General features: G+C 52.4%; 9 protein-coding genes across 20 annotated transcripts in view; 7 read left to right on the top strand and 2 right to left on the bottom strand.

Moving 5' to 3' along the window:
- Positions 1 to 14,779, top strand: part of QPRT (quinolinate phosphoribosyltransferase) — a 15,677-nt gene extending 898 nt beyond the window's left edge. Inside the window, exons 1-4 of one of the 3 annotated variants that reach the window (XM_084881881.1) lie at positions 7,619 to 8,637; positions 12,995 to 13,530; positions 14,245 to 14,376; positions 14,459 to 14,779. In XM_084881881.1, coding sequence (XP_084738007.1) covers positions 8,577 to 8,637; positions 12,995 to 13,530; positions 14,245 to 14,376; positions 14,459 to 14,677 — 948 coding nt within the window. In that variant the 5' untranslated portion in view covers positions 7,619 to 8,576 and the 3' untranslated portion in view covers positions 14,678 to 14,779. Of the gene's footprint in view, positions 1 to 7,618; positions 8,638 to 9,508; positions 9,799 to 12,994; positions 13,531 to 14,244; positions 14,377 to 14,458 lie in introns of those variants that run through there. The other 2 variants (XM_084881883.1, XM_084881882.1) reach the window with 2 other exon arrangements.
- Positions 1 to 21,866, bottom strand: part of MYL11 (myosin light chain 11) — an 87,635-nt gene extending 65,769 nt beyond the window's left edge. The window contains exon 1 of the mRNA XM_084883096.1: positions 21,862 to 21,866. The gene's annotated coding sequence lies outside the window, so the exon portion shown is untranslated. The remainder of the gene's footprint in view (positions 1 to 21,861) is intronic.
- An 8,488-nt stretch (positions 21,867 to 30,354) lies between these two features.
- On the bottom strand, positions 30,355 to 32,695 carry LOC311621715 (transmembrane protein C16orf54). Of its 4 annotated transcripts, none has more exons than XM_084882115.1 (3): positions 32,523 to 32,695; positions 31,666 to 32,195; positions 30,355 to 31,629 (listed from the first exon to the last, which is right to left on the bottom strand). In XM_084882115.1, the coding sequence occupies exons 2-3, from the start codon at positions 32,193 to 32,195 to the stop codon at positions 31,431 to 31,433; spliced, it is 729 nt and encodes a 242-aa protein (XP_084738241.1). In that variant the 5' UTR covers positions 32,523 to 32,695; the 3' UTR covers positions 30,355 to 31,430. The 4 variants fall into 4 exon arrangements, with proteins under 4 accessions (XP_084738241.1, XP_084738243.1, XP_084738242.1 ...); XM_084882117.1 differs by having other exon boundaries at positions 30,355 to 31,593; positions 31,654 to 32,195; positions 32,523 to 32,694; XM_084882116.1 differs by having other exon boundaries at positions 30,355 to 31,605; positions 31,654 to 32,195; positions 32,523 to 32,692.
- A 26,966-nt stretch (positions 32,696 to 59,661) lies between these two features.
- On the top strand, positions 59,662 to 62,258 carry ZG16 (zymogen granule protein 16). Its single transcript, XM_084882224.1, has 4 exons — positions 59,662 to 59,724; positions 60,621 to 60,682; positions 60,845 to 60,977; positions 61,847 to 62,258. Exons 2-4 carry the CDS (start codon positions 60,628 to 60,630, stop codon positions 62,160 to 62,162), a joined length of 504 nt encoding a protein of 167 aa, XP_084738350.1. The 5' UTR covers positions 59,662 to 59,724; positions 60,621 to 60,627; the 3' UTR covers positions 62,163 to 62,258.
- A 15,288-nt stretch (positions 62,259 to 77,546) lies between these two features.
- On the top strand, positions 77,547 to 94,422 carry KIF22 (kinesin family member 22). Its single transcript, XM_084883026.1, has 14 exons — positions 77,547 to 77,631; positions 84,980 to 85,175; positions 87,122 to 87,249; positions 87,336 to 87,490; positions 88,403 to 88,612; positions 88,688 to 88,918; positions 89,044 to 89,197; positions 89,308 to 89,443; positions 91,538 to 91,706; positions 92,525 to 92,693; positions 93,020 to 93,087; positions 93,820 to 94,032; positions 94,135 to 94,194; positions 94,281 to 94,422. Exons 1-14 carry the CDS (start codon positions 77,613 to 77,615, stop codon positions 94,326 to 94,328), a joined length of 1,956 nt encoding a protein of 651 aa, XP_084739152.1. The 5' UTR covers positions 77,547 to 77,612; the 3' UTR covers positions 94,329 to 94,422.
- Positions 94,423 to 94,742: 320 nt separating this feature from the next.
- MAZ (MYC associated zinc finger protein) lies at positions 94,743 to 100,085 on the top strand. 5 transcript variants are annotated; one of them, XM_084883042.1, is made up of 7 exons: positions 94,743 to 95,196; positions 95,798 to 95,884; positions 95,968 to 96,815; positions 97,219 to 97,282; positions 97,549 to 97,720; positions 98,490 to 98,714; positions 99,015 to 100,085. In XM_084883042.1, exons 1-6 carry the CDS (start codon positions 95,161 to 95,163, stop codon positions 98,690 to 98,692), a joined length of 1,410 nt encoding a protein of 469 aa, XP_084739168.1. In that variant the 5' UTR covers positions 94,743 to 95,160; the 3' UTR covers positions 98,693 to 98,714; positions 99,015 to 100,085. The 5 variants fall into 5 exon arrangements, with proteins under 5 accessions (XP_084739168.1, XP_084739169.1, XP_084739166.1 ...); XM_084883043.1 differs by lacking the exon at positions 98,490 to 98,714 and having other exon boundaries at positions 95,038 to 95,196; XM_084883040.1 differs by lacking the exon at positions 94,743 to 95,196 and having other exon boundaries at positions 95,549 to 95,884.
- A 919-nt stretch (positions 100,086 to 101,004) lies between these two features.
- PRRT2 (proline rich transmembrane protein 2) lies at positions 101,005 to 104,642 on the top strand. 2 transcript variants are annotated; one of them, XM_084880967.1, is made up of 4 exons: positions 101,005 to 101,156; positions 101,801 to 102,744; positions 103,086 to 103,218; positions 103,392 to 104,642. In XM_084880967.1, exons 2-4 carry the CDS (start codon positions 101,866 to 101,868, stop codon positions 103,400 to 103,402), a joined length of 1,023 nt encoding a protein of 340 aa, XP_084737093.1. In that variant the 5' UTR covers positions 101,005 to 101,156; positions 101,801 to 101,865; the 3' UTR covers positions 103,403 to 104,642. The 2 variants fall into 2 exon arrangements, with proteins under 2 accessions (XP_084737093.1, XP_084737094.1); XM_084880968.1 differs by lacking the exon at positions 101,005 to 101,156 and adding an exon at positions 101,214 to 101,432.
- Positions 104,643 to 104,870: 228 nt separating this feature from the next.
- PAGR1 (PAXIP1 associated glutamate rich protein 1) lies at positions 104,871 to 107,984 on the top strand. The gene is made up of 3 exons (XM_084880969.1): positions 104,871 to 105,673; positions 105,878 to 105,960; positions 107,547 to 107,984. The coding sequence occupies exons 1-3, from the start codon at positions 105,192 to 105,194 to the stop codon at positions 107,744 to 107,746; spliced, it is 765 nt and encodes a 254-aa protein (XP_084737095.1). The 5' UTR covers positions 104,871 to 105,191; the 3' UTR covers positions 107,747 to 107,984.
- Positions 107,985 to 108,176: 192 nt separating this feature from the next.
- MVP (major vault protein) lies at positions 108,177 to 130,203 on the top strand. Of its 2 annotated transcripts, XM_084880966.1 has the most exons (15): positions 108,177 to 108,313; positions 116,347 to 116,479; positions 116,630 to 116,825; positions 118,362 to 118,485; positions 118,610 to 118,741; positions 119,335 to 119,429; positions 119,622 to 119,858; positions 121,236 to 121,517; positions 122,270 to 122,514; positions 122,604 to 122,801; positions 124,334 to 124,720; positions 127,856 to 127,972; positions 128,551 to 128,677; positions 129,149 to 129,337; positions 129,948 to 130,203. In XM_084880966.1, exons 2-15 carry the CDS (start codon positions 116,355 to 116,357, stop codon positions 130,155 to 130,157), a joined length of 2,664 nt encoding a protein of 887 aa, XP_084737092.1. In that variant the 5' UTR covers positions 108,177 to 108,313; positions 116,347 to 116,354; the 3' UTR covers positions 130,158 to 130,203. The 2 variants fall into 2 exon arrangements, with proteins under 2 accessions (XP_084737092.1, XP_084737091.1); XM_084880965.1 differs by lacking the exon at positions 108,177 to 108,313 and having other exon boundaries at positions 116,329 to 116,479.
- The last annotated feature ends 1,987 nt before the right edge of the window (positions 130,204 to 132,190 follow it).

Raw genomic sequence — 132,190 nt, 5'->3', positions numbered from 1 at the left:
CAGCGCCCCGGGCTGTGCGGGTCCGTGTGGCCTGGCAGAGGCAGTCCTGTGGCGGGTGGCTGCTGCTCCCTCAGCCTCCTCAGCCTCCCCAGCCTCCTCAGCCTCCCAGCCTCCTCAGCCTCTCCAGCCCCCTCAGCCTCCTCAGCCCCCTCAGCCTCCCCAGCCTCCTCAGCCTCCTCAGCCTTTCAGCCTCCTCAGCCTCTCCAGCCTCCTCAGCCTCCTCAGCCTTTCAGCCTCCTCAGCCTCTCCAGCCCCCTCAGCCTCCTCAGCCCCCTCAGCCTCCTCAGCCTCCCCAGCTTCCCAGCCTCCTCAGCCCCCTCAGCCTCCCCAGCCTCCTCAGCCTCCCCAGCTTCCCAGCCTCCTCAGCCCCCTCAGCCTCCTCAGCCTTTCAGCCTCCCCAGCCTCCTCAGCCTTTCAGCCTCCTCAGCCTCCCCAGCCTCCTCAGCCTCCTCAGCCTTTCAGCCTCCTCAGCCTCCCCAGCCTCCTCAGCCTCCTCAGCCTTTCAGCCTCCTCAGCCTCCTCAGCCTCCTCAGCCTTTCAGCCTCCTCAGCCTCCCCAGCCTCCTCAGCCTCCTCAGCCTCCTCAGCCTTTCAGCCTCCTCAGCCTCCCCAGCCTCCTCAGCCTCCTCAGCCTCCTCAGCCTTTCAGCCTCCTCAGCCTCCCCAGCCTCCTCAGCCTTTCAGCCTCCTCAGCCTCCTCAGCCTTTCAGCCTCCTCAGCCTCCCCAGCCTCCTCAGCCTCCTCAGCCTCCTCAGCCTTTCAGCCTCCTCAGCCTCCCCAGCCTCCTCAGCCTCCTCAGCCTTTCAGCCTCCTCAGCCTCCTCAGCCTTTCAGCCTCCTCAGCCTCCTCAGCCTTTCAGCCTCCCCAGCCTCCCCAGCCTCCCCAGCCTCCTCAGCCTTTCAGCCTCCCCAGCCTCCTCAGCCTCCTCAGCCTCCTCAGCCTCCTCAGCCTTTCAGCCTCCTCAGCCTCCTCAGCCTCCCCAGCCTCCCCAGCCTCCTCAGCCTCCTCAGCCTCCCCAGCCTCCCAGCCTCCTCAGCCTCCCAGCCTCCCCAGCCTCAGCTGCATTTTTGGAAACCCCGTATGTCCGACTCCACCCGGCCATCTCCCTGAATGTATTTAAGGAAAAGGGATGGGGAATGGAGACAGGGCTACGCGGCACTGAGCCTCCGTCGCTGCTCGAGCCTCACCCCTCCTGCTCAGACTGGGAGCCTCACTGTCCTCGCACCCAACACCCGGGCCATTGCCTCGTCATCGGCGTCCGATGCACTTACTCTGTGGCGTCACCCGCGCCTTTTCCCATTTTGCCCCCCCCGGGCGTGGCCTGTGCGAGCTTCCTGTCACCGCTCCTCCACACGTGTGACCCCTGACCTCTCACCCCAGGGCGGGCGCTGGGTCACTGAGCTGGAACTGAGCCTGGGGGAGCGGACAAGTCAGGGGGCGAGGACAGAGTGGGCGGAAGCAGTGGGCGAGCGGGCGGGTCAGGCTTGGCCGAGGGGCCAGGGGCGGCCCAGCCCCAGCCTGCGGTGCAGGCAGCGGGCCCTTTGCTCAGCTCAGGAGGCGCCACCTCACCCTCCACCTGCCGCTGCTTCCTGCCCAGCACGGCCACAGCCTCCCCTTCCTCCTCAGGAGCCACAGGCTCCGTCCCAACAGTAACTCCTGAGCATTCTGGACGCTGTGACTAGTGACTCCCCGTGGCCTACTGAGCGAACCCGACTCTCCCCTGTCACTGAGGCCTGTCAGTCTGGCCCAGCTGCCCCGCGGCCCCTCTCCTGCTGCCTCTAGCTGCTCTGAGGTCCTGTGGATTACTGCACCATTGCATTCTGGGTGATCACATCTGGCCTTCGTGGAGGGGGTTCTCTGTCTGGAGAGAAAGGGGGAAGAAAAGAGCATTGATCTACAAGCTGTGGTGCAAACCAGCTCTGTCTCCACCTGGTGTTTGCCAAACGGGTCACCAACGCTGCCAGTGAGACACGGGGGTGAGCGCACGTCAGGCCCCGGCTCAGGCACCGGCCCAGGCACCGGCTCTGCACCGGCTCAGGCTCTGGGCTTCCTCGGGAGGCCACTCAGAGAGGGCAGCGGCTCAGAGAGGGCAGCGGCTCAGAGAGGGCAGCGGCTGCCTGACGGCCCCGTGTGGGGTGGAGCTCGGTTCACAGGCAGCGTTTCTGACCTCAGTCCAGGCTCCAGCTCCAGCTCCAGGGACCCTGGGACCCTGACTGCGGCTGACGGAGCTCTGAATGCTGATAGAATGAACATCTGCCAGGTTACATATGACTTAGTGTTAGATTGAGTGTGGTGAGTGAAAGGATCGAGTCGGTGGTGCGCGGGCTACACGGCCGTCTCAGATGGCGCACGACGGAGAATTGAGTTTATTTACGGAAAAGGGACGGGGAATGGAGACGGCCACGCACACCGAGCGAAGGGCGCTGGGCCCAGGGTGGAGCCGAAGCACACTGAGGGCCGTGAAACGGGAAGGGCCTGGGAGAAGCAGGAGCGCCCAGGCTGGGTGGCTCCCTGGGAGGTCAGAGAAAGGAGGCCTTGGAGACAGGTTCAGGGTTCAGCCCGGGATGAGCTGCCACTGCCCACTGCTCCCTGGTTGCGGGTCTCATTGGCCCCTGAGAGGTTGGGGAATCGTGTCTGGGGGGGAATGGCACAGGCTGCTCCTGGGAGGGAGGGCAGGCGCTGGTCCTTTGTCCTGAGCGTGTTTATCGCTTTCCTGCAGCTGGAAATCTTGGGGGAGGGCCTTGTTAGAATATCCATCAGCTTCCCAGCTGTGCTCTGTCAGGGTCAGGGTCTCCACGGACTGGCCGGTGCCAGGGCAGGGTCATTAGTGCAGCTGGTGCCCAGGCAGCCTGGCATCACTTGTTTGGTTTCGCTGCTTTTCTGGGCCTGGAGCTGAAACACAACTGAGGCCTCGATGTTATCTTAGGGAGGAAAGGTCAGGGGTCAACCCGCATGTCCAGTGAGAAGCTAGGGGAGGCAGGTCGCCTGGGGCGAGGTCCTTGTTTCCCCAGTTTTGGCCCTTGCTGGGCCCCCGGGGCTTTCTGCCCTGGCGAGTGTCCGGACCAGCCCCTGGTCCTTGCTCTGCTGGGTCTGTCTGTCAGTGCGGTGGGGAGTGAGGGGGCTCGAGCCCGCCTCCTGGGCGGATGCTCCTGAGGCACACCTCCCCGCTGTGAACTCTGGGCTAGTTACCTGCCCTTTCAGTGCCTTGGTTTCCTGATCTGTGAAATGGGGATAATGATAGTATTCCCGTAGGGTGTGGTGAGGACTGAATGCGTTAATATAGATGAAGGGCTTGACACAGTGCCTGGGAAGCACAGCGAAAGTGTTGGCTGTTATTACTGTCCATTATGTCATTCCGGATTTGATTATAGACAGATGGTGTAGGCCCCAGAGTTTAAGAAAAATTTATGAAGGCAAAAGCTTTAAAACTGACAACTTCTATCCACACGAATTTCCCCTGTGGACTGGGGGGACCACCGTTGCCCGGTTTTAGCTGGGAGACCTTGTCAGCCTCTCGTAACCGCCGCTGCTGCCCCCACAGGCCACATCGCCCACCTACAGCCCGGAGCATAGACTGTTACATTCATCCGTGGCCCGTTGCCCCTCCCTATGCCCACCGCAGCCCTGAGGAAGGAAGGCGGGGGAGCCACGGTCCGGCCAGGGCAGCCCGGAAGCACAGACAAGACCAGCAAAGGCGAGCGGGAAAAGCTCCTGCATGGTGCTGACCCTTTCCTGTGAGTGAGGAGAGAGGCAGTTAAGACCCCTCAGAAACACACACCAATGCTTTCAAAACTTCAGCTCTTTTTAAAAAATTATTATTTTTTAAATTGATTTTAGAGAGAGGAAGGGAGGGAGGGAGAGGAGAGGGGGAGGAAATACTGAGAGGCTGCCAGTACCCTAATCTCCTCCCCCCACTCCCCCCCAGGTGCCCAGGCGGGGACCTCACTGCCCCCTGGTGCGGGGAGGACACCCCAAGCCCCTGAGCCACAGGGCGGGGCCAGAGATGCCAGGGTTTTCTTTAATTGATTTTTATTTTTATTTTATTTTTTTATATAAATTTTTATTGTTCATATTATTACAAATGTTCCTTCCCCCTCCCCCTCCATTGCTCCCCTCCACCAGGTTCCCACCCCACCCTCTGCCCTTTCCCCTCTCCCCATTGTCCTCATCCATAGGTGCACAGTTTATGTTCAGTCTCTTCCCACGCCCCCCTCTCCCCTTTTCCCCAAGAATCGTCAGTTCACTCCCCTTCCATACCTCTGATTCTATTATATTCACCAGTTACTATTGTTCATCAGGTTTTTTTTAAAATTTCCTTGGTTTTTAGATTCACTTGTTGATAGTTACGTATTTGTTGTTCATAATTTTTATCTTTATTTACTTTCTCTTCTGAAAGAACCCCCTTCAGCAATTCATATAATTCTGGTTTGGTGGTGATGAACTCCTTTAGCTTTTTTTATTAGTGAAGCTCTTTATCTGGCCTTTGATTCTGAGTGATAGCTTTGCTGGGTAGATTATCTTTGGCTGTAGGTTCTTGCTATTCATCACCATCAGAGATGCCAGTTTTAATAAAACTCTGGAAAGCCAATGAAAAAGGCATCACGTGGAGAGAGCAAAAATGAAACAATTCTCTGAAGGTCAGGCGTCTGAGAGAACTCTCACACCACTGCGAGGGCAGGGAGCGGCGGGGTGTCTGTGTGTGTGTGTGTGTGTGTGTGTGTGTGTGTGTGTCCGGCCCCTCCAGCTGCTGCGGCTGCGGCCCCCTCACTCACAGCCACACTCAGAGCCGCATTTGCGCAGGGACCCCTTCAGCTGGGAGTCGGGCCTGGAGGAAAGGCGTCGGCCTTGATTTGTTTCTCGCAACCGGAACGCGGGGCCGGGCACCTGCCTCTGCCGCGGGCGGGCGGTCAGACCTGGTCAGAACATTCCGTTTGGCGGGCGGGGCGGGCGGAAGCCTGCGGCTGGAGGAGGATCCTTTCCAGCTCTGCCCTCGGGTAACCTGTGTTCCTAACCTCAGCCTCCGCCCGCGAACGCGGTGACTCCGCCTGGAAAGCTGCGGGCGGGTGTGACGCGGGGGGCAGTGCGGGCGCCTACCTTCGTCCTGCGGGCCAGGATCTGCGTCTCTGGCCGCCTTAGAATGACGTCACCACATCCAGACCCGTTACCGCGGATGTTCTGGGGGAGGGGGCAGCATCTCGCAAAGCTCTCCAGACACTCCACTGTGGAGCCTGCGTTTTGAACCGCTGCTCTCCCCGCTTGACCCTGTCTCAAGTGAGGGGTCTCTCTCTCTCTCTGTCTCTCTCTCTCTGTCTCTCTCTCTTCAACTCTTTTATTTTTATTATGATGTCAAACATTCACGGGAATAGACAGAAAAGTCTGATGAACCCTCCGGTACCCATCACCCAGCCTCAGCAGCCACCAGCTGTGCCCGTGCAGCCCCACCCGCACACCCTCCTAGTCCTGCCTTCCAGGCCACCTCACAGCAAAGCCAGCTCTGGCTGACCGGGTGGCTCACTGGTTGGGCACCGACCTATGAACCAGGAGGTCACGGCTCCATTCCTGCTCAGGGCACAGCCCCGAGTGGTTAACATTAGATTATCTTCACGTCATCAATCAAAATATACTTATATATTTAAAAACCAGCTCTTATACATTAACTTCTCAGCATGTATTTTCTTAAATAGAATGAATGACTTTTCTTTAAAAAAATACTTTTATTGATTTCAGAGAGGGAGGGAGAGAGAGAAACATCAATGATGAGAGGGAATTATTGATTGGCTGTTTCCTGCATGCCCCCTACTGGGGATCAAGCACAGAAACCCGACATGTGCCCTGAGGGAACAGTGACCTTCTGGTCCACAGGTTGATGCTTGACCATTGAGCCACACTGGCTGGGCTTTAAATAGATGTGTGTGTGTGTGTGTGTGTGTGTGAGAGAGAGAGAGAGAGAGAGAGAGAGAGAGAGAGAGAGAGAGAGAGAGTTTATTGATTTTGGAGAGAGAGGAAGGACAGGGAATAGAGAGAAACATCGATTGGATGCCTCCTTCATGCCCCCCTCCCCCACTGGGGATCAAGCCCCACAACCTGGGTATGTGCCCTGACCAAGAATCAATCTGGTGACCTCTTGGTACATGGGTCAATGCTCAACCACTGAGCCACACCAGCCAGGCATGACTTCTTTTTATTACGCTCACAATGCAATGATCACAACTAAATTTTAAAAATTCTCTTAATGTTATCAAATATCCAGTGTTCAGATTTTCAATTGTTTCATAAATGTCCTAATTTAGTTTCAATTTGTGTGTTTGAATTTGGTTACAAATAAGATCAATACACTGATTGATTGGTTGGTGTGTGTGAAGATTATTCAGCCTCTTCTTTCCCTGCAATGCATTTGCCGAGGAAATCGGGTGACCCTCTGGCTGGCGGGCCGCTGGTCTGACTCCTGCTGATGGCAACCCTGCGGGACACGTTCCTATGTCCCTCTGCCCAGTGGTGGCACCAGAAGCCTGACCTGGCTTTCGGGGAGCACTGCCTGGGTGCAGAGAGGATCAGAAGCCTGATCTGGTTGGTGGGGAGCACTGCCTGGGTGCAGGGAGGATCAGAAGCCTGATCTGGTTGGTGGGGAGCACTGCCTGGTGCAGGGAGGATCAGAAGTCTGACCTGGTTTGTGGGGAGCACTGCCTGGGTGCAGGGAGGATCAGAAGCCTGATCTGGTTTGCAGAGGGCACTGCCTGGTGCAGGGAGGATCAGAAGCCTGATGCCTGGTGCAGGGAGGATCAGAAGTCTGACTTGGCTTTCGGGGAGCACTGCCTGCTCTGGTGCAGGAGGATCAGAAGTCTGACCTGGTTTGCGGAGGGCACTGCCTGAATGCAGGGAGGATCAGAAGCCTGACCTGGTTTGCGGGAGCACTGCCTGGGTGCAGGGAGGATCAGAAGCCTGACCTGGTTTGCGGGAGCACTGCCTGGGTGCAGGGAGGATCAGAAGCCTGACCTGGTTTGCGGGAGCACTGCCTGGGTGCAGGGAGGATCAGAAGCCTGACCTGGTTTGCGGGAGCACTGCCTGGGTGCAGGGAGGATCAGAAGCCTGACCTGGTTTGCGGGAGCACTGCCTGGTGCAGGGAGGATCAGAAGCACCTGAGCCACGGGGGGGCGGAGGGGGGGCGAGATGTTAATCTCCCTCAGGAGCTCGATGGTGGCTTTGGTGCTCAGCTCCTGGCGCGCCGGTTCTCAGAGGTTGCAGGGGTCTTCCTTGATTAAGCAGAGAACTCAGCGGCGTTTATAACTCTGCGAGGGGCACGGCCATCGCCACAGAGCGTCTCCGCGGCCCGAGGTTCTGGACCCGTCCCTCTCCCTGTGCCTCCTCCGGCCACTTCGTCCACACGGAGGCGTGCGTGTGCGGTGTGTGCGGTCCGTGTGCGGTCCGTGTGCGGTCAGTGCCTGCCCTCGTGTGCATCTGGGCCCCCGGGGAGCATTTCTGCAGCCCGGGCCTTGAACCGCCCGGAGCCTCGGAGGCAGGGCCTGCGATGGGCCTGCGAGGCCGCGAGCCTGGGAAGCCCCCGGTGGCCCCGTGGGCAGCGGTGGAGGCCCCGCTTCCTCAGCCTCCACACCCACGCCTGCTCTCCTCACCTCCACACACGCGTGACCACGACCACGTGGTTCCTGCCCAACCACACGGAACCAAACTCTGCAAAGGCCTTCCCCTGTCGAGCCCACCCGCCCGGCCTTCCTTCTGTTCACACCCTGCTTCTCCCCACCCCCCTTGTGAATCCTCACCCGAGGGTGTTGTTTCCACTGCTTTTCAGAAAGAGAGAGAGAGAGAGAGAGAGAGAGAGAGAGAGAGAGAGAGACCTAGCCACTGGCTGCCTTCTGCACGCACCCTGACCCAGACTGAGGGCGTGGGCTGACACTCTAACCACCGAGGACATGGCCAGGCCACACCCTGCTTCTTGAAATCCAGGCACCCCTCCCTCCCGGCCTCCTCTTCTTCCCTGACCAGGTGCGCTTACCCCCTCCCCACCCCGCCCCTGCTCAGTCGCCAGCCACGTACTCTGACGGCTCCAAAGTCTCCATCCTCATCCCTGTAGCCCCTCTGAGCTCCAGAACCGCTCTCCTACCCACCACCGGGCACAGCCGCCCACGCTTCCTCTGGCACCTCAACCTTGGCGTCTGCAAAACCAAAGTCATCCTGGAGCCTCTCCCCGCCCCCGAAACTCTGCCACTGCTAAGCCGGTGGAGGTGCTGGCTTCTGTCCTTGCAGAGGGACGCTGCCTGTGGTGAGGCCCCGTGAGCAGGGGCTGCGGGCCTGGCGGCCACACACAGGCAGGGCGGGCTGCTGTCCTCCGCGGCCCCTCCTCCACCCGCCTGCTCCCTCCTCAGCAGCTCTGGGGGCTGCGTCCAGCCGCCAGGACAGCAACGAGGCTCCTGTCTGATCAGCTGCTCATCCTGCACGTCCCCCTCAGGAGCAGCGCCCGCCTTTGCCCCGGCCTGCAGGCCCGCGGTGCCGCCAGATGCTTCTCTTTGCCCCCAACCCGTCTCCAGTTGGTGGCTGAGGTGACCTTCTAGAAAAAGTCACCGTCATGCCATTCCCTGGCTTACAATTCCGTTATGGCTCCTGCCATCCATCCAGACTCCAGCTAGGTTAGTCCCTGTTCTCTCTGGTCTCACCTCCCACCATGTCTCCTGTGAACCCCACTCCGCCGTCCTGCCCGTCTCTCTCTGTTTTCTTGCTGCCGAGCCTTGAACCCCTGTGCTTTCAGCCTGAACTATCTTGCCTCCCTCCTCACCACCCAGCAGCTCTGCTTGGCCAACATTACTCATCCTTCAAGGCCACGGAACCACCGCCCCGGCCGCAGGGGACTCAGTCATCTCCGCCTCCCCGCTCCCACCACCTGGGTAAATGCTTCAGTCATTCCTTCAGCAAACACGGCTACCGTGTGCCAGACCGTGTTCCCGAGCACTTTGCAAACATTAACTCACTTAATTGTTATAACCACTCAATGAGGGGGTTATTAGCGCTATCGCTCTTACGGCTGAGGAGCCGCAGGCCCCAGAGAGGGTGGGTCAATTGCCCCATCACGTAGCCGAAGGAGGCAGAGCCTGCCCTGAAGCCCAGGCCGCGGGGCTCCAGTGCCTGGACTCTGATCCATTCCGCCGGGCGGCCTCTCTGCTTGGATGAGCGTCACTGAGCACTTAGCATTGAGCTAAGCGATAGAAAAATCCCTATGTCCGGCTTGTTTGCCTGATCAAAGCAGCACATTCATCTGGTTCCCTGAGCCGGGCGCTTGCGACACAGCCAGAAACTCTGGAAAGACATACCTTTGCCCCCAGAGAGGACACAAGGTTAGGGAGAGGCAATAGGGAAGAAGGGGCGGAGGGAGCGAGTGGCCTGATTCCGGGTCTGAGAGCCCCTGCCAAGGAGGACGGAGTCTAAGGCCTGAAAGAGGAGTGAGAGGTGGAAGGGGAGCAGGAGGGGGAGGGAAGCAGAAGGGGCTTCCAGGCAGAGGCACAGCCTGGAATAGCACAGGCTAAGGCCTGAAAGCTAAGAGAAACAGCTGCCCACCCTGTGACCTCCAGTTAGTACCTGGCACTGACCAGTTGCTCAATAAGGATTTGTCAAAAGAATATATTAAACATGCAAAGAAGTCAAGAGAGCTAAAGATGATACAATGAAAGAGGGGAGGGGAGAGCCAGGGAGAAATAAACATAGATCGGCCTTCTCCATCTGCCCGACCGAAAATAGAACCTGCGACCTCTTGGTGCATGGGACAGTGGTCAACCAGCTGAGCCACACCGGCCAGGGTGTTTTTTTATTTTATTTTATTGTTAATCCTCACCTGAGGATATTTTTTCCCATTGATATGTATTTATTTATTTATTATTGATTTCAGAGAGAGAGATAGAAACATCAATGATGAGAGAGAGTCATTGATTGGCTGCCTCCTGTACATCCCCACAGGGGACCAAGCCCGAAACCCACCATGTGGCCTTGACTGGAATCGAACCTGGGACCCTTCAGTCCACAGGCCAATGCTCTATCCACTAAGCCAAACCGGTTAGGGCTCTCATTGATTTTTAAAGAGTAGGAGGGCGGGGGGAGGGAAGGAGAGAGAGAGAAAAACATTGATGGGAGAGACACATCCATTGGTCAGCCCCCTGCATCTGCCCCAACTGGGGCCGGGGATCAAACCTGCAACCCAAGTACGCGCCCTTGACCAGTAATTGAACCGTCAACCCTTCAGTGCATGCACCAGTGTTCCAACCACTGAGCCACACCGGCCAGGGTGAAAGTGGGGTTTTAAAAGAGGCGAGTGATCCACTCAGATTTAGTTGCTTGTTGTTTTTTACTTTAAAGTCAGGCTTCATGAGGTGTGATTGTGGACAGTAACGCTCCCCTTTCCTCTGTGAAGTTCTAAGCGGCTGATGAAGGCATCGGCCGTGCAGCCACCGTCAATAGTTCCATCACATCCCAATCCCCTTGTGCTGCCCGTTCCCGGCCAGCCCCCCCACTCCTCTCCGTGGCTGTGGGTTCGCCGTTTCCAGACATCATGTGGATGACTCAGGTGGAAGGCAGCCCTCGAACCGGCCTCTCCCCTTAGCACTGCACGCTTGAGATGTGTCCCTGTGGCTGTGTCGGTGGCTGGTTCCCTTCTCATTGCTGAACGGAGTTCCACCGTGTAGGGGAATCTGTTTGTACAGATACGCTGTTTGCTTAGCTGCTACTTGCCAGCTGAAGGACTCCAGTTCGCTTTAAAAAGCAAGCATCGCTGCCCCGAGTCCAGTGGCACCGAGTCCAGTGGCCCCGAGTCCAGTGGCACGCAGGCCCTGCCTCCCCGCTGTGTGCCCCAGGCCTTTGCCCGCGGCACTGGTGCCAGCACCGGGGATGGGCGCTGTGCCACCGTCCCTTGTGCTGGCGCTGTGCCCAGCACCCTGCGGGCACAGCTGGCCCTGAGTGAGCCGTGGGAGCCGCTGGCACAGCCTGGGGGAGTGTGGGGAGGGCACCGAGGTTCAGCTACAGGCCGGTGGCTGAGGGTAGGGGTGAGGGGAGAAGATCAGGGACGTGGCTTTGGGGAAGAAGAGCCCACTTCTGAGAGTAGAGCAAGCCAGAGGGTATGGCGTCACTTCAACTTGGAGCAAAAGTGCGTTAACAAAACCCAGCCCAGCCCAGCCCGGCCCAACGCCCTCACAGGCTGTCATCATCCGGTTGTCTTCCCTTCTCCCAGGCTTCTGTGAGGCTGCAGATCTTCCCTTGGCCGGCAGAGGGGGCTGATGCCCCATGCCTGAGCCTCCTCTGCTCTCATCCCATTCATTTCACAGGCGGGAGGGCACATCCGCTGATGCAGCAGGAAGGACCTTAGGGACCAGCCACCGGGCCCATAATTATTATTTTACAGCGAAGGACTCAGCCGCACTCCTGAAGCTCTGTCCCACAGAGCGGGGCTCACACACAGTGTCCCCGGGTACAGCTCCCATCTCTAGACAGACGACAATTTACGGAAACCTCAGGTGTGGGAGGGTCTCCAAGCCAGAGGGCGGAGTCAGAGGGACAGCCGCGACCACAGTGCTGGCGGGCCTGACTCTGCTGCCCATTGTGTGGCCCTCGGCCCACTTGCCTTTGCTCTCGTTCCTGTCTCACCCGGAAAAGCCGAACCCCAGCTTTAGAACACGGTGCCGGGAGAAGCCCAGATGAGAGACAACAGCTCCCCTTTTCCTGGTGCTGCAAGGGGGCTGGCAGGCAGCAGGCGATGGAGACGCTGCTCGCCTGCTCCTGGCTGGTCTGCGTCTGCTGATCCAGCGCTAAGGGTGCCAGGAAAGACACAGGACGTGGCCAAAAGGTGCAGTTCAGATAGCCAACGGATGTATTTTTAACCTACAGATTTCAGAGGTGGAGAGAGAGAGAGAGAGAGAGAGAGAGAGAGAGAGAGAGGTACTGCGCCTCCCGTTTATGCGTTCTTTGGCTGACTCTGACATGTGCCCTGACCGGGGACTGGACGAAACCTTGGCTCACTGAGACAGTGCTCTAATAACCGACGGAGCTGCCCGGTCAGGGCACCAACAGATACTTTAAAGTAAATGGATGTTCTAAACATCACCTAGGACATGTTTATACTAAAACGTCCTTGATGTTTGTCAGAAATTTGAATGTAACTGGCGATGTGTGTTTTTACTTGCTCAGTCCTGCCACCCTGGCAGACCACAGGGGCCCCCGGCACCCCAGCCCCGCTCCCGGGACCGCCAGATCTTCACCCTGGTTGGCTAGTGCTCCATTTTGCTGGTTGTTAAATAGAATTGACCCTTGAACAACACATGCGATTTTTTTTTTCTCGATAAACACTTGCATGGATCTGCCGTGTTTTATACAGGTGATTGAGCATCCGTGAATGTGGGTATCATTGGGAGGGGAGGGTACCGGAAGCAATCCTCCATCGATGCCAGTGGATAACTGAAGTTCTGGGGAGTCAAAGGCTGTTGGGAGCCCTGCAGGTGTGGCCGTTGTTTGGGTATCATCCTGTGCACCCTAAGGTTGCTGGTTCAATTCCTGGTCCGGACACATGCCGGGTTTCAGCCTTGATTCCTGGGTAGGAGGTGAACAGGACGCAGTCCATCAATGTTCTGCTTTCACACTGATGTTTCTCTTCCTCTCTAAAAATCAATACAAATATTATTTATTTATTTAAAAAGGTGTTGTTGTTGTTTTTTTAATTGATTTCAGAGAAGCAGGGAGAGGAAGAGAGAGAAACACGAATGATGAGAGAGAACCATTCATTGGCTGCCTCCTGCATGTCCCACTCTGGGGATGGAGCCTGACCCGGGCCTGTGCTCTGATGGAGAATCGAACCGTGACCTCCTGGTTCATAGGTCAGAGCGCAGGCACTGAGCCACACCGGCTGATCAATGACAACACCTGTTAAAAAGCTGCATAGGCATGCTCAGTGGCTCGGGGCTGCTGCCCCTCAGGGTCCACGTGTCTGATAACCACCTCCCCCTTTCTCCCCAGGCCTGGCGCTCCTGCTGCCCCCGGCCACGCTGGACGCCCTGGCGGACAGCTGGCTCCACGAGGACTGTCCGGGCCTGGACCTGGCGGCCGCGGCCTCGGGGGCGGAACCGGCGCAGGCGGCGCTGTGGGCCAAGTCCCCGGGCGTGCTGGCCGGCCGGCCCTTCTTCGACGCCGTGTTCGCCCGCCTGCACTGCCGCGTGTCCTGGCTGCTGCCCGAGGGCGCGGCGCTGCGGCCGGTGGCGCGCGTGGCCGAGGTGCGCGGCCCGGCGCACGCGCTGCTGCGGGGCGAGCGGCCGGCCCTGAACGCGCTGGCGCGCTGCAGCGGCGTGGCGAGCGCGGCGGCCCGGGCCGTGGCGGCGGCGCGGGGCGCGGGCTGGGCCGGGCGCGTGGCTGGAACCCGCAAGACCACGCCCGGCTTCCGGCTGGCCGAGAAGTACGCGCTCCTGGTGGGCGGCGCCGCGGCGCACCGCTACGACCTGGGCGGCCTGGTGATGGTCAAGGACAACCACGTGGCGGCCGCCGGCGGAGTGGCCGAGGTGCCGTCACAGCCCCCCAGCCCCTCCCTGCACCCCCGGCGGGAGGGGGGAGACCCTGCACCCCAGGGCGGGAGGGTAGGAGCTCCCTCTGTACACGGGCTTGCATGCGCTTCTCTAAAGCTTGGCTTGATGTTCAAGAGCAAAGGACCAGCTGGGGAGCCAGTGTCCATGGCTCCAGCCTTGGGTCCCTGACCCCGTCTCCCACTGTGAAAAGGTTCTTTTTTTCTTTTTATCCCCCCCCCCCCCCCCCCGACATTTCCCCATTGATTTTCAGGGAGCGTGGGAAAGAGAGGGAGAGAGACATCCATGTGAGAAAAACACGTCCAGGTTCCGGGAGAAACCAACACACGCACCCTGAACCGGGATGGAACCGCTTCCTGAGCCAGAATGGAGCCGGGGACCCTTTGGCCCTCAGGCCGAGGTTCTCCCACTGAGCCAGGCCGGTCAGGGCTGTGACTGGTTCTTAAAGAGCCTTCCAGCTTCATGCTCTGAGTCAAACTGAACTCATCCAAATGCCAAATATTGCTGATGTTTGGACTTTTTTTTTTTTTTACCCACAAAAGTGACCATTTCATATGGTTTCAGCCTAAACGAAAGAAACCACCCTGATGCCCGGTTTCCTCTGTAGCCCCACGCTTGCCCCCTGGGACCTTTGCCTACCAGTCCCGGCCCCGCGGGCCCCTAACGCCACCCCCGGTCCCTCTCCCGGCGCAGGCGGTGCGGCGGGCCCGGGAGGCGGCCAGCTTCACCCTGAAGGTGGAGGTGGAGTGCGGCAGCCTGCAGGAGGCGCTGCAGGCGGCGGAGGCCGGGGCGGACCTCGTGCTGCTGGACAACTTGGGGCCGGAGGTGAGTGGGGTCGGCCTGGGGGGGGGGGGGGGGGGGGCCGGGGCCGGGCGGGCCGTCACCTCCCCTCGGCTTGTGCCCGCAGGAGCTGCACCCCACGGCCCAGGCGCTGAAGGCCCGGTTCCCGCGCGTGGGCGTGGAGGCCAGCGGGGGCGTCACGCTGGACAACCTGCCCCGGTTCTGCGGGCCGCACGTGGACGTCATCTCCCTGGGGATGCTGACCCAGGCCGCGCCGGCGCTGGACTTCTCCCTGAAGCTGTTTGCCGAGGGGGCCGCCCCCGAGCCCCGCGCCCGCCCGTCCTGACGCCGAGGCGGAGGGCGCTGGCGACGCGGTCTCCTGGGACTTTACCTCTGCTCGCCTCGGTTTCCTAGTCTGTAAAACGGGTCTAATAAATGGCCAACCGTATACACTTCTGTGGGCAGTAGTGAACACATGATACGCGCTCGGGAAATACCAGGAATGGCCAGAGTTGTCTTCTCTGCTGTGCACCTTTTTCACACTCTGCCTTCTCACCAGTGCAGCTCTGTCTAATCGGCAGTGTCTGACGGCCCCGGTCAGCCAGGCCGGCCACCCGGTACCGGCAGGTCATAGGTAACGCCCATCTTCTCTGTTGAAGTAAGTCCAAAGGGCCCTGTCTGCAGTGTAAAGAGACGTGAGGGATAAGCAAGCTGTGGTGATAGTTTGAGCGACACTTTGTTTTGTTTTGAGTGACAGTACGTGTTTTGCAGTGACTGCCCTCGTGGTTCAGGACATGTGGCCTCAGGCGTGAAGTTCGGCTGGAACGTCGATGGCTGATGCTCTGGCCGGAGGTCACTGTCTGCCTCTCACCTCCGGCTGTGTTGCCGCCTCTTTGGTGGAGGCGGGAACCTGTCCATTCCTCGCTTCCTGGGACCCAGCAGACGTCCCCGAGGTGAAGGCTCTCGTGGTGCGATCCGGCTTTCCGGCTGGTTCCACGGGCCGTCAGCTGGGAGCGGTCGGTCGGTCGTAGAGCAGTGGGGCCGGGCAAAGGCGTGCTGAGGGCGGGAGGCATGGGCGGGGCGGGTCCATGATCAGGGGCTCCTTCCTCCACGCACAGCCAGGCCGGGGGCTGAGCTGGGGTCTGAATCCTGCTCCCCAGATGCACACCGAGGCCTCGCTCACCGTGTAGCCGCCCTGCCCGAGCCCCAGCCCAGGCTCGTCTCTCTGGAACCCTCTGGGTGGCTCTGAGGGACCGGACACAGGGCCCCCTAGGATGAAGGTGGCCCCTGAGGTGACTCCTCAGAGGGTCCAGCCCGGAGCCCCCTCCCCGCCCAGCACCCCCTCCCTTCACCCTTCCCCAGGAGAGAAAGCCGCTCTCCCACAGGCTCCTTCTCTGCCTGTGGGGTGCCCTCCCCGAGCCCCTTCTCCCGCCCGGAGCGGCCTGGGAAGGGGCCGGTCAGGAAAACCGTGCCCTCAGCTGCGATGTGAAAGCCCCGGCCGCTCAGGCCCGCCGGGAGCAGCCGGGCCGGGAAGACTCCCCGGCAGAGACGCCCCAGAGTGGACGCTGCCTTCGGTGACGCCCCGAAGGAGGGGCCCTGTCCCAGGACACCGCTCAGAGGTGCCGCCTGGAGCCCCCCCTCTTCTCTCACCGCGCCCCTCAATCCCGTCCTTCCCCGGGAAACCACGAAAGCTCGGCCAGGCCACCGTCCCCTCCAGGCAGCTGAGACCTCCGAGCCCCGCTCAGGCCGACTGAGCAGGAGAAGGGGACCCCAGAGCCAGGGGCCTTCTGGGTGTGAGGACAGGGGAGTGGGGGCCCTGGAGGAGCTGGGAACTGGAGCAAAGCAGGGGGAGCCCAGGAGGGAGTTGGCAGAGAGGAGCCGAGGGAAGTGTGCCCAGAGTCCACTCACATGCCCTAGGACCCAGGTGGGCGGAGTGTGTGTGTGTGTGTGTGTGTGTGTATGTTTGTGTTTGTGTGTGAGTGTGTGAGTGTATGTGTGTGTGTGTGAGTGTGTGTGAGTGTGTGTGTGAGTGTGTATGTGAGTGTGTATGTGAGTGTGTGTGTGAGTGTGTGTGTGTGAGTGTGTGTGAGTGTGTGTTTGTGTGAGTATGTGTGTGAGTGTGTGTGTGTGTATGTTTGCGTATGTGTGTGTGTGAGTATGTGTGTTTGTGTGTATGTTTGTGTGAGTGTGTGTGAGTGTATGTGTGTGTGTGTGTGAGTGTGTGTGTGTTTGTGTATATGTTTGTGTGTGTGTGTGTGTGCGTGAGTGTGTGTGTGTGAGTGTGTGTGTGAGTGTGTGTGTGAGTGTGTGTGTGTGTGTGTGAGTGTGTATGTGTGTGAGTGTGTGTGTTTGGGGAGGAGGGGCGGCCGGTGGAATGAGAGAGGGCAGAGAAGAATGAAATCTACCTGCTGAGTCCCCAGCTTTCCCAGCGCCTGGGAAGGGCTCTGCCTCAGTCGCCTCCGGAGGCGGCTGGACCCCGGGCAGCGGGGTGTGTGTGTGTGTGTGTGTGTGTGAGTGTGTGTGAGTGTGTGTGTTTGTGTGAGTATGTGTGTGAGTGTGTGTGTGTGTGTGTGTATGTTTGCGTATGTGTGTGTGTGAGTATGTGTGTGTTTGTGTGTATGTTTGTGTGAGTGTGTGTGAGTGTATGTGTGTGTGTGTGTGAGTGTGTGTGTGTTTGTGTGTATGTTTGTGTGTGTGAGTGTGTGTGTGTGAGTGTGTGTGAGTGTGTGCGTGTGTGTGTGTGCGTGAGTGTGTGTGTGAGTGTGTGTGTGAGTGTGTGTGTGTGTGTGTGTGAGTGTGTATGTGTGTGAGTATGTGTGTTTGGGGAGGAGGGGCGGCCGGTGGAATGAGAGAGGGCAGAGAAGAATGAAATCTACCTGCTGAGTCCCCAGCTTTCCCAGCGCCTGGGAAGGGCTCTGCCTCAGTCGCCTCCGGAGGCGGCTGGACCCCGGGCAGCGGGGTGTGTGTGTGTGTGTGTGTGTGTGTGAGTGTGTGTGAGTGTGTGTGTTTGTGTGAGTATGTGTGTGAGTGTGTGTGTGTGTGTATGTTTGCGTATGTGTGTGTGTGAGTATGTGTGTGTTTGTGTGTATGTTTGTGTGAGTGTGTGTGAGTGTATGTGTGTGTGTGTGTTTGTGTGAGTGTGTGTGTGTTTGTGTGTATGTTTGTGTGTGTGTGTGAGTGTGTGTGAGTGTGTGTGTGTGTGCGTGAGTGTGTGTGTGTGAGTGTGTGTGTGTGAGTGTGTGTGTGAGTGTGTGTGTGTGTGTGTGAGTGTGTATGTGTGTGAGTGTGTGTGTTTGGGGAGGAGGGGCGGCCGGTGGAATGAGAGAGGGCAGAGAAGAATGAAATCTACCTGCTGAGTCCCCAGCTTTCCCAGCGTCCGGGAAGGGCTCAGCCTCAGTCGCCTCCGGAGTCCGCTGCCCGGGTCCAGCCGGGTGTGTGTGTGTGAGTGTGTGTGTGAGTGTGTGTGTGTGTTAGTGTGTGTGTGAGTGTGTGTGTGTGTATGTGAGTGTATGTGTGTGTGAGTGTGTGTGTGTGAGTGAGTGTGTGAGTGTGTGTGTGTGTTAGTGTGTGTGTGAGTGTGTGTGTGTGTGGTGGTGTGGTGGTGTGTGGGAGACAAAGGCTCGGAGGCGGCGACCACTTGGATGTTCGGTGGGAGATCCGAGCTGGGATCGGAGAGGTGAGGTGGCTCGGAGTCAGGCGGGGCCCAGAGCACAGAGTGGGAGTCAGAGGGCTTGGACTCCGTCCCAGAGCAATCAGCGGGGAGCCGAGCATATTGGCTGCTCGAGGCGTCTCCTGCGGGGACATCTATTTGAGGAACCGGAGGCTGCAGCAGCCACTCCCGGGGCTTGACCTCCAGGCTTGACCTCCGAGGGCGTGACCGTGGGTGCGGCCGTGGGGGTGCGGCCGTGGGGGTGCGGCCGTGGGCTGCGGAAGGAATGCAGGCGGAGGAGACAGCAGCTGCAAAGGCTCAGCGCGCTCACGCCTCTGGGAGGGGTGCCGCGGGGAGAGTGCGGGTGCGGAGACGGGGGAGGGGGAAGTGGTAGGGGGCGATGGCAAAGAGGAACCTCACCCTCAGCTGGCCCTGCCCTGTCCACCTGGCTGCCCTTCCTCCTTGCTGGCCGCCTGGCGGGTCTGGATGATTTCCTCAGGTCGCCCCACGCCCAGCACAGACTGAGCCGGCAGCACTGGCCGGTGCGCAGGAAGGGAGCGCACTGACCGGTGCCCTGCTCAGCACGGGTCTCCCTCCCCCCCCCTCCCTCCCTCCCTCAGCGCTCCTGCTGGGCGGGTGTGAGCGGCCCAGCTCACCCCTGGGAAACGGAGGCTTAATGAAGTTAAGAGATGGGCCAGACACCGGTAAAGTGTGGGGCAGGGTGGAGCACCTACTGTGTACCAGGCAATATTCTAAACACCGAATGTACAACAAAGAGTAACCAGTAAAAATCCCCGTCCTCAGTTTATATTCTAGGGTGGAGGGGGGGGGGAAAGAATAGACAATGGAAAAATAGCTGAAAATACCAAATGTCAAATCCACTCATGGCCACCAGAGGGCACTGTAATCCTACCGCCTTCCATTCTCTGCTTCCATCTCCCATGCTCCCTTTCCAGGTTCCAAAGATAATAGCCAAGGAGGCTCTGGATACTAAGTGTAGCATCTGCTCAAGAATGAAAGCTGAGCCCTAGCCAGTTTGGCTCAGTGGATAGAGCATTAGTCTGTGGACTGAAAGGTCCCGGGTTGGATTCCAGTCAAGGGCATGTACCTTGGTTTCGGGACATCCCCAGTTGTGGGGTGTGCAGGAGGAGGCAATTGGTCAATAGAAATGTTTCTAATTCTCTATCCCTCTCCATTCCTCTCTGTAAAAAATCAATAAAATATATATTTGTAAAAAGAATGAAAGCTGAGGGGTGTGTGTGTGTGTGTGTGTGTGCGGTAGTTCCTTTTTTACCTGCTTTTCCAGGTTAATCCCTTTATCAGATCCCCATCCAATTGCCCAAGATATCTCAGTGATTTTCAAGGCCTTGTGTATCACAGAGATCACCAAGACTCATATTCATTCACCAACCCATCCATCCTCTGCTTACCCACCTTCTCACCCCTCCTCCATCCACCCTCCTGGCCAACCTCTCAGCTTCTCTCTCTCTTAATTCTCAGCTACCCAGGACCCCATCCGCCCACCTCCTTCCATGTGTCCATCCACACCTCCTCCCACCCACCAGCTGGGGCCTTCAGTCTAGAGCAGTGGTCGGCAAACTCATTAGTCCACAGAGCCAAATATCAACAATACAACGACTGACATTTCTTTTGAGAGCCAAATTTTTTAAACTTAAACTTCTTCTAACGCCACTTCTTCAACATAGACTCGCCCAGGCCGTGGTATTTTGTGGAAGAGCCACACTCAAGGGGCCAAAGAGCCTCATGTGGCTCGTGAGCCGCAGTTTGCCGACCGCTGGTCTAGAGGGTCTGGGAAGGCAAGAGGTCAAACCAGACTGACCGCCGGTGAACTCAGCGGGCATGCGTTTTAGAATGCCAAGGCCGGTGAGAGCTGAGAGCATTAAAACATGGCAAGACATTAGCCGCCAACCAAACTGTGTCTGGAAGCAATGAGACTCTGGATCTTTAAAGCATCCCAGGGCGGCATTATGTGGTGCAGACACATGTGTTAAGTCATCATTAGCCCTTCAAGGGAGCCTGGTAGGTAAAATCCCATAAATGTTTCACCACCTCCGTGCTTTGCTCCAGTTCCTTCCTGAGTGAGGTCGTCTGGCAGTTACTCAGGAACAATTAAGACCTGCTTTCTGGGCCCTAATAGCGGCGTGTCAGACCAGACTGCAAAGTGCTGGGGAGAGCTGACCACGAGGCTGTGGCAGCGGCTCCGGCAGTCCCTGGCGCGGGAGGCCGGCCCGGCTCTGCGGCTTCCTCCCCTCCGGCTCGGAGTGCTCTTCAGAGCAGTGGACGGGCCCAGCACTCCGGAACACAGATCCTTTGCCGTCTCCAGCTCGGTGGGTCCCTGGGTGACCTCCCTCCTCCTGAGCGCAGAGATTCAGAGGCCTGAGCCCAGCAAAGGGCTGTCCGCAGCCTCTGGCTGCCTTCCAGCCAAAAGCAAGCGTCTTTGTTGTTTTGTTTTGTTTGTTTGCTTTGTATGTGGAGCACGAATTCAAGCCTAAACTCTACCTTGAGATTTTTAAAAAACTGTATTGTTGAAAGTATGATAAATGTCCCCGCCTCCCCCTCGCCCCCTCCCCGGGTCTTCCCCGGAGACTGAAATATCTCGTTACATTCAAACACATCAGGCTTTCTGGCGGCTTCTTTTCTTAGGGACACCTCTCCGCAGCCCCCAGACCTGCCCCTGGAGAGGCTGTTCCGCGGCTGCTGCAGAGGGTCCCTGAGCCTCCTTCACCGCCCACTGGGCTTCCTTCACATCTTTTTTTTTTTTTTTTTTTTTTTGATTGATTTCAGAGAGGAAGGGAGAGGGAGAGGGAGATAGAAACATCAATGATGAGAGCGAATCATTGATGGGCTGCCTCCTGCACTTTCCCCACAGGGGACTGAGCCTGCAACCCAGGTATGTGCCCTTGACTGGCATCGAACCCGGGACCCTTCAGTCCGCAGGCTGACACTCTATCCGCTGAGCCACACCAGCTAGGGCCTTCACCTCTTTCTTGAGTCGATCCCTGGTTTCCTGGATGCTGTGTCTAGCTTTAGCGCTTGCTTTGGTTGGTATTTTCTCTAGGACTTGGTAAGAAAAGTACATCTTTGAGAGTTTGCTAGTGGAAAAATGTCTATTTTACTCTCCCACTTTACAGTGGACAGAGAATCAAGATGGAAAGCCACTTGTCCTCGGTGTTTTGAACGCACGGCCGTCCCCTCCGGCCCCCGCCGTCAGCCCTGGGAGCCCAGGCCCACGCTGGTGGAGACGGTCAGAGGGCCTTCCCCTGTGGAGCAGGCGGCCTCTGCCCTGGCCCCGGCTCTGCAAGTCTTGGTCTGGACCCGTTTGGACCCCAACCATCTGTGCTGGGCCCCATCAATCTGCAAAGCCACCCCCTACGTGTTTCTTCTCTTTTGCTGTAGAATGTGTGCGAAAGGAACTAACTATCACCTCAGCCAAGACGTAAGAGATTGCCAGCTTCCCAGAGCCCCGCCCCCAGCCCAGGCTGGGCCCTGCTCGGAGGTCATGACCTTTCTGACGGCTGTGGGCTCCAGCTCCTTGACTTTCTCTGTAGTTTTCCTCCCACGGTAACCCTCAGGCCGCCCCGCTGAGTTCTCCCGCGTAGGCCTGCACCCCGTGACTGCCTGCGCCGTTTCTGAGGGTGCCGTTCAGTAGTCAGTGTGTTCACAGCTGTGTGCCACCTCCAGCTCCTCCGTCCTCCCAACGGACCCTCTGTGCCCGGGAACAGCAGCTCCCCCCCGACCTGCCCCCAGCCCTGGCAGCCACACGCCCCGGCTGCCTCCATGAACCTGACTTCTCTGGATTCCTCACGTGAGGGGAATCATCAGTCTTTGTCTTTTTGTGACTAACTTACTTCACTCAGCACAATGTCTTCAAGTTCTGTCCATCCTGTAGCATGTGGTAGGACTCTCTCTCTCTCTTTAAGGCTGAATAGCATTCTATTGGGCATATGAATACACCACATTTTGCTTATCCACTCCTCTGTGATGGCCACTCGCATTGCCCCCACCTCTTGGCCAGTGTGGACAGTGCTCTGAGCACATGGTGTGCTTTGAGACCCTGCTCTCAATTCTTCTGGGCCTATGCCCAGGGGTGGGGCTGCTAAGTCACATGGTAACTTTGTAATGTTTTCAGTGGCCTCTACGCTACTTCCCATAGTGGCTGTGCCATGCTCCATCCCCACCAACAGGGCCCAGGCTCCAGTTTCTCTCTGTCTCACTTGTTTTCTTCTTGCATTTGTTAGCGGCCATCTCACTGGGCGTGGGCTGGTATCCTGTGGTTTTGATTTGCATTTCTCTGATGATCAGTGATGCGAGCTATCTCTGGCTACTTTTTTTCCTGGCTACTTCGAGAAGTTTCGCCTTCTCGTTGGCTTTGAGCACATTGACTGTGATGTGCCTTGGTGTAGTTTCTTGTGTGTGAGGTTTGTTGAGTTTCTTGGATTTACAAATTTCAATCGAATTTGGAAATTGTTCAGCCATTGGTTCTTTTTTTTTTTTTCTTTTTAAAATATATTTTTTTTATTTTTTACAGAGAGGAAGGTAGAGGGACAGAGAGTTAGAAAAACATCGATGTGAGAGAAACATCGATCAGCTGCCTCCTGCACATCCCCTACTGGTGATGTGCCTGCAACCAAGGTACATGCCCTTGACCGGAATCGAACCTGGGACCCTTGAATCTGCAGGCTGACACTCTATCCACTGAGCTAAACTGGTTAGGAGAAGCCATTGGCTCTTAAACTACTGTTCCTGTGCCCCCATGTCTCTCCTTCAACTCCAGTTCCTCACCTATTGGGCTGCACGAGTTGTTCCACAGCTCCCTAATGTGCTTCTCATTTTTTAAAATTCGCTTTTCTCTGTTATATTTTAGGTAGTTTCTTTCTTTTTCTTTTTCTCTTATTCATGTTTAGGTAGTTGCTATTGCTATGTCACAACATTAATTTTTTCCTACAATGTCTACTCTGTTATTACTAGTGTATTTTTCACCTCTGGTATCGTAATTTTCATTTCTAGAAGTCTTATATGCCTTTTGTGTACTTCCCTGTCTCTGCCTCGCTTTTTAAACGCATGGGAGACCGTTGGAATGGCTGCTTTAGTGTTCTCACGCTAATGTTTGTGCCGGTTCTGGCTGGTTCCAGTTGGTGGGTTATTACCCGCAGTCTGGGTGAGGGTGCTACCTCCTCACCTCGGATTGTGGCCTGGCGCTGCGGGTTAGCCGTGTGGGGCCAGGTGCTGTGTAGCCTGTGGTTCGCTGGGCAGGCTCTGAGCCGTGCTCGGTCTCCGGGTTAATGAGTTATTCGCCAGCTCAAGCCAAGGCCTCCGGGGGACTGGCCCGCGTCCTTGACATTTCCATCTGGCTGGCGGGAGGCCTGGCCTTGTGTGAACCGGCACGCTGGTCCTCAGGTGGCTCTGCCCGGCCCGGGGGCCTCCTCACACAGGTGCTGACCGGTCTCAGCTGAGCACTCCAGGGGGCCTCTCTGCTGAGCACTCCAGGGGGCCTCTCTGCTGAGCACTCCAGGGGGCCTCTCTGCCGAGCACTCCAGGGGGCCTCTCTGCAGGTCTTGGGGTTCTCTCCCGGCAGCTCGCTCTTCTCCGCGTTCTGCTCTGCCGCCTGCAGCTGCTGCTCCCCGGGCTCAGCTCCGGGGGTCCTCTGTCCTTCCGCCCCGCTCTGCCTGCAGGCTGGGCACCTCAGCAGGAGGCTGGCCTCGAGAAGGACCGCCGTGGCCACTCTCCCTTCTCTCTGGGCTTTCCTTGCGTGGCGTCCAGTGTTTTGAAAACTGTTACTTGTGTATTTTGTTGGTTTGGTGGCGGTGGCGGTGGCGGTGGCGGTGGCGGTGGTTTCATGCGGGAGGGTCAGCTTGGTGCGAGGCGGGGGTCTCCACGTGTTGCTGTCTCGCCGGGCCTTGCGGTGCACAGCCAGTCGGGGCCACTGCGCTGACCTCTGCTCTGCCTGCCATGTGTTCCTCACACAGCCTGGCTCTTCCTCCGGTGTTTCCCTGGGACTCCCCTCCCGTTAGGTGAACATTGAATGGAATGATCATTTCTTAGCTTTTCTTTCATATTCCCCGTGTCTTTGTCATTTTGCTCTACATCCTGAAAAACGTTTAAACTCTTTCCTCCCCTACTTTAACTTTCTTCTTCTTCTTTTTTTAATATATATTTTATTGATATTTTACAGAGAGGAAGGGAGAGAAATAGAAACATCGATCAGAGGCCTCCTGCACACACACACACACACACACACACACACACACACTGGGGATGTGCCCGCAACCGAGGTACATGCCCTTGGCCGGAATAGAACCTGGGACCCTTCAGTCTGCAGGCCGACGCTCTATCCACTGAGCCACACCGGTTTCGCTTTCCTTTGACTTTCTAATTGGGGGTTGTACTTGTAATTTCCGGGACTTTTTTTTTCTCCGGCTGCGTGTGTCCCTAGAAGCCTCCGTGTGTGCAGGGCACGATCTGCCCTCTGCTTCCTCCGGGCTGGCTGCTGGCTCTCCTTCTGACTCCTTTGGTGTCACTGGTTCCCCGGCCTCTCCCCGGAGCGGGCTCCCGCCGTGGGCAGGTGTGTTAATTCATCAAAACACGTCACTTAGATCAGAGGTTCCTGTCCCCACCCCCACCCCCGCCCCCGGTGACATGGGTGAGTCTGGAGACGTCTGTGGTGTCACAGCTAGGGGGTGCCGCTGGCCCCGCGTGGGCAGAGGCCAGAGGTGACGCTCAGTGACCTAGAGGCGCAGGGAGGCCGCCCGAGGGCAGTCCCTGTGGCCCACACAGCCACGGCGAGAGGCGGGAAGCCTGACGGAAGGCTTCTGGGGGCAGGCGGCCGCCTCGACCCACCAAAGGCCAAGATGATGGGCACGTGTTCCAGGCTGTGCCCATGGCCCCCGGGCCACGTGTGGTCCATGGACCTGTGTCACGTGGCTTTTATGGGTCACTACATTGTCAATATTTACAAACATTCTGGTTGATTTTACCCCGAGCCCCAGGCTTCTAGCTTCTGGTGCAGAGTCAGAAGGAAGGACTGAGTGGTGGCACCGAGCGGCAGCTCTGGTCTCTTCTCCCCTCCGTCCCCTGGCCCACAGCACTCGCCGCGGCTCTGGCTGGGCCTCTTTACACGTGTGAATTCATGACCCCTGCACTTTTTTGGGGGGAGGGGTGCTGATTTTGCCCTGGGGACCCACCCTGACTCCCCAGGGATGGCCATGCACTGGGGAGACCACCTTTTGTTGCTCATCTTGTTTCCTCTCCCGCGGGACTCTTACTTTGGAATGACGGGAGGACCGGACAGGAGGACCGTGTGAGAGTGACGGGAGCCTGGCGTCAGGGGGAGGAGGGCAATGCCGCCGGGGCTGCCGCCGAGGCAGGCGGCCCGCAGAGGCCCGAAGGCGGCCAGGGCCGGAAGGCGGTGTGCGTGGAGTCCCCGCGGCGAGGGGAGAGCATTGTCAGTGGAATCCGTGTCTCGTGCTGCTGGCAGGAGCGATTGGAGGCCCTGGGCGAGAGGACGCAGCTCTGCGTGTGTGAACGCGGTTTCCGTGGACCGCGGAGGCGCCCGGAGCGGCGGAGGGGGCCCGGGGCGGTGGAGGCGCGCGGAGCAGCAGCGGGAGGGGAGTGGGGAGCGTGAACTGCTGGGCAGACAGCTCTTTCCACAAGTTTGTGAGGGAGGTGAGAGGGCTCGTTAATGTGGTGACGGATGGAGAATTAGTTGTGGTGTTTTGTTCGTTAATCCTCACCCGAGGATATTTTTTCCATTGATTTTTAGAGAGAGTGGAAAAGACAGAGGGAGGGGAGGGGAGAGGGGAGAAAGGGAGAGGAGAGAGAGATGTGAGAGAGACACATGGATTAGCTGCCTCCCAAACATGCTAGGAATGGAACCTGCAACCCAGGTACATGCTCTTGACCAGGAATCGAACCCGTGGCCTTTCAGTCTGAGGGCGAACACCCTAACCACTGAGAGGAACAGGCCAGGACTATTTTGTTCTATTTAATCCTCACCCGAGGATATGTTTCCATTGGTTTCAGAGAAAGCCAGAGTGGGAAAGAGGGGAGAGAGAGAGAGAGAGAGAGAGAGAGAGAGAGAGAGAGGGGGGGGGAGAGGCATTGATGTGAGAAACACATCACTTGGTTGCCTCCGCATGCGCCCTGACAGGGACCCAGCCCGCATCCCGGGCGTGTGCACTGACTGGGAGCCAGACCTGCGGCCTCTGGGGGTCCGGACGATGCCCAGCCAAGGGGAGTGAGCTGCCGTTTTCAGCGGAGATTCAGACTTGTTTGTGGAGGAAACAGTCTGGTTTCGCTGTGGTATTGTGAACGTTGTAACCGGACGAACACATTCCCACCACGAAACTTCTAGAAATGCCACACAAAATCAAACAAACAGCCTTTAAAACGCGCAGCTGGGTTTCAGGAAGGAAGGGGAGCCCCCAGGGGCCGCACAGGAGGAAGTGGGAGCCAGAGCTGTGTACGAAGGGGTTGGGGACAGGCCTTGCCCGGCGCTGGGAAGACATCTTCCCGCAGCCGTGGGGCAGACAGCCTGTCTGCCTCTCCCTGGGTCCTGGGCTGTGGGAAGTCTCCCCTGAGAATCCATAACCAGAGGTTCCCCTGACATGAATTTGGGGCTCATGTGTACACCATCGTCTCAGAAGCTCAGATAAAACTAATGAAGAATGTGGTCCAGCGATGGTAATAGCCCTGGGGTGGCCCAGGCAGGAGCAAACACGGAGTCTCCGCAGACACCCCTCAGACTGACCGCATGGATTCCCGCTGAAGCCGAGGTCCCAGCCCCCCCTAGAAAGCCCCAGAGGAAACCACCGTCATGAGGGGAGCCCCAAGAACCCCAGCAACAGGACCTTACGGCAGGGACGCTGCAGACGCCTGAAGGCACAGGGAGGGACGGAACCTGGGAAGTCACCGAGGTGTTGAGAGGAGAGGGGAGGTCTAACATGCAGAGAGAGGAGCGAGGTTTGTAAAACTGTGCGTGTCTGAGTCCGCCCGCTCACTCATTCCCTGACCTTGGGCTCCTGTTAGATTCCAGGCCAGGTGCTGGAACATAAAGGCGGCGTTGGGGACAGCTCTGCCTCAGGAGGATCACGTGCCCCCACCGTCATCCATCTTTCCTCCTACACCAGCCTGAGGTGCCATCGCTAGAAAAGTCCCAGCAGAGCACCCTGCTCCTCTCGTTGTGCAGAGGAAGGACGTGAGGCCCAGTGACATAAAAACCACCTCCCAAGTCTCCAAGCCAGCTGAGAGCTGGGGCCTTGTCTCCGGGCCCCTTCCAGGCTGGGGAGCTCTGCACGCGGCATCTCTGCTGATTCCCGGGGACTGCTCCCTCCTCGGGGCAGAGTCCCCACAACCAGGCCTGTCCCTGACCTGACGAGGTGACATAATCACCCAGCCTGAGACAGACGGGCCAGGAACCCTGCCTTGGACCCGCTATGTGCCCCTTCTTGTCCCGCCCCCTCCACCCCCACCTGCCTGGAGGTGGGAGGTTCTGAGTGCAGGCCCCAGGTCTGATCCCCCCCCGCCCCCCCCCCCCGCAGGCTCAGGGGAAGTGCCAGGACCCTGTGGGGGATGAGGGTCCCTGGGGATTGGTCCCTCCGCCAAGGGGCTTCTCACTCCTCTACTGCTCCTTCGACTTCTGGCCTCCCAGGACGAGAGGGCAGGCCCGGCCCTCGGAGCAGGAAGCGCTGAGGCCCCTGCCGGTGTTGAGTAGCACAGGCCGGGTCCCTGCTTCCTGTGCGGCTCCTCTGAGCACTCGGAGGGAGTCTCAGGGTGGCAGCGAGACCACCTAACCCTTGCTGACATCATCCCTCCTTTTTAAAAAAACAACAATGGCAGAATCCAAGATGGCTGCTCGGGTAGGCAACTAGCCGCAGCCGCACACAACAATTTTAATAAAATACAACTAAAATATAAAATGGACATTACCCAGAACTACAGGAAAGTCGACTGACTGGAAATCCTACAACAAGAAGCAAGGAGAAAACCAGAAGGAAGCGCGGAGGAGCTGTAAAAGCCTAAGGTACGGAGACACGCGGCGCACGCGAAGAGGACGGAGCTGGAGAGGAGGGAGGCCGAGTGCCTGGCGGGCGTTCCCTAGCGGAAAGGAGATAAAACTCCGACTGTGCTGGGCCCCCAACTGCTCTGAACCCCAGTTCTGGGCCAGACTCCGGGGACTCAGGCTCAGCCATAGGGAGCTGGGCTGTAAGTCGGAACCCCGGGGCAGCGGAGAAAGGAGGTCCCGGAGGCGCGCACACTGGCCCCAGAGAAGGGACGGTCGGCTGTGCCGCGGGATTGCCCTGACGGGAAGGAGACTGGGGCTCCAGACTGCTGTGAACGCCACCTCCAACTCCACTTCCAACTGAACTGAACCCCAATACCGGGCTCATTGTGGGAGAGCATAGACTGTTTGGCAGCAGGCGAAAATCGAGGGCACCTTTCTCTCAAAGGCGCCGGCAGCGAGCACTGAAGGACCCGCATAGGGCGGGGCTGACAGTAGCCAAAGCTGCAGGCTCCACCCTGAAACCCCGTCCCATCTGTAACTGCGAAATGCAACAACAAAATAGATCACAAACGAAAGAAATGGAGGACAAAAAGCGTCTGGATATAGAGTTCAAATCTACGCTTATAAGGTTTTTCAAGAATTTCCTAGAAAAGATGGATAAGGCCTATGAGGATATGAAAAGAGATCAACTAGAATTAATAAGGAGTCAACAAGAAATGATAAGGGATCAACAAGAAATAAAGAATACATTGTCTGAAATAAAAAATATTTTACAGAGTCCTAAAAACAGAAGGGAAGATCGCAAGAATCAAGTCAAAGATTTGGAACATAAAGAGCCAGAAGACACTCCTCCACAGAAGCTAGAAGGCAAGAGAATCCAGAAAATTGAAGATAATGTAAGAAACCTCTGGGACAACTTCAAGCGAACCAACATCAGAATTATGGGGGTTCCAGAAGATGAGAGAGAGCAAGATATCGAAAACATACTGAAAGAAATAGTGACAGAAAACTTCCCCCACCTGGTGAAAGAATTTGACTTACAAGTCCAGGATGCGCACAGAACTCCAAACAAAAGGAATCCAAAGAGGACCACACCGAGACACATCATTATTAAAATTCCAAGAGCAAAAGATAAAGAGAGAATATTAAAAGAAGCAAGAGCAAAGAAGGTAGTAACTTATAAAGGAGCACCTATACGATTGTCAGCTGATTTCTCAACAGAAACCATGCAGGCCAGAAGGGAATGGCAAGAAATATTCAAGGTGATGAATAACAAGAACCTACAGCCAAAAATAAGCTACCCGGCAAAGCTATCACTCAGAATCGAAGGCCAGATAAAGAGCTTCACTAATAAAAAAAAGCTAAAGGAGTTCATCACCACCAAACCAGAATTATATGAATTGCTGAAGGGGGTTCTTTCAGAAGAGAAAGTAAACAAAGATAAAAATTATGAACAACAAATACGTAATTATCAACAAGTGAATCTAAAAACCAAGGAAATTAAAAAAATCTGATGAACAATATTAACTGTTGAATATAATAGAATCAGAGGTATGGAAGGGGAGTGAACTGACGATTCTTGGGGAAAAGGGGAGAGGGGGGCGTGGGAAGAGACTGAACATAAACTGTGCACCTATGGATGAGGACAATGGGGAGAGGGGAAAGGGCAGAGGGTGGGGTGGGAACCTGGTGGAGGAGAGCAATGGTGGGGGGGGGGGGGGAGGAACAATTGTAATAATATGAAAAATAAAAACTTATTAAAAAAAAAAAAATCCATCTGGAGCTGAAACCGGTTTGGCTCAGTGGATAGAGCGTGGGCTTGCGGACTGAAGGGTCCCGGGTTCGATTCCGGTCAAGGGCATGTACCTTGGTTGCAGGCACATCCCCAGTAGGGGGTGTGCAAGAGGCAGCTGATCTATGCTTCTCTCTCATTGGTGTTTCTCTCTCTCTCTCTCCCTTTCTCCCTGTAAGAAATCAATAAAATATATATTAAAAAATAAAAAAAATAAAAATAAATAAAAATAAATAAAAAAACAACAATGGCCGAAACCGGTTTGGCTCAATGGGTAGAGCGTCGGCTTGGGGACTGAAGGGTCCCGGGTTCGATTCAGGTCAAGGGCATGTAACTTGGTTGCGGGCACATCCCCAGTAGGGGGTGTGCAAGAGGCAGTTGATCGATGACTCTCTCATCGATGTTTCTAACTCTCTAACTCTCTCCCTTCCTCTCTGTACAAAATCAATAAAATATATTAAAAATAAAAATAAAAGAACAACAACAAAGGAAGATCAGCTCCTGGGGTCAGGCCTCCGGCAGGGAACAATGTCTGCTTAGGACGCAATGTCTTTGTTTGCAGTGCATTTATTTGACCTTCTATTTATGGCAAATGATACTGGTTTTCCATTTACAGAGGTGATACAAGAAATATTCCTTTTAAAATAAGCTTATTAAGCAAACAGTAAACCGATTCAAAGAAAACATAAGTAAACAGCGGTACAGTGGTAAACTGATACGGCGAGCACCCTAACAGCATGGCTGCAGCTCGGAGTGACGACGCCCTGGCCTCTCCCGGCGCTGGCTCTGCTCCCAGAGGTCAGCTGACGCGGGTGCTGCGGGGCCAAGGACGCCGGGGGCTCCATTCCTCCGGGAGGAGCTGGGGCTTATAAGTAAGCCTGCCCTGTCTCTCCGGAACATTCCAGCAGGCTTGGGGGGTGGTGGAGGGGGAGATGGGGGGGGGGAGACCAGAGACTGCCTTTGGGAGCTCCCTGCCCTGGGAGGGTTTTCCATGTCGGTTCAGCCTCAGACGTCCTTGGCCCAGGCCTCCCTTACGATGGAGGGTGAGACTCGCAGGCTGGTGACAGCCTGCAGACGGGCAGAGGAGCCCGCCGGCTTACTCTGACTCAGAGAGGGCCTCTCCAGCTTGGCGCCCCTAGTTTGCTCTGAGCTGGGGTCAAAGTCTCAGTTCACTTTCCGTGAGATGCTCCGTTGCCCGGTCCTGACCTCTGTGCTTTCCTGGAGGGATGATCCCGGCATCTCCGGCTAGCTCAGCTGGCAGCTGTTCTTTGGCGTCCACCGGACTCTGCCTCCGACACCGGCGCTCAGACACAGTGCGGGCGGTGCTCCTTCAGGCCCGTCTTGTACCTTGAATTCCTAATCAGGAAGGTGATCTTGGCGGCTCTGGCCCAGAGTCCCCCCCCACCTGCACTCTGCGCTGAGCGCCCCCTCCAGGCAGCCAAGCAGAAGCACCCTGAGCTCCCGGCAGCACAGGCTGTCCACACCCAGCTGCCAGAGCAGACCCAGCTGAACGGAAACCCAGGCGCACAAAGCCTGGCCTTCCCGGGCCCCGATGTCACTGGGTCCCCGGCTGGAGCCTCTGAGGCTGGGCCTTGCCCCGAGGTCTCTGCGAGGCCAGCCCTCCAGGGTCCAGGGATTCAGAAACCCACGCTGGTGCGGCTCTCCCGCCTCCAGAAGGCCGAGATCTCCTCCAGGGTGACCCGCGGCTGCAGGCCCCACTCGGGATCAGGGCTGCCCGGCCGCAGTCTGCGGGCCGGGGGGCTCCCCACACTCATGCTGGGCTCCGGCCTCTGCTCAGGCCTCTGCTCAGGCCTCTGCTCAGGCCTCTGTTCAGGCCTGTGTTCAGGCCTCTGTTCAGGCCTCTGTTCAGGCTCGGCCCAGCTCACCAGGCCTGGGGCGTGGGGCCGCCCTTCCCAGGCCTGGGGCCCCCAGAAAGTGCTCGGGGTTGGGGCCTTGGGTGGCATCTGGGGAGCAAAGAAGGTGGGAGGGGCGTGTGGGGGTGGAGGGGCAGGCGGGGCCGTCGCCCGGGCCTCCAAGGTGCCCCCGGGGACGGGGACGGGGGCAGGGATGGGAGTGTCGGGGGCTTGGTCCAGCAGCAGGGGCACCTCGGAGCCGTACCAGTCCTCGGAGCGCTCCCGGGGGGTGCCGGCGGGCTCGATCCACAGCTCTCCGCCCGGGCGCCAGACCAGGGTGGGCGGGTGGCGGCCGGGGTCGGGGCGCAGGGAGCGGCGGAACAGGCGCTCGGCCAGCACGGCCGTGGTGAGCAGGAAGAGGGCGGCCAGCGCGGCCAGCGCCAGCATGATGGGGATGCAGGGCCCACAGGGCAGCGGGGGCCACGCGGCCGGCTCGGACGCAGGGGGCCCTTCCATGTACCCAGGCGGCTGCTCCGGGGTCCACGGCATCTGGAGAGACAGGGCAGGAGGGCAGCACAGGCCAGAGGCGGAGAGGGCAGCCAGTGCCCAGCGGAGACTGAGGAGAGAGGCGGGCAGGGGGCTGGAATCGGGCCCCAGAAACAGGCCCCGACGGGGAAGGAGCAGAGGGACCCCAGGAAGGGCCAGAGGAGGCAAAATGGGGGGAAGCACCACTGGGGCCCTCAGCCTGCTCCGAACCCCCATTTCCCCTCCAGACAGCGCTCTGAGGGCCCCAGGGGCGTCGTCCCTGTCTCCTCAGCCCTCGGTCTCGCTGGGCCCACAGAGAGGAAGAGGTGGGTGCTGGTCCCAGGGGCTCACCTCAGTCTTGGGTCCTGGGCGCCCCTCTCCCCTCAGAGCTCTTCCCTGGCCTCCTTGCCTGCGGGAGGGCGCAGAGCGGCCTCAGAGGAGGGCGGAAGGGAGGGCACCACCTGTTGCTGGGCAACTGTGCCCCAACTCCCCTGTCCTGAGGCCTGTTTCCAAGGCAACCCGAGGGGATGTGGTCACTGCGGTTGGTGGGGAGGCGGTTTCTGGCAGGCGGGGTGGGGCCAGACTGGGCAGTGGCTCTGCTGAACTCAGTGTCACCCCACAGGCCCCAGAACATTCACCCAGAGGCCACTTCCCGCCCCCTCCGCCCAGCACCACGGCCCCCTCCCCTCTCTCCGGAGGCTGCCCGGCCTGGCCTGCTCTCCGGCCCCCAAACCCTCAGAACACGCCTTTCACGTCTCCATGTTCTCAGACCGTGTGCCCCAGTTTTGGTTAGAAAATATCTGGGAGGTGAGGCCTGGTAGCAACAATGTCAAGCCTCTGGGGAGAGTCCAGGGTAAAAAACAGGCTCAGGGCAGGTCTCGGAGACCCCGGATGTTGGCCATCCTGGCTCCTCCCTCCGTGGCTGAGGGTGGGAGCAGCTGGGTGGGGACGGGCGGTGTCAGCTCCTGCTGTCCTTTCAGGCTGTGTAGTTTGACTCACTCACTGACAGGTGACAAGTGAGCCCCAAATACGAAAGGCGTTGTGCCCAGTCACAGCCACGCACACCGGAGGGATGGGGGAGCAGGGATATAAATGCCTGTCTCGCAAGCTCCGGGAACATAGCACAGCCCTTACCAGGTATTAATATTTTGTTTTGCAAAATGACAACCGTTTAGTGTGAAAAGCTACAAAAATAGGTTGAAATGCTGGTGTCTTACAAAAGGTGGTCACGGGGCAGCCTGACTCAGGTCGCTCTGCCCGGGTGGTTTGCAGGAAAGGGACAGAGGACAGAGAAGTGCAGCAGGGGGTGGAGTCAGTGGAAATGAACAGCTCGTGTTTCTGGGCCTTATGAGGTCTGCAGGAGCCTGATGAGACTGGAATTGGATGAGATTATAAGCCTTAAAGTCTGAGCTTTAAAAATATATATATATAATTGATTTCAGAGAGGAAGTGAGAGGGAGAGAGAAACATCAATGATGAGAGAGAATCACGATCGGCTGCCTCCTGCACGCCCCCTCCTGGGGATCAAGCCCACACCCAGGCATGTGCCCTGACTGGGAAACCAACTGTGACCTCCTGGTTCGTAGGTCGACACTCAACCACTGAGCCACACCGGTCTTAACAGTCTTTTATCACTTTTAAAAAATATATTCTTATCTATGTTCATAGCAGCACAATCCACAATAGCTAGGTGCCCGTCAGCAGATGATTGGATCAAAAAACTATAGTACATCTACACAATGGAATACTATGCTGCCATAAAAAAGAAGGAATTCTCATCATTTGCAGCAATCTGGATGGAATTGGAAAACATCATGCTGAGTGAAATAAGCCAGTCAATGAAAGAGAGACACCACATGACCTCACTCATTTATGGATAATAAAGAACATTATAAACTGATGAACCAAAAGATAGACACAGAGACAGTAAAGCAACAAGCAGACTGTCAAATTACAGTGGGGAGGGGAGGGAGATCTGGGGGAGATAATAGATCAACCGAAGGACTTGTATACATGCATATAAGTACAACCAATGGACACAAAACTCTGGGGAGGGAGGGGATGTATGGGAGGGGGGGCAATGTTAAATATGTACACAGATAATAATTTAATAAAAAAATAAAAATAAATAAATAAATAAATAAATAAAATAAAATAAAATAAAAATATATTCTTATTGATTTCAGAGAGGAAGGGAGAGGGAGAGATAGAAATATCAATGATGTGAGAGAATTATTGATCAGCTGCCTCCTGTACACCCCACACTGGGGATTGAGCCTGCAACCTGTACATGGGCCCTGACAGGAATTGTACCTGGGACCCTTCAGTCTGTACTCTATCCACTGAGCCAAACCAGCTAGGGCTCTTTTTTCAGTTTTTTTAAAAGCTAAAATTTTTTTTCATTGATTCCTCAAACAATTAAATAGAATTACCACATGATCCTGCAATTATGCTCTATGTATTTTATGCATATACAAAAAAAACAACAACAACTGAAAGCAGACTCAAACAGATATTTGCACACCAATGTTTATAGCAGGGTTGTTCACAATAAGCCACAAAGTAGAAACAAATGTTCATCAGCAGATGAATGGATAGACTACATCACACACACACACACACACACACACACACACTGGAATATTATTCACCCCCAAAAGAAAGAAAATTCTGACACATTCTAAATATGCATGTATTTTTTTAATCCTCACCTGAGCATATTTTATTTTTAGGAGAGAGGAAGGGACCAAACCACAAAGTAGGTGTGTGCCCCGGGCAGGAATGGAACCTGCCCCCTTCAGGTGCACAGACCTGCTTCAACCAGCCGAGCGGCTGGCAAGGGCACAGTCCACTACATGGACGACCCTCCAGGAGAGGGGTGGCCACGTCTGGCCCTCAGGCTGCATAAGGCCCCTGAAATCACTTGGTCCGGCCCTGCCAAGGCATCTGCACGCAGGACTCGAAATTCAATAAACCTAGGAGTTTTTTCATAGCAACAAAACTTATAGCAAGTGCATTATAATAAGCGAATGATATTATAAATTTCCAAATGGCCCTTGGCAGGGAAAAGGTTCCCCACCCTGCTCTAGGACATGATGCTAAGTGAATAAGCCCGTCACAAAGGAAAAACACTGAATGATTCTACTCACAGGTTCCTAGATCCTGCAGCAAAGCATGTCAAACTCATAGAGACGGAAAGTAGAATGGTGGGTGTGAGGGTGGGGGTGGGGAGAGAGGAAGGGGAGTTACTTTACTTAATGGGGATAGAGTTTCAGTTTGAGAAGATTAAAAAGTTCTGGAAATGCCGAGACCGGTTTGGCTCAATGGATAGAGCGTCGGCTTGGGGACTGAAGGGTCCCGGGTTCGATTCCGGTCAAGGGCATGTACCTTGGTTGCGGGCATATCCACAGTAGGGGGTGTGCAAGAGGCAGCTGATCGATGACTCTCTCTCATCGATGTTTCTAACTATCTCTCTCCCTTCCTCTCTGTACAAAATCAATAAAAAAAAAATTAAAAAAATTTAAAAAAAGTTCTGGAAATGGAAGTAGTGATGGTTGCACAACAATGTAAATATGCTTAATGCCACTGAACTGTACATTTATAAATCATTGAGATGGTATGTTTTATGTTATGTGTAGTTTACCACAGTAAGAAATTTAATATAGAAAATGGAAACATAGGCAAGAACATTATTTCCCGTAATCTCCGCACTCCCAAATAAACCTGCATCCTTTTTTAGGGGCTCTGTGGGGTGGGGACCAGACCCAGGTGTCCTCACTTCCAGGTTTCTCCCACTGCCTCCCCGCCACCCCTGAATTTCTGAGAAGGGGAGTCCGGAAGTTACGCAGGAGCGTGTGCAATGGAGAGGTCTCTGGGCGGGGAGAGGAACGCAGGTCTCTGAGGGCGCTCTGGGCTGTGGGTGGCTCCGGGCCCGGGGTTCAGGGTGGGCTGGACTGCGCTTGGAGCCAGCAGGAAAACTTGGTCTCCGCAGACAGGCGGCTGGCTGGGTGCTGCTGTGCAGAGGGCTCTCCCTCCTGAGTCTGTGTGGTGGTGGTAGGCGGAGTGCTGTTACCGGCTTCCAGAGAATAACCCGAGGCCTGGCTGTGAAAGGCGCGGGTTTATTAGGACTTACGTGTGCACGGGGGGGGCGGCTGACAGGTGAAGTTCACCAAACCGACCGCCGCCCCCAGGAAAGCTGAACTGCTAAGTTCCATCCGGCCTCTGGCCTCTGGCCTCTGGCCTCTGGCCAGGCCGCGCAGGGGGCGGCTGAGGGCCGGCGGCCCCATTGTTTCGCCACCACGCAGACTTTGCCAACACGAGGTTTTACGGAGCACAGGAAACAGAAGCAGGAGGGGGGCGGTGCTGCGTGAGAGCAGAGCGCTGCTTCTTCTGAGGAGCTGGCCAGGCTCCCGCGGGCTCGCAGCCGCTTACTGTGACCTCCATCCTCTGCCCGTGGGCAGGAAGAGGGGAGCTGGAGCACAGGAGGGCCCGTGCTATGAAAACAGTCTGCAAAGCTCTCAGCTCTGCCGTCCTGAGGCTGGGCCTGGCCTCCGCCGCTGGGGGAGGCTGGGCTCAGCTCCCTGCAGCGGGCACAGCAGGGTGACCGCATGCTCCCGAGGCTGGACTCCAGAGGAGAGCGCTCCCGCCACTCAGTGCACGCCGTGGTGTCCAATCGCATGTGTGAGAAAGCCCGTGGGTAGGTGCCCCGCTAAAGCCCCAGCGAGGGTCCCGGCGGACAGCCACTACCCCACCCCTCAATGAGCAACATTCCTGTCGCCCCAGCCCAGCCCAGCCTTCCAGCCTCGTCAGCTGATGCCAAGGAGCGCAGAGGCGAGCTACCTCTGAGTCCGGCCCGAACATGGGTTTATGACTAAAATAAATTGCTGTTTTAGGTCAAGTTTCGGAGTGGTTTGTAACACAGAAATAGATAACTTGGAACATTCTATGCCAGCGGTTCTTTATCCCTATCACCGACACTCCTTTCTATTCCGCCGTTTTAGGGTCTGAATTGGGGGGCGGGGGGCAGAGGAATACAGTAGCAACAAGAGCGTTAAGTTGGTGAAGAAATACCTCAGGTGGTTCAGACATGCTCTCCCCCTAGCTGAGATCCACCAGCCCTGCTCTGTCCGATACAGTGTGGCTCTCCACATTAATTAGAATGAAATAAGTAAAATGCCCCGTCTCAGCAGTTACACTGCAGGTTCTCAGTGGACAGTGCAGCTGGTGGCCGCTGCACTGGGCAGCACAGCTGTGGGCGGGCCGCCGCCACAGGGCGCTCTGCTGGGCGGCGCAGGCTCGGGTCCTCGCTGCCTGCGGAGGGGCTGAGGCCCACGGCCAGCATCCGGGAGCGCATGGAAAGCAGACCTGCCGAGTCAGCGGCTGCATCGCATCAGGATACCGGGTGGTCTGGAGGCAGATGCACATCAGAAAAGCTTGGCTCTCGCCCAGAGTTCTCGGCCTCGCTGTTCATTAGAAGCACCGGAGCTTTTTACAAAGCTTCAGTCGTTGAGGTGCAGTGGGTGCCAGTCCTCGCTAAGGTTTCCAGGGGATTCCGATGTGCAGCTGAGGCCGAGAACCACTGCCTGGCACTACTCTCTGTTATCTGCTGGGTGCCCGCTGTTTGAGGAATTTCCTTTCCTGAATGGCTGCAGTAAGAGCGGTCACATTTGTACAAAGTCGCTGTACATTGAGTTACTGGGTCGGACGCCTCAGGCATACTGGCTGGACTAATTGCTGTAGTTCTTTCCCTCTAAGTTTTAAGACTAACTGGCTCTCTGGGAGACTGAAGCTGTTAGACGGAAAAGGTGGGAACTGCCAGTGGTCCCTCTCCCATCACTTGAGCCAGAGAAGTGAAGGAGCCAGCCGCAGAGAGGAGCACTGACAGATTTCTGATGGTGTCTGAGTTCCTTCCCAATGCCCTGCCGTATTGCTGTCCTTGGTTCCTATGTCCTAATAATATTACATTTTCCTTTGTGCCTAGTAACTTGGGTTAAGTTTCTGGGACTTGTAACCCAAACAGTGCTAATTTACATAATCCTGGGTCTGTTAACCATGTTTCAGAACAGAATTTCTGACTAGACTCCACAGGTGACTCAAAGTTAATGAGTAAAGAACAGCTTTATTAATATTGTATACATATTTCTTTTTTTATACTTTTATATACTTGTGTACTATTTCATAATGTAAATATGTTTTATAAAAGCCGCCTCCCTCTGTAAGCTTATTTATGTCTATCTGAACTATGGCATCCTGACCTCCCGGTTGGCGGGCCTAGAAATGTCTGGGATAGTCTGGAACAGGGGTCTTCAAACTACGGCCCACGGGCCACATGCAGCCCCCAGGGGAGTCTGATCCTGCCCGCCAGGTTTTTTGGGCAGTGAGCGCAGCCGAGGTGTTACAGTAGGAATTAGTAGTTCATATAGTCCGGCCCTCCAGCTCTCTGAGGGACCGTGATCTGGCCCCCACTTTAAAAAGTTTGAGGACCCCTGGTCTGGAACCGCTCCTCCTCCTCCCTCTCCTGTCGCTGGTCCAGGTGACCATATATGTAAAGCCCCCTTCCCACCCCCACAGCCACCCCCTCACTCCATTCTCACCCCCTCAGTCTCCACAGCCTCATGAGGTGGTTTCCCTTCCTCTCATGTCTCCCCATCCTCATCTTTTCCAGGTTAGTCTTTTAAAAAGACAGCTCTGCCGAGGCTGGTTTGGCTCAATGGATAGAGCATCGGCTTGGGGTCTGAAGGGACCCGGGTTCGATTCCGGTCAAGGGCATGTACCTTGGTTGCGGGCATATCCCCAGTGGGGGGTGTGCAAGAGGCAGCTGATCGATGACTCTCTCTCATCGATGTTTCTAGCTCTCTATCTCTCTCCCTTCCTCTCTGTACAAAAACAATAAAATATATTTAAAAAGACAGCTCTGATCCTATCACTTTTCTGCTTAAAATTTTCTGAGGGCCTACTGTTGCCAACAAGATCACGTTGAAATTCCTTGGCTAAACACACAAGGCCCTTCATGGTCTGGCTCCAAACCCATCTCTGCAGCCTCACACTCACACAAGCTCCAGCTCCGGGAGCCCACTGTGTGCACTTACTTCCTCATCGGCCCATCCAATAAAACATGTGGTGGGACAGCTTACTGTGTGCTGGGGCACAGAGTCCTTTCCCTTTGAAACCAGAGCACCCCTCTATCCGGCCGGCCTTCTTTAGCCCAGCAAGGCTCCGCTAGAACACCCTTCCCTCGGGAAGCCTTTCGCTGCTTCTCCAAAGGCTACGAGTTGGAGTCCTCTCTGTGGGGGCGGGGAGGGTGAGCAGGGAAGGCTGGCCAAGAGTCACTGATGCTCATCTATTATTCAGGGCCTCCAGGAGTATTACCAGGAGCCAACCAGGATGGATTGGCCTGGGTTCCAAAAAGAGCAGCCACGCCAGGTCGACTGGCGGATGCATCACGCTAGACGTGTGCTAGACACCTATTTTCAGGAAGAGAAGCCAGTGTGGAGTGAGTGTGTCCATGGGTGTGCCGATGGGCGTGCTCCCGTGTGTGTGTGTGTGTGTGCATGTACTTTTGCTCTTGTATGCTTGGGTGTCAGAATCCCTGACGGTGAGCTCAATGCAGCTGCAGTCAGGAACACAACCATGATGCCCCTCCGGGGAGTCTGGCTGCTTTTGCAAATGGAGCCTCCTAGGACTAACATGCAAACTGTGAACCCTAACTCGAGTTGGGGACATTTTGGCTACTAGTAAAATCACAGACCCAAGCAATAGTGATTGACTATCTACTGTGTGACATGTACAGGGGGATTCACCAGTGAGCTATCACACATGGTCCCTGTACTGGTGGGGCTTATTTGGGGCGTAAGCAACCACACATGTCCCAGCTCCTGCTAGTCTCAGTATATGTTAATTACCTGCCCCTCCTTGGTGTATGAGAGACTAGGAAGACTTTCTGGATGACAGGCCTGATTTATTTGGGGGTGGGCAGTCAGGCAGGGGGAGGAAGCAGGCTTTTCCAGCAGTGCACCCTCTGAGGAAACATGTGTTTGCAAAACTGGAAGCCACAGTTCTGTGCTATGTCCTACCCAATCAGTATGTACAGGTGACACCAGGCCTAGTGTATCTGACCCTCAAAGGACAGGTTTGGGAGGTTGGTGAGCTACCCCTTGGAGTTCTGCTCATGCTCAGCTGAAAGGACTTGCTAACTGATCACCAGGTGCTTGGGTCCCCTCTGCCCAATCTCACCACCCTGGACCTCAACAGTTCTCTGCATCCCCAAACTGAAGCTGACGCTCACAGGCCCCATCAGGAGATAAACTAAATCTGTTAGATCTCATGGAAGCAGTCAGTTGAGGTAAGTGTGGGTAGTGGCCCCTGCCCACATGGCCACTTGTTGTAGGTCTTGTTTCTCTGCCATAATGACATGTGGAAAGCCATTGAGGCCCATTCCAGACGGAGGCTTTCAGTACCCAGCATCCCACCCTACACCCTGGGATACATTGATGCCCAGCCGAAGTGCCAGGTGAAAGAAGGGCTGAGGGGCTACCACATCTTTCCCCAGCTCCTGCGTGTAAATGAGCCTGACTGTACTCGGGTTCTTAGCCTGATTCTGGTGGAGATGGATGTTCTCAAGAAAACATGAAGCTTCGTGCCCTCCAGGAATGTTTACTCCCCCTGGGTGCTGTTAGCCACCTGAGACCCAGCTGGAGGACCCACTGTGTCCTGGTTCTAGGAGACGCATCCATCCTCCAGCACTTGCATCCTGACACCGAGGGCTTCCAATGGTCCTGAATGCATCGCTCCACTGCTGCACTTCCTACGTATAGCAGGACTGGGTGGCCAACCTGTATTATTTCCATTGAACTATCTACTGTATACAGGGGGGATCCATCAGTGAGCCATCAGACATCATATATAATTCACATGCAATGAATTTCACCCTCTTAAAGTGTACAATTCAGTGGTTTAAAAAATATTCATAAGACTATGCAACCATCACCAATACCTATTTCTAGAACATTTTTATCACCCCAAAAAGAAGTACTGTATCCATTAGTAGTTACTCCCCACTCCCTGGTAACCACTATTTGCTTTCTGTCTCTGGATTTGCTTATACTGGACATTTTATGCAAATCTCTCTATATAAAAGGCTAATATGCAAAGCGTCCCCTCGGGAGTTCAACTGGGAGAATGAGAGTTCAATTGCTCATTATTATGTGTGCTGACCACCAGGGGGCGGCGGTACAGAATATGGGGGTGACCAGTGGTAGTGGTGGGACACTGAGGGAGTGAGGGAAGGAGGAGGTGGAAAGATGGGGAACCTGATCGGCCCTGATCAGCAGCCAGGGACTCTACCCATGCATGAATTTCATGCATCGGGCCTCTGGTGTAATAATATAATATGTGGCCTTTTGTCTTTTTATCCATGTCATAGCCTGAATCAATACTTCAATACTTTTTTATAGCTGCACTGGAGGCCCAATGCACAAAATTTATGCAAAGGACTCCACGGACCTAAGCAGCAGCAGCCCCAGCTTCATCTGGAAGGTTGTTTGGCGATTCTGGTCTAATTAGTATATAACCATTTTATTATTATAGATAACATTCTAGTGTATCAATGTATTACATTTTACCCATTTATCAATTGATAAGACTTGTGGGTTGTTTTCCCCCCTTTTTGTGGGTTGTTTACTGTATTTTCCGGCGTATAAGACGAGCCCCCTAATTTTACAGTTAAAACATAGGTTTAGGCCTATATTCGCTGTATAAGACTACCCCCCACTTCCGAGGCAACACCAGTTCTTTTTTTAATAGACCGTCTCTCTGACTCTGGCCAATCTGAGAAGGCTTTTTTTCAGTTTCAAAAGTCGTCTTATACGCCGGAAAATACGGTACTCTTTCTTTAGTTCTTATAAGTAACTAGAGGCCTGGTACAGGGGAATGTATGCACCACTGGGGTCCCTTGACCTGACCTCTGCCCTCCCGCAATCTGGGACCCCTAGGGGGATATCAGACTGCGGGTTTTGGCCCAATTCCTGCAGACCAGGCTGAGGGACCCCACTGGTGCATGAATCCGTGTACCAGGCCTCTAGTATGCATATAAGATCTTTAGTTAATCTCTTCCTGACCTTCCCCCTCCCTTTTCCCTCTGAGATTCATCAGTCTGTTCCATGTTTCCATGCCTGTGCATTGCGTGTCTGTCCCTTGGTGGTCAGTGCATGTCATAGTTACTGGTTGAACAGTCATTTAGGCTTTTATATATATAGATGCTGCTATGAACACTCATGTACAGGTTTTTGTGTGGACATGTTTTCAATTTATCTTTGGTATAGACTTAAGAGTAGAATTTCTCAGTCACATTGTAACTCCATGTTTAACTTTTTGGGGAACTGAGGATGGCCAAATTTACATCTGCTGAATTCATCCACTTCTCTAGTTTTTAAAAAAAAAATTTTTTTTAATTGATTTCAGAGAGGAAGGGAGGGAGAGAGAGATAGAAACATCAATGATGAAAATCATTAATCGGCTGCTTCCTGCACACCCCATACTGGGGTCAAGCCTGCAACCCAGGCATGTGCCCTTGGCCGGAATCAAACCTGGGACCCTTCAGTCCGCAGGCCGATGCTCTATCTACTGAGCCAAATTGGCTAGGGTAGTGGTCAGCAAACTGCGGCTCGCGAGCCACGTGCGACTCTTTGGCCCCTTGAGTGTGGCTCTACCACAAAATACCACCTCATGGGCGAGTCTGTTTTGAAGAAATGGCATTAGAAGAACTTTAAGTTTAAAAAATTTGGCTCTCAAAAGAAATTTCCATCGTTGTACTGTTGATATTTGGCTCTTGGACTAATGAGTTTGCCAGCCAGCGGACTAGAGCGTTACTTTCTCAGAACTCTCACCTCCTACAGGAACAAAAGCTTCAGACCTTCTCACTCTACATTGTTGAGTACAACTATGAACCTGGCTCCTGGGAAAAATGTGGAGGCCACCAATTTCAGGAAAAAAGAGAATCAATAGCAGGTACCAGGGGAGACTACTTCCGGAAGACTTTGTTCTCTTCCTGCCATGCTTATGCCACCCATCCTGGCTGAAGCCTATAAACCTCTTCTTATGCAATGTTAACGTGACTGGACTTCTGGATCTTCTGTTTCAAGCTGTTTTCATTCACACACACCTAACCCCATCTCCACACTGCCTATTGAGCATGGTGTGCTTCGACCTTGCCACACTCACCTGGAAACAAGAAGCCACAGCCACGAACAACTGGGCGGTGAGCAACTCAGGAGGCTCTTGACTCATGCATGGTTCAGGCAGATACAGGAGCATGCAGTCAATCCTAAACTTCTCTTGACCAGACAGTAAACCATGCTCATGCGTTATCTGAAAAGCACATCACCAGGTGGTAAGAAGCAGAGAAATGGGCAACAGATAACCCCATTTTATACTCAGAAACTGTGACATAATGGAGTTGAGTAGCTTGTTTGGGGTGACTAACTGTCCCATTTGCCTGGGAATATCTGGTTTTATAACCAAAAGTTCCATGTCCCAGAAAACCTTGTCATTCTGGGCCAACTGAGAAATTTGGTCAAGGTGAAAAACGATGAGAATGAATTAGAAAGGTCTCAAGTGCCACTCTTTGTGGAAATCTGGGGAGGTGAGAGGATCATGGGCTTTGGAACCAGTCAACCCTGGGATTAAATCTGAGCTGCCAGGCTTAACAGCTGTGAGACCCTTGGCAATCTATTTAATTTGTGCCATTACCATTTCTTCACAAATCACCAACTTGAAGGAGTATTGGGAGATAATATTAGTTTGTAATAAGGACCTTATAAGTAGGATTAACAATTGGATCCCCTTCCACCTTGATTTAAGATTGCTTTTTATCTTTGAAAGATCATAAAGGATTTGCCCCTTCACACTAGGAGCCCACATTAAACTTGATACCATACAAGACTGATCTATTTGACCATCAAATTCCCCAGGCTCTGAGCCTTACCTTTCTCCCACTCCACCTGCTGGTCCATCTTACTGACACTGCTTTTTCCTGGAGTCCATCACTGACTGCTCACCCTCCCTGACTTCACTTCCTTTATAACCTTTAGTCCATGACTTTGCAGTTCTTCAACCCTTCTCTCTCCAGCACTTGTCAACCTAGTCCTTCTGCCACCGCTTCCTCATAATCCTTTTGCCTGGATCAATATAATCAGCTTCCTTTTGTCCTATACCAGGTTAGAGAGAACATCTATTGGAGAAGATCACATTTAGAGTCTCCAGCTCTACCTGGTTGCTCAGTGGTTCTGTAACATGGATCTGGACAATTCTCTCTTCCTTACCTACATGCAGCTGCTCTTCCAAACCTTTCACAGCTTCCCTAGAGAGCCCTGCCCACTGCCAACAGTCTCTCCAGTAACTGTAGCCTCTTCCTTCTCCATACCTACAGCAGGCGCTCCGGCTCTCTTCCTTGTTGATTCTCAGACATCAGGAGTGGGGTTGGCCCCATTTGCCCCTGATCCCCACCCCAGTAATGGTAGATTAGTAATCAGAAAATAAACTCTTGGCTCCACTCATGGCCTGCCTGGGGAGTCTTCTTGGCTTCCTCCAGTTCCTGCAGCCTTATCTGCCCTGATACTTACCTTCTGTAGTGAAGGAAGATGTGTCCCACTTTGTCCTCGTACTGATCTTCCTACTTTGTTCAAACGTCTCCACTCCTCCTATGCTACTGTTCTAGCATAATTGATAGTGTGTCTTCATGAGCCCGGCAATTTGCTAAGCACAATTTTTATATCCCATTTACTAGTAAACCTCTAAAATAACCCTTTAAAATGGATCTTTCATTGTTCATATTGTTACAAAAGTTCCTCATTTTTTCCCCCTCCACCAGGTTCCCACCCCACCCTCTGCCCTTTCCCCACCCTCCATTGTCCTCATCCATAGGCGCACAGTTTATGTTCATTCTCTTCCCGCACCTCCCACTCCTCTTTTCCCCGAGAATCGTCAGTCCACTCCCCTTCCATACCTCTGATTCTATTATATTCAACAGTAAATATTGTTCATCAGGTTTTTTAATTCCCTTGGTTTTAGATTCACTTGTTGATACGTATTTGTTGTTCATAATTTTTATCTTTATTTTCTTCCTCTTCCTAAAGAACCCCCTTCAACAATTCATATAATTCTGGTTTGGCGGTGATGAAATCATTTAGCTTTTTTTTTTTTTATTTGTGAAGCTCTTTATCTGGCCTTCGATTCTGAGTGATAGCTTTGCTGGGTAGAGTATTTTTGGCTGTATGTTCTTGTTATTCATCACCTTGAATATTTCTTGCCATTCCCATCTGGCCTGCAGGGTTTCTGTTGAGAAATCAGCTGACAATCGTATGGGTGCTCCTTTATAGGTAACTACCTGCTTTTCTCTTTTTTTTTTTCTTTTTTTTAAAAATATTTTTTTATTGATTTTTTACAGAGAGGAAGGGAGAGAAATAGAGAGCTAGAAACGTCAATGAGAGAGAAACATCGACCAGCTGCCTCCTGCACACCCCCTACTGGGGATGTGCCCGCAACCAATGTACATGCCCCTGACCAGAATCGAACCCGGGACCTTTCAGTCCGCAGACCGATGCTCTACCACTGAGCCAAACTGGTTTCGGCTCTCTTGCTGCTTTTAATATTCTCTCTCTGTCTTTTGCTCTTGGAATTTTAATGATGATGTGTCTTGGTGTGGTCCTCTTTGGGTTTCTTTTGTTTGGGGTTCTGTGTGCTTCCTGGACTTGTAAGTCTATTTCTTTCACCAGGTGGGGGAAGTTTTCTTTCACTATTTCTTTCAATATGTTTTTGGTATCTTGCTCTCTCTCTTCTTCTGGAACCTCCATAATTCTGATGTTGGTTCACTTGAAGTTGTCCCAGAGGTTTCTTATACTATCTTCAATTTTCTGGATTCTCTTGTCTTCTTGCTTCTGCGAAGGAGTGTCCTCTGGCTCTTTGTGTTCCAAATCTTTGACTTGATTCTTATGATCTTCCATTCTATTTTTAGGACTCTGTATAATATTTTTCATTTCAGACAATGTGTTCTTTATTTCTAGTTGATCCCTTTTCATAGCCTCATAGGTCTCATTTATTTTATTGGCCTTTTCTAGGAAATTCTTGAAAAACCTTATAAGTGTGGTTTTGAACTCTATATCCAGTCGCTTTTTGTCCTCCATTTCTTTCGTTTGTGATCTGTTTCCTTGTCTTGGCATTTTCCCTGCTTCTCTGAGTTGGTAGGGTGGCTTTGTGTGTTAAGGTGTCCCATATGGTTCAGTGGGTCAGCCTCCCAGTTATCTGAGGTGAACACTCTTGGTGCACCCCTTTGTGGGCTGTGTGTACAGTCTTTTGTAGTTAAGTCTTAATTGTTGTTGGTATCACTGGGAGGAACTGACCTCCAGGCCAATTGGCTGTGAGGATCAGCTGTGTCTATGCCGGGAGACAGCCTTATTCAAAAGCCTCTATGCTCAGCTTGGATGGGGTGGTGTTTCAGGGTGGAGCCTACAGTCCTGGCTTCCTGTCAGCCCCGCCCTATGAGGTTCCTGAGTCTCAGTGTTCCTCAGTGTCCTTTGGTACTCGCTGCAAGCACCTCTGAGAGAAAAGTGCCCTCGAGTTTCGCCCACTACCGGACAGTCTAGTCTCTCCCCCAATGAGCCCGGAACTGGGGTTCAGTGCAGTTGGAAGTGGGGTTCAGTGCAGTCTGGAGCTTTTGTCTCCTTCCTGCTAGGGCAATCCAGCGGCACAGTCAACAGTCTGTCCTCTGCGCGCAATGTGCGCAACTCCAGGGTTCTGCCTTTTGCCGCTCCCCTGAGTTTCCGCCTTATGGCCCAGATTCCCTTTGTATGAGTCTGAGTCCCTAGGGTCTGGTCTAGAACTGGGGTTCAGTACAGTCGGAACTGGGCTCAGCACAGTCCGGAGTTTTTGTCTCCTTCCCGCTAGGGCAATCCAGCAGCACAGTCAACAGTCTGTCCTCTGCAGGCAATGCGCGCGCCTCCGGGGCTTTGCCTTTTGCCGCTCTTCTGAGTTTCCGCCTTACAGCCTAGAATCCCTCTGTATGAGCCTGGGACCCCGGGGTCTCACCCAGAACTGGGGTTCAGTGCAGTTGGAACAGGGGTTCAGCACAGTCCAGAGCTTTTGTCTCCTTCCTGCTAGGGAACACCAGCCAGGCACTCAGCCGCCCCTCCTCTCCGGCTTAGTCCTCTCCCCATGTGTGCACCACACCGTGTCTCTGTACCTTAGGCTTTTACAGCTCCTCTGATTTTCTTTCCGGTTTTCTCTTTCCTTCTAGTTGTAGAATTTCCAGTCAGTCAACTTTCCTGTAGATCTGGATAATGTCCACTTTATATTTTAGTTGTATTTTTTGAGATTGTTGTGTGAGGCTGCAGTTAGACATTTACCTATGCCGCCATCTTGGTTTCCTCCTGAAATGGATCTTATCCTTCTTTTATTAATGTGGTTCAGAGACTTAAACAACTTGCCCACAATAAATGGTAGAGCTGGACCTCAGCCAGGTTCTCTCTTCACTCTGTAGTCCTGGCATCTGTGACCAACTTCCCTGGCCAGGGGCAGGATCCGCATTCCCTCCTCAGTGTCTGACTAGTCTGATCAGCTCACTCTGCAGGGCTATTCCTTTGGGTTTGCCCCACATGTGGCTCTGAACCCCTCTAGGGCAGGAAGCTTCCATTCCAAGTGTCCTAATTAAATGCTTTTGGTTGCATTAAGTTCAGGCTACCTTTGCCTGTGTATCAGTGTTCTGTGGTTAGTTGAGCATTTTGTCCTTATCCTTTTATAAATTGAGTAGACATGAAAAAGTGACGATACCAGAGAAAAGGTATGAGATCTCATAACCTTGGCACAATAGGAGCAAAGCTGAGAAGTATTGTGAAGCTGAAGTCAGTGACTCTGGCCTCAGATAGACATACACTGGGCTTTAGTTTATTAACAGAATTTACCCAGTGACTGGAAAATACACACACAGGAGTACTCAGAGATACAGAAAAAACCCATGATGTACTAGTACCGTGACTCAGGGGATCCTCTTTCCAAATCCTGAGCCCCCCAATATGGAGGAAGCTTTCTCTTGATAACATTTGGTTTCTTTGTCCCCCAAATAAGGATCAGACTTGTGGACCTCTCTCAGGCTTTGCAAAAAGCCCTGTGTGTTGGGATGGGGGACATAAGACCACACCTAAAGGCCTGACCTGGCGCCAGCGCTGATAACCCCCCCGGGGGTTGTGTACGGTTCATGGTTTATGGCCTCTGTAAAATGTGAGTATTTAGGTAAACAGGTCTTGCAAGGCCACATGATTAAGTGACTTGATTACAGGCTAACAAGAATGTTAGCATTAGGGATACTGATTAACTAGGTACAGAGTCAGATTGCTAGCCCCCTCCCAAAAATGTATTTTTATGTTCCCCATCAAGTTAGTCTGCAGTATCTTCAATTGAGAAGGAACAAAACAAGACTGAAGCCTGTGTGTGGAATGCTAACAATACTAGTACATGATTTACTTGAGCTCACTTGATTTATATAGAAACACTTCCTCAGCACTCACCATGCACACATCTGCTGGAGCTTTAATCTCATTACCATTAAATTCTCTCAGCAACCCTGGGACATAGGTACAGTCTCTCTCTCTCTCTCTCTCTCTCTCTCTCTCTCTCTCTCTCTCTCTCTCTCTCTTTCTAAAAAAACAAGCAGAGAGAAGTAAAATACCTTGCCCCAGGCGCTGGCTGGCTTCTGAGTGGTGGCAGCTGGGTCCCCACACAGCGGTGCTCTTCAGAGCACTCCACACTGCTCTCTTTTCATGCATGTGGAACACACCATGTGCAAGAGCAGATGACTGTTTGAATCTCATGTGATATATATATATATATAAAGGAGGCCAAATCTGCTCTTATTTTTTAGATAAATTCTTCCTGACACAAAGCAAGAATGAGTGCATCCAGGTAGAATGACCTCAGCCACTCCCACTTTGACAGCAGCTTGTCCAGCAGATAAGAGCACTGGATCTGGTTGGTCCACCCAGCCCAGATGGATGGGGACTTTATCTCTCCTAATATTATATTGTCATATGTTTAGAGAGTGATTGTGAGAAAGAAAACAAAGGGAAGATAAGCTAAACAAAGAGAAAAAAAGAATTGCAGTGGATCAAACAATTCAGTAAGGACTTGAAGACAGAAAGCAAAAAATGAGGAGGCTTATAAAAAGTTACCATGATCCTAGCTGGTTTGGCTTAGTGGATAGAGTGTTGGCCTGTGGACTGAAGGGTCACAGGTTCGATTCCGGTCAAGGGCGTATGCCTGGGTTGCGGGCTCGATTCCCAGGGGAGGAATACAGGAGGCAGCCGATCATCAATGATTCTCTCTCATCGTTGATGTTTCTCTCTCTCTCTCTCTCTCTCTCTCTCTCTCTCTCTCTCTCTCTCTCTCTCCCTTCCTTTCTGAACTCAATAAAAATGTATTTTTTTTAAAGTTACCATGTAACGATGCCTTAATAAAAGGAAATTAAGTTCATGTTCCCTTCAGTCATCCAGACCATCTTACATAAAATTCATTTTCAAGTCTTAGTATGCATTTGACAACATCTCTAGAATCTGTTTTGTTATTTTTTAGAGATAGGGAAAGGTAGCGAGACATATCTATTGATTGCTTCCCAACCCAAAACCAACCCAAAACCTAGGTATGTGCCCTGACTGGGAATCAAACCCTCCACCTATGGTGTAGGGGACGATGCCCAACCAAATGAGCCACACCAGACCAGGCACATCTCTAGAATCTGAACTCAAGCTAAGCCATAAAATAAAGCAACCTGTGAGAAAGATCATGGCTGCCCAGATCAACTTTATGTGAGAGACCAAAAAGAAAGGCTGTTTTGTGTGTTGTTGTTGTTGTGTGTGTGTGTTTCATATGTTTTTATTAGAGGCCCAATGCATGGATTCATGCACAGGTGAGTTCCTCCACCTGGCCTGCACCGCACCCTCTCACAATCTGGGATCCCTGGGAATCGGGCTGAAACCGGCAGTCTGACATCCCCTGAGGGAGGTAGCAGTGCCGAAGCGGCTGCTGCCGCTGCTCCGTAGCACTGCCGCAGGGCTGGGAGAGGTGCCTGCCACTGCAGCTACGCTCACCAGCTGTGAGCCGGCTTCTGGCTGAGCAGCGCTCCTGCTGTGGGAGTGCACTGACCACCAGGGGGGCAGTCCTGCCTTGAGCGTCTGCCCTCTTGTGGTCAGTGTGCATCATAGCGACCGGTCAACCAGTCAACTAGTCATTCTGGTAGTTCGAGCATAAAGGTAGCTAACAGAGAGGAAGGGATAGAGAGATAGAAACATCAATGATGAGAATCACTGATTGGCGCCTCCTGCATGCCCCACATTGGGGATTAAGTCTGCAAACCAGACATGTGTCCTGACTAGTAATCCAACTGTGACCTCCTGGTTCATAAGTTGACACTCAAGCACTGGGCCACATTGGCCAGGCAAGTAAGGCTATGTTTTATGGAAGTCTGCAAGGAGAAGAGAAAAAACATTTACTCAGTGCTTACCACATGCCAGGTCTTTACCAGAGGTTGACAAAAATGGATTATTCTCATGATCTCCAATTTACATATGAAGAAACTTAGTAGGTCATGAAGCAAGGGCTGGAATCAGTCTTTAAGCCCATGTCTCTTTATAATACAACTAGAGGCCCAGTGCATGAAATCTGTGCATTTGTAGGGTTCCTAGTGGCTGTCAGCTGCTAGCTGGGTACCCCCTCTACCTCCCCCCCAACCCCCTTGCCTGCCACTGCCACCAGCCAGGGCCTTCCTCCCTTCTCTTGACTGGCCCTGCCCCCTGGTTGAACTCCTGGATAACTCTTGGTTGAGGGGACAATTTGCATACTGTGCTTTTATTATATAGGATAGCCTGTCTGTGAATTCTTAGTACATTGCTATATGTTTCTGATTTTAAAAAATGATGAACTCATTTTTAGTATGATCTTTCTATATAAAAGGCTAATATACTAAGTGTCCGACCATTCAACCAGTTACTATGAGGTTTACTGATCACCAGGGGGCAGACACCCAATGCAGGAGCTGCCATGACATACACAGAAAAGCAGCACTGCAGACCTGGTGCCCACAAAGCAACACTCTGCTTTTTCCTAGTGGGACACAGGCCCCACCACCACCCTGGAGCGACAGCCACCAAATCACAGCCAACGCTGCCGAGACCCCCGTGGTGCAAAATACGGCCCACAGCCCAGCCCAGCCCGAAAATGATAGTTGTGGGCGCCAGGTAATGACATCATGTAGCAACTCCCAGCTTCCTCTCCCAGCAATGACTAGCCTCCTTGTAGTTTCTTCAGTCCAGGAACACAACTTGCTTTATAGCCAGATGCAAACATTTCACAGTTTAACCAAATGTCTGTGAAGCATTTTCCTATGCCTCATCTCATTTGATTCTCACAGAAGCTCTGGAATAGGTAGATAGAAGACTTGGTAGAATCCTATTTTCTTTTCATTAGCTGGAAAATGGGAGATTTAGAAAGCTTAGAAACTTTACCGGACTGAAAAGAACTAAAAAATGGTGGACCTTGAAAATGACTTCAGGTTTTCTCACTGAACAGAATATAATCAAACACTGCTGCAGCTAAATATTTTACCCTTTGTTCTCCTTGTGTGATCTACAATAATAATCTGCTTTATGTTGATATTTACTGCTGTGTTGTTGACAATTACCTGAAAGAGAAGTTGGGTGCTTCACTGGGCTGGATAAAGTTTAGCTAAATCAGAAATCAGGTCTAATTAAGCAAGTTTCATATATATATATGGCTAAGTTGATTCGTGCATGCATGATACATATAAAGCTCTTGCTGGCACCAATCACTTGCGTGTGTTTTGTTCTGTCATGGTTGATTGTGAATTTGGTTGACACTTCTATTATAGAGAAAGGGCAAATAGCAATATAAAAATATTTCTTCTAATTAATTTTCTTTCAATTGCACAAATTCGTACACCAGGCCTCTAGTATGTATATGAAAGCATTATGTTGTATATCTGAAATTAATATGTTGTCAATTATATTTTAATTTTAAAAATTAACAACATACACAAGCCACAGTTTGAAAAAGACTGTCCTTTAAGATTTTGGTTGCTCTTGAGACTTGTTTTTCTCATTTTACAAATGCAGAAATAAAGGCTCCAAAGAATGAAGTGACTTCTCTAAGAAGTGTTGGATAGACCTCAATCTGGAATTCTGTCTTTGTGTCCAGTATTATTCTGAATACAGTTTCTCCAGAGGAATTGTAAATAAGAAACAAAAAAACACCCAAATTTAAGCCTGCAAGAGGAGAGAAACAGAGGTATGGAGGAGCATTTGACAGACATCTCACCTGCTCTGTGCCAGGTGAGATGGAGTTGGGAATTCAGAGGTAGGTAAGACAGTCCCTGCCTTAGAACGTGCTCCTGCTTTTGGAGGAGGCTTCCATGTAAACAGATAAATTAGCGTGCAGGTAATTATAACCAGCCTCGTGATGTAAGAAGCACAGCTGGAGGCCAGGGAAAGGAAGGAGGAATTCTGTTTGAAGTGGAGGTGCTGGGAAGAGAAGAGACCCCAGGATTTTGTGAGAGAAGGCTAGGTGGTGGGTGCAGGAGAGTGGTGGTGATGGTGATGGTATGGGCTGAATGTCTTGAGGACAAAAGATAGCGGTAGGTGGGCAGAAGGAGAGCATTTTAGGCAGCTGGAGTGGTATGAGCAAACCACAGAAACAGGCACACGAGGGTAGGGAGTAGAGGGATCCTCTTGCAACTCAGTGAAGTCACTTCTGCTCACTAGACTAATCACTGGAACAGTGAAGGATGAACAGAAAAGCCATGTTCACATTTGTTTATCTGATAAAATCCTTTGTTCAAATGAAACTGCTGTGGAGGCCCAATGTGTAAGTAGGAGGTAAGGAATTATTTTTGCCTTAAACAGGAAACATACACCGAGTGGCCAGATTATGCGTTCAGAGATCATAATAATCCCTGGCCACTCAGTGTATATGCCATTGTTTGGAAATATTTTTTCAAAAATCCTTAGTGGGGATAAAGGAGCAGATTCTCACCCTGGGGTCTGAATTTGCAACAAGGCTTGAAGAGGACAAAGCTGCTTTGTCTGAGGGAGGAAACAGATCTCAGGCAGTCCAGGAAGGCAGGAGAGAGGGACCCAGTGAAACAGGGAAAGGCCCCCGTGGCTTCCCACCTCCACTCTTACCCATCCTCCAGGCCATTCTCCCTCTATCAAAACCCAGAGTGAATAATTATTTTAAAGGCAAAACCCTTCAGAGGCTCCCCTCTCTTCTCAGAAGGAAGCTAAACTCGTGACCACAGCCTCCCAGGCTCTGCACAATCTGCCCACTGGCTGCTGCCCAGACCTCACCTCCTGCAGGCTTCCCTCACACTAGCCACCCTGCCCTCCCTGCTGTTTCTAACCTCATCCCACACACTTCCTGCTTAGAGCTTTGGTGTTTGTTTGTTCTGCCTGGCCTACTCTTCATCCAGATATTTGTATTTCTCTCCACTTCAATCAGGTCTCCACAAATGTTACCCCAACAGAGGGCCTCCCGCCCCCTCCCTGGCAGAGGAAGAGTGTCCACTTCTCAGGCTCTATGCTTTGTTTCTTTTTTTCCCTTCTGGAAATTGAAGATACTTTATTCCACAAAATTTTTTACACAATGCTTAATGTCTGTACAGAATTAAATTACTAAAATATAAGGAAATTCTTTGTTTTCTTTCTAAATTTATTGATTTTTTAAATCCTCACCCAAGGATATTTGACCTCATTGTCGTTTAATTTGCATCTCTCTGATGACTAGAGATGTTGAGCATTTTTTTCATGTCTCTGGCCATTTGTATGTTCTCTTTGGAGAAGTATCTACTCAGGCCTTCTGCCCATTTAAAAAAAAATAATTAAAAAAAAAAAAAAAATATATATATATATAGTTGATTTCTTTACAGAGAGGGAGAGAGAGAGAGAGATAGTTAAAAACATCGATGAGAGAGACATCAATCAGCTGCCTCTTGCACACCCCCCACTGGGGATCTGTCCACAACCCAGGTACATGCCCTTGACTGGAATCGAACCTGGGACCTTTCAGTCCACAAGCCGACACTCTATCCACTGAGCCAAACCGGTTGGCTCTTCTGCCCATTTTTTAATTGTATTGTTTGTCTTCCTTTTGTTGATTGTATGAGTACATTATATTTTTTGGAAATTAACCCCTTATTAGATGTATCATTGGCAAATATGATTTCTCACATGGTGGGTTTCCTTTTCATTTTGATGCTGGTTTCTTTTGCTGTGCAGAAGCTTTTTATTTTGATGTACTCCCACTTATATTTTCCTTTGTTCTCTTGCCCTAGGAAATGTATCTGAAATTTTTGCTCTATGGGGTGTCTGATATTTTATTGCCTATGTTTTCTTCTAGGATTTTTAGGTTTCATGACTTACATTTAAGTGTTATCCATTTTGAGTTTATTCTTGTATATGGTGTAAGTTGGTAGTCTTGTTTCATTTTTTTTGCATATACCTGTCCAATTTTCCCAACACCATTACTGAAGAAACTGTCTTTACTCCATTGTATGATCTTACCTATATACTTTGTCAAATATTGAGAATAATGGTGTGTGTCAATTTCTGGGTTCTCTGTTCTATTCCATTGATGTATATGCCTGTTCTTGTGCCAGTACCAGTTTGTTTTGATTACAGTGGCTTTGTAATATAACTTGATATCTGGTATTATGATCCCTTCAACTTTTTTCTTGTTTCTCAAATTGCTGCATTTATTTGGGGTCTTTTTTTGATTACATATAAATTTTTTGAGATTTGTTCTAGATCTGTGAAATATGCCACTGATATTTTGATAGGTATTGCATTGAATCTATAGATGGCTTTGGGTAGTATAGACATTTTAATTATATTAATTCTACCAGTCCATGAACATGGAATATTCTTCCACTTGTTTATATCTTCTTCTATCTCTTTTTTCCAATGTTCTATAGTTTTCTGAGTACAGGTCTTTTACCTCCTTGGTTAAGTTTATTCCTAAGTATCTTAATTTTTTTGTTACAATGGAAAATAGTAATTTTTTAGTTTCTTTTTCTGAGAGTGCATTATTGGTGTATAAAATTGCCATTAACTTCTGGGCGTTACTTTTGTATCCTGCTACATTGCCTAATTCAATTGTTAAATCTAGTAGATTTTTTGGTGAAATCTTTGGGGTTTTCTTTTTTAAAAAGTTTTTATTGATTTTAGAGAGGAAAGTGAGGAATAAAGAGACAGAAACATCCGTGAAAAAGAAACATCATTGATTGTCTGTCTCCTGCACACACCCCTACTGAAGATCACGACACTACCCAGGTATGTGCCCTGTCTGGGAATTGAACTGATAACATCTTGGTTCATGGGTCGATGCTCAACCACTGAGCTACACTGGCTGGGCTTTAGGGTTTTCTATGCACCATATCATGCCATCTGTGAATAATGACAATTTTATATCCTTCTCTCCAATTTGGATGCCTTTTATTTCTTCTTCTTGTCTGATCACTGTGACCAATATTTCTGATACTATCCTATAAAAGGGTAATATGCAAATTGACCCTAAGAGTGGAACCACCAGGAATAACCTGTCGCTATGATGTGCACTGACCACCAGGGGGCAGGTGCTCAATGCAGGAGCTGCCCCCTGGTGGTCAGTGTGCTCCCCCAGGGGGAGCTCCACTCAGCCATAAGCTGGGCTGAGAGCTGCGAGGGCAGCAACAGTGGCGGGACGGGAGCCTCTCCTGGCTCCTTGGCAGTGCTAAGGCAGCACTAAGGATGTCCGACTGATGGCTTAGGCCTGCTCCCATGGGCTCCTGGACTGCCAGAGGGATGTCTGAGTGTCAGCTTAGACCCAATCCCCCAGGGAGCAGGCCTAAACCAGCAGGTGGACATCCCCTGAGGGGTCTCAGAATGCGAGAGAGGCCGAAACCGGTTGGCTCAGTGGTAGAGCATCGGTCTGCGAACTGAAAGGTCTCAGGTTCCATTCTGGTCAAGGGCATGCACATTGGTTGCGGGCACATCCCCGGTAGGGGGTGTGCAAGAGGCAGCTGGTTGATGTTTCTCTCTCATCAACATTTCTAGCTCTCTATCGCTCTCTCCTCCTCTCTGTAAAAAATCAATAAAATAAAATTAAAAAAAAAGAATGCGAGAGAGCATGAGCTGGGCTGAGGGATCCTCCCCCAAATCTCCCCCACCCCCCTGCCCAGTGCACAAATTTTCATGCACCAGGCCTCTAGTGTTGACTAAGAGTGGTGAAAGCAGACATCCCTGTCTTGTTCCTGTTCTTAGGAAAAATTTTTAGTTTTTACCCATTGAGCATGATGTTGGCTGTAGGTTTATCATACATGGACTTTATTATGTTGAGGTATGATCCCTCTATTTCTTCTTTGCTGAGAGTTATCAAAAATGGGTGTTGGATTTGTTGAACGCTTTTTCTGCATCTATTAATATGATCATGTGACTTTTGTCTTTCAATTTGTTTATGTGATGTATCACATTTATTGATTTGTGAATATTATACCAGCCTTGCATCCCTGTAATAAATCCCATTTGCTCATGCTATATGATCTTTTTAATATATTGCTGAATCTAATTTGCTGATATTTTGTTGAGGATTTTTTAATATGCATTTTATTTTACAGAAAGGAAGGAAGAGGGATAGAGAGTTAGAAACATCGATGAGAGAGAAACATCCATCAGCTGCCTCCTGCACACTCCCTACTGGGGATGTGACCACAACCAAGGTACATGACCTTGGCTGGAATCGAACCTGGGACCTTTCAATCTGCAGGCCAATGCTCTTTCCACTGAGTCAAAGCAGTTAGGGCTTGTTGAGGATTTTAGCATCTATGTTCATCAGGGATATTGGCCTGTAATTATCTTTGTAGGGTTTTTATCTGGTTTTCGAGATAGGATAATGCTGACCTTATGGAAAGAGTTTGGAAGTGTTTCTTCCTCTTGGATTTTTTGGAATAGTTTGAGGAGGATAGATGTTAGTTCTTCTTTGAATATTTAATACAACTCCCCTGTCAAGATGTCTGGATCAGGGCTTTTGTTTGCTGAGAGATTTATTATTATTATTATTATTATTATTATTATTTATTACTGCTTCAATTTCATGAGTTGTTATTGGCCTATTCAGGTTTTCCATTTCTTCCTGATTTAGTTTTGGAAGACTGTATTTTTCTAGGAATTTGTCCAACTTGTTGGCATAGTTGTTTATAGTATTTTCTGGTAATCCTTTGTATTTCTGTGGTATCCATTGTTATTTTAGCTCTTTTGTTTCTGATTCTATTAATTGGCCCACAGCTAATAGAAAGTTAATTGTTTGTTCTTCTTTCTCTTACATTCTGGCAGCTGTGATTGAATTTGAAATGTTTCTCTTGTCACTCTTCCTTTATGTCTTGATCTTCAAATACATCTGCTCTGAGGCTTTTTCTGTTTTTCTTTTTTTGAGGCTTTTCTTCATCACCTCTTTCATTTTTCCTTCTTCCATATATATATTAGCTGTGGGCCAATCAGCAAAAGGCAACTGCATTCCTGGCTTTGATTCAAGTCCAGGCATCTGTAGCCACCACTGGACACCACCACATCCTGAATCTGCCAGAACTTTCGGGACTGTCGCCTGTACATAATCAAGAGTAATAAATATTTCTTCCCTATGGACTGTGCACCATCCTAGAACTTCCCCCTTCAACCTTCCCCACCCCCACCTCCCCTTTATCTGTAGTCTGGATAAGTTCTTTCAAAACAACTCACATCTTCCTTCCCCCAAACATATGTATAACAGAGCTGTGTGACTCCAGGACAGCAGACACGCTTATCTTCTCCACCCGGCCCTGCTGGGGCTGGTTTAGACTTCCCGCTCCAGGACCGTCCTTTTCTGGCCAGCACTTGGCTCAATAAGCCCTTTCCTTTAAAAAGGCTTTCCACCACAGAAGTTACGTTTTTTGTTTAACGAGAGAAAATTGGCAATGCGAGGCAAACACAGAGAGGACAGAGACATCAGACATTCCGGCTAGAATGAGTAAACGTCTTGGAAGAGGACATGGAGAAGGTTGGGATGGAGGGCTCAGACAAGGCATCCTTACTGTCCTCCAGGCGCCGGAATCTCCCCGCCAGGAGCCACACCCTATTTCCAGCTCCTCAGGGTGGGGCTCCCTTGTTTCTAGGAGGAGTACTCAGTCCCAGGTGGTGAGTCTGTAAAGGGCGGGGAGCCATAAGGGGAGAGGAACTGGTAAGGGGTGGTCATTATTGACAGGCTCCCTGCTTCTCTGCTTGGAAGGACCTGCTGACTCAGAGGGTCAGAGCGTCACAAAGTAGAACTCAGAAGTCAGTCCTAGGGATTTAGGTGGAGAGGAATTGATCCTGGAGGGGAAAGGCCTGCAAAGACAAGAAATCTCTGGTATCAGCTGAAACCGGTTTAGCTCAGTGGATAGAGCGTTGATCTGCGGACTGAAAGGTCCCAGGTTCAATTCCGGTCAAGGGCATGTACCTTGGTTGCGAGCACATCCCTGGCAGGGGGTGTGCAGGAGGCAGCTGGTTGATGCTTCTCTCTCATGGATGTATATAGCTCTCTATTCCTCTCCCTTCCTTTTTGTAAAAAATCAATAAAATATATATATTTTAAAAATCTCTGATATCAACCCTGGGGAAATTTCAGATCTGCTGGGAGGAACAGGTGTCCTGTGTAGGCTACAGCTTGAGGCCTGAGGACCCTGCGCCCCTCTGGAGCACCTGTCTACTCTTAGTTCCTCAGCTTCCCACTTGCCCGCTGGACTGGCTATGTGTGTCCCCGGAGATCTGCACGTGTTCAAGCGTCCACTTGTAGTCCCAAGTCACCCTTTTCAAAGATTTGTGAAGGCTTTAGAAGTTTGAGGATGGATAGATGAAAACAAAAGCAAGTCCAGCAAAATTTAACCATGGTACAATGTACATGGTGTATGGGTATTCACTGTACAATTGTTCTACTTTTTCTATATGTTTGAACTTTTTCACATAAAATACTAGGGGAGAAGAAAAAAAAAATTGTCAGGCAAATAGTAGGCCCTCCTAAGTATAAGATGTGGACAGTGCAATTCCTTTCTAATGGCTGGAGAGGGCATTGTTATTCAAAAAGAGAAGATTGTAGGGGAGAGCACTTGCAAACATCCAGTAGAAGAGGGAGAACCCTAGGCCACACCCAGAGGTGATGTGGTGACTTTGTCCACCCAAAGCTGTTTGCCCTTTGCTTGGTGATATTTCTCAAGTTTATTCTGCTCCTCCTGAGCCACTCTGGGCCTTGGCCTAGAGTGGACCCCACCCTGCCACCTGTAACCCTTAAGGGGAGGGGCTGGATAAAATGTTCCAGACCCTGCCTGACAACTGACCCTAAGAGATTGGTCATGTTTGCCCAGGAGGTGAGGTTCACACGATAAAGAGAAGGGAGAGGGCTTAGAACTGGTATAAAAGATCTGCAGGATCCTGGGGGGTTACCTTGCATCTGAAGCTGCCAGGTAAGGGGTGGCAGAGGCCTGAGCTAAGGGGAAGCAAGCAAGCCTGGATTTCAGTTAGGGGGAATCCAAGCTGAGCAGGAGAAGAGGTGGCTTAGATTGAATGGCAGAGGGGAGAGCGGGGTGTCAGTTAACTGGGGCCATCTGGGTCGGAATTAGTCAGGTATGTTGATATCTGGGTCTCAGCTGAAAGACTGGGGACACTTGGGATGCTCAGGGGCATGACATGGCCATATTTGTGATAATGGAGAAAGAATTATAACTAATAGATTACGCACCAGGGATCTAATATCTTGAGCTAGTCTCAACTCGTACAACTTTTCAGTCTATCCCTCTCCACCAGAACTGCTTGGAAACTGGTGCTGGCACAGTCTCTTCTCTGACTGCCTTCACTCCTCAGGTGACAGAGACACAACTCTAACATGTCCTTTTCCTTCTGAGACCAGGTTAATCTAGGAACTTAAACTATGCCCCAGATGCCCCATAAGTCCGGCCAATCTACCCCGGCTGGACTTCAGTTAGGCTTTCTCAGACTCCTGGTCTGGTACACTCAACCATTTCTATGGTTTGGAGATTGCCTCGTCTTCCTTAGAAAACTCCTTTCCTGCTTTGTGCCAGGAGGAACAGCGCTCACACAGCCGAATCCAGATGGAGGGTTAGGATTGATCTTCTGCCTTGGGACAGACAGGAGGGTTGGCTACAGGCAGACCAGGGAGAGGTAGAAGGGAGAAGGACACAGAGATAGTCTCTGAGAGGAACGGGACTAGAGACTGTGCCGTCCTTTCAAAGCCAAGACTGGGGCAGCTAGGTCTGAGTCTCAGCTGGAGGTCAGGAATGTCTGAGTCAATAAAGTCCCGAGGAATAGGGTAAATCTTCATTCTCCTTTCTTCCCGTTCCAGCGCCAGGATGTTGGCCATTGCTGTTCTTGCCCTTCTTTGTGCATCGGCCTCTGCCAATGCCAGTAAGTGAGAAGCTGGGAGCCCAGCACGGGGGTCACTGCTGGCGGCCAAGGCTTTCGGAGGCAGGCTTGGGGTGCTGGGAACCGAGTTGTGGGAGGAGTATGCGTGGTAGGGAGAAACAGCTCTCAGGGAATTTCTCCCTCACTCTCTCCCTTTCCTTCCAGTTCAGCCTAGGTCCTCCTCCTACAACGGAGAGTATGGAGGCGGTGGCGGACGTCGATTCTCTCATTCTGGCAACCAGATGGACGGCCCCATCACTGCCCTGCGTGTCCGAGTCAACAAATACTACATCGTAGGGTAAGATTCACTGAGTTTCTGTGGTTTGAGGACCTTCTGGGATCTTACTAAATGGGGAAGTTCTCAGTCACTTTGGGTCACATCTGTTTCAATCAACAAGTCCCAGGGATAACATGGTATGTGAGAGCTGTTAGAGGCGTGGATTCGAGACCTGCACTGCTGAAACCTCTACAACCCAAACATGAGCGATCCTGGATCAGTCACACACCATAATCTCAGGGGCCTGGAAGTTGTCTAGTTTGATCCCAGTCGAGGTTTTGGTTTTTTTTTACTTTAAAAAAAAATTATTAATTTAAGGGAGAGGAAGAGAGAAAAAAACATTGATTTGTTGTTTAATATTTTTATTCATTCACTAGTTGTTTCTTGTATGTGGTCTGACCTAGGATCAAACCCAAAACCTTAGCATATTGGGACAATGCATATCAGGATTGACCTACCTGGCCAGGGCCCTACCCCAGGTGTAAATCCCCTCTGGCATCCTCCATCTTTGCATGATGCCTTTCCCAAAATGTGTATCCTTCTGACCCTGGATCCGCATGCTGGTCCAGCAGAGACCAGTCTTTTCCTCACGAGAGCCTTTCAGGGTTTTGAGAAGCTGCTTTGCTGCTTTTGGGTGGGAGTGAGGGCACCGTGGGAGTCTACACCTCAAGCTCAAGCTCTGGCGGTGACTCTGGGAAAGTTGTTTTCCCTCCTGAGTCTGTTTGTTCAAAATGAGGAGGTGAAGTTCCCTGTATGATCTCCAAGGGCCCACCCAACCCTCACACACTGTGGAACTGGCAGGAGGCTTACCATCCCCGTCACAGTTTGAAGGTCTCAGGGTACAGGCCTATTCAGTGTCTCCCCTTTCTCCCTCCTCACCCTGTCCCCAGTCTCCAGGTGCGCTATGGCAAGGTGTGGAGCGACTATGTGGGTGGCAACCAGGGAGACCTGGAGGAGATCTTCCTGCACCCCGGGGAGTCAGTGATCCAGGTGTCTGGCAAGTACAAGTACTACCTGAGGAAGCTGGTCTTCACGACTGACAAGGGCCGCTACCTGCCTTTTGGAAAAGACACGGGCACCAGTTTCAATGCTGTCCCCCTGCACCCCAACACCGTGCTCCGATTCATCAGTGGCCGCTCTGGCTCCCTCATTAATGCCATCGGCCTGCACTGGGACACCTATCCCAGCGACTGCAGCAGCTGCTGAGACCCAGAAGAGCATGCAGTGTGAGGGGTGAGAGCCCCCTTGCCACTAACCCCACCCATGTGGCTCCATTTAAAACAATAAAAGGGCATGGCTAAACTTGTGTGTATGTGGGTGTCTGCAGCTGGGATCCACCTCCGGACTCTGGGTATGAATGTGTGAATCTCTTTCTTGGCTATCTGTAGGATGTTAATCTAGGGAAGAATGGGAGGATGAAGAAAAGGTGTTAAAGTCTTGGGGCTTTCTTCATTATTTATCAAAAGGAGATAAGATTCTGATTTGCTAATTCATTTTTCAAGGATAGCTCCTGAGAGTGTTTACCCACATTGGAGTACCGAGGCTGAGGATAAGGCCTCGATGTGACTTACTGCCAAAACCCAAGATATTCCACTCTCACTCTCCAGCCCTTCTCTCCCCTTGTCCTCCCCTCCCTTAAGATAGCACCTCTTCACCAAGGCTCTCACCTTACTCTCTAGATCTTAACCCACTCCCTGAATGTGGGTGGCCTGGACCTTTATCCTTTGTTCTTTCCCAGAACCCACCTGACTCCCAAATTAGCCTAATGTGTCAAGGACTCTGCCTATTACCCAGACTGGTTCCTCCCCACCTTTACCCATCAGCCCTGGTGTCCTTACTTAGCTCCTTCAGAACTGAGGTACCTTCCTTAGGAAGTCACCACTTCCTCACAGCTTCTATGCTATCAATACCATCCTCAAACTAAAGGGCTTTTCAAAGTGGGTTTCTATGAACATAAGGCATTGGTTAGAGTTCATGGTAAGCCTTAGAGTGACTGGATAGATTCAGCAATAAAAGCTGCTTTGAAAATAATTCTTAGGACTCTAGTTCCCAGTCCTAAAACATTTCTTCCCAATTAGACAAGGATAACAGTTATTTACATGTAACTTTATAAAGAAATATTAACATTACTAGAGGCCTGGTGCACAAAATTCGTGCACAGGGGTGTGTGTCCCTTAGTCCAGCCTGCACCCTCTCCAATCTGGGACCCTTCGAGGGATGTCCGGCTGCCCATTTAGGCCTGATCCTACTGGGATCTAAAGCTGGACATTCCTCTTACAATCCAGGACTGTTGGCTCCCAACTGCTCACCTGCCTGCCTTCCTGATTGCCCCTAACTGCTTCTGCCTGCCAGCTTGATCACCCCCTAACCACTCCCCTGCCAGCCTGATTAATGCCTAACTGCTCCCCTGCCAGCCTGTTTGCCCCTAACTGCCCTCCCCTGCAGGCCTGGTTCCCTCCATCTGCTCTCCCCTGCAGGAATGGTCCCCCCAACTGCTCTCCCCTGCAAACCTGGGTTCCCCCCAAACTGCCCTTCCCTGCAGCTGGTTGCCCCCAACTTCCCTCCTCTGCCACCTGGTCACCCCTAACTGCCCTCCCCTGCAGGGCTGATCACCCCTAACTGCCCTTCCTTGCAGGCCTGGTACTCCCAACTCCCCTCCCCTGCTGGCCTGATCACCCACATTGCCCTTCCCTAACTGCCTTCCCCTGCTGGCCATCTTGTGGCAGTCATCTTGTATCCACATGGGGGCAGCTATCTTGTGTGTTGGAGTGATGGTCAATTTGCATACTACTCTTTTATTAAGATAGGATAGAAACAAACTCATGCCTAACCTATTTTTATAGCAATTCCTTTCTCTTAATCAATGTCATTGGATGGAATATATGTCACTGTAATTTTCTTTATTGAGATATAAATCACATAATATAAAATTCACCCTTGTGCCATTTCAGTGGTTTTTAGTATATTCACATTGAATATACAGAATCACCACCCTCTAATTCCTTAATACTTTCACCACCTCAAAAAGAAACCCCAGAGGGAGGTGAAGATGGAAAAGGGTATAGGGGAGATAAGTGGTGATGGGAAAAAACTAAACTAAAATAAAATAAAATATAAATTGAGTTTCCTCCTTTAAAAAGAAAGAAACCCCATATCCTCTAAGCAGGCACTCATTCTTCTCTCCTAGCCCCTGATAACAACTCATCTTTCTGTCTCTAGGGATTTGCCTATCCCAGACATTTCATACAGATGGAATCTTACAAAAATGTGGCCTTCTGTGTCAAGTGTCTTCCTTTAACATGTTTTCAAGGTTCATTCATGTTGTAGCATATATCAGCACAGACTTTTGACAGATCAGATATCTAGTCAACTTAGGACAGCCTTTATTTTTATTTATTTATTTTTTATTTATTTCAGAGAGGAAAAAAGAGGGAGAGAAACATCAATGATAGAATCATTGATCGGTTGCCTCCTGCACGTCCCCTACTGGGGATCAAGCCTGAAACCCAGGCATGTGTCCTTGACTGGAATCGAATCCAGGACCCTTCAGTCCATAGGCCGACGCTCTATCTACTGAACCAAACCAGCTAGGGCTAGGACAGCCTTTAAACCAGTGGTTTTCACACTGTGTCCAGTGAAGGCACTGGCACATAAAAGGCAGACATAGCAGAAGAGGATTAAGTGATGGGATTTCTGGCTTTTGTCTAGGCTACAAATCAGAATCTTGCAGAACATTTTATTTAAAGAAAAATTTTCTTTACTTAACAAAGTTGTTTTTTTTTTTTTTTTAATTGCTGGATCGAGCTAATCACACATTTATCAAATATTCCCTAGAATTCCCTAAATTCTAGGAACATAAAATCTACTAAAGTTTTATTACTTTTCTTCTGGTCAAATGGATTTACACCTGCTGTTACACCTGCTGTAACAAAGGTGTTTTTCTTTTTGTTTAATCCTTACCCTAGGATATTTTTACCATTGATCTTTAGAGAGAGTGAAAGGGGTGGGGGTGGGGAGAGAGATATCAATGTGAGAGAAACATATCGTTCCCCCACACGCTCCAACCTGGGCTGGGAATTGAACCTGAAACCCTTCAGTTCACAGGCTGACACTCTAACCATTGAGCAAAACCAGCCAGGGCAAAGTGTTTTCATAGGATGCCAAAGGAGCCAAAGGAGGGGTAAATTTCTCTGGGAGTGTCAGGGAAGACTTTGTGAAGGAAGGAGTGTGTGTGTGCGTGTGTGTGTGTGTGTGTGTGTGTGTGTGTGTGTGTATGGGGAGGCAGTACAGGGTGCTGAGACCACGTATGCAGAAATCTGAAGATATGGAAACTACAAGTGGTTCAGTACAGCTAAAATGCAAAGTACAATTAGGCAAAAAATTAAGTCTCATCGATAGGTGGGGACCATAAACAGCATATGTTGCCATTTAAACTTTATCTTATGGGCTACAGCAAGACACTGAACCAAAATTTTGCTCAGGGGATTAATAAGATTTATAAGAAAATAAATTTTCTGGTGTAAGTGGGGGAAATGGACTAAAGGTAAAAGCAGGATAAGAGCCGAGACCGGTTTGGCTCAGTGGATAGAGCGTCGGCTTGGGGACTGAAAGGTCCCGGGTTCGATTCCGGTCAAGGGCATGTACCTTGGTTGCGGGCACATCCCCAGTAGGGGGTGTGCAAGAGGCAGCTGGTCGATGACTCTCTCTCTCATCGATGTTTCTAGCTCTCTATCTCTCTCCCTTCCTCTCTGTACAAAATCAATAAAATATATTAAAAAAAAAAAAAAAAGCAGGATAAGAAATATTTGAGACTAGGTCTACATCAGAAATTATTAAATGTCTTTACAAAGGCAGTATATGAGGAATAAAGGAAAAGGAATAATTTGAGAGATTTGAGGGGGAGAATAGATTCAGAAGAATTTGGTAACCGTAAGCATGAGGGATAGTGAAGGAGGAGAGTCTAGGACAGTGGTCGACAAACTCATTAGTCAACAGAGCCAATTATCAACAGTACAGCGATTGAAATTTCTTTTGAGAGTCAAATTTTTTAAACTTAAACTATATAGGCAGGTACATTGTTATTAACTTAATTAGGGTACTCCTAAGCTGGCCTTTGCTAAAAACTCAAGGGGCCAAAGAGCCGCAGTGGCTCGAGAGCAGCAGTTTGCAGACCACTGATCTAGAAGAACTGTAGCTTGGGCAACTAGGAAGAGAGGGATATTCTCTGAGATGGGGGAATACAAAGGCAAAATTAATTAGCTTTTTGGACCTGCTGCATTTTGATGAATCTGTGGTACAACCTGGTTGAGATCCAACAGTAGGCAGAGGGATATTTGAGAATAAAGCTTTGATTCAGAGCTTAGTAGATTCAGGAGTCATCAGCATACAGATAAAGCAGTTCAAGTCATGGGTGTAGAAGAAGTCACCCAGGGACACTGCAGACATATAAAATGAGAAGGCCAAAAAAATAAAAATAAATAAATAAATAAAATAAAATGAGAAGGCCAAAGTCAGAGAAAAGCAGAATTCAACTTCTGACAGTTGGTCCAAAAAAGAAGAATCAGTGAAAGAAATAAAGAATGGAGTGATCTGAGAGGTAAAGGGAATGAGGGATGATGCACTAGAAGGCAAAAGATAAATTTCCAGCGTTATTGAAGTATAACTGACAAATAAAATTGTAACATATTTAAAGTGTACAATATAATTTGATATATGTATATATTATGAAAGGATTCCCAAATCAAATTAACACATCCATCATCTCACATAATTACTCTTTTAAAAAAATTTGGTGAGCTTAGGATCTACTCTCACAGCAAATTTCAACTATATAATTGTACAATACAATATTATCCTATATAGAAGCCCGGTGCATGAAATTCATGCATGGGGAGGTGGGGTGGGTAGTGTCCCTCAGCCCAGCCTGTAGCCTCTCCAATCTGGGACTCCTCAAGGGATGTCTGACTGCCCATTTAGACCCGATCCCACAGGACATCCCTCTCACAATCCAGGATTGCTGGCTCCCAACTGCTCACCTGCCTGCCAGCTTGATCACCCCCTAACCACTCCCCTGCCAGCCTGATTAATGCCTAACTGCTCCCCTGCCAACCTGTTTGCCCCAATTTCCATCCTTTGCCAGCCTGGTCACGCCTAACTGCCCTCCCCTGCAGGGTTGATCACCCCAAACTGCCCTCCCTTGCAGGCCTGGTCCTTCTCAACTGCCCTCCCTTACAGGCCTGTTCCTTCCCAACTGCCTCCCCTGCTGGCCATCTTTTGGTGGCCATCTTGTGTCCACATTGGGGCAGGATCTTTGACCACATGGGGCAGCCATCTTGTGTGTTGGAGTGATGGTCAATCTGCATATTACTCTTTTATTAGATAGGATAGAGGCCTGGTGCATGGGTGGGGGCCAGCTGGTTTGCCCTGAAGGGTGTCCCGGATCAGGATGGGGGTTCCCTTGAGGCATGGGGCAGCCTGGGCGAGGGGCCTGTGGTAGTTTGCAGGCCAACCGGTGACCCAAGTGGAGGCCCTTGTATCTGAAATTTATTTACCTTCTACAATTGAAACTTTGTAGCCTAGAGTGGAGCCAAGCCTCCTGCTTGCTCCCTTGTGACAGACCTTTCTGTTGGAATTTATGTATCTTCTATAATTGAAACTTTGTAGCCTGGAGTGAAGGCCTGAGCCAGCCAGGGCTGCAGAAGCTTGGCTTCCTTAATCTCCCAGGGCAACCCTAGCCTCCTGCTTTCCCAGCTCCATGGCTGTGGCCATTTCTGTTGGAATTTATTTACCTTCTGTAATTGAAACTTTGTATTCTTGAGTGGAGGCCTGGGCCCGCCAGGGTATGTGGAAAGCTTGGCTTCCTCCATTGCCAGGGAAACCCAAGCCTCTCTCCTGCTCTCTGTGGCCACACCTATCTTGGTTGGGTTAATTTGCATACTCGCTGATTGGCTGGTTGGTATAGCAGATTGATGGTTAATTGGCATATTACTCTTTTTTAAAAAAATACATTTTATTGATTTTTTACAGAGAGGAAGAGAAAGGGATAGAGAGATAGAAACATCAATGAGAGAGAAACATCAGTCAGCTGCTTCTTACACTCCTCCTACTGGGGATGTGCCCTCAACCAGGGTGCATGCCCTTGACCAGAATCGAACTCAGGACCTTTCAGTCCACAGGCCGACGCTCTATCCACTGAGCCAAACTGGTTTTGGCGGTGGCATATTACTCTTTTATTAGATAGGATAATAAAAGCCTAAATCACACATCGACCAACCAGGGGAATAACCAGTCGCTATGATGCACACTGACCACCAGGGGGCAGACGCTCAACACAGGAGTTACCCCCAGCCCGCAGGCCCCAGGCTGGCCAAGGCAGATTCCAGCAGTTCCCCTTTCCCCACTTCCATGATCACCTGGCCAGTCGATCAGCAGATCAGCCCTAATCACCGGCCAGGCCTAGGGACCCTACCATGCACAATTTCATGCACCAGGCCTCTAGTCAACTATAATTACCATGGTATATCTTAGATCCTCAGAATTTACCTTATAATAGAAAGTTTACACCTTTTTACCAACATCTTCCCATTTCCTGCACTTCCCAGTTCCTGGCAACCACCATTCTACCTCTTTCTATGAGTTTGACTTCATAATTTTAAATTCTATATAAAGTGATACCATACAATATCAGTTTTGTTCTCAGCCTTTGGCTGGATGAAGCCTATTTGAATAATGTATTACTTAATTCAGCCATATAACAGATGCCTTACTAGGTACTCTGAGAAATGCCACTATTTGTCCTAAGTCATAAACATAGTATGAAGCACAGGATTACACTCAGGTCTTTCTGATGTTGCAAAACTTGGGCATTTTTCACATGTCCATGATTTTCAAACATCTTAGAAACAAAATATTATAAGGAATTCTAATATGTTGATCACACAATTGAAAAAAACCTGTCATGCTTTGACAAATGCATATGCTTATATAACTCAAACTCGTTTAAAGAGTTTGAGTTATATAAGCATATGGGACAGTACCATCACCTCAGAAAATTTCCTTTGGGTCCTTCCCAATCACTTCCTGCCCACAACTCCCAAGAGGCACCACTCTTCTGACTTTTTCACACTATACTAAGTTAGCCCATTCTGCATTCAATCTGTTATGATAGTACATGTCATGTAATCTGTGGAAAACTCCACTGTGCACGTATGAGAGGTAAGAGCGGAAAGGTTGCCCTGGCTGGTGTGGCTCAGGTTGGAGTGTTGTCCTGTACATCCGAAGGGGTGGTGGGTTTGACCCCTAGTCAGGGCACGTGCAGAGGCAACCTATCAATGTTTCTCTGTCCCTCTCTCTCTCTAAAAATCAATGAAATAAATAAATACTGAGAAAAGGCAAATAATATCCTGGTATTAACTTTGCAAGGCCAAGGACCAACCCCTCTAACCCCTAAATTACATTTTGAGAAATTTTGCTCTAGGGATTACAATATTTTGTTTTAAACATTAATACACTATTCTTTTTTTGTCTTCTCAACACAACCTCTGCAGAGCAAGCTCATCATTCCGGTGAGCACATCAAACTTGCCCCTGCACAGCAAACACCAAAGCTCACTTCAGTCTCCATGCCCTTTTGGCATGGTGCCAGCTTCCCGGCCAGCTGTGGTGCTCTGTTATCTAAGGCAGCGATTTCTAATTACTGTGGCACAAGAATTTTTGAAAGATGCAATATCTGACTATTTAGGTCAAGAGCACTGACTGACTGCTTTCCCCTTAGATTGTCAAACAAAGAAATGGTAACAGCCAACACAACAATAGCTATCTGGTGTGAATGAACCAAAATTATACCTATTTGTTTTTGTCAGATCGACAAAAAAATATATTTTTTGGTGTGCCGCAGAATTTTAGTAATTAGTGTATGTGTGCCATGAGATTACACAGGTTGAAAATCACTGATTTAAGACTCCTTCTTCTCCTCTTGGTCTTCCAAGTGTAGTCAGCTCTTTCCCAGCCTCCATTCCCTTCTTCATCACTGCCACTATGGCTTTCACCCCAGATGACCCTCATTTAATCTTTTTAGGCTTGAAGAACAGAATCATCTGCGTCACTCACTAGTCTCTAATTTTTGTGGCATAACTCTATGTTCTACTTTCCTCTGCTCTCCTTTGTTTTCTAAGAGTCTAGTTTAGAAGTTAAAAATAACTGTTTCTCTTTGAATATCATGTGTTTAACAACCCTAATTTCAACCAGGCAGATGCAGATCTTGCTACCCATTCTTCTCTTAAAAGTTCTGTTTATTATCTGTCACCATCACTCACTCCCACACCCTCATCCCCACAAAAAAATAAACTCTAGGAAAACAGGGACCATGTCTGTCTTCTTGCTCACCATGGTATCCCTACAACCTAGGAGAGCGGGCTAGCACACTACAAGCAAATAATACACTATGGACTGAATTACTTTATTGTCTTTGAATGTCAGGTGTTTAACAATCCTAATTTCCACAAGGCAGATGAATCCCTTAAATCAAACCTGGGAGGCGGGTCCAACCATTTTTCTCTCTTAAAAACTGAGGAAATGGAGGCACAAAGAGGCTAAATCCCTACTGTGAGTGACCTGGCACCAAAGCCCTGTATCCGAGTTATCCATTCACCCTTAGAACTCCTGACTCCCTGACCTATGCTTTTTTTTTTTTAATTATGTGATTAAAAAAACAAACAAACAAACAAAAACCCTCACCCGAGGATATGTGTTTTTTTTTTTTTTATTGATTTTAGAGAGAAACACAGATGTGAGAGAGAAATATCTATCAGTTGCTTCTCCCACATGCCCCGACTAAGTATCAAACCCATACTCCAGACATGGGTCCTGACTGAGAAGGGATCCTGCAACCTTTTGGAGTACAGGACAATACCTCAACGGACGGAACCACCCAGCCAAGGCTGGCCTATGCTCTTTCCACTATTTCTGGCAGGTATCTTACCAAATATCTGAGGACCGGCAACAACTGTGAAAACCTTACTAGCCTTTTCTGAAGTGTAGGGGGGAAATCAAACTGCCAATCTCTAAGTCAGTGGTTCTCAAAGCATGGTCCAGAAGATTCTGGAGATCTCTGAGACATTTTCAAGGGAGTCTGCAAGTTCAATACTATCCTACAAAATAAAGAGGTAATATGCAAATGGTTGTTACACTGTGATGCATAATGACCAAACAGCAGGAGGGCTGGGCAGCATGCTATGAGCCTGGGAGAGCTATAGGAGGGCGGGGCAGTGGGCAGAGAGCTACAGGAGGGCAGGGCAGAGGCAGTGGGCCGGTGGCACCCTGAGGCAAGCGGCAGCGAGCTACTTGCGCACAGATTCATGTGTAGGGTTACTAGTTTTCATAAAAAAACTAAGATGCCATTTGATTTTTAACCCCTTACATCCCCCCCCCCCTTTTTTTAAGTGTACGGAGGTGTTTTCAAGAGGTTATATGATATGTGATAGCAGAAGCAGATATGAGAATCCAGCTATTTTTTTCATATATACTAGAGGCCTGGTGCATGAAATCCGTGCATGGGTGGGGGTGTCCCTCAGTTCAGCTTGCACCCTCTCCAATCTCCAAAATGGGACCCCTCAAAGGATGTCCGACTGCCTGTGGCTGGCAGGTGTAGTGGATGGTTAATTTGCATATTACTCTTTTGCCCCTAGCTGCTTCTGCCTGCCAGCCTGATCACCCCTAACCACTCCCCTGCCACCCTGATTGATGCCTAACTGCTCCCCTGCCAGCCTGTTTGCCCCAAACTTCCCTCCTCTGCTGGCCTGGTCACCCCTAACTGCCCCCCCCTGCCAGGTTGATCACCCCCAACTGCTCTCCCTGGCAGGCCTGCTCCCTAACAACTGCCCTTCCCTGCTGGCCATCTTGTGGTGGCCATCTTGTGTCCACATGGGACAGGATCTTTGACCACATGGGACAGCCATCTTGTGTGTTGGAGTGATGGTCAATCTGCATATTACTATTTTTTTTAAGTTACAGTCAAGTTTATAATTTTTAAAAAATATATATTTTATTGATTTTTCACAGAGAGGAAGGGAGAGGGATAGAGAGCTAGAAACAACGATGAGAGAGATACAGCGACCAGCTGCCTCCTGCACACACCCCACCGGGGATGTGCCCACAACCAATGTACATGCCTTTGACCAGAATCGAACCCGGAACCCTTGAGTCCACAGACCGACGCTCTATCCACTTAGCCAAACCAGTTTCGGCTGCATATTACTATTTTATTAGGACTAGAGGCCTGGTGCACGGGGGGCAGAGGGGGGTCCCTCAGCCCAACCTGCACCCTCTCCAATCTGGGACCCCTTGAGGGATGTCCGACTGCCCCTTTAGGCCCAATTCCGGTGGGGTTGGGCCTAAATGGTCAGTTAGACATTCCTCTCACAATCCAGGACTGCTAGCTCCCAACTGCTCACCTGCCTGCCTTCCTGATTGCCCCTAACTGCTTCTGCCTGCCAGTCTGATCACCCCCTAACCACTCTCCTGCCAGCCTGATCAATGCTGAGCTGCTCCACAGCTGGCCCAATCATCTCTAACTGCCTTCCCCTGCGGGCCTGGTCACTCCTAATTGTCCTCCCCTTCAGGCCTTGTCACCCCTAACTGCCCTCCCCTGCAGGCCTGGTCCCCACAACTGTCCTCCCTTGCAAGCCTGGTCCCCCCAACTGCCCTCCCTTATAGGCCTGGTTGCCCCCAACTGCCCTCCCCTGCCAGCCTGGTCACTCCTAATTGTCCTCCCCTTCAGGCCTTGTCACCCCTAACTGTCCACCCCTAACCTGTACGCCTGGTCGCCCCCAACTGCCCTCCCTGTTGGCCCGGTTACCCTTAATTGCCCTCCCTTGCCGATCTGGTCACCCCTAACTGTTCTCCCCTGAAGGCCTGGTTGCCCCCAATTACCCTCCCTTGCAGGCCTGATCCCCCACAACTGTCCTCCCCTACAGGGCTGGTTGCTCCCAACTGCCTTCCCCTGCAGGCCTGGTTGTCCCTAACTGCCCTCTCCTGCATATATGGTTGCCCCCAACTGCTCTCCCTTGCAGGCCTGGTCCCCCCCTATTACCCTCCCTTGCAGGCCTGATCCCCCACAACTGTCCTCCCCTACAGGGCTGGTTGCTCCCAACTGCCTTCCCCTGCAGGCCTGGTTGTCCCTAACTGCCCTCTCCTGCATATATGGTTGCCCCCAACTGCTCTCCCTTGCAGACCTGGTCCCTCCCAACTACCCTCTCTGCCGACCATCTTGTGGCAGCCATCTATGTCCACTTGGGGGTGACCATCTTTGACCACATGGGGGTGGCCATCTTGTGCAATGAGTGATGGTCAATTTGCATATTGCCTCTTTATTATATAGGACTAGAGGCCTGGTACACAACATTTGTATACTGAGGCGTGAGGGCGGTCACTCAGCCTGGCCTGCACCCTTTTGCAGTCTGAGAGTCCTTGGCTCGCTCCCCAAGTCTAAGCCGTCGGTGGGACATCCTTAGAGCTGCTGCAGAGGCAGTCTGCAGCTCTCGCCTGAGTAGTGCTTCCCCTGTGGGAGAACACTGACCACCATGAGCAGCTCCTGTGTTGAGCATCTGCCCCCTGGAGGTCAGTGCACGTCATAGCAACCAGTCGTTCTGCTGTTTGGTAGCTTTGCATGTTACACTTTTATTATATAGTATATATTTTTGTTATTGATATCAGAGATAAAGGGAGGGAGGGAGGGAGAGAAAGAAACATTAATGATGAGAGAGAATCATTGATCAGCTGCCTCCTGTATATCCCATACTTGGGATTGAGCTGCAACCCAAGCATGGGACCTGACAGGAAATCAAACCATAACCTCCAGGTTCATAGGTTGATACTCAACCACTGAGCACACCAACTGGGCCCAGCTATTTTCTCTCCAGTCATACATTAGATTTGTAAAAATGTAAAACAATATCTCTCTTCTTTTTTTTTTTTCCTTTGGAAACATTATTTTTAAATTAAAATGTTTTATGTAATGCATTTGTTATTGTAATTTGGGGGCAGATTTTACAATGAAGATATCACTCACACAGCATAAAATTTACCATTTTTAAGTGTACACTTTAGTGGTTTTTATTATATTCATTATGTTGGGCAGCTATCATCACTATCTCATTACAAAACATTTCCACCACCCAAAAAGAAACTCCATACCTATTAGTGTTATTAGAAAGGGGACCTGGCCCTGAGGGTCTGCCTTGGGCCTGTCAGTAATGTGTGGGTTCTTGACTTTGTGCAGGAAAGATTTCACAACATGAGTCCAGGTGACTTTTTAGAGGATGTTAATTTTTTAATTTTTTAAATATATTTTTATTGATTTCATAGAGGAAGGAAGAAGGAGAAAGAGACAGAAACATCCATGATGAGAGAGAATCATGGATCGGTGCCTCCTGTAAGACCCCCACTAGGATAAAGCCCACAACCCGGGCATGTGCCCTTAACCGGAATCAAACCTGGGACCTTCAGTTTGAAGGCCGACGCTCTATCCACTGAGCCAAACTGGTCAGGGCTAGAGGAAGTTTATTAAAGCTGGGGACAATGAAACAAGGAAGGGTCTAGGATAGAGGAAGCACCAGGAAGGGGACTAGGTGGGGAAATGAGCCTACGCTGGGCCGCTTTGGCTCACTAAGTCCGAGAACAGGCAGCCTTGGAGACAGGTTCAGGGGGTTAGCCTGGGATTAGCTGCTGCTGCCCACCAACTCTTGTGTGTTCCCTTAGCACAGTGCTTCTCAACCTTTCTAATGCCTAGATCCTTTAATACCATTCCTCATGTTGTGGTGACCCCCAACCGTAAAATTATTTTCGTTGCTACTTCATAACTGTAATTTTGCTACTGTTACGAATCGTAATGTAAATATCTGTGTTTTCCGATGGTCTTAGGTCCTACAGCAGCAGTTCTCAACCTGTGGGTGGTGACAGGTTGAGAACCACTAGCAGGGTCACCTTAGCATTTAGGGGATGCGTGCCTGTGAGGGAAGAACTGGCAGGGGGCAGAGGAGATGGGGGAGGTTGGAGGGAGTGGAGCGGAAGGAAAGGCAGGGGCATGCTGCTAGGAGGAGAGGTCAGAGCTGGGATCTTCGGTTTGAGGGGTCTTAAAGGCTGGGAGTTTAGGGGAGGATCTCAATAGAATATTCATGTTTTATGTTGTGCCAAAAAAAAACTTATTCCCCTCACTTTATCTGGACTTGGGTGTGGTGGCAAAATGGCACTAACTGGATTTCTGCTATCTATCTTCTTGAGTAGGGTGATTTAAGCTATTTACTCTCTGGTTAGGGAGAAATGTAAACTATTTACTTTTAAGTATTTTAGGTTTAAGGGAAGATGGGATTTTTCAATTTAGTAGATTTAGCTTTCTGTCTCAGTTTCACTATTCTGCTTGTTCTGGCTACTAGCTTATCTCATTAGCTATAGTCCCAATATACCAACCCCTCACCATCCTCTGGCAACTGCTAATCTATTTTGTCTCTATGGATTTGTTACTGTAATTATTTTTTAATCCTCACCAGAGGATTTTGGAGAGAGAGAGAAGGGAAAGAGCGGAGGATGGGGGTGGAGAGAGGCAGGAAGAGAGAGAGAGAGACATCCATAGAGTGCCTCCCGAATGCACCCAGGCCAGGAATTGAACCCACAACCGAGATATGTGCCCTGACTAGGAATCGAACCTGAAACCTTTCCAGGAGTGCAAGGATGCTCCCACAGATTAAGCCGCCTGGCCAGGACTGTTAAGTGCATTAATAAACAGTTTAAATTTGTTTTAATTTCTACTGTGTTTCCCCGAAAATAAGACATCCTCCAAAAATAAGACCTTACAGGTTTCCTTCTGAGTGAAATATAAGGCATCCCCAAAAAATAAGGCCCCTCCTAGGCTAAACATGAGAAATTTGGTCCACTGATTCTGAAAGAAATGGAGTCACAAGAAATTCACCAGAAAATTCAGGAATTGGATTGTTATGATGATGTTCCAGAAGATGATGACATGATTGTCATTGAATAAATGAGTAAATTTTTGATACTGTAGGATTCAGTTTGTCTGGTTTGTGTTGACAACTACCATACTACCATACTGTATACAGGTAATAAATTTCCTTTATTTTCATTTAACAATAAATGTGTACCGTATTCTTCTTCATGGAAAAATAAGACATCCCCTGAAAATAAGACCTAGAGCATCTTTGGGAGCAAAAATTAATATAAGACACTGTCTTATTTTCGGGGAAAGAGGGTAATAGAGTAAACATGGACAGATAAAACCCACATAAACAAAAGATCAGCCGAAACCGGTTTGGCTCAATGGATAGAGCGTTGGCTTGGGGACTGAAAGGTCCCGGGTTCGATTCCGGTCAAGGGCATGTACCTTGGTTGCGGGCATATCCCCGGTAGGGGGTGTGCAAGAGGCAGCTGATCGATGACTCTCTCTCATCGATGTTTCTAACTCTCTATCTCTCTCCCTTCCTCTCTGTACAAAATCAATAAAATATATTTAAAAAAAAAAAAAAAAAAAAAGATCAATGGGGCTTCCATTTTTAAGAACGTAAAGGGATTCCAAAGCCAAAACATTTGAGAACCACTGGTCTAAGATTTGCTTTTTATTTTGTTTTTTAACAGGTCGGACGTAATGTTGTAAACAAGGATCCTAAGAGCCGGCACAGACAAAGGGGCGGTGAGGGCTTGGGGCGGGGGTGGGGCGGGGGCGGGCTGGAGGCGGTCTATGGGGGAAAAAGGGGGACATATGCAATACTTTCAACCATAAAGAATTATTAAAAATAGATAAACAAACAAGAGGCCATGATCTTCCCTGAGTAAGTTACCAGTCAGGAAGGGGACTGCCTAACAGACAGCTACGGGCTAGGGGACCTAGGCTGAAGCTGACTAAGGAACTGACCAGGCCCGCCTTTCCCGCACACTATGTTCAATGTTGTTACAAACAAGGCGACATGCGACCTAAGGGGGCCCGTCCAGCCTCTGCTCCTCACTTGGTGGCTCCGGCCTCGGGTTCCGCGTGAGGACGGACCGCAGGGCGGTCCCCGCGGCGCGGCCCCCGCGGCCCGCAGAGCCGCCCCGTCTCCGCGCCAAACAGCGGAGGAAACACCTCCACAACGAGAAGACCGTTCCCGGCCGTTTAGAATAATCCCGTTTCCACGCAACATTTTCCTTATTTACATCACCTCTTCTACCACGAAAATAGTATTCGGCGTAGGGAAATTTTTGGATAAATTGATAAAGTGCCTTCAATCACTGTCTGCCTGATTCGTACTAAAATTCGTAGTTATTTGAGGGGGGGGAAATGAGGCGAAATGTCTGCACTTACGCAAGTCTACGCCTCGAACCCGGGCGGCACTCAGCGGCTCCCCCAAAGGCCGCTGCCGCCGCCGCCTCGGGCGCCCGGGTTCGCCCAGGGGCGGGGGCCGGGACCTCAAGGGCTGCGAGGCTAACGTACGCGCATGCGCTCCCAGGCGGGGACCCTTTTTCGTGCTGGACTTCTGGGCGAGCCCTAGAGGGCGGGGTAATTGCAAGGCTTCCGGCGGCGAATAGCCCTGATTGGTGGAGCCCAGAGAGGGCGGGGCACCGGGAAATTCGAATACGAGAGGCGGGTCTAAGGAGGCAGCTGAGGCGACGCGAGATGGCGGCGGCGACGTTAGGTACGTGAGCCGGGCCCGGGCTGGGAGGTGTGGAGTCTGGCGGGTGCCGTGCCAGTATCTGGCCCGGGCTCCGGGGGTTGCCCCGGAGGGGTGGGGAGCCCGGCGATCGTGGGAGCCGCAGGTCAGCCCACCTCGCTCTTTCCTTCTCACTGTTTCCTACTCTGCGCGGAACAGCACCCTCGGGCTGAGACCTGACTTTGGCACTTAAAGCCTCTTGTGAGCCCATTGACTGCAGTTTTCCTCTGTGAGCTTCAGTTACTGGCAAAATGAAGACGGTGATCCCATCTCGGGAAATTACGTGATAAGCGAGCGAAAAGTGGCAAACACTCCAACCGTGAGGACGAAAACAAGGGAGCTGGATGTCGGTTTAGGGCCAAGGGTTCCGTGTGGGATGAGTTGTTTGGGTGCGGGGAGATCCCTGGGAGAGACAGGAGGGCAGGCCGACGGTTAGACGGACTGCAGCTGTGAGTTGACAGCATAATCTGTGCTGAGAACACAGAAAAGGGAAATAAGGGGCTGTTGGTTTTTGTTTTTTTCCACTCTAGCCGTGGAGATCAATGCAGCTTTAGAGTTGGAGAGACTGTTAGGATAGTCAGAATCTTGTACGTGTTTATGTCTCTGCTCTCTTCCTGTGGACTGAGTTCTGGTCTGTGGCTGTGGTGGGCACCACAGTCATTTCTTGGAGTCCCCTCACTGTCTGTCAGGCCCTGTGGAGAAGCAGCGCTGTTTAGTATCGATAGAATGTCAAACACATGCCGAGCCCTTGCTAAGTACCAGGCACAGTTGTTAGGGTTATATGGTGATGGGTCATTTAATCTCCACTTAGTGCTATTATTGTCTCTGTTATACAGATGAGGAAACTGAGGGATAGATGGGTTAAATAGGTTAACACAACTGGTAAATATTGAATTCATACTCAGGCAGTCCACCTCTAGAGCCCCTACTCTTAGCCATTACGTCCAAGCACATAAAATTCCTGCTGTCTGAGCACAACCCGCTCTTACCCTCCCAAGACCCACTGTGTCTGGTACATAGTAGGTATCATAAAAACACTTGAATGAATATGGTCGCTTCTCTAGAGGAGCTTATAATCTGTTTTAGTAGATAGTCATTTAAACATTTAATAACATGAAAACATTTAGTAGTCACTTAAACAAATAATAATATATAAATAATCTGCTATAGAGAGTACAGAATCTGAAGTAAACCCTTGGGTATTTTGGAAGGACTTTTTAAGGAAGCAATATTTGAGGTGTGTTTCAAAGGTTGGATAGGAGTTTTCTAGACTTTGGTGAAGCAAAAAGACTACCAAGTGATTTCTTTAAAAAGAGAGGCAAAAGATGCTCAGTATAAAAGAGGAAAGAGTTAAGTACACGAAGCTTGGGAATTGTAGGAGAGGGGGAAATTAGAAGAAATAGCGGCGCCCAACCTCAGCGCTGCTTTTCTGAACGGGAGAGACTCTTGTCCTGTAAGCAGTTGTTTCCAGGTGCCTCCTCCCTCTCCTGGGCCAGGAGTTTTGGAGGAAGAACGGCAGAGAGCCACTTGTATGATGAAAACAGAAAGGAACAAGTGAATACTTTGTTAGCATATTCATCACATCTTAATTTGTTCAGCAAATACTCTCTGAGAGCCTACTCTGAGCTAGGCATTGGGGATGTAAAGGGAAGCAGAGTAAGATTTATTTTCACTCAGTGTACAGCTAGATGGAGAAAACAGACAAATACGCAGTTATAGTGGCGTGTGATTAGTGCCCGGATGGGGGTTACAGTGAGCCGTGGAAGCACCTAATTGAACCTTCAGGGGTCAGTCGCTTTAGCAGGGAAGGCTTGTTAGAGGAAGGAAGGTGTGCGGATTTACCTCGATCACTTGGCCGGGGTGGGTGGACAGAGATATTCCAGGGAGCTAGAATAGCACATGCAAAGGCCCAAAGGTGTGAACAACATCGTGTGTGTGGGAACTGAAGGAAATTCATTGTGGCTGAGTGCTTACAGCAAGCATGTCAAACTCAAAGGCTAGTAAGGGACAAATAAATAAGGTTTAAGTTTATGTGGGCCCCATCCCCCCCAAAAAAATAAAGCTTCAATTTTCATAGAAACGGGTTTATTTTGATAGAGACAATCTGAATACAAAGGGCTGAAATAAATGAGTCATCATTAACATAAAATAATAGAACACTTAAATAAAAGTTAATATTTTTTTATGAACATTAACTTACCAGACACTGAATATCTGCACAAATTAATAAGTGTAACACAAACCTATTTTTCTTCTCTGAAAGTAAAATATTTCCTGTTGTGTACACCAAACAAGTCAGTCCTAGACTAATGTGGCAATCCGCTGCTAAAATATTCGCTGCTAGTATTAGTGGAGAGGAACGGTGTACCTGCGTGTAAGGTGCGTAATCGTAAGGTGTGATTATAGTAATCAGCCATTAGTAAACATTGTAGTTCATTATTAATAATTATGTATAACAGTATATTGTAAAAATTAAGTTTTACAAAATTTTTATTAAAATGTTTCTTACATACCATTATATTGGCTGGGCAGCAAAAATATTGTGGGCTGCTGTGCGGCCCGTGGGTCATGAGTTTGACATGCTTAGTTCACAATGTAAGGAAGGAAATGGAGAGTGATTTGAGGTGAGTGAGTCTAGAGGCAGAGAGACAGATGGGAAACTGTTGAGATGATGACCTTGGGATAAGCTTGTACAGTGGGAAGAGAGAAGTGGCCTCATTTAAATAGGTAGAATTGGCCGGGACTGGTTTGGCTCAATGGATAGAGCGTTGGCTTGGGGACTGAAGGGCCCCGGGTTCGATTCCGGTCAAGGGCATGTACCTTGGTTGCGGGCATATCCCTAGTAGGGCGTGTGCAAGAGGCAGCTGATCAATAACTCTCTCATTGATGTTTCTAACTCTCTGTCTCTCTCCCTTCCTCTCTGTACAAAAATCAATAAAATATATTTTAAAAATAAAATAAAAAGGTAGAGCCGAAACCGGTTTGGCTCAATGGATAGAGCATCGGCTTGGGGACTGAAAGGTCCCGGGTTCGATTCCAGTCAAGGGCATGTACCTTGGTTGTGGGCATATCCCCAGTAGGGGGTGTGCAAGAGGCAGCTGATCAATGACTCTCTATCATCGATGTTTCTAACTCTCTATCCCTCTCCCTTCCTCTCTGTACAAAATCAATAAAATATATTTAAAAAAAATAAAAATAAAAAAAATAAAAAGGTAGAATTGACTTATGTAATGAATAACGGACGTGGGGAATGAGAAAGTGAGTTAACCAAGATTCCCCTCTTTGGGTTGGTGCCTGTCATTTCCGTTAGGGAGCACAGGAGGAGGATGACGTTGCAGAGAGATGGGGAAGAGTTCAGGTGAGGACAGGTGGAGTTCCAGGTACCTTCAGCCCTGTAAGATGTCAGGGCAGCAGCCTGGAATGTAGATCTGAAGTTCAGGAGAGAGCTCTAGTGTGGAGGTCAGTTCATCAGCTTTAAGATGGAAATTAAAGCCGAGAGAGCAGGTGAAATGAATCCGAGTAGTGGTTTTCAACTAGAGGCAGTTTTGTTTTCCATGGGGAAACTTGTGTGGAGTCATTTTTGGTTGTTGAAATTGGGGAGAGGTGGACAAAATGCTATGGCATATGTGTTTAATATGTGAGCCACATATCCCACAATGCATGGACAGCCCACCACAAGAATTATCCAAACTGAGCTTCCCTGGTCTAGAGAGAACAGAATGAGCCTAGGAAAAACTTAAGAATAGCAGAAACTGAGAAGGGGTGAAGTGGCATGGAAACGAGGGAAAAGTGTATTTCCCAAAGGAAAGCAATCAGGGTATTGAATTCTGCTGGGAAGTCAGAGATGAAGGGGGCGGAGCATGTCCACTAGATTCAGCAGTAAGGAGGCCGTTGGTAACCCTGCTGAATCGTGAATACAGACGCTAGTTGCTGCCTTGAGAAATAGCATAATAATAACAACAACAATAGCTAACATATACTGAGAGCACTTGCTGCCAGCACTGTACTAAACATTGTATGTATATTTTTTCTTTGACTTGCAATCTTTTGAGGATACTGTTATTTTTACATGTATATTGAAATACTGTTATTTTTATAAAGAGAAACAGTCTTCAAGACATTAAGCCTTCCTAAGGTCACACAGCTGGTAGGTGGGACTTGTCTCAGACTCCAAGGCCCATAAGGATACAAAGAGGAAGGACTGAGATGGCCTGAGGAATCATATAATGAACTTTGGCATTTGACCTTTCTTTGAAGTTTCCTCTGTCACTAACTAGCTGTTGACACGGGCAAGTTAGCTAACCTCTATTGATGTTTGCTTAATTGAAAAATGGGGGATATGCCCAGTAGATAGAGCGTCAGCCTACAGACTGAAGGGTCCCAAGTTCGATTCCAGTCAAGGGCATGTACCTTGGTTACGGGCACATCCCCAGTAGGGATTGTATAGGAGGCAGCTGATAGACGTTTCTCTCTCATTGATGTTTCTAACTCTCTATCCCTCTCCCTTCCTTTCTGTAAAAAATCAATAAAATGTATTTTAAAAATAAAAATGGGGGATAAATATAAAACACTTACTGAGCTTTTACCAAGAACCAAGTACTTTTACATGAATTACCTTATTTGTTGCCTTAATAACCCAAAGAGAAGGTATTTTTATTTATTCCCATTTTACAGGTGTGGAAATTAAGGCATAGGAATAGATAATTATTTCTTTAGGTCAGTTAGTTGTAAGTGGTAGAGTTGGGATTTGAACACAGGCTGCCTTACCTTGAATAATGAACCTACCTGCTGTATGCTAGTTATTGCATTGGAATTTTATATGTTACTTCATTTAATTCTCATTAAGCCCTTCCAAGGCCCACCCCACACCCTTTTATAGACAAGGAAACTGGGGCAAATGGATGTTAAGTCATTTAATCAGGTTCACAAGCTAATTGAAAATTTAATTTCTACTTGTTGCTGACTTTCAGGATTGCCATGAGGATCAAATTAAAACTACATGTGCTTAGCTAGAAGATGTCAATGGAGGAAAAGGGGGACCATATGTAATACTTTCAACAATAAAGATTTAAAAAATTAAATTAAATAAAACTACATGTGCTTGGTAAACCATAAATTGAGAAATGGTGCAATTAGCTTCATTTGTCAGGTGAAGGGACAGAGGCCAGTTTTGAAATAAATAGGCTACCTGCTTATGGGTAGTAAGTCGTACTTACGCATAAGATGTTTTCTAGCCTGGCCAGTGTGGCTCAATGATTGAGTGTCGACCTATGAACCAGCTGGACATGCCCAGGTTGCAGGCTCAATCCCAGTAGGGGTTGTGTAGGAGGTAGCCAATCACTGATGTTTCTCTCTCCCTGTCCTTTCCTCTCTAAAATCAAATTTTTTTTAAATATTTTTTTTTAGGGGTAGTGTGTCCACCTTTTTGTCTTGCCGTTTCTGTTCTGGCCAACACATGCCAGCCTCTTGCCTTATATGAGGCCTCTGGCTCCCTGTTACCAGCAAAAAGGATTCAGAACTGCCAAGAACTTGCCGAGTTGGTAGACAATAGAGGCAATATGACATCCTCATTAAAAGCAGGTTTTTGGAGGTGAGGATATCCAGGTTGGAATTTTGCTGTTACTGTTAACCACAGTATGATACCCTCCAACATAAATTAGAGAAATACCCTCCTCATAAGATTTTATTCTTTAGCTCATTCAATCCTCACAAAAAGGGGAGTTTTCAGTTTTATATTTATGTGTTTTCTAATGATCCTCAATGTTTTTTGTAATGACTTAGATTGAATTACCGAAAGCATACTAAACAATGCTTACAGTAGAGAAGGATTGCATGTCAGTGCCTTTTGTAATCTGAACTGGGACAAAAAGAGACTAGGGGCTGCCTCTCAACCACATCCCTTCCAAACAAAGATGTCCACAGTGCCATTCTTTAAAAAAACAAAAAACACAAACAAAAAAAAACATACACTACAGCATTATAGGACTGGGTACATAGAAAATAAACCTGTATAAAATCCTATCAAGAGAAGGCAATCATTAAGTTTGGTGTGTGTGTGTGTGTGTGTATTGTAAATCTCAGATAAGAATGGTTTTAGGTGGGGAGCAAATGTTCTCTTAATCCTTAGGACAACCCTGTCAATTCAAAGTGTGCCGCAGTAGTAGCAGCATTTGGAAATTTGCTAAAAATGCAGAATCTCAGGCATTGCCCCAGGTATTGGAGCTAAATCTGTATTTTATTTCCCCCTTGATATTTTATCCATTGCCTTTTTTTTTTTTTTTTTTTTTTTTTTTTTTGAGAGAGAGAGAGAGAGTAGAAGAAAGGGAGGGATTGAGAGAGGGAGGGAGAAGGGGGAGAGAGAGAGAGAGAGAGAGAGAGAGAGAGAGAGAGAGAGAGAGAGAGAGACAGAGAGAGAGAGATTGGTTGCCTCCAGAATGTACCCTTGACCGGGAATTGAACCCGAGGCCCTTTGGTGTGCAGACCAACCAGTAACCACTAAGCAACACCAGCCAGGGCACTAAATATGCATTTAAACTAGATCTTTCAAGTTACTTGTGTTACAGTCTACACCCGTGGACCTACTTAAAGAGGATGGAAGGAACTGAGGCCAAATTTGGGGCCATCCACAGCATGGCCAAGGTAGAAAAGGACTTCTCCCAAAATGAGCTGTGGCCACTGGCCCTTCCAATAGTAACCCCAAGGCTCGAGCCTCTAGGCCTTCTTTCGTGTCCTTGGTTATGGCGGTCTCTACTCTTCTCAGATACTGGATTGGTTTTGCTTTTAGGCTCTGCTGCTTCCTCTGTTGAAGAGCACAAAGGACAGTGCTATAGTATAGGCTGTGATATAAAGTTATTATCACATGGCCCCAGGTATAAAGTACCAAGGTGCTCACAGGAGATGCTACACCTCTACGAGCTTCATTGATAAAATGGGACTATCTTTCAGGAACACCATATGTGTCTGGCGTGTAGTCAGTGCTTAATAAATGTTAATGCCAGCTGAGTACACGATAGTCCCTGACCCGTATATAATTTCTCACCTCCAATCTCCCCACCATACTCTGCCTGAAACCGTGTATTTGATTCTTCTTTTTTTCTTCCATCCTGCCTCACCAGTTCTCCAAGAGGTCTCAAGCTTTCAAACCTCTATGCTTTTTGCACATGCCATTCCTTCTACCTGGGATGCTTGGCAAGCTCCTATTCATCCTTCAGAGCTCAGCTGTACCAGACACCTCCTCCTCTAACACTCCTACCCTTACCTCTCAGCAAAGCTGGCCCCTGCTTCCTCTGTGCAGTACCATACTTCATGCTGAAACGTCTCTTCTCTCCTCCAGGAGCTGGTCGCTGTCGCCTAAGCAAGGTGGGAACTGTCCGGCGCCCGCCTCCAGCTCGAGTCAGGGTGGCTGTGCGACTGAGGCCATTTGTAGATGGAACATCTGGAGCAAATGATGCCCCCTGTGTACGGGGCCTAGACAGCTATTCTCTAGAGATTGCCAACTGGAGGAACCACCAGGAGACTCTCAAATACCAGTAAGGTTCAGGCATCCTTCTTTCCATCCCTCTCTGAGGCCTGCTCACATATCACTTACCCACATAGTTTCTCAGAGCTGCTTCTTCAGGATTCTCACTCCTTCCTTAGCACTGCTTTGTTCCCCACATCTTCATTTGTTCATTCAGAAAATGTTCCCAGGTGCCCATTGTGATGGGTGCTCTGTGGGGTACTGTACTGTGGGGAAAGACGGGGCTGAATCAGACATACATTACTGTTCAGAGTTTTGTGGGGGAAATCAACACAAAGCAGGGAAGGAGCAACGAAGGTAAGCAGGAGACCCCCCAACTAGGATCTGGGGGAGGCGTGGGGACGGTTGGGGGAACATTAACCAGCCAACCAACCCAGGCTATAGCTGGGTGGTGTCAGATTTAAAGTTCAGACTCCCTGCCCTGTCATCCTAGGCCAGAAGGTGACAAACTACAGCCTGCAGGAGTTTGACCAGGAGTCTTCTTTATAATAAAACTTAATCAGGACATAGCCATGCTCATTTATTTACATACTAGAGGCCCAGTGCATTGATTCATGCACCGGTGAGGTCCCTCAGCCTGGCCTGTGGGGACTGGGTCGAAACCAGCAGTCTGATATCCCCCGAGGGGTCTTGGATTGCAAGAGGGCATAGGCCAGGCCGAGGGACCCTAGTACAGATATAATATCTAGTATGCATATAAGATCTTTGGTTAATCTCTTCCTGCCCTCCCCCCCGCCCCCCTCTGAGATTCATCAGTCTGTTCCATGTTTCCATGTCCGTGTGTTAAGCGTCTGCTTCCTGGTGGTCAGTGCTCATCAGAGCTACCGGTCAAACAGTTGGATACTTAGCATATTAGCTTTTTATATATACATAGACTAGAGGCCTGACATACAAAATTCGTGCACGGGCATGGGGTGTGTTGGGGGGCTGGGAGGAGATTGGTGCTCAAGGTGGGGAACTCAAGGAAGGTGCAGAGGCGCTCTACATGGAGGGGGCAGTCTGGACCGGGTTCCAACATCATTTGCAGGGCTGCGGTGCCCAGCCATCTTACCTGTGGATGCAGTTCCCATGGCAACGAGCAGCAGTGGGCAGGGTTCAAGTCCAGTTCCAGGGGCACTGCTTTCCCGGCCCCCACACCCAGCGCCTGGCGGGACTCCCCTGCCTGCGGTGCCGGCCTTGGGCGTCGCTGTTTCGTCCTCCCCTTCCTCATGGTCCCCAAACCACTGGGACCTGAGGCCAGCCAGGGCAGCAGCTCTTCTTGGGGATCGGGCGGCACAGCCATGCTGGCAGTCCCCGGGCGCGGCCATAGCAGCTGGGGAGATGGAGGTGCAGTGGCTGGACCTGCCAGGGCTCCCTGCTGCTGCCCTCCGCCAGAACTCCGAGCTTGGGAGGCTACGGTGTACGCACTGCTGCCTTTATCACCGCCACAACTCCAGCTGAGCTGCTGCCCACCATGCTCCCCGCTTCAGCTCCTCCTCCAATTGGGGGTCAGGTCGGCCCCACCCCCCAATCGACCCGCCACCCCTGCCGGTCGCCTCTCTGCCCACTGGCACCTGCCTTGGCTGGCCTGGCATTCAGTCTATTTGCATATTAGGCTTTTATTATATAGGATTGTCTAAAGCTGTTTTCCAGTGTAAGGATAGAGTACTTGTGAAAGGAACATATGGCCCACAAAGCCTATATTTACTATCTGGGCTTTTTTTCTGTGTGTGTGTGTGTGTGTGTGTGTGTATCCATCTCACCAGACTGCAGAACTCCCAAGAACAGAGGCATCAGATTCATCTCTATATTCCTGACATCAGTACAGGGACTGGGATGAAACAGGTGTTCAGTTGGTGCTTTCAAGGGTCTTTGTGTGAGAAAGGGATAGACTTTACATCTGAGGCCAGTATTATCCTCTAGGTCTGGGTGAAATTGGAACTGTCCATTAATTCCCTCCGTTCTTCCTGCCTGCAGGTTTGATGCCTTCTATGGAGAGGGGAGTTCTCAGCAGGACATCTATGCAGGATCAGTGCAGCCCATCCTAAGGCATTTGCTGGAAGGGCAGAATGCCAGTGTGCTTGCCTATGGGCCCACAGGGGCAGGTGAGGAAGCCAGATGAGGAACAGCTATGGGGTAGAGAGGGCTTCGGAGTGGGGCGGGAAATCTCACAGCTCTCATTCTTTCCCAGGGAAGACGCACACAATGCTGGGCAGCCCGGAGCAGCCTGGAGTGATTCCCCGGGCTCTCATGGACCTCCTACAGCTCACCAGGGAGGAGGGCGCCGAGGGCCGGCCCTGGGCCCTCTCTGTCACTATGTCCTACTTAGAGATCTACCAGGAAAAGGTGAGGCCCTGCTCTGGTTGGGGAGGAGAGAGAGAAAGGGTCCGAGTGAAACTTAGTTCTAGAACATAAGTTTTGCTGTATCAAGGACTTTAAACCTGGAAAGAACCCTAACCGGTTTGGCTCAGTGGATAGTGTCCGCCTGCGGACTGAGGGGTCCCAGGTTCAATTATGGTCAAGGGCATGTATCTTGGTTGTGGGCACATCTCCGCGGGGAGGAGGGGAGGTTATGTGTACAGGAGGCAGCTGATCAATGTTTCTCTCTCATTGATGTTTCTAACTCTCTATTCCTCTCCCTTCCTCTCTGTACAAAATCAATAAAATGTATATTTTAAAAACCTGGAAAGAGCCCAGCTGGTGTGGCTCAGTGGTTGAGTGTCGACCTATGAACCAGGAGGTCACAGTTTGATTCTCAGTCGGGGCACAGGCCTGGGTTGCGGGCTCAATCCCCAGTGTGGGGCATGCAGGGGGCAGCTGATCAATGATTCTCTCTCATCATTGATGTTTCTATCTCTCCCTCTCCCTTTCTCTCTCTAAAATCAATAAAAATATATTTTAAAAACAAACAAACAAACAAACACCTGGAGAGTGGTTGGGCTAGCAGATGGTACAACTTTGAGAATCCTGCAGAGAGAAGGAGACTGATCCCCAGAAAGTGAGCTTTGTGTGTCTAGAGCACATGTGTCAAACACAAGGCCCGCGGGCCAAATCCAGCCCGCCAGGCCTTGCAATGTGGCCCGCACCGCGCTGTCATCACTAAACTCCGCTGTCAGTTTATGACATTGTCAGTTTATGACTGTTCAGTAAACCATTCGGCCCGCAAGTTAGGCTGGATTATAGACTTTGGCCCCTTCTCTGATTGAGTTCGACACCCCTAGTCTAGAGAATTGGCCCTCTCTCTCACTGCTCCAATAGGTGATAGACCTCCTAAACCCTGCATCTGGAGACCTGGTGATCCGAGAAGACTGTCGAGGAAACATACTGATTCCGGGCCTCACGCAGAAGCCCATCACTAGCTTTGCCGACTTTGAGCAGCACTTCCTGCCGGCCAGTCGAAATCGGACGGTAGGACCCACTCGGCTCAACCAGCGCTCCTCGCGCAGTCACGCTGTGCTCCTGGTGAAGGTGAGGCCCGCTGATGGTGAGGACCCGGGAAGCCCCTTCGGCCGGAGCTAAGCTGGGCCCTTGTCTTTTCCCCAGGTGGACCAGCGGGAACGCTTGGCCCCGTTCCGTCAGCGGGAGGGGAAGCTCTACCTGATTGATTTGGCTGGCTCAGAGGACAACCGGCGTACGGGCAACAAAGGCCTGAGGCTGAAGGAGAGCGGAGCCATCAACTCCTCGCTCTTCGTATTGGGCAAGGTGGTGGATGCGCTGAACCAGGGCCTCCCGCGTGTGCCTTACCGGGACAGCAAGCTCACCCGCCTCTTGCAGGTCAGGCCGCCCATATCAGGGCAAGGGAGGGTCTTGGGCCTCCTGGGGGTTTGGGAAACAACAGGCAAGAGATGGAAACATGGGGCCTTCTGACCAGTCCATCCTGCCCAATCCCCATCCCTCAGGACTCTCTGGGTGGCTCAGCCCACAGCATCCTCATTGCCAACATTGCCCCCGAGAGATGCTTCTACCTAGACACAGTCTCTGCACTCAATTTTGCTGCCAGGTCCAAGGAGGTGATCAACCGACCTTTTACCAATGAGAGCTTACAGCCTAATGGTGAGGACAGGGGTTGGCAGGAGTGGAAAGGCCGGTCTGGACAGTTTGGGGTTTGCTAAATCCACCAAGCAGTAGCAGAGGCTGACATACCCCCCACCCCATTTTCCTAGTCTTGGCACCTGTGAAACTGTCTCAGAAGGAACTGGTAGGCCCTTCAGAGGCAAAGAGAGCCCGAGGCCCTGAGGAAGAGGAGGTTGAGAATCCTGAGCCCCTGGCACCTCCAGCCTCTGCTTCTCAGAAATTCAGGTGAGCAGATGGGGAGACCTCGGGCATATTCCCTTTCCTGTTGTGTCTGGTTGGGTGCAGAGCAGCAGTGAGTTGAGCCCAGCAGACCCTTGATCTGTGAACCTGTTCCTCTGGTGCTTTGGCCTGGGTCCTCCAGAGGCTTCCTGCTTGAGCACTTCGCCCCTCCCTTTCCGCAAAAACGTCATATTTGGGGGCAGCTGTTTCAAGGACAGGCACTTTGGCTTCTGGCTCAAGGAGTAATCTGGGTCAGGTCTTTTCAGGTCCAGGGGATTAGAGCAAAAGGAGACAGAGATGAAGAGCTGTGTCTCGCTGAGACCTCAGTCTGTGTTAGAGTCCAGTCTCTTCATGACTCTCCAAGGAGCCAGTTGTTGTCATAGCATTTCCCTGCTTCTACCCTCAATCCAAACGAAGCTTCTCTAAACTGAGTCTCTTCTGTGGATGTTCCCTCCGCAGCCCCCAGTTCTGTTACCCTTGTGGGCCAGTGTGCACTAGGCCTCAGGTCACCTTTGTTTCATGGGCCTTGTTTTCTATGTCTCGCCACCTGCCCTCCTAACTCCAAGGAGCCAGTTGCAGTTTTAATATTGCTGTTTCTTCTGAGCCTCCTCTAAACTTTTACTGAACAGAAGTAAGTAAGGAGGCCAAGGATTAGTGCCCCAGGGGGCTGTTGTAGCTGAGGAAGGATGACATACATAAAAATGTGCTTGCTCTAGCCAGTTTGGCTCAGTGGATAGAGCGTTGGCCCATGGACAGAAAAGTCCTGAGTTCAATTCTGGTCAAAGGCATGTACCTCGGTTGCAGGCTCAATCTCCTGGTACTGGTTGGGGCCATGCAGGAGGTAACCAATTGATGTGACTCTCTCACATTGATGTTTCTCCCCCTCCCTTCCACTCTAAAAAAAAAAAAAAAAAGGAAAAATGTGCTTGTTCACTCAGAAACACCTCTCTCAATCTTGTCTTCTCAAGCCATTTGTCAACAGTCCCCTCTTCTATGTGCACAAACTCAAACTCAGAAACATATATACTTGCACATCTGTATCACATGTGAACAGGCAAGGTCTCTGCCAAGTAGGCATTCTAAGGGTGAGCACAGAGATGGGACGCATCAGACCTAGCAGACCCTGACCTCAGAGGGCTCACATTTTAGTAGAGGAAATCAGACGGGAATATCAGTACGTGATATGAGAAGGTAGTACAGAGTATAGTAAGCATGGAGAAGTTGCTTGTTCTGTGAGAGCTAGGAAGGAATGGCTTCTAACGTTCATCCATATCTCCTGATCCTGCTCTTCTAGGTAATCGTACACACAGAACAGGGCAATCCCTGTCGCTGAGGAGCTAGTTCAGTGTAGGAAAGAAGATGCACAATCAAGTTGGGCGTCATGAGAGAGGTGGCTTCAAGTTCACTTTGAATGATAATTGAGATCAGATGTGAGGGGGAAATTCAGACAGAAGGGACAGATGTTAGGCATTGTAATGCTCAGGTCTGTACTTGAATAGGCCTTTCCTGCTGCCCTCAGGAGAAAGCCTCGAGATTTGAGGTCTTCAGTGGCTTTCAGAGCCCTGTTGGAGATGACTTCCTCTGAAGCTTCCCTGACCGCTCCTCCAAATGGATAGGCACATAGGCTCCGAATTCCTGTGTTCATTAAACGCTTGTTCTCGCCCAGCTGGTGTGGCTCAGTGGTTGATCACTGACCCAAGAGCCAGGAGGTCATAGTTCAATTCCTGGCAGGGCACATACCCAAGTTGTGGACTTGGTTCCCCAGGATGGGGTGTGCAGGAGGCAGCCGATCAATGATTCTTTCTCATCATTTTTTTTTTTCATCATTGATGTTTCTATCTCTCCCTCTCTCTTCCTCTCTTTGAAATCAATAAAATATTTTTAAAAAGCTTGTTTTCATCTGATCTGGTATTCCTGAGGATAGTGATCTATCTCCATACTGCACACAGAGAGTTTGGATGATTTGCTCAATTATCCAACAAGTTAACACCAGACTTCTGGAACCACATAGAACACCAAGTTAAGGCCCAATGAGGAGAATCCTGCTCTGCAGAGGGTGATGAGAGAAGTAGGCGGGGAGCAACCTCTTTGTCTGCTCAGCTCCCTACAGAAGCTAAGTAGCATGGACCCCGCCATGCTGGAGCGCCTCCTGAGCTTGGACCGTCTGCTGGGCTCCCGGGGGACCCAGGGAACTCCTCTGCTGAGCACCCCAAAGCGAGAGCGAATGGTGCTCATGAAGACCGTGGAGGAGAAGGATTTGGAGATTGAAGTAAGTGTTAGAAAGGTGGGGGCTGGGATCCCCGTTTCCCTTGAGAAGCAATCTGAGGATCTTCAGATGAGGAAGGACGCTGAAAGGCTAGAACTAGCACCCAGTTTTCACCCCCCACCTGAGTCCTTCTGTTTTTTCAGCCTCTGTTTGGATGTCTTTAGCATGGCTTAGGTTTGAAAAATGAGATCAGATGTGTGTGGGAGGGGGATGGGAGAGGGAATTACAGGGAAAAGGAACAAATGGTCCTAGCTGGTTTGGCTCAGTGAATAGAGCTTTGGCCTGCAGACTGAAGGGTCCCTGGTTCAAGTCCGGTCAAGGACACATGACTTGGTTGCAGGTTCGATCCCCACTAGGGGGACATGCAGGAGGCAGCCAATCAGTGGTTCTCCTCATTAATGTTTTTCTCCCTTTCCCTTCCTCTCTCAATCAAGATATTGTTTTAAAATAAAAAGGACAAAAAATAAAATAAAAGGGAAAAATGTAAGATGTTGCCATTTTGGAAAACCTAGTAATCAAATTAGAACTCTGATTGAATAGTCCCTCCTTTTAGTATTTTAAAAAGGCTTGCTCCATCTCTGGGCAGCTCTAATCATTAGAAAGCCCTTAATTGGGCTCCAGTTGTCTCCTGGTAGTTTCCATTGGCTCTCACCCTGCCCTCTAGGGCAGCAGTCGCCAGCCTTTCAGACCTCACAGACCACCGGTCGGCAACCACTGCTCTAGGGCCTTGGAGCCCTGCAGACTCACTTTCCTAATCCACTCCTTCAAGTTGCCCTAAAGTTGGTTCTGGGTCACATCTCTCCCTTATCCTTTCCCAACAGAGGCTTAAGTTGAAGCAAAAAGAACTGGAAGCCAAGGTGCGGGCCCAGGAAACTGTGGACCCAAAAGAGAAAGAGAATTGCTCTCCCACAATGCCCCGACCTCTTGCCCGCCGCACAGTCACAGTGGCTAAGCCCCTCAAAAAGGCTGTGGTGCTCCCCCTACAATTGAGTAAGTTTGGTTCTGGGGGCCAGCCAACCGATTTCAGGAGGGAGGAGGGTTTGGAACAGTATGAGGAGGGTCTGAAATAGATCTGATTCTCTGCTCTCAGGCATTTAGTACCATGGGGTAGACTGACAAATGCATGATGGATTATCATACAAGACCAGCTGAGATCTCTTTCAAATACTGGCCTAAGAAATGTCATGTGGAAACACAACAAAAGAAGAGCTTAACTTGGGGTGGAGGGAAACTGGGGAATCGGAAATGGGAGAACCAAGTGGCTATCGGGGAGGGTGAAAAGTAGTTTCTGTAATGACTCCACTTCTTTCTTTCAGTTCAGGAGCAGGCAGCATCCCCAAATGCTAGCATCCATATCCTGAAGAAGAAAAGCCGCAAGAGAAAGGTCAGAGTAGTTGGAGGCTTCGGTTATACTTAGAGCCTGGAAGTAAGGGAGGGAGCAATGACCATGGAATCACATGACCTGTCAGAACATTTATCAGCTATTTACAACTCTTCCAAGTTGCTTATGGTCTAAATACAGAAGTAACTCACAGGACATTTAGGATGAATTGTAGTGTTATACATGTACAATACTTAGCAGAGTGGTTTTCTATTATTTTTACTTACCTTCCTTCCTGAAAGCTCTCACACTCAGTAATTCCTTAGCTAGTATGGTATGTATCCCTGGTCCTGCCCTCTATAAAAGTACGAGCCCATGTAGGGAAACAATGACTTAAACATGGGAGAAATGAAACAACAGTGAAGAACTACCTAAAAACGGAGATGGCTGGGGGAGGTGCCACTTATTACCTTCTATGTGCTTTCCTAGCAGTGAAAAAGAGCTGGTTCTTTTTTAGAAATCTGGCCCCTCTATGTGCTTTATGTTCATTGACTCATTTGACCTTCACAGCGATTCTATTAACCATTCTTTCACAAGTTGCATAAAATGAGGATAAGATCAGTGACCAGAGGGAAAAGTTCTTGGTCAGACATTTGACAGGAGGGAAAGAGGCTGGAGAGGGCGGGGAAGATAGTTGTTATTAGGCTGCTATCCTTGGCAGAGGAGTCCAAAGCCTGCAGTGGGCTGAGCAGCAAACTCTGCTGTTTTTGTCATTCACCTCTCCCTACCTCACAGTTGGAGGGCCTGGATGCCACAGAGTCCAAGGAAAAGGCTGAGGACTGCTGGGAGCTACAGATCAGTCCAGAGCTACTGGCCCAGGGGCGCCAAAAAATATTAGATATGCTGAATGAGGGCTCAGCCCGGGACCTGCGCAGCTTGCAGCGCATTGGCCAAAAGAAGGCCCAGCTCATCGTGGGCTGGAGGGAGCTCCATGGCCCCTTCAGCCAGGTAATGGCCCAGGGCGGGCAGCACTGGAATGGAGTTGGGTGGGTTAGGGGGAAGGAACCTGGTACGCCCTAGACCACTTGCCCATGGCTGTTGTCCTGCCAGGTGGAGGACTTGGAACGTGTGAAGGTCATGTCAGGGAAACAGCTGGAGTCTTTCCTGAAGGTGAGCCCAAGGCTTGGCCTGGCGCCCTCCCCGGCCTGTGCCCTGCCCCTGGCTCTAACGCTGTTTTCCCTTCCCTCCTGTTGCAGGCGAACATCTTGGGCCTCGCCGCGGGCCAGTACGGCAGCCCCTCCTGACTGCCAACTCCCCTCGTCACTTTGCCTTTTTTTTTTTTTTCCTTTCCAGTCGTTGTATAACCGCTTTTTGTATAAATACAATTTTAATTCCGTTGCTTCAGCCTGGTTCTTGAGGCTATGGGGGTGGGGCCGGTATAGTTGCCCTTGGGACGGCCACAAGCTCTGCTGTAACTTTTTGGGGCGCCATCTTTGGGAAAACATGAAGCAGCACAGGTTTGTGAGTAAACTTGGAGCAGGAAGGGACGGTGGCCCATTGGAAACAAAAAGCCGAAGCCGAAGCCTGAGGACAACAACCGTTAGGCGGGCGCGCGCTTTGAGTTTAGCTCCGCCCATCCGTGCCCCTGGCGCGCGCTCCCCTTTCCGCCCGCTCCTCGACAGCGGTTTTGTGCGCGTGCGCGCGAAATAACGGCCGCCGCCGGTGGAGGGGGGGCACACTCTTTTAAGTGGGGGGAGAGCGGCCACCGTCTCCCGCGCGCCCACCACCTGCGCCATCACCAGCCAATCAGCGGCCGTCTCAGGGGTCTCACGCTGGGGACGGCTGGGGCTGCTGGGCGGCTCCTCCAGTCCCTCCTCCCGCAGAGTCCCTCTCCGACCTCCCCCTCCCGCCGCCCCGCGCGCGCTCGAGCTCGCGCCCGCTCCAGCCTCTTGTGTGTCCTCGCGCCCCCCGCCCGCCCTCCCCGCGCGCAGTGTGCTCCGCTCCCCCCACCCTCCTCCTCTCCCCCTCCCGCCCGCCCCGCGCACCACCTCCCGGGCTCCCCCTCCCCCACCGCCGCCTCCTCCTCCTCCTCCCGCCCCAGGGTGAGCACGAGCCACCTCCCTCCCTCCCTCCGCCATGGATCCCGGCAACTGGAGCAGCTTCATCTTCCAGGTAACAACCCCCTCCCCCGCCCCCACCCCCCCTTCCCACACCCCCTCCCGCCCGCCCTCCCTCCCGTCCCACCCCCCCTCCGCGCGCCCGGTGCGCGCGCAGCTGTCCCCCTCCCTCCCTCGCGCCCTCCCCCGCCCTCCCCGAGGCGCCGGCTGGGCGCGCGCGTGGCGGGGGCCGAGGCTGCTCCTTCGCTCCCCCCACCCCGCCCGCCAGGCTCCAACCGCCGCCGCTGCCGCCCGGGCCCCCGCCCCCGGTCCCTGGCCCCGCGGGGCCTCCCGCCCCCACCGTCGCTGCTGCGCTCCGTGGCCCGCCAGGCGCCCTCCTTCCCTCCCTCCCGCCGGCCGGGGTGCGCGGGCGGGCGGCGGGGCGGCCCTCGGGCCATGCGTTCCGTGCGGCCCAGCCTGGCCGGCTGGGGGCGGCGCCCCGAGCCCAGGCCCCACGCGGCCCGCGCCCCCGGCCCCCGCTGAGCCCCAGGGACCCCGCCGTGGCCGAGGCCATGTTCCCCGTGTTCCCTTGCACGCTGCTGGCGCCCCCCTTCCCCGTGCTGGGCCTGGATTCCCGGGGGGTGGGCGGCCTCATGAACTCCTTCCCGCCACCTCAGGGTCACGCCCAGAACCCCCTGCAGGTCGGGGCTGAGCTCCAGTCCCGCTTCTTTGCCTCCCAGGGCTGCGCCCAGAGTCCATTCCAGGTGAGTAGGGGCCGGCCGCGCCGGGCCAGGCTGGGAGGGCGCCAACCCACGGCCGCGGCCTACACGGTGTCTTGTCCCCGCAGGCCGCGCCGGCGCCCCCACCCACGCCCCAGGCCCCGACGGCAGAGCCCCTCCAGGTGGACTTGCTCCCGGTTCTCGCCGCCGCCCAGGAGTCCGCCGCCGCCGCTGCTGCTGCCGCCGCTGCAGCCGCCGCCGCTGCCGTTGCTGCAGCGCCTCCAGCCCCGGCCGCCGCTTCCACCGTGGACACAGCGGCTCTGAAGCAGCCGCCCGCACCCCCTCCGCCGGCTCCGCCGGCGTCCGCTGCCGAGGCTGCGCCCCCCGTTTCTGCCGCCACCATCGCCGCAGCCGCAGCCACCGCCATCGTATCCCCAACCTCGACGGTCGTGGCCTCGGTTGCATCTGCCTTGGAGAAGAAGACAAAGAGCAAGGGGCCCTACATCTGCGCCCTGTGCGCCAAGGAGTTCAAGAACGGCTACAACCTCCGGAGGCACGAGGCCATCCACACGGGCGCCAAGGCCGGCCGGGTCCCCTCGGGTGCCATGAAGATGCCCACCATGGTGCCCCTGAGCCTCCTGAGCGTGCCCCAACTGAGCGGAGCCGGCGGCGGAGGGGGAGAAGCGGGTGCGGGCGGCGGAGCGGCGGCGGTGGGAGCCGGGGGCGTAGTGACCACCACCGCCTCGGGAAAGCGCATCCGGAAGAACCACGCCTGTGAGATGTGCGGCAAGGCCTTCCGCGACGTCTACCATCTGAACCGACACAAGCTGTCGCACTCCGACGAGAAGCCCTACCAGTGCCCTGTGTGCCAACAGCGCTTCAAGCGCAAGGACCGCATGAGCTACCACGTGCGCTCACATGACGGCGCTGTGCACAAGCCCTACAACTGCTCCCACTGTGGCAAGAGCTTCTCCCGGTGTGCGCGGGGCCCGGTGTGCGCGGGGCCCGGTGTGCACGGGGCCCAGGCCTTGGCCGCGCGCTAGGCCGTGGGGAGGGAGGGACTGCGATGGAGGTGGCCTGGCCTTGGCTGGTGGGAGGGAGGTTTCTGAGGATGGGGACTGGGAGCCACTCCCAGGGAGGAGGGAGGAAATCTCTCTGGGTTGCCAGGGAGCAGGGGGTGGTACTTAGCAAAGGAGGTGGGTCTTAGGATTGTTGGAAAGCGTGGCGTGTACAAGGCGGCCTGCTCCAGGGGAGGGATTTCCGGCCCGGGGCTTGGGAGAAAATGCAGGGACCTTTCAAAGGGCTCTTGTACTAGGTGAGGCGGATTCGGGGGCATTTGTTCACTGCAGGGCCTAACCCCATCCCCAACGTGTCCCCAGGCCGGATCACCTCAACAGCCACGTCAGACAAGTGCACTCAACAGAACGGCCCTTCAAATGTGAGGTAGGAGCCTTCTTCCTGTCTTGGTTTTCATGATTTTAATCCTCATTGTAGTTGTCTGAGTTCAGCCTCTCAGACCCCCTTTTTCTCTCTTTTTGCTTTTTCACTCCATTTTCTCATCCCTTCTTCAAGGCCTCATCGTCTCACTCCCATTTCCTACAGATCAAAGATCCCCAAGGCTCTGATTCCTTTAACCTCTTGTTCCCCTCTCCCCATCCCCTGAAGCTTTAACTCTCCTGACACCCCCCACACCCCTCCCCCTTCCCCAGAAATGTGAGGCAGCTTTTGCTACGAAGGATCGGCTGAGAGCGCACACAGTACGACATGAAGAGAAGGTGCCATGTCACGTATGTGGCAAGATGCTGAGCTCGGCTTATATTTCGGACCACATGAAGGTGCACAGCCAGGGCCCTCACCATGTCTGTGAGCTCTGCAACAAAGGTACATGCTGAGGGATGCCGGGAGGGCCAGGGACAAAGGGTGGGGACAGCCAGAGGCCCTTTCACAGATGTGAGCTAAAGGTGCTGTAATGAGCTCGTGGCTTGTAGAGCCCTCTAGGAAGCAAATGGAGCACACTGGGCCCACTGAGCATCGTTAAGCTCTGAGAGGTCATGGCTGGAGGAGGTGGCACCTCTGGGTATGCGTGGGGAGGACTGGAAGGGACATGCTGTTTGGGGAAGGAATGGTCAAGAGCGCCAGGGCCCAGGGGTTGAGAGACAAGGTGTCAGCCGTGCAGCTAGTTTCTCATCTTCGGCTCCTGCGGCCAGTGGAGCACATTGCAGGAGTTTAACAAGCACGCACCCTGCCCCAGTAGCAGAGAAAGCTGCTTTAAAAAGATTCGCTTTTTCACTGAATAACTGGGCTGAGACTATATGGGTCACTGGAGGGAGGGGACACAGCCGTCTCTACTGAGGGTCAACCCTTCAAGTGGCTAGGAATCAGTGGCCTGTCACCCCAGGAGAGGTCCCTCAGCCACAGAGAACGGGTTCTGGGTACCAGTGCCAAGGAGTGGACACTAAACTAGGTCCGAAGCTCAGGGTGGGGCTGTGACCTACCCGCCCCAGCAGAGTAGTTGGCCCCAGGTTACCAAGGATGTGGGAGGAGGACAGGGCCATCTGAGGAGAGTGTCCCCAGCCTAGGAGAATAACCCCGTCTCTGGGGTCTCCACCTGGCTGACCCCATCCCCCAATCCCCCCCCCCCCCCCAATAGGCTTCACCACGGCAGCATACCTGCGCATCCACGCGGTGAAGGACCACGGGCTCCAGGCCCCGCGGGCTGACCGCATCCTGTGCAAGCTGTGCAGCGTGCACTGCAAGACCCCTGCCCAGCTGGCCGGCCACATGCAGACCCATCTAGGGGGGGCCGCCCCCCCTGTCCCGGGAGATGCCCCCCAGCCACAGCCCACCTGCTGAGGGGGACCCCCGCACCCACCAGGCAAGGCGTGGGGCATGGCTCGGGGGAGATGGTGTGTGTGGGACAAGGGCGCTCACGGGGCCCAGCAGGGGATCTCAGGAAGGCCAGGGATGTCCATCTCACTCAGGCTAGGGAGACTTCTGGGAACAGAGGGCCCTTCAGGAGAGCTGGATAAGGATGCAGGCCGAAGCCTCTGGGGACCAAACAGGAAGTGAGCAACGGCTGTGTCCCAGGGGAGGGAGTCTGGGAAAGAGTCTGGGGCCAAGGGCTGGGCTCTTGCCATTGAGATGGCGCTGTGATCGGGTGTTTTTCGCCACGCAGGTACCGGTGAGGTCTGTCCAATGGCGGCGGCGGCAGCGGCGGCGGCGGCAGCAGCAGCAGCTGCCTCAGTGGCAGCCCCTCCCACAGCTGTGGGCTCCCTCTCTGGGGCCGAGGGGGTGCCTGTGAGCTCTCAGCCACTTCCCTCCCAGCCTTGGTGAACTCCTAGTTGGTGAGGGGGAGAGGGGAGAATGGAGGAGAGTCCCTTTGTATCCTTTCCCCCTCTCTTCCCACCAACTCCTCACTGCTTCCCCCACCACCCAAGGAGCCTCCTGAAGAAAAGGAGGAAGAGATGTTTTCTTAGGGGAATTCACTAGGTTTTAACCATTCGTTTCTCCTGCTCCTCTTCTCCCTATCAGACCTGACCCCACGCACCCCTGTCCCCTTGGTTGTGTTCGAGCCCCCTGGACAGTGGGCAGGGATGGCAGAGGACAGGAGCGGCACTGCCTTCAACCCCTCCTCTCTGTACCCCTGCCCTGCCCTCCCAGGGATTTGTGAGCCTCCTCCCTTGATGGTCCTTCTTGCTCTCCTTCCGGTCCCCCCCCTACTGTCTGCTGCCCCTCCCTGGGGAGTTGGTGCTTTTTTTTTTTCCAGGGGGAGGGAGGAGAGAAAGGAGGGGAATCAGAGATTCTGTCCTAAAGAGAGGGAGAGGTGAGACTGAGAAGGGGCAGAAGCAGGGAAGGCAAAGGTTTGTACCTTCATAAGGCGGGGCTGTTTAGGGTCAGGCCCTAAACATACTCCTCAAGAATCCGTCAGGGGAAAACAAGTCAAGGGGGAGCAAAAGGACCTACTTGGGCCAGAGGCAGGACAAGGAGTGGAACTTTAGGAGGCCAGGGTCGTGGGGAGATCCAGGGACTAGAGGTGCTGCCTGGGGGTGGAGGAAGGCAGCTGCAGCGTCTCCCCCTTTCCTCTTCCACCCCAGCTCCAGCCCTGGCCTTTTTATCCCTCTCCCCCAAGGTAGAAGCTGTGGCCCTGGCCATGTCATCGTGTTCCCGTGTCCCCTGCATGTTCCCTACCCTTCACCCCCTCCTCTTGGCGTGGATCCCATTACAATAAATTTTAAATAAAAACTTGGCTCTGGCTTGATTGAATTGCTCTCACCAAAGTCCCTGTTCCCACCCCCAGGGGCTTCCATGGGGGCAGCCTTGTTCTGCCTTCTGCAGCTCTGGCTCCTCCCTCCCAGGGGCGGGAGTGGGGGAACCCAATCTGACAGGCCCAGAATAGCCAGCTATTGTAGGTTTGAAGAGACTTGGGTTAGAAACCCAAACAGTTGCTAGAATCCAGCCAAATACTAACACATCCTTAAGGCCCTGAGGTGATGGCCGATGGTGTATCTGCAGAAAGGTTGGGAAGTCTGAACCCTCGCTACGAGAGGGGGGGGGGGGGTGTGAGAAGAAAAACTGCACTTTGCCCCTTCATTCCTGCCATAATCCACCCTGTCCTCACTGGGACTGCCCCAGCCCCTTCCTACTGTTCAGTCTGCCCTGCGGCCTCTGCCCTGCCCCCTTGTGATTCCTCCCAGGCCTTGCTTTCCTTCCCAGGGACCCTTGAGCCTCCCAGCACCCATTTCTGCGGCTGCTCCTTAAGTAGAGGGGCTCTGCAGCCTCCCTCCTCCTGAACCCACACCCTGCAGCCTCCCCTAGTTTTGCCTTCTCCCCCTTCCCTCTTCCCGCCCGGAAGGGTGGTCCACCCAGTATTGCCTCTCACCCTGGACCTGCCTCTTCGCAGATCCCTCTCCGTTTCACCCAACCCCCTGCCTCAGCCAGGAACCCCGGTGACCGTTGGCGGGAGGGGCCCGGGACTTGGGAAGGGGATACCCCCAGGAGGCGCTCGTGGGAAGGAGCGGGGAGCGGCGCGAGTGGTCTCCCGGCCGGTTGCCTGGGTAACGCGGGCCTGGCACGCGTGGCTCCCCTGGGCGGGCCTGGAGGGGCGGGGGAGCGCGTGCGGCAGCGGAGCGGAGCGCAGGGAGGGGACCGGAGAGGAGGGGAAGAGCAGAGCGACCTGAGAGGAGGGGAGAGGAGGGGATGAGCAGAGCGGAGGGGAGACCCGCCGCCTCCCGCCCTTGCTCGCTCGCGGACTCGCCTCCTCCCCGCCTGCGGCTGCTGCACCGGCGGCAGCGGGAGCAGCCCGGAGGCCGGCGCTGAGGTGAGACGGATGGGCTGAGGCTGCGGGTAGGAGGGGACAGACTGCAGAGGCCGGGGCGGGCTGCACTGCACAGGAACACGGCGCGTGGCCTCTTGGCTGGTGGTGCTGGGCGCGCCAAGCCAATGGAAGGAGGCGCCGGGGCACCCCGGGGACAAGGGAATCCCTGGGCGAGGGGCTGAGAAGGGGCTCAGAAGAGATGCCCAGGACCCTCTGGGAGGAGCGGGGGCATCTGTGCCCCAAACACGCAGCAAGAAAACCGCACCCACTGGCGCCCAGGTAGGGAGGATGCGGGAGTGAATGTGAGTATGGGCCCTCTGCCTAGTCTGCCTGTCGGAGTACAGGGTGCCTGCACAGCTTGATTTTGAGGTGCTGGGACGTCCGCTAGGACCCGGGAGGCTGGGTCTTGTTGGGGTACCAGGAAAAGTCCACGGGGAGGGGCCTGCTTACAAAGGGTTAATCTTCCCGGGGCTCTCCAAGCAGAGCACTCCTCCCCAGAGATGTCCCACCCCATGGCAAAGGAAACCCCAACTTTTCTTCCTCTCCCCAGAGGCAGCCCAAGGCTGGCGCCGAGACAGGAGCATACCCCTCTCAGGCTGCAGTGCTGAGAGCTCCTCTCCTCACTCCAAGCTGATCTCCTCTTCCAGGATTTGCCGCTGTCTCTGCTGCTCCATCCTCCCCACAGAGGCCCTCTCCCCTCTCCCATCACAAGATGGCAGCCAGCAGCTCGGAAGTCTCTGAGATAAAGGGGATAGAGGGGGGTCCCCAGGCCCCGGGCGAAGGGCCTGGCCGTCCTGAGGCGGGGACTGGCCCTCCCCAGGCCCCAGCTGAGGTCCCAGAGGAGCCAGAGGCCCGGCAGCCAGGGCCAGACACCACTCTGGACCCTGTGGACTCAGAGCCCAAGGCTGGGCTAGCTCCAGAAACCACAGAGACCCCGACAGGGGCCCCAGAAACAGCCCAGGCCAAAGATCTTAGCTCCAGCCCAGGAGGGGAACTAAAGGCCAACTCCAGGCCCAAGGAAGTGTGCCAAGAGCCAGCAGCCAAGCCCGAAACGAGCAAAGAGGCCACTGCCGACCAGGGGTCAGCCCTGGAACCTGCGGGCCTGTGTGAGCCAGCCTCAGAGCCCGCACCCCAGCTGGACCTCCAGCCAGTTTCCCAGCCCACTCCCAAGCCAGCCCTTCAGACAGAGCCCCTCATCCAGGAGGAGCCCACGCCTGAGGTCTTGACTGAGAGCGTGGGGGAAAAGCAGGAGAACGGGGCAGTGGTTCCCCTGCAGGCTGGCGACGGGGAGGAGGGCCCCGCTCCCCGGCCGCACTCCTCGCCCTCCACAAAGCCCCCTCCGGCCAACGGGGCTCCTCCCCGCGTGCTGCAGCAGCTTGTCGAGGAGGACCGCGTAGGAAGGGCTCACAGTGGGCACCCAGGGTCTCCCCGAGGCAGCCTGAGCCGCCACCCCAGCTCCCAGCTAGCAGGGTCTGGGGTGGAGGGGGGTGAAGGCACCCAGAAACCTCGCGACTACATCATCCTCGCCATCCTGTCCTGCTTCTGCCCCATGTGGCCTGTCAACATCGTGGCCTTCGCTTATGCCGTTATGGTGAGCCCCACGAGACCCTGGCCCAGGCCTGCCGGGGCTCCCCACTCCCCGCGCTGGGACCAAGCCCCGGGGACAGCCCGGCTTCCCTCTGCATGGATCTGACTTCCAAATTACGGGGCTTCGCCCTCCGAGCCTCTATGGCCCCACTCCTTCAGGTGGGAGGGATGGCCAGACACATTTCACACAGCCTTGCTGACCTATGCCCTCCTCCCTCTGTCTCTCCGACTCTCCTTCCTCCCTGACCACGGGCTGGCCTCTCTCCTCTGGACGACTCTCGCCTGATCCGTGCTGAGCTGGCCTCTGACCTGGCCTCGATGCCCCACTCCTCACCCTGCCCTCAGTCCCGGAACAGCCTGCAGCAGGGGGACGTGGATGGGGCCCTGCGTCTGGGGCGAGTGGCGAAGCTCCTGAGCATCGTGGCGCTGGTAGGGGGAGTCCTCATCATCATCGCCTCCTGTGTCATCAACCTGGGCGGTGAGTGGGGGCCTGGGGCCGGCTGGGGGGAATGGAAGGGCTGGCAAGGGCAGCTGTACTAACCCCTGACCCTGCTCTCTCCTGTCTGTCTCCCCTCCTGTCCTTTGTCTCTCCTTGTCTCCCCCACCCCACCCCGCCCACTGTCTCTCGGCCCGCCCTCTCCTCTTCCACAGTGTATAAGTGAGGGCTCTGCCCTGCACTCCAAGACTTTCCTTCCTGTTGGGAGCTGTCTTGGGCCCACCCTCCCCTGCTCCCCTGCCGGGAGCCCAATCGATGGCCCAGGCCCGCACCCATAGGGACCAAGGGAGCCTGAGCAGCCTTGTTTACAGCTTCTTTCCTGATCCTGCATCTTGCCAGGCTCCTCTGCCAGCCGTAGGCCTCCCTCCTCCCTGCACCGTTTCCAGTCTTCCTGCACTTCTGCCTGCAGCCAGTCCGGCCTCTGGCCTCTCATCCTGCACTTCCGGAAACCTCCCTGAACATCTCCCAGACTCTTCGCTCTCAGCCTCCCTGCATTTCTCCCGACTTGCACTTCTTCAAACCTCCCAAGTTACCTGCACTTCCAACCTGGTCTCCTCCCCCACTCACCCCCAACTTTCATTGTCTTGCCATCTTCCCCCCCAACCCCCATTCCTCTATTCCTTCTCTCCTTTTTCATCTCTCCCTCCCTCTCCACACCCTCCTCCCTGTCCCTCCTCCTGCCTCATCTCCCCCCAGCACCCTCTCCTCCCCAAGGGTACTCTCCTCTGATTTTTCTGCTGTCACTGATTATTCTGCAAAAACTCCAGCACTTAGATCAGGCTGGGAAAGGGCAGCAATGTCGGGAGAGGACCCTCTAGCCCAGGGCTGTTCTCTGTTGGCACGACCCAGGTCCGGATGCCTCCAGGGTGCCCGGGGTGGCAGAGCTGGCCGGCCAGGGCTCCTCTGGGGGCTTGTGCAGGATGGTGAGCGCCGTTCCAAACAACGGGGAGAAGGGAGGGGTGCGGCGACCGCCCCTCCCGGGTCGGGCCTACTTTATTGACCTGCCCCACCTGGGCTTTTTAACCCAGTCGGCAAGTTTCTTAAAGGCGAGAACTGGGGTGACTCATGTGCTTTGTAACGAAAGAACCCCCAAAACAGGACCAAAGCTACCAGCTTCCAGGAGCGCGGGAGGGACGGGACGCTGAATAACTATTTTCTAAGAGGAGGGAAGTGTGTTGCACGCGATCTTCCGCTAGGGAGGCAGAGACCTAGCTACCACGCGGTTTGGAGTTAGCGGGTTTTTTTTGTTTTATGGGGTTGGGGGAAAAAACACCAAAAAAACAAAACAAAAAAAACCCTAAAAGTCTACAAAAAAAAAAAAAAAGGATACATTAAACTAATTCTCCCTTTTTGTATGCCGGATGCTGCATGAGTCTGAAACACCAATAAATGGAGACTGCATGAAACTCGCTTCCAAGCCTCAGTTGGTCCTCACGTTGGTCCGCCACCGGGTGCGCCAGTGCTGCCTCTGGGGCGAACCTGCTGGCCAGTGCGCACCCGCACCGCGCCGGCCGCCATCTTTCCTGCGGGCGAAGCCTCAGCCCGAGCGCCGCCTGCGCATGTGCGGCCCCGCCCCCCTCCCGGTAGCGCCCTAGCGTGGAGCCGCCGTCCGCGCCTGCGTACTGCGACCCGCCGCGGCGGGCTGAGCTCAGGTGCGTACGGCGGCCGAGGCGGCGCTCCGAGTGGCGTTGGGGGCGGTGTGCGGCGAGCAGCGGCGGCGGGCCGTGGCCGGGAACACGCAGCGCCGGACCCCCGCCCGCGGGCGGGGCCCTGGAGGACGCTGAGCGCCCCCTCGCGGGGACGGGCGGTCCGGTCGCGGGGATCGCTGCTGGAGCCTGATTGGTCGGAGAGACATCCTTAGGGACGCCCCCGGGGAGCCCAGTTCCCGGGGGACCGGGCCCCAGCTCAGGACTCCTGCCTCACCCATCACCCCAGGGTTCCTTCCTTAGGGGCTTATGTCCCTTGTCCGGGGTCATGGAGACGTTGCGGCCACCCCGGCGGCGCCTCTGTCCGAAGAAGGGGAAGTGACCTCCGGCCTCCAGGCTCTGGCCGTGGGAGACCCCGCAGGCCCGCCGGCTGCGGCCAGTAGAGGCGAGGAAGAGGGGGGAGGAGGCCGGGAGGAGGCCGAGCGTGAGGGGCCTGGGGTCGAGGAGGCGCAGGGAGAAGCCCCCAGCGCCGAGGGGGAAGAGCCAGCCCAGGCAGACCCCGAGGACTGGTGCGTGCCCTGCAGCGATGAGGAGGTGGAGCTGCCAGCCGATGGGCAGGTCTGGATGCCGCCCCCCTCCGAAATCCAGCGGCTCTATGAACTGCTGGCGGCCCAGGGCACCCTGGAGCTTCAGGCCGAGATCCTGCCCCGCCGGCCGCCCACTCCCGAGGCTCAGAGTGAAGAGGAGAGATCCGATGAGGAGCCCGAGGCCAAAGAGGAGCAAGAGGAAAAGTGAGGGCACCCCCGTATGCCTGGTCCTTGGGTCGGTCCCCTGAAGCCAGGAGGAAATGGCGAGGGGGAGGTGGGACTCGGGAGCATGGAAAACGGAGGGAGGGAAGAGAGCAGGAGAGAGAGCTGGCGGGCTGGGCGAAGCACATGAGTGGGTGTGTCTGGGGAGACCACCCTCACCCTTCACTCTTTGTCCACCTGCCTCAGGCCGCACATGCCCACAGAATTTGACTTTGATGATGAGCCCATGACACCAAAGGACTCCCTGATTGACCGAAGGCGCACCCCAGGTACTGACTGACAAGGGGGAGGGGCAAGTGGGGGGAGGTGAAGGGCTTCTGCTCCCACTTACCCCAAAAGTGACTCTCAAAGAAGCCGTTTGGTGCCTGGGCTGTTCTGCACCTGCTGCTGCAGGGGAGTACATGCACACATGGGTCCATCCTTTCAGCTTAAATCGATAACCCTAAATTCATTTAAGAGAATTCCACATGCAATTCCATCATGGCTCCCATTTCCTTTCTCTCCATTCTCCCCAGAAGTCCAGATCTTCCTGGTCATTCATTATTGTCTTGGTTCACACCCCTATATTCCTGTGTACGTCTCCTAAGTCTCCTAACCTGACCCAGTTTTCACCCTTCCTAGAATTTACCCTTAGCGCCATTCTTGATTTCTCTCTTACTGCAACATTCAAACCAGCAGCAGCAAGTCCAGTAGCTCTGCCTCCACATTTCCAAGTTCATCTACAACTTTCAACACCATCCGCTCATCCAAGCCACCATCTCTTGTCTGGATAGTTGCAATAGCACCATACTGATCTCTCTGCCTCCAGTCTGGGTGACTAGAATGACCCTTTTAGAACATAAATCATGCCACTTCTCTGTCCGAAATCCTCCAAAGGTTTCCATTGCTGGGAAGAGAGGGAAGAGCGTGTTGAGAGAGAATCCAACCCCCACCTTGGCTTCCAAAGGCATTTCCATTTAAAATAAGATCCAGATTGAAACCGGTTTGGCTCAGTGGATAGAGCGTCGGCCTGCGGACTGAAAGGTCCCGGGTTCGATTCTGGTCACGGGCATGTACATCGGTTGCGGGCACATCCCCAGTAGGGGGTGTGCAAGAGGCAGCTGGTCCATGATTCTCTCTCATCAATGTTTCTAACTCTATCCCTCTCTCTTTCTCTCTGTAAAAAATCAATAAAATATATTTTAATAAATAAATAAATAAATAAAATAAAATAAGATCCAAAATGCCCTAGCCCAGTGGCCGGCAAACTCATTAGCCAACAGAGCCAAATATCAACAGCACAACGATGGAAATTTATTTTGAGAGCCCAATTTTTTAAACTTAAACTTCTTCTAACGCCACTTCTTCAAAATAGACTCACCCAGGCCGTGGTATTTTGTGGAAGAGGGGTCAAAGCTGCATGTGGCTCTCGAGCCTCAGTTTGCCGACCACTGCCCTAGCCGGTTTGGCATCGGCCTGCGAACTGAAAGGTCCCAGTTTCCATTCTGGTCCAGGGCACATGCCCTGGCTGTGGGCTCGATCCCCAGTGGGGAATTGCAGGAGGTAGACGATCCATGATTCTCTCATTGTGGATGGTTCTATCTCCTTCTTCCTCCCTCTCTGAAATCAATAAAAATATAAAAAATAAAATAAGAATCCAAACCCCTTATCAGGGCCTCCACCTCATTTCTTTGGCCTCATCTTTCATGTCACCGCAGCTCTCCACACTCTTTGAACAGACCTCCCTGCTTCCACCCGGGCCTTTGCGCTGCTCTGCACTGCCGGGCCTTCCCTGGTGGTTCCCCAGGTGCTTAGTGGCATCCAGGCAGGTGCAGGCGGCCTCACCCCTTCCACATTTCTCACCTTCCCTCTCCAGGAAGCTCCGCCCGGAGCCAGAAACGGGAAGCCCGCCTGGACAAAGTCCTCTCGGACATGAAGCGACACAAGAAGCTGGAGGAGCAGATCCTTCGTACTGGCAGGGACCTGTTCAGCCTGGACTCGGGGGACCCCAACCCTGCCAGCCCCCCACTGCGGTCCTCAGGGAGTAGTCTCTTCCCGCGGCAGCGGAAATACTGACTGGTGCTGCCTGAGGCTGCGGCGGGTCCCTGCGGGGCCTCGGCCTTCCTGCCCTAAGCCTGGCGCTGGGAGACTTGGGGAGAGGGCAACGCCAAAGCCCCGACAGCACCCCGCCCGCGAGGGGGCGCGCCTGTGTTACGTTTTCTGTTGAACATCTGTTTGGAGACCTGGCCTGAAATTTCTGAATCTAAAATAAAAAATACAAAGTTATCTTCTCTTAGGAGAGGGGCTGCAGCTGGAGCCCTCATAGTCATGGAAGCATAATTGTCTTCCCCCAGGTTGGGAAGTTAAAGGTGAACTCCGTCCACCTGACGTCAGTGCTCTGACCTCTCCCAGTCTCTCCAGTGAGGCCAGCTGGTTCTGTTAAACGAGCACAGCGCCTGCAGCTGCAGTGAGAGCCGCCCAGAGGAGGAAAGGAGCAACAGCTGCGAGGGCCCTTTAAATGCCTAAGCCCCACCCCGGGGCCTGCCCTGCCCAGTGCTGGCTACCGGGAAGTGATCCCTGGGGCTGGGTTCCTGAGTTCCCCCCAGTCGTGAGGAGTCATTGCAGTCAGCCACACTACTGGATGTGAGTACGCAGCACTGGCCCCCACACCCCGATTCAGTGGCAGGGCCTGTGTCCCTTTCCAGCCCTGTCCTGCCCTTAGTGCCTTCTCTTAGGGCAGGTGGGACCCTCTGAGGCAGAGGAGCGAGAGGGTGGGTGGAGGGTTGGCCTTTAGAGATTTTGCTTTTCTTGGAGTTTTTTCTGTCTTTTGAAGTAAAAATAGACCAATTTGTCACTTTGCCAACACCCCTCACCTCCAAAATCTCGGGCCTCCCTAACTTCCACTTCCCACAGCAGCAGCAAGGCCAGAGGAAGCGAAGGGCCCGTTCTCACCCTCCTAGGATTAGATTGGGCCCTGCTGTATCCATTGGCCTCTCCCCGGGGCCTGGGCTCTGGCCTGTCCCCAGAGTTCTTGAAATGTGATTTGTTCCCTTTGAGACCCCTCAATTTTGCCAAATATTGAGGTTTTCATACCGTCCGACTCGGGGCTGTGCCCGCTGTGGGTTTTGTGACCACTTGAGTCGCCATTAGAGCAATCTCAGAGGCTTCATCCCAGAGCGGGTGGAGCTGGGAGAGCAAGGCTTACTCTGTGTGCGAGGGGAAATGAGAAAGGAAGCTCTGGGGACCTTGGTCTCAGGGTGAAGCGAGGAGGGCCGGGAATGGAGCTGAGGCAGATGCTCTGTGTGTTCCTCCCTGCCCAGGTGAACCCTGGGCTTATGGGGGAAGGTTGGCTGTGGGGGGAGGAGGAAGAGTGCCAGCTGACTCCCTGGGAACGCCTGCCTGTTTCTCCCCTGACACACAGGGCACCCAGCCCTGAGTGGTGCTTCCTGGGCAGGGCAGCCACTGGAATGGCCCGGCCTCTTTGTTGAGTGCTGCCCTCTCAGGTGGCAGAAAATGCCCACCTTTGAACTGCCATTGGCACCGCTCCCTGGAGAGTACCCAGCCCCACCCAAGCCCTTGTTCTTGGTCTTGTTGACATTGGTGCCTGCAGCCATCCCCGGGGTGGAACTCCGGCTTCGGCCCTGGATCATTCTGTGATCCTGGCGAGTTCCCTAACTTCCAGGTTGTGAGGAGTAAAGGAGTTAATGAAAGGTATTATCGCATGCCCGACACAGATAAGTTCTTAATGAGGACTAAGGGGAGCTGTTATTCAGGGGTACTCGCCGATGGTACAAGTCTGAGTCTCCCAGAAACCTCTGTCCACTGGGTCTGGGATCAGACCTGGGAGCACTCACAGCTCAGTCCTACGACGACAAGTTTAGAAAACACTGACGTGACCAGGGGTTCTGAGGCCGGGTCCTGGGTCCTAGTCCAGGCGACCCTTCCCTTCAGCGATTGGCATTCATTGGCAGCACGTGGGAGGGCGATGGAGGTAGGACAAGAGGCACCCTGAGCTGCTCCTCCCCAAAGTGGCCTAGCTGGGCTGGAGCTCAGGAAGCTTTTCTAGGAAGAAAAGTCTCTAAAGTTCTGCTAAGTGATTTATGTGAGACAGATCCTCCAGAATTCCCGCTGTGGTCCCTAAAGCGGGAGGCCATTCCCTAGCCAGGACGCGGTCTGGAGAACAGCCTTAGCAGTGCCCCAGTGTGACTCATTCTCCAACAAAGGCTGGAATGTTGAAAATCGGTGAAGGAGCCAAAACCGGTTTGGCCGTCGGCTTGGGGACTGAAGGGTCCTGGGTTCGATTCCGGTCAGGGGCATGTACCTTGGTTGCGGGCATATCCCCAGTAGGGAGTGTGCAAGAGGCAGCTGATCGATGACTCTCTCATCGATGTTTCTAACTCTCTATCTCCCTTCCTCTCTGTACAAAATCAATAAAATATATTTTTAAAAAAAAGGAAAATCGGTGAAGGAACCTGTTTGGAATGCACTTCACATGCAAATTCCTAAGCCTAAGCTTGATAGCGGTGATTGCATCACTACGCCAGCTGCGGGCCTGCTGGACTGAGAGCCCAGGAGTTAGGGGTAGGGCTTTGTGTTGGCCAGGGGCTATTTGGCCATGAGGGTGAGGGGGCTGGAGGAGGAGAAATGAAATTCCCCGCCTTTGAACAGCGGTCTGTAACCTGAGCTCATCTTTGTTCTGCTCATTCTTTAATGTGAGCCCAAATCACTGGGGTTTAGTTAAGGGGCCAGCCAATTCAGCAGCTCTCGGGCGGGGCCCAAGATTCTGCATTTCCAGCTTCCAGGTGAGGCCCTGCTGCTCACTGCACACCAGCGTGGCTGCTCGCGTGGGCATTTGTGGTTTAAGATTCACTGTCAGCCACGCACAGGTGACCCTAAAGATCTCTGATATGGAGCGACTCCTGCTCATTAATTACGTTTTACTGCAGCACGCGTTTACCGTTCAGCCAAGACAGGTGAAAGCTGTCTCTTAACTAGAGGATGAGCCCAGCTCCTCCTCCTCAGGCTGTGTTGTCTCTGCTCGTCCACCCGCTCCCCTGCCCCTGTGAGCGGGGAGGGTGTGGTGCAGCAGGGAGAAAACTGGGTGAAAACTGACTGGTTCTTACAGGAGCCTCATGACCCATGGGGACATGTGATCAGGCAACCCAGAAATGTGCCCCTAGGGCAGCCTCCGGCAGATCTCCGAAGCAGAGGTCTGGATGGATTTGGGGAGTTAGGGCCAAACCCAAGCCAAGGCAGGGCCTTCAAAGGTCAACAGATTGTCTTTTAAAAATTTTATAACATATATATATATATATATATATATATATATATATATATTGAAATATAAATAGCCAACGTTTCCCTCATAAGGGAGAGAAAGAGAAACATCATTGATGAGAGAGAATCATGGATCAGCTGCCTCCTGCACACCCCACACTGAGGATCGAACACACAACACACACAACCCAGGCATGTGCCCTGACTGGGAACCAAACCATGACTCCGTTCAGAGGTCAGTGCTCAACTGAGCCACGCCCTGATCTATTGAAGGTTGCATGCCGTCTGGTAACCACTAAAATCTAAATCTGAAACTTGTCACCAACATCCTGCCTGAGTGGAATGGTTCCGCTGGATCCCCCGAGAGGCCACAGGCTCACTCCTGTGGATGGCGAGTGAAAAGGCAAAGTCTGTTCTTGGTGAACTGGGCAGGGAGGTTAAGAAAAGTCCTGAAACGGGTAGTTGGCAAGGGCTTGGCTCCAGAACAAGGAAGGAGCGCAGTTTGATCCGTTGAAAGGATGACTCTCAGCTGAGTCATGAGCTGGGCCAGACTCTCAGCCCCGCTGACTGCGCCCAGCTGGGGTGACAGATGGTGGCGAGGCCTCAGCCGTAGCGGGTGGGGATTGGGATCATCCAACAACGAGCCATTGGAGACTATTTCCAGAGCCTGCTGCCCAGCCTTGCATAACCTGGAGTTCAGCTCTTCCTGGGGGGCCTCGCAGAGCCTGTCCATACCTCCGCCTGCAGCCCGCGCTCTTCCTCTCCCCATCTGCCTTCCTGGCCAGGCTGCCACTGCAGAGGACCCAGCACAGGAGCAGCGAGAAAAGGCTGCATGCAGCTGCCAGGTGCCCCCTTCTCTGCAGTTCTAGCCCCGCGGCTGGCATGGCACAAGACCAGCCACATTCCTGACCAGAAACAGGGAGGGTTCAGGTGCTGGTGCGGGTGAGATGGTGTCTGGTGTTGGGTCATGTGCTCTAAATGCATAGGAAAGTGGCCTCGGGCCGTTCCCTGCCTCAGTGGACACCGTGCTTCCGAAGGGCCAGGCTCTGCTCCAAGCGCGTTATGATGAACTCGGCCCTCATCACCTGGGTAAATGCCCTAGCCCAGTGGTCGGCAAATTCATTAGCCAACAGAGCCAAATATAAACAGTACAATGATTGAAATTTCTTTTGAGAGCCAAATTATTTAAACTTAAACTATATAGGCAGGTACGTTGTTATTAACTTAATCAGGGTACTCCTAAGCTGGCCTTTGCTAAAAACTCAAGGAGCCAAAGAGCCACGTGTGTCTCGCTAGCCGCAGTCTGCTGACCACTGCCCTATCCATTCCCATTTCATTGGCCAGGGAGCGGGTACAGGGAAGGCAAGGACTTGTCTCAGGTCACCAATCCAGTAAAGGGCAGAACGGAGATCCAGGCAGCTCCAGCCCCCGGGCACGTGTGGAGCCCCGCATCAGGGAGCAATTTCAGGGACTGAAGCACAGCTGAGCAGGATGGGACACTAGGGAGAAAGAGTGAGGAGGGGAACAGAACCCCAAAAGCAGAACGCCAGCCCTAGTATTTTCAAGCACTACCCGACATCAACAGAAGAGGGCGCTCTGGCTTTAGGAAAGCCGCTCTCCTGGGAGTTAAGGGGAATTCATATGAAAAAGGAACCACAGAAAAGTATCAAGGTCAGTTCCCATACAAAGTTGCAAGATAAAAGAATGAGTAGAATAACATCCCTCTGATGTGAAAAGTGTCCCAGGAAAACAGATAAAAACTGTAGCCCCTTTTAAAATGAAGCAAGGGATTAAGGAAACAATACAAGGCATGAAAGCCGCAGCTCAGGCTTGTCAGGAAGCCCAGGCAGACTGTTATTGGGTCGGCAGCTAAGTAATTGCGGGTTTCACACATATATGGCTTCAGTTGAATTTTTAGGTTTGCAGACGTAGTACAAATGTAAAACACATTTTGTTATTTGATAGTTGGCTATTCAGCTGTTAATCAGTAAAAAGTTTTTTGATCTGTTTTGTAGTTTTCATTTGGCGTTCGTTGAAAAATGGAAAATCAAAAGGAACATTTTCGTCATATTTTGCTTTTTTATTTCCGCAAAGGGAAAAACGGATCGCAAGCTCATAAAAAGTTATGTGCTGTTTATGGTGACGAAGCCTTAAAAGAACAGCAGTGTCAAAATTGGTTTGCCAAATTTTGTTCTGGTGATTTTTCACTCAAAGATGAAAACCGCGCTGGTCGTCCAGTTGAAGTTGATGACGCCCTAATCAAAGCAATAATCAATTCGGACTGTCACAGTACAACACGTGAGATTGCAGAGAAGCTTCATGTATCACATACATGCATTGAAAATCACTTAAAACAACTTGGCTATGTTCAAAAACTCGATACATGGGTTCCTCACGAACTGAAAGAATCACAGTTAACGCAACGCATTAGCAGCTGCGATTTGCTAAAGAAACGTAATGAAAATGATCCATTTTTAAAACGACTGATAACTGGCGATGAAAAATGGGTTGTTTACAACAATATCAAGCGGAAAAGATCGTGGAGCAGGCCAGGTGAACCAACTCAAACAACATCAAAAGCTGATATTCATCAAAAGAAGGTTTTGTTATCAGTTTGGTGGGATTACAAAGGAATTGTCTACTTTGAACTCTTACCACCCAACCGAACGATCAATTCTGATGTCTACATTGAACAACTAATGAAATTAAACAATGCAGTTGAAGAAAAGCGGCCCGAATTGACAAATCGAAAAGGTGTTGTATTCCATCATGACAATGCAAGGCCACACACATCTTTGGTCACTTGGCAAAAATTAATGGAGCTTGGTTGGGATGTTTTGCCACATCCACCATATAGTCCTGACCTTGCACCATCTGATTACTTTTTGTTTTGATCTTTACAAAACTCCTTGAATGGTAAAAATTTCAATAATGATGATGATGTCAAATCGTACCTGATTCAGTTTTTTGCTAATAAAAACCAGAAGTTTTTTGAACGTGGGATTATGATGCTGCCTGAAAGAAGGCAAAAGGTCATTGATCAAAATGGGCAATACATTACAGAATAAAGTTATTTAGTTCCATGAAAAAATTGTCTTTGATTTTCTTTAAAAAATCCGCAATTACTTAGTTGCCGACCCAATAGAATCTGCAGCACTAACCATTGAACCTCAAAGGAGCCACTCCATTGAGAGTCTCCTCGCAATAGCACCCCATAATGTGCTGTGTGGCTCGGAGGACTCGTCCCCATCTGGGACTCGGCTACTGAGAGCTGCTCTCTCTAATATGGGATCAACCAGCCACACTTGGCTATTTTTTTTCAATTAGTTTATATTCAATATTACTTTGTATTAGTTTCAGATGTATGTACTTGGCTATCTCCTCTCCCCGCCCCCAAAGAAAAAAGAAAACCAGCCCACAATTTTTTGCATCATATTTGGTACCTTCGCACTTGGCTATGTTAATTAAAGTATAAAGCTAACTGCCCGGCTGGCGTGGCTCAGCAGTTGAGCGTTGACCTATGAACTGGGAGGTCACGGTTCTCTTCCCGACCAGGACACATACCCAGGTTATGGGCTCAATCCCCAGTGTAAGGTGTGTAGGAAGCAGCCAATCTGCTTCTCTCATTGATGTTTCTCTCTCTCCCTTCCTCTCTGAAATCAATACCTATTTATTTAACAACTTCGTCAGTTACACTAGCCATATTTCCAATGTGGTCAGCCAGAGAGCACAGACTTAGACTATTTCCATCATTGCATAAAGTCCTGTTGGAAGCTGCTGAGTTACAGCACTTTGAGCAGGAGCGGGCAGGTGGGATGAGGGGCCGGTGGAAGGCAGCAGGGAGTGGTGGGGACTGTGGTAAGCAGGAAAACCTGTGTCCCACGTAAAGCACAGAGCTGCTCCGTGGCTCTAACCGATTCTGCTCTGCGGGAATGTAGGGTCTATCTCCTAATGCAGTGGTCGGCAAACTCATTAGCCAGCAGAGCCAAATATCAACAGTACAACGATCGAAATTTCTTTTGAGAGCCAAATTTTTTAAACTTAAACTATATAGGCAGGTACATTGTTATTAACTTAATCAGGATACTCCTGAGCTGGCCTTTGCTAAAAACTCAAGGAGCCAAAGAGCCGCATGTGGCTCACAAGCCACAGTTTGCTGACCACTGTCCTGATGCTTCAAGAAAAGCAGGAATTAGGGGCTTGTGAAAACTCTCAATTTCTAAACCCCAAAGTTGAAATTTTACAGATTATATAGATCAAGTAAAACTCTTGGGTCTCCTTGCCTTGATTCTATAGTGTTGTGGCTCCTGCCTCTTATTCCTGTGCCAGTTCTCCCTCCCTCCTTCCCGATTCTCACTCAGCCTGGAAGCTGGATGTAGGGTGCAGCAGGTGGCTTTTAAACTGACCAGAGTCGCCGAAACCGGTTTGGCTCAATGGATAGAGCGTTGGCCTGGGGACTGGAGGGTCCCGGGTTCGATTCCAGTCAAGGGCATGTACCTTGGTTGCGGGCATACCCCCAGTTGGGGGTGTGCAAGAGGCAGCTGATCAATGACTCTCTCATCGATGTTTCTCTCTATCTCTCTCCCTTCCTCTTTGTACAAATATCAATAAAATAAAAAAATAAACTGACCAGAGTCCCAGGAGTCAGGCTCTGAGTTGCTTAGTAAACTTGGTTCCCTCTGTGGGACCCAAAGGTACATGCCGTCAAAAGCCCAAGGCATGCTGGGGGCAGCGATGGGGTGTAGGTGGGAGGTGTGACTTCCTGACTGGGCCAGTCGCTGGACGGAGCTGCCCGGGACGGGGAGTTGAGGGAAAGGGGGGAAAGAACTGAAGTACTTTGTGTGATCCAGCTGATTCTACAGGAGCATCAGCTCGTCCAGGACCGCAGGACTGTTTAAAGCACAGGGTGGGGCTGGAGGAGCAACGATTATGCAACTATTCTGGGGCTGTGGGCTGTCAGTTGAATAATGCTGGGGTCCTCAGGACCCCCTGAAATGAGGGCTGCTGGCCCCTGGGGGAGCCACAGCACCCCCAGAGACTGACCTGCACTCCCAGCTCCTCCGCCGTGGGGGCTGGAGATTGGAAAAGTGCGGGCAGCTCAGGCCGGAAAGCTGACGGGAAGGAGGGAAAGGGTCGGCGAGAGCCCTGGGCCTCTGTGGAAGCGGTGCTGGGCAGTCCTGGCAGAGGTGAGATCTGGGTGAGTGTGCTGCCCAGGGGGGAAGAAACAGGAAGAGCTGGGCACGGACACAGCGAGAGGTAGAATAATCCGAGTTGGAGGAGGAAGGTCCTTCCCCCACTTCCAGCCAGTCTCCAGGCGCCTGCCTCCTCCTCCTAGGCCCCTTTCTCACCTTGTATCTTCTCCCACCCATCTGTCCCTCTGTATGCTGCCCTGGGCACAGGAGTTACCATGGCGACTGAAGAGTCCATCATCCGCATTCCCCCTTACCACTACATCCATGTGCTGGACCAGAACAGCAATGTGTCCCGTGTGGAGGTCGGGCCGAAGACTTACATCCGGCAGGACAATGAGAGGTCGGTGTGCGGGCAGGGCTGTGGGGGACCCGGGGCGGAGGCGGGGCTGTCAGTCTGGCTGGCGTGATTGTTCACTTCTTCTGAGGACGGGCCCTCACATGGGTCCCAGGCAGCTTCCTCTCTCCTCACGCCACCTCTCACTTCCCACAGGGTCCTGTTTGCACCCCTGGTCATGGTGACCGTCCCCCCACGCCACTACTGCACCGTGGCCAACCCGGTGTGCCGGGACGCCCAGGGCTCGGTGCTGTTCGACGTCACCGGGCAAGTACGGCTGCGCCACGCTGACCTGGAGATCCGGCTGGCCCAGGACCCTTTCCCCCTGTACCCGGGGGAGGTTCTGGAGAAGGTGTGTGCCTGGCCCCTCTCCCGTCCTGCTCCCACACTGCCTTCAGGGGGGAAAACAAGCTGGCACCGGGAGGGGCCGGGGCGGGTCTCCTGGCTCTCACTGGGGGTGGAATCCATTCATTGCCCCTCCACCGGCTCCCCCAAACGCCCCTTCCTCCTCACGCGCCCACACCAGACCTGCCCCTTTTGAGAGCTGTCAGCCATCTCCCCACCGGAGCAACCAGGCTCCAGAGCCTGCTGGGAACTCCCTGCCAATCTGGCACTGAATGGCTTGTGCCAAGAGGAAGCATTGCATTCATTCAGAAGGTGCCAGACCCTGGTGGGCAGTGACAGCCATGGCGGACGAGAGGAGGCCCAGGTTCGGACGCCGCGGTTTCCCGGGAAGGCGCTGGGGCTGCCCTGGCGGCCAGGCCCTCCTCCGTGTGGCAGGGCCGGGGGCCTGAGCCTGTGGGCTCCCGCCTCCACTCCCATCGCCTCCTGCCCTTCTACCCGTTTCCCTCCGGGCTCCTCCGCGAAGCAGCGCTTCCTGGCCCTGGCAGCCTAGAAGGGTGACCCAGGGGACCCCAGACCCTCTGTCCGCTGAGATGTCAGTGCTTTGCAGAGGGTGTGTGCGGAGGTGGAAAGTGACACAGAATAATAGAACGTCACCTTTGAGGCCTCCGAGTGGAGCCTTAGGGGTAGACTTTGCATCAGAATCGCCTTTATTTAAGACAGAAACGGTCAGAAGGTGAAAATCACCCATGTCTAGGGCCTACCTCAGACCAACTAAATCCTGGCTGGAGGAGCGGGGGGGGGGGGGGGGGTGGGGGCATTTTTTTTTAATATATATTTTATTTTTTTTACAGAGAGGAAGAGAGAGGGAGAGAGAGTCAGAAACATCGATGAGAGCCGAAACCAGTTTGGCTCAATGGATAGAGCGTCGGCTTGGGGACTGAAAGGTCCCGGGTTCGATTCCAGTCAAGGGCATGTACCTTGGTTGCGGGCATACCCCCAGTTGGGGGTGTGCAAGAGGCAGCTGATCAATGACTCTCTCTCATCGATGTTTCTCTCTATCTCTCTCCCTTCCTTGCTGTACAAAATCAATAAATAATATTAAAAAAAAAAAAAAAAGAAACATCGATGAGAGAGAAACATCCATCGGCTGCCTCCTGCACACCCCCCACTGGTGTGCCCACAACCAAGGTACCTGCCCTTGACGGGAATCGAACCTGGGACCCTTCAGTCCGCAGGCCGACGCTCCATCCACTGAGCCACAGCAGTTCCGGCTTGGGAGCCAGTAGTGAAAGCTCCCCAGGGTGGAGAGAGCTTCCCGCACCCCTGCCTCTCACCGCTGCTTTCCAGGCACAGCAGCTCCTGCTCTGCCAACTCCTAGTCCTTCCGACCGGATGGCTCTGGGACCACCCCCACCTTGAACGTTCCGTTCCGGCTCGTATTTGGGGGCTTGTGTGAAGACTGATGGGTGGATTCTGACCTCCAAAATATCAGGTTTGACTTCCGGGGCCACAGCACTGAGTGCCCGTGCCCCCTCTCCCGTTAGGACATCACCCCGCTGCAGGTGGTCCTGCCCAACACGGCGCTCCACCTCAAGGCGCTGCTGGACTTCCAGGATGAAAACGGAGACAACGTGGTCGCCGGAGACGAGTGGCTCTTTGAAGGACCCGGTAAGTTCTTTCCATTGGGCCTGCCTTCCCATCACAGCCCTGATGCCCCCCGACCCTCGCCCCCCGACCCTCCCCCCCCGACCCTCCCACCCCGACCCTCACCCCCGCCGCATCTTCCCCTCAGGCACATACACCCCCCGGAAGGAGGTGGAGGTCGTGGAAATCATCCAGGCCACCGTGGTCAGGCGGAACCAGGCTCTGCGGCTGAGGGCCCGCAAAGAGTGCCGGGACCGGGACGGCAAGGAGAGGGTGACAGGTGAGGGGAGGAGGAGCCCGGGGTGTGTGTGTGTGTGTGTGTGTGTGTGTGTGTACGCGTGCGCGCAGGCCGTGGCTCTGACTTTCTCACCTGCAGGGAAGTGGGGGGCGGTGGGGAAAGCCACTCACAAGTGGCTACAGCCCGGCAGGAAGTGCTTCCCTGGAATCTTAGAGGCCTTGGGGGCTCCCACCGTCGCTTCCCCAGCCGCCTTCACACAGGCGAGGTCCAGCCCGGACCTGTGATCACCGCCTGCTGATGGCCTTCCCCTCCCCCCCCCCTTTAGCATGCGCCGGGGCCGGGGCCTTGTCTGTTTCTGGGTCAGCAAAGCGGGTGACCCCGTGCAGTTGGCACTTGTATGTGACAAATGTGATGTATGTACAATGCCTTCCATTGTACAGTGCCAGGTGCGACTCAGAATGCTTTGCAAATAGTCTCTTATCCGGTCCCCAAACAACCTCGAGTCACTACCATTCCCATTTTCCATCTAACAAAACCAAGACACAAAAGTTAGGTTACTGACCTGGGTTGATGGCCGGGGGCAGCTGGGGGCAAGCTTGGGTGACCTCTGACCCTTACTGCTCTCCCCCGGCCAGGAGAGGAATGGCTGATCCGCTCCGTGGGTGCGTACCTGCCGGCGGTGTTCGAGGAGGTGCTGGACCTGGTGGACGCCGTGATCCTCACGGAAAAGGTCTGTGCTCTGGGGTGCGGGTGCGGGGCCTCCGGGCGGGTGGGGTGGGGTAACAGCGAGGAAGAGGAGCAGTGTGCTAGGTCACCTGAGGAGAGTCCGGGTCACCGGGAGGGTTCGGGGGTCCTGGGTGGTGGGGACTGCCCCCTGAGGAAGCCGGAGGTGGGTTCGCGCCCACACCCGTCTCCTCTGCAGACGGCGCTGCACCTCCGGGCGCTGCAGAACTTCCGCGACCTGCGGGGCGTGGCCCGCCGCACCGGGGAGGAGTGGCTGGTGACGGTGCAGGACACCGAGGCCCACGTGCCCGACGTCTACGAGGAGGTGCTGGGGGTCGTGCCCATCACCACGTTGGGCCCCCGCAACTACTGTGTGATCCTCGACCCCGTCGGACAGGATGGCAAGAACCAGCTGGGGCAGAAGCTTGTGGTCAAGGTAGGTGCCCCGCCCCCCGCGGAGGGCACGTCCGTCAGCGGCGGGAGCGGCTGGGCCTCTCCCTGTCTCCCGCACCAGGTCCATCTTCTGGAAAGGCCCGCTGGTTGTGGCTCCCTCTGTGCCATGGTGCATGAGGTTCTAGCTCTGAGACACATACCCACTGATCTCCCGGGCAACAGCCCTGACCTCCAGTCACACTGCCTCCCTGGGAGCGCGGCCCTGGCCCTGCCCCAGCCCCGCGCCGCAGACTGACCAGGAAACTCCGTATTTCATATTCCTGGAATCGTCGTTCTGTGTAAAACAAAAAAAAACAACTCTTAGTTTACCCTCCTCCCCAGCCTTTACCTCATCCCCTCTCTGAACTATACAGGGATTAACCGGGGTCTCCAGCCTAAGTGACTGTTCATTCCATAGCTATAATGTGCACTGACCACCAGGGGGCAGACGCTCAGTGCACAGGCATGGAAACAGGGAATAGACGGATCAATCTGAGGGGAGAGAGGGAAAGGTCTCGCAATCCAGAACGGTTTCAGCCAGATCCCCGCAGGCCAGGCCAAGGGACCTCGCTGGTGCACAAATCCATGCACCGGGCCTCTAGTTCAGCTATAAAAGGAAATGAACAGGAGCTAAAGTTCATGTACCGATGATCAGCATGCCACAACATGGATAAACTCAGACATATGCCAAGCAAAAGAAGCTAGGCATAAAAGACCACATATTGTATGACTCCATTTTTACGAAGTGTCCAGAACAGGTAAACCCACAGACAGAAAATAGGTTGGTGGGGTGGGTGGGCAGTAACTGATCTAGGGCACAGTGTTTCTTTTCAGGATGATGACAATGTTCTGAAAGTAGATTGTGGTTGTGATCGGACAACTCTGTGGATATACTAAAACAATGGAGTTATATACTTGAAGTGGGTAGATTTTACAGCATGTAGTTTATACAGGGGTGGGCAAAATAGGTTAATAATAATACAATAATTAACAAATATAAGAATAAACTTTCATGTACTTAACAACTGTAAGCCTACTTTTGCCCACCCCTGTGTATTTTTTTAAAAGGCAGTGGGCCAGACTACACCATCCCAAGAAAACAAAACGTAGGAGAAACGAGTAACAATACGTTCTTACCTGTTGAGCTGAGAGGATTCAGGTCCTGACGTTTGCAGAGTCTTCGGGCGGGTTTGACCAGCTGAGATCCGCAGGCATCGCAGAGAGCCTGGGGTCCAACTAACACTTCACTGTGTCATAACCTGGGGGCGGGGCAAGTGCCATGGGGGGCTCCTGACCCCAACATGAGCCAGGGGCGGGCAGAGGTGCCATCCGAGGCTCCCGCCAGCGGGGGTGCCAGCTCCTGACCCCCGTCTCCCTCTAGGGAGAGAAGTCTTTTTTCCTGCAGCCGGGGGAGAGGCTGGAGCGGGGCATCCAGGACGTGTACGTGCTGTCGGAGCAGCAGGGGCTGCTGCTGCGGGCCCTGCAGCCCCTGGAGGAGGGGGAAGGCGAGGAGAAGGTCTTGCACAAGGCTGGCGACCACTGGCTCATCCGGGGGCCCCTGGAGTACGTGCCGTCCGCCAAGGTGGAGGTGGTGGAGGAGCGGCAGACCATCCCCCTGGACGAGAACGAGGGCATCTACGTGCAGGACGTCAAGACGGGGAAGGTACCGGCCGAGGGTGGGCCCTGTCACCGCCCTGGGCACGTGGGGGAGGCCGAGGTGGAGGAGCCCGGTGCAGGTCGAGGGATCGGCAGCAGCATTGGTAGCGGCCGAGCGCCTGGCTGGCAGATGTGAGCCGCCTGTGGAGTATGTGCCTTTCCTTCCCTTCGTTTAAACATCTAAGCTCTCCCCCGGGGAGGAGGTGAGCCAGGTTTCGGGCTGGGGACTCTGTTCCCGCTGCAGATCTGGCCCTGGCGTCAGGGTCTGGCTGGGGTGGGCAGAGGAACAGGGAGAACCGATGGTCCCTCCTCTTTGAGCCTCAGCTTGACCTTGGTTTGACCTAGGACCACATCCCTGACCTACAAGTAGAGCTCAGAATCCGGGCAGGGTCAGTGTGTGCCACCTGGTTCCTAGGATTACATCAGTCCTCGGGACACGGCCTAGCTGCCCATGAAGGAAAATTCCAGAAGAAATAACATGAAGCACTTCCTGTGTGCCAAGTCCTTCATTCCCAGCCCTGGGAGGAAGCCCCGGGCGGGGGTGGGGGTGGGGTGGGGGGTGGGGGGTGGGGGGGGTGTCCATTGAGGGAGGAGGAGCTGAGGCTGCGAGTGAAGGGGCGTCCCCAGAGACAGAGTACGGAGCCTGCAGATGGCGGGTGTGGACACGGCCTCACCCCAGAGACCGTGTAACCGAGCGGGCCACTGCCCAGGCCAGCTCTCCCCCCTGCACCCCAACCCCCCACGCCCCCCTGTCGGCAGGTGCGTGCGGTGATCGGGAGCACCTACATGCTGACGGAGGACGAGGTCCTGTGGGAGAAGGAGCTGCCCCCGGGGGTGGAGGAGCTGCTGAACAAGGGGCAGGACCCTCTGGCCGACAGGGGTAAGGAGACGGCCAAGGGGCCGGCCTCGCCCTCCGTCCCCCGCAACAAGACGCGTGTGGTCAGCTACCGCGTCCCGCACAACGCGGCCGTGCAGGTGTACGACTACCGGGAGAAGCGAGCCCGGTGAGGCCCGGTGTGAGGCTGGGGGACGGGGCAGGGGGGCTCTGCGCGCAGTGGGTCTGACTCCGCTCCTCGCTCCCCGCTCCTCGCAGCGTGGTGTTCGGGCCGGAGCTGGTGTCGCTGGGCCCGGAGGAGCAGTTCACGGTGCTGTCCCTGTCTGCCGGGCGGCCCAAGCGCCCCCACGCCCGCCGGGCGCTCTGCCTGCTGCTCGGGCCCGACTTCTTCACGGACGTCATCACCATCGAGACGGCGGACCACGCGCGGCTGCAGCTGCAGCTGGCCTACAACTGGTAAGGGGGCGGGGCGGCGGGCTTCTGGGGAGAGTCCCAGCCAACCCCCGGAATGAGCGATGCCTCCGCCCAGCGCTGGGCTGAGAATGAGGGCGGTTCCCGCAAACCCAGTCTGGTGCCCCCGTGGAATGATGGGGAAGGTGTGGGCTCCCCTCCGGGAGCAGGAGTTTGGGCACCTGATGGAGGACAGTCCCAGCACGGACTGAGCCCCACGACTGCACGGCTGTCAGAGGGCCGGTCAGACACAGGCTGTCAGAGGGCCTGTCAGACACAGCCGGCAGGAGCAAGCGGTGTGGGCAGAAGGTCCAGAGTATAGGCTCAGGGGCCACTGCCTGGGTCTGCTCCCAGGCCTGCCATCTGCTGGCTGTGGATCTGAGCCGGTGACTTGACACTTTCCTCAGTTTCCCATCTGTCACATGACCATCAGTTTCACAGGCCTCAATCCTCTGTGGTTAGAGCATCTGTCCACACGCTGAAGGGTCACTCCAAAGGGTCACGGGTTAGATTCCTGGGTGCAGGTTTGATCCCTGGCCCCCGTTGGGGTGCATGGAGGAGGCAATCGATCAATTAGTCTCTCTCATATTGATGCTTCTCTCCCCACATCCCTCCCTTCTACTCTCTACAATCAATGGGGGGAAAAACCCTCAGATGAGGATTAACAAAAATAAATAAAATGTCACAGACTGACAAAAGGATGCACTGAGCATCAGAACAATGCCCTGTACATCATGCATGTCAAACTCAGGGGCCGCATGCCTCATTTATTTGGTGTTAGCCTTTGAGTTTGACATGCTTGCTGTTCATATTTAGGGATCAAATGGCAGCTGCTAGAGATAGAGAAGACAAGCCACACCTAGAAGTGATGCTCAACTACTCCCAAGGGAGTGTTCTTTTTTCAAAAATAAATATATATTTTTTATTGACAGAAAGGAAGGGAAAAGGAATGAGAGAGAAATATCAATGATGAGAGAGAGTCATCAATCAGCTGCCTCCTGCATGTCCCTCACTGGGGATTGAGCCCGCAACCCAGGCATGTGCCCTTGACTGGAATCAAACCCAGGACCCTTTAGTTCACAAGCTGAGACACTATCCACTGAACCAAACCAGCTAAGGCTAAGGAGGTGTTCTTTACCTCGGGACCCGGACAGAGGCAGATGAGGCGCTGATACCTTAGGGGTGTGAGAGCATGGCAGCTCAGAGCATAGACTCTGGGAGCCACACTGACTAGGTTCAACTTCCTGGCATGTACAGAGTCCATATATTGTACGACTCTGGGCCTGTGACTTAACCCCTGTGGCCTTCTGTGTTCTCATCTGTAAATGGGGACAATGCTCCTTCGCTCCTCATAGTGACTGAGAGTGAGCTGGGAACACGTGTAAGGTTCTTAGGACTTCATCGGCCCAGGGGGACCCTGATCAGCAGTCTCTCCTGAACAACCCTGCCAGCCAGGGAGGTGGCGTCGGTCGCATTTGAAGGTGAGAGAGCTGTTTCCTGGAGGAAAAGCTTCCTGTTCTGGGCCCCTTTGCTCACAGGCACTTTGAGCTGAGTGACCGGAAGGACCCGCAGGAGGCAGCCAAGCTCTTCTCCGTGCCCGACTTCGTGGGCGACGCCTGCAAGGCCATCGCGTCCCGGGTGCGGGGGGCCGTGGCCTCCGTCACCTTCGACGACTTCCACAAGAACTCGGCCCGCATCATCCGCACGGCCGTCTTCGGCTTCGAGACTCTGGAGCCCAAGGGGACCGATGTGGAGGCTCTGCTCCAGCCCCGGGACCGGGCCGTCTTCCCCCAAAACGGGCTGGTGGTCAGCAGCGTGGATGTGCAGTCCGTGGAGCCCGTGGACCAGAGGACCCGCGACGCCCTGCAGCGCAGCGTCCAGCTGGCCATCGAGATTACCACCAACTCCCAGGAGGCAGCGGCCAAGTGAGTGCGGGCCGCGCCCACAGTGCCTCCCGTGGCCAGACCTCTCCAGGGTCTCCATCTCCAGCCCCTGCTGGGCCCTGCGTAATGGCATCCCGGGCGGTCAGTCTGGGTGAGACAGCATGGTCCGCTTACAGTGTGACTAGATGCCACCCTGCTCCCGTGGCTTCTCCGCTTGCTGTGCTGGAACCAAACTCATTCTGCGCTCTTGCAGGCTCTCTGGATGCAGCCCTGCCTCCCCCAGCTCGCCTTCCACCTTCTCCCAAGCTCCAGGCCCACCAGCTCCTTTGTTTTGTTTTTGTTAGTTTTAGTTTTTTAAAAATTTTTATTGTTGAGAGTATTACACATATCTTCCCCTCCCCCCACCCACTGCCAGTTCCCCTCCCCACCCCAGGCCTTCACCACCCTATAGTCTGTGTCCATAGGTGATATATATATGCATTTAAGATCTTTGGTTAATCCCTTCCTGCCCCGCCCCCTCTCTGAGATTCATCAGACCCATGTTTCCATGCCTCTGTTTCTATTTTATTCATCAGTTTATTTTGTTCATTAGATTCCTTGTTTATTTTGATTTTTAGATTTGATTGTTGATATGTATTTGTCATTTTATTGTTCATATTTTCTATCTCTTCTTCCTCTTTTTAAAGAATACCCTTCAACATTTCATGTAATACTGGTTTGGTGGTAATGAACTCCTTTAGCTTTTTCTTGTCTGTGAAGCTCTTTATCTGACCTTCAATTCTAAATGATAGCTTTGCTGGGTAGAGTAATCTTGGTTGTAGGTCCTTGCTTTCCATCACTTTGAATATTTCTTGCCATTTCCTTCTGGCCTGCATAGTTTATGTTGAGAAATTAGCTGACAGTCATATGGGCACTTGCTCCCTTATAGGTAGGTAACTGCTTTTCTCTTGCTACCTTCAAGACTCTGTCTTTAGCCCTTGGCATTTGAATTATGATGTGTCTTGGTGTGGACCTCTTTGGGTTCCTCTTGTTCGGAGCTCTCTGCACTTCCTGAACTTGTAGGTCTATTTCTTTCACCAGGTGGGGGAAGTTTTCTGTCATTATTTCTTCATAGGTTTTCAATATCTTGCTCTCTGTCTTCTCTTTCTGGCACCCCCATAATGTAAATGTTGGTACACATGAAGTTGTCCCAGAGGCTCCTTACACTATCTTCATTTTTTTGAATTCTTTTTTCTTTTGCTCTTCTGATGGGGTGTTTTTTGCTCCCTCAGATTCCAAATCACTGATTTGATTCTCAGAATCCTCTACTGTTGAATCCCTATAAATCATTTAATTAGTGTATGCTTAATTTCTGACTGGTCCTTTTTCATGTCTTTGAAATTCTCACTAAGTCCCTTGAAGCTCTCATTAAGATCCTTGAGCATCCTTATAACCATTGTTTTGAACTTTGCTTGCTTCCATTTCACTTACCCTGTTTCCCCGAAAATAAGACAGTGTCTTATATTAATTTTTGCTCCCAAAGATGCACTAGGTCTTTTTTTCAGGGGATGTCTTATTTTTCCATGAAGAAGAATACGGTACACATTTATTGTTAAATGAAAATAAAGGAAATTTATTACCTGTATATGGTACGGTAGTACGGTAGTTGTCAACACAAACCAGACAAACTGTGAATCCTATAGTATCAAGAATTTACTAATTTATTCAATGACAATCATGTCATCATCTTCTGGAACATCATCATAACAATCCAATTCCTGAATTTCCTAGTGAATTTCTTGTGACTCCATTTCTTTCAGAATCAGTGGACCAAATCTCTCATGTTTAGCAATAGCACTGTCTTTAAATGAGTACTTCTTGTCAAGGTAGCCTGCTTGCAGTGCATTGCAACTGTCAGTGATTTTCTCCCATGAATTCTTCACCCAAGTCACAACTTCTTGCAGTTTAGGTTTCACAAAGTTTCCACACTGATTTCTCTCCATTCTATTTTCATTGTAGTCATTAATTTTCATGCGCAAATTGTCTTTGAATGGCTTGTTTATTTCAATATCAAGAGTCTGGAGATAGGCTTTCATTCCTGCGGGAATCATTATCTGATTTATTTTTCAAAAATATATATTTTTTTATTGATTTTTTACAAAGAGGAAGAGAGAGGGATAGAGAGTTAGAAACATCGATGAGAGAGAATCATTGATCAGCTGCCTCTTACACACCCCATACTGGGGATGTGCCCGCAACCCAGGTACATGCCCTTGACTGGAATCAAACACGGGACCCCTCAGTCCGCAGGCTGACACTTTATCCACTAAGCCAAACCGGTTTCGGCTCTGATCTATTTTTTCTTTCGTAAATTAATTTTCATTCTGAGACAGAGCCTAGGGGGGGGGCCTTATTTTCGGGAGATGCCTTATATTTCACTCAGAAGGAAACCTGTAAGTAGGTCTTATTTTCGGAGGATGTCTTATTTTCGGGGAAACACGGTAGTTCTTTTTCTGGAGATTTCTTCTGTTCTTTCATTTATGACAATGTTTCTCTTTCTCCACATTTTGGCTGCTTCCCTGTTTGTTTCTATATATTGGGCGGAGCTGCTATGTCTCCTGGAATTGGAAGAGTGGCCTTGTTTGTAGGTGTCCAGTGGCTCAGACTCCCGTCCCCTGAGCTGAGCACTCTAGGTGCACTCCTGTGTGGGCTGTGTGCAGTCTTGTAGTTGAGCCTTGATTGCTGTTGGCATCACACCACCAGCTCCTTTCTGCCCTTCAAAGGCACAGTTGGGCCCAAGGCCTCCAGCACTGGCTACTCCTGTGCCCAGTGTTTGCCCCTTGGAGGCTGCAGGACAGGCTCCTCCTCGGGCCTCAGCCCAAAGGTCACCTCCTGGGAGAGCCCGTTGCTCTCACCCTGACTGAGCGGCTTCCTGGTGCCAGGTCATTGTGTCCTCACTTCAGGGAACTGCTCATTGTCTGAAATCATCCTCCTCGTTTCTTTCCCGCTGGAAGGCAAGTTGTATGAAAGCAGGGGCCTTGGTCATGACCGCATTCCACTGAGCCCAGAATCATGCCAGGCGCGCAGTGCACACTCCATTTTTCGTTTCATGTTGGGTGCCTCCCACCGGCCAGGTTCTGTCCCATGTGGATCAGCTCTGCCCCTGACCAGCATCTCCTCTGTTCTCTCTCCATCCAGGCATGAGGCTCAGAGACTCGAACAGGAAGCCCGTGGCCGGCTCGAGCGCCAGAAGATCTTGGACCAATCGGAAGCCGAGAAAGCTCGCAGGGAACTCTTGGAGCTGGAGGCTCTGAGGTGGGTCAATAACTGAAGGAAGTCCTGGCTGGGTAGCTCAGTTAGTTAGAGCACATGTGTCAAACACAAGGCCCGCGGGCCAAATCCAGCCCGCCAGGCCTTGCAATGTGGCCCGCACCGCGCTGTCATCACTGCACTCCGCTGTCAGTTTATGACATTGTCAGTTTATGACTGTTCAGTAAACCATTCGGCCCGTGATTTAGGCTGGATTTTAGATTTTGGCCCCTTCTCTGATTGAGTTCGACACCCCTAAGTTAGAGCATCATCCCTGTTCGCTAAGATTGCAGGTTCAAGCTCCAGTCATGGCACATACAAGAATCAACCAGTGGGAGCATAAACAAGTGGAACAATGCATTGATGTTCCCTCTCTCTCTCAAAAAAAAATCAGAACTAAAAGAAAAGATGTCCTGTTGAGGGTTCTGACAAAGCAGCAGTTGGGGGGAGCCAGGGGTGTGTCTGTGAAAGTGGCTGCAGCACAAGTCGAAGCTGGAGGAGGGCAGGGCAGGGGGCAGGGCAGGGGGCAGGGCAGGGCAGGGCTTTCTCCTGGCCTCGCTGACGGGGGTGGGGGGTGTCTGCAGCACTGCCGTGGAGAGCACTGGGACTGCCAAGGCGGAAGCGGAGTCCCGTGCAGAGGCGGCACGCATCGAGGGACAGGGCTCCGTGCTGCAGGCCAAGCTGAAGGCAGAGGCCTTGGCCATTGAGACGGTGAGTGGGGGGGTGCCCATAAGACGCCTAATCCCTGCTGTTCCTGAAGGCGAGTGGGATGCCAAGTGCCCTGAGTTACAGCTCTATCCACATAGTTGTGGTTTATAAAGTCCTCTGTCCTCTGTGAATTCACCTCCTGCCTGCCTGGAAGTCACAGATGATGATGATTCTCATTTTATTGTGTGGTATGTGTTCACACATTGGACAGTTTTGTTCCAGGTATTGCACATGTTTTACATGCATGATCTTATTTAATGCTGGGAAGCCCACGGAGGTAGGTATCATTGCATTGACAGCTGAGGGGCCCGAGGCTGGGATTGAGGGCCTCCCGTGGGTCGCTGCCTCAAAGGTGGCATCAGGAGCCATACCTAATGGACTAGAAGTGTACAGTCCCATCGCTCCACCCGGTTCCCTCCGGGTGCTGGACTGCCCTGGGCCACAGGGTTGAGAGAATACGGTTTCCCCTCTCAGGAGGCGGAGCTGCAGCGGGTAAAGAAAGTGCGAGAGCTGGAACTGGCCTATGCCCGGTCCCAACTGGAGCTGGAGGTGAGCAAGGCCCAGCAGCTGGCCGAGGTGGAGGTGAATAAGTTCAAGCAGATGACGGAGGCCCTGGGCCCCAGCACCATCAGGGACCTTGCCATCGCGGGGCCAGAGATGCAGGTGAGAGTGGGGGGCGGGGCCACACAGGGAACCAAGAAGGCAGAGCCGGGGAGGCCAATAGAGAGGCCGAGGGGTGAGGGGTGAGGGGGGAGCGGTGGAGCTGTCCCGGGAGCCAGGCCCTGACCTGTGTCATTGGAGCACGGTGTCGCACTGGATATAGCACTAGCTCAGCATGGACCGGAGCTTCTGGGGGCACCCGTGGGTCAAGTGCTTCAAGGAAAATCCAGTGGGCGATACAGCGAAAGGGGAGGTGACACTTCAGATTAGTTGGTCTGAGGAAGGTCACTTGAAGAGGGGTCCTTGAGCCCTGTGCAGAGCTGACAAGAGCTTCCGAGGAGAGGGTCCAATGCAAAGACAATGAAACGTGCTGCGTCTAAGGACCAGAGGGTCTGGCAAGCGCAGGGTGGGGTGGCCAGCTCCTGCGGCAGCTGCAGGGAGGGACCGAGCTTCCAGGCCTGAGGATGAGCCCCGGCCCCGCTGATGCCCTCACCGGTCACTGAGCCTGAGGACGGCCTGGGTGCGGCTGAGTCAGATGAGTGGGTGGCAGGCCGCCCTGGAGACGCGGCCAAGGGGCCAGCCTGACTGTCTTCTCACCCTCCCGCTGCTCCAGGTGAAACTGCTGCAGAGCCTGGGCCTGAAATCCACCCTCATCACCGACGGCTCCACTCCCATCAACCTCTTCAGCACAGCCCTGGGCCTCCTGGGGCTGGGGTCCGAGTTCCAGCCGCCAGCCAAAAAGGCAGCCGGCAGTCCCGTCCCCGAAGAACACCTGCTGCTCCATTCCTCTCAGTTTCCTGGGGACAAACCCATTGTGCCTTAGCGCCATACAGCGTCGACAATAAAATGTACACTTCTGGGCATTCAAACCCCGTCTCAAGGCTGTGTCACCGGGAGCTTAATGCGAAGGTGGGGGCGGGGCGGGGAGGAGGGGTAGAGAATACCCTGATATCTGGAGATAGTTGCTGGAGACTACCCCCATGTGTAATGTGGAGAGAAAACGGGGTCTGGAGAAGCCTAACCCCATCACACTGACAGACATGGCCCCATAGTCCTACTCTTTTCCTTTAAAAAAAAAAAAAAAAAAAAAAAAAAAAAATATATATATATATATATATATATATATATATATATATATTTTATTGGTTTTTTACAGAGAGGAAGAGAGAGGGATAGAGAGTTAGAAACATTGATGAGAGAGAATCATGGATCAGCTGCCTCTTGCACACCCCCTACTGGGGATGTGCCCTCAACCAATGTACATGCCCTTGACTGGAATTGAACCTGGGACCCTTGAGTCCACAGGCCGATGAGCCAAACCGGTTAGAGGCAAAGTCTTCCTCCTGAGCCAGACTGTCCTCCTGGTAGCAGCTTGCCTTGGGCTCCAGGTGGGAGAGATGCCCTGGTGAGAGGGTGGGGCCTGCACTGGCAGCGGCTCTGCCAATTCCTCCTGGACCCCAGCTGCAGGGGCATGCACCCGCCCTCAGCATGTGGGAGGCTCCTTTGGCGCCACCTGCTGGTCACACCTGGCAGGCTGTGCAGTTGTCTCTCTTTAAAGGGGATGTCAGGCTGGCGGAGAATCCTGCCTCCCTGCGCTTCTAGTGTGGGCTTTTCCAGAGCATTGTGGGAGGGTGTCTCCTCCCCACCTTCCCCGTGACTGTTTGAGGGAAGAGCCCGGGTGCCATCCCTGTGGGCACCTGTGGAGGCCGCAGGTGAACCGTTCCTTCAGCCCAGGTGGAAGGTCAGGCTGGCCTGGCCTCTGCTGCGGAAGGAAAGGTCCCGGGTGGAGAGAAGCTCGGGCCCCAGCCTCTGGTCTCTTCCTGTGATGGGCCAGCAAGGCCCCTATGGAGCAGGGCTGCAGTTTTGTCTTTAGGGTCTTTATTCCTCCCTGACGCCATGAGCCTTGTCCTTTTCCAAGTTGAGATGCATTTGTGTGGCCAGTGGCCCCACTCCGGCCAGGACACCTGGAGGCCAGGGGCTCAGTGCAGCCACAGCACGTAGTGCTGGCTCAGCCCCTTCCCCTCTGCTTCCTCCCACTCTCCTGCCCCTTCCCTTGAGGGCGGTGATGGATTTGAAGCTCCGTAGCTGGTACCTGGCTTGTGGTAAGGGCTGTTGGCACTGTTCCTTGCCAAGGGCCTTTGGGGTGAGTACAGCAGGCAAGGTCATGGTGGGGCCGTTCCTTCTTCCCATCTCAGCCACCGGCTCCCAGGGCCACCTCTACCTCTGAGCCCTCGCCTCCTGCTGCTTCACCCTCGCCTTCCAAGTCAAGGCTGCTGTGACCTTGAACCTGTCCATGTATCTCACTCAAAACCTCCCAACCCCCCCCTCCCCTCCCATGTGGAACTTAGTGGGAAGCCCCAGCCCACGCTGACCAGCTGTGTGTTGCTGGAAGCGGAACACCCACATACTGACTGACCTGATGTTAAATTCATGGCATCAAACCTCAAGGAGACCTAATGCCCTCTGAGTACGTGTCTTAGCGTGTGCCGATCCCCTTCAGGACATCTCATCACACCCCCTATCCTCTCAACCTCCCCGCACCCTGCCCACTTCCTCTCACCTCTTTGAGAAAATACAATCGGGCAGGAATGCTGGCCCCTCCCCAGCAAATCTCCCTTCTCCCTCCTGTTCCCAAGGCAGCTCCTTCCTGGGCGTTGGGTCCCACCTGAGATAGATCTCAGCCCTGAGGGCACTCCTGCACCCATCACCTTTCTCCGCCTCCAGGTCCCCCTACCCCAGTGGCTGTCACCGGCACAAACGTGCTCCGCTCTCCTCCTTGTAGAACCAAAGGGAACTCTCCCTTCGCCCCACTTTCGTTCCTTCGGGCTGCCCCACCTTCATTTTCCCTTCACAGCC

The sequence above is a fragment of the Pipistrellus hanaki genome, assembly GCF_964339955.1.
Source record: "Pipistrellus hanaki genome assembly, chromosome: 4".
Lineage (NCBI taxonomy): Eukaryota > Metazoa > Chordata > Mammalia > Chiroptera > Vespertilionidae > Pipistrellus > Pipistrellus hanaki.
This window is presented reverse-complemented; position numbering and strand designations above follow the sequence as displayed.

What these genes read in the sequence shown, in the direction of transcription:
- LOC311621715 (XM_084882114.1), bottom strand. Translation starts at nt 32,195, where the DNA reads ATGCCGTGGACCCCGGAGCAGCCGCCTGGGTACATGGAAGGGCCCCCT.
- ZG16 (XM_084882224.1), top strand. Translation starts at nt 60,628, where the DNA reads ATGTTGGCCATTGCTGTTCTTGCCCTTCTTTGTGCATCGGCCTCTGCC. An exon ending in ATCGGCCTCTGCCAATGCCA is followed by an intron (nt 60,683 to 60,844) that starts GTAAGTGAGAAG and finishes CTTTCCTTCCAG; the next exon opens with TTCAGCCTAGGTCCTCCTCC. An exon ending in AACAAATACTACATCGTAGG is followed by an intron (nt 60,978 to 61,846) that starts GTAAGATTCACT and finishes CCCTGTCCCCAG; the next exon opens with TCTCCAGGTGCGCTATGGCA.
- KIF22 (XM_084883026.1), top strand. An exon ending in CTATGGGCCCACAGGGGCAG is followed by an intron (nt 87,250 to 87,335) that starts GTGAGGAAGCCA and finishes ATTCTTTCCCAG; the next exon opens with GGAAGACGCACACAATGCTG. An exon ending in TGAGAGCTTACAGCCTAATG is followed by an intron (nt 89,198 to 89,307) that starts GTGAGGACAGGG and finishes CCATTTTCCTAG; the next exon opens with TCTTGGCACCTGTGAAACTG.
- MAZ (XM_084883040.1), top strand. Translation starts at nt 95,693, where the DNA reads ATGTTCCCCGTGTTCCCTTGCACGCTGCTGGCGCCCCCCTTCCCCGTG. An exon ending in GCGCCCAGAGTCCATTCCAG is followed by an intron (nt 95,885 to 95,967) that starts GTGAGTAGGGGC and finishes TTGTCCCCGCAG; the next exon opens with GCCGCGCCGGCGCCCCCACC. An exon ending in AACGGCCCTTCAAATGTGAG is followed by an intron (nt 97,283 to 97,548) that starts GTAGGAGCCTTC and finishes CCCCTTCCCCAG; the next exon opens with AAATGTGAGGCAGCTTTTGC.
- PRRT2 (XM_084880967.1), top strand. Translation starts at nt 101,866, where the DNA reads ATGGCAGCCAGCAGCTCGGAAGTCTCTGAGATAAAGGGGATAGAGGGG. An exon ending in CCTTCGCTTATGCCGTTATG is followed by an intron (nt 102,745 to 103,085) that starts GTGAGCCCCACG and finishes CCCTGCCCTCAG; the next exon opens with TCCCGGAACAGCCTGCAGCA.
- PAGR1 (XM_084880969.1), top strand. Translation starts at nt 105,192, where the DNA reads ATGTCCCTTGTCCGGGGTCATGGAGACGTTGCGGCCACCCCGGCGGCG. An exon ending in AAAGAGGAGCAAGAGGAAAA is followed by an intron (nt 105,674 to 105,877) that starts GTGAGGGCACCC and finishes CACCTGCCTCAG; the next exon opens with GCCGCACATGCCCACAGAAT. An exon ending in TGACCGAAGGCGCACCCCAG is followed by an intron (nt 105,961 to 107,546) that starts GTACTGACTGAC and finishes TTCCCTCTCCAG; the next exon opens with GAAGCTCCGCCCGGAGCCAG.
- MVP (XM_084880966.1), top strand. Translation starts at nt 116,355, where the DNA reads ATGGCGACTGAAGAGTCCATCATCCGCATTCCCCCTTACCACTACATC. An exon ending in GGCAGAAGCTTGTGGTCAAG is followed by an intron (nt 119,859 to 121,235) that starts GTAGGTGCCCCG and finishes GTCTCCCTCTAG; the next exon opens with GGAGAGAAGTCTTTTTTCCT. An exon ending in TACCGGGAGAAGCGAGCCCG is followed by an intron (nt 122,515 to 122,603) that starts GTGAGGCCCGGT and finishes CGCTCCTCGCAG; the next exon opens with CGTGGTGTTCGGGCCGGAGC.